We start from the raw sequence: 142,984 nt of genomic DNA, 5'->3' as shown, positions 1-142,984 counted from the left end.
TGATAGTGGGGGAGCTCTGGCCTGAGGCAAAGGCCAACGCTATGCAAGGCCATGTGTCATGGTACTGAGCTGGTGACCACTTCTGAAGGAGGTGGCAGGATTTCTCCTCAGGGCTTGAGGGTGAAAGTGCAGGTTGGGGAATAGAGAGAGGAGAGGAAATGTATCTGCCCGGCTCACTCTTGTCTATTTCCTGTTGGTAAGGGTCCGCCCCACAGAACGCTACCTCTCTTGAACTTCATTTAATGCTTCTTGGCTTCTTGGTGGCAACTGCAACTTATGCCCTTGGTCGTGGTGTTTTCTTCAAGTCCAAACATGGAAGGGTGCCCCAGGGAGCATGGGACACCAGCAAGAGAGAGGAAGCAGTTCAGGGAACCTCAGAAGGCACCCAAGGTTCATATGCCAATAGTTCAGCTTCTCCTTCTCGGGAGGGATGGACAGGATTGTGCAAAAATGACTCCAGGGGCTCTTACTGGGTTGCCAAGCAACAGGCCGGCTGGGACCCAACCTTGTCTTCATCCTAGCCAGAGGGGGTGCACCAACAGGGCTTCAGGGGACCTGGGGGCTCCTGCCTCCAGCAGCAGGGGCTGCAGCTTCCCACAGTCCTCAGGCATCCAGATGCTGGGCCGCTGGCCTTCCTGTGTCCCCCCAACAGTGGGCACCTAAGCGGAGATCTTGGCCCCTTTTGCCTTCCTGAGCAGGGGTAGGGAGTTATCCTGCCTTCCCCACAGGGTCAGGTGAGGGACAGAGGGCCCCGAACCCATGTCATAAGCTGTACCTACCATTGTTATTTGTGAGAAGAGGCTGTGCTCCAAACCCTGTTCTACCCTGTGTCTAAACCCAAGGATGAAAACCTGAGACCCCAGGCCAAATCCAGCTCATGGTGTTTTCAAGTCCAAATGTGGAAGGTGCCCCAGAGAGTGTAGGACACCAGCAAGAGAGAGAAGGAGGCAGTTCAGGGATATGTTTGTTGGTTGGTTGGTTGGTTTGGGTGTATGGGGGTGAGGGTAGGGGAGCACGCAGTTTCAGATAATATTTTCAACAATATATTTGCCATCATTTAAAAATTAGGAGAGGTCACATAAAGATCCAGACTTCTGGCTTCTCTTGAGCCCTGGGGAGACATGTTAAATTAAAAATTTAACATTTTAAAAAGAGAAAGCAAAAGATTAAAAATATATGGAAAAAAAATGCCTAGGGACAAATCAAAGAATGAGTGGAGGGGGTGGGTGATCATGGCAGAGAATTCTAAAGCAGAGGTTCTGAAAATTTGGTTTTAGGATCCCTTTATGCTCTTACAAATTATTGTAATTTGAAGCATGGTCACAAAAAACTTTTGTTTATGTGAGTTATATATATCAATATTGACTAAATTAGAAGCCAAAAGTGAGAGGTTTTTAATGTTTATTTATTAATGCATTTAAAAAAATAAACTCATTACATGTGAAAAAAGTAATTTTATTAAAAATAAGTATAGTTTTCAAAACAAACATTAGTGAGAAGAGTGGCACTGTACTACTTATTGCAAATCTCTTTAATGTTTGGTTAATAGAAAAAAGATAGCTGGATCTCACACCTGCTCCTTCATTCAATCTGTTGCGTTATCACACATGTAGCTTCTGGAAAACTCCACTTGACACTCATGAGAAACTGAAATTGAAAAGGGCAAATAAGCTCTTAGTATTGTTATGAAAGTAGTTTTGGCTTTGTGGGCCCCCTGAAAGGGTTTCCAGGACCTGAGGGGTCCCTAAACCTCATGTTGTGAAGCTCTGTCCTCAAGAGTTCTTGCCTGCCTGCAGGATCTACTTCACTTTGTTTTAATATGAAGCCACTATCACCTTAACAGCTATAAACAGATTTGTTTGCTATAGTAAGGATTAAAGGATATGGTGAGGTTGTAAATAAGAATAATAATATTAAATGATGATGATGATGATGATGATGATGATGATGATGAAGAACAAGAACAAGAAGAACAAGAAGATCACAGATCTTGGTAGCTCAGCATGACACGTTTTAGAGAGTGGTTTCCAGTGGACTAATTCATTCAATCCTCCTAAGATCCTTGCCAGGTAAGTCATTTGCTTCTGTCGCAGGATAATATCTCTACTGGAGAATCTGATAATGAGGATGCTGACTCTTTTCTATGCTGCTTTCATAGACCATCTAATGTTTTCTGTTCTGATAGTGAAGAACCAGTTATTCCTTCTGATAAAGAAGCATATTTAACAGACCTTTTACCTAAAAACACTCAAGTGCAATTTCCAAATAATAGAAAGTGGAAAGTCCTTACTATAATAACTGGGATAGATGATTCATATCCTTCAAGTCCTATATTAGAAAATTATACTGAAGGAAAAACTAAACAGTTAAAAAAGCTGTGAGTATTTTCAAGAAATCAGAAAGGTCCTCTCAACCTTCTTAGATAAAGAAAACATGTAATCATCTAACCCTCTGTGAAAACAGGATGAGGCTGCAGCTGTTACTTTAATCAAAATAAGTTGTAAATAATGTAGCAAGGTTGAATACAGTCCTAATCAAATGTATGTTTATCAATATAATGTAATGGCTAAACTAATCATAGAATAAAATGAGAAAACTATTTTAACAAGTTAGAGACAAGTAGTAGTAAACGCTTTCCTAATTTTTAGACTTTATATAAGTAAAAAGTATATTATATTGCTCTTACAAAAGTCATAGCTTAATTAGTAATAATATTATCAGTAGGGTTTTACAGGCATTCAAAGCTAAGTCTCTGATAACGTGGATCCCCTCCTTTGATTTTGAACCACTAGTGGAAACTTCGCTTTGTGAGTCATTCGTGTTCATAAAGCATCATTTAATGTAAAACTAGAATGTGGTTTGATTGAATGTAAATCAAAGGTGCTATAAATTCTCTGTAACTGAGACCAGGGGGAGCTCTCTGACCTCATGTCCAGCTGTGTCTGGAGGATTAGGGGCTCCCAGGCTTGGTAATGTATCAATTAGTTTTTACATTATAAACTTGTTCCTTTTACCTTAAGTGCTCCTTTGGTAAAAATGTATTAACGCTGAATTCTTGTCTTGAATCCTCTTTACTTTTAAACCACTGTCTGTCCCTAAACTCTAAATTGAATGGGAGGTTGCTTGATGAAGCCCAAACCCATTAAATCATGACCTGATAAGGCTCAGGCCTTTTCTAATGGAGATCATAGGTTTGAGGTGTAAAGAGACAAACCCGTGACACTTCCCTCTTTACATATCAAGAAACTGAGGCTTTGGCAGGCTCAACCTCTGCAAGGTGATACAGCTGGCAAATGGAGATCCTGTTAGGTCGGAGTCTTTCAAGAATCCACACAACGCAGTGAGTCAAAGTTTTAAGTAGAAAGTTTAAGATTTATTAGAGGAAGAAAGCAGGTGGCAGCCAGCGAAAAGAAAGAAAATGGCTCCGGCTCTCTCTGAGAGCAGCATTTTTAAAAGAAAAAAACCACGTTGGGAGGGGAGGGGGTTGGGAGGGAAGGGTGTCTGCTGAGTGGTGTCCTGTGCCCTGATTGGGTGTGGGCTTGTCAACTCTTGAGCTAATTGATTGCTAGGGTTCTAACTCACTACTCTTCTTTGAAGTGCAGGTGTACTATCTATGTGGAGGGAACAGGCCTTTTCTGCATGCCTATGGTCATTTATCTTATGGACATATCTGATCTTACTTTATCCGCCTTTTTGGGAGTTGAGGCGCCACCATGACTGGAATTTCTAAAACAGCCTTCAACCCGTATTTTATGGCACATCTGGTTTCTATGAGATAAGCTGCGGGGCCCCTGGGTCAGAAATTCCTTCTATATGTTAGATTCTTTTCTGGGTTCTGACAGCTCCGATGAGCTGGTGCCAGGAGCCTGCTTTGTGGGAAACATATGGCACTCTGCCCAGTCCCTCACAGACCCGTTCTTCTTCTAGTCTGAGATGCAGCTGCAAGACCAGAGACTCCTGCTCACGCTGAGGCATCTTCACAGCATCCTGGAGGAGCTGCGCGCTGAGAGTGCCCACTGGGAGGATGCCAGGAGCAACGGAGGGACATCTCCCATCAGAGCTCGAGTGGGCTCTGAGGGTCGGGGCTGCCAGCCCACCTGCTCAAGACGGCTGGCTCAGCTCCTTGGGGGGGATGACAGCAGACGAAGTTCCCTCCCTTAGACAGGCCAGAGCTGACATAGGGCTCAAACTCTCCTGCCACTGGTCTAAACATTATAGTGTTGGGGGAAGAGCACTGGAATGGGAGTCAGGAGGCCCCAGCTCTGGGTTCACCTCTGCCCTCATCTGTTATGTGTCCCTGGATTTGTCACTTAACCCCTCTCTGTGACTGGTGCCTTTTCTGTAATTTCCAAAGGTTTTGTGTGAGGCATAAATAAGATATTGGGTGTGAACATGCTTCAAAAGTACAAACATGTCATATGCCTTCTGGCAAGCACCATGGCAGTAATCCTACACTTGGGAATTCCTCACAGGGCAATTGTTAAGACAAAGAAGGAGTCAATATGCAAGGGTGTTTATTGAGCGTTGCCATGGTAAAAAATCAGAATATTGTGTAGTGACTTGGAGGTTCTTTTCTGGCTTCCCTGCAGGCCTTCCCACCTCCTTTCATCTAGCAACAATAGGCCCAGCCACTACCTTGACCGGAGGGGTGGACTTGTGACCAGGCTTGGCCAATTATAATTCATGGTTATCCCAACAACCTGTTTGGCCCAATGGGTAAGCAGGTGCCCGCCAAGCCAATCACAATCCTTCCCTGGGATTGTACCTGGATGCTCTTTCTTCCTGCAGTTGCAAAGCTGGCTATGTGGCTATGTTCCCTGCCTGGTGAAGAAAGTCTGTCTGCAGTAGGAAGGAAAGAGGCTAACTAACATTTAAGTAGAAATAAAAAGGCAAAAAAGAGATGAACAGAGAGGAAGAATCCTGGCTCATATTCGTCCCTGGTTTCAAACCCTAGTTCTATGAGTTACCCTTGCATTCTTTCCAGCTCCTAAAGCCAATAAATTCCACGGCCACTCACACCAATTTGTTTTGCAAATTGGGTTTCCCTCATCTGCAACCAAAACAGTCCCGAGGAATACAATCCAGATGTTCAAAGACAAAAAGGAGAGAAATGATTAAGAAAATGGCATTTCATTCATTCAAGATTGGCGGCAACAAGCCTGTAATGTCCCAAGGCTAAGGATATAGCAAGACACTGACTTCATTGTATGAGATGCTGGAGTTGTAAATTTGAAAAGTTGTAGTTGCCTGTAAGAAAAACTAAAATGAAACAGGTGAAAGTAAAGAAGAGTCTTGATGTAAAAGGGTCCAATTACTGGTAGGTCTTTATATGTTGTAAGAATATTGTTTTTACAGCCTTGAAAAAGCACACCCATTGAATACAGAGGCGGGAGTGGGGGGGGGGGGCGGATTACAAGTACAGTGTTTGTTGTTGGATTGACCTGGGATTTTTATATAATATTTGATACCTATAAAAAAAATCTGCTCTGTGGTGCTGAGGCCAGCTGGGACCCTGCAAAAGAAACTTCTGCATTGCCAGCTGCACCCTGTTAGACTCTGCCATTAAGCAGAGTGGGACTACAGAGAGACTGCAAGAGGGAGAAGGGACTGGTGGCTTCATCTCTGTCCCCTGTAGCTTCTCACAGCCTTCCTGTTCCTATCAGCATTACCCAGCAGAGCTTCCTCACCTCACAGCCTCAATTCCTTCTGGGATCTAGGTCCCAGCCCCTCAGGGGCCCTCCCCTGAGCTCAGAGACATCAGCCCTAGAAAGCCAATACCTCCTTTCTGAAGTCTGGGTCCTGGCCTTACCTGGTCCTTCTCTGAGCTTAGGGGTACGAGCCTCAGCTAAGCAGAGCTCTCAAAGTTTACGGAAACTAGGCTGTAAGTGGGCGCCACCTGGTGTCCACACAGAGCAGCGCTCCCCGGAACCTGCGCGCGCTTTCCCCACGTGCTTTCCTGCTGTGGGGCGTCATACCCGGAGGGCCGTGGAGGATGAGTCACTCTGGCTCCAGGGATCTGGATTTGAATTGCAGCTCTGCCACTAACTGAGTGACCTTGGACAAGTCATGTCTCCTCTGACCCTCCATTTAACCTTAACTCTAAAGTGAAAACTAAACCTCAGAGCTCTGAGGAGGATCTTCAGAAAGTCCTTCGTAAATTGGGAGTAATGGGGGGAGAGGCAGTGGAAAGAAGCATTTTCTGCAGTAGAACATGGTGGATTCATAAAAACAAAATATTTATTGCACACCTACTGTGTGCCAGGCACTGCTCTGGGTGCTGAGAATGTAATAACAAATAAAACAGACAAAATTCAGGCTTTTGTGTGCTTAACATTTTAGTATTCTGGTTTCTAAGTCACCCATTCATTCATTTAAAAATATTTTTCTGCTCCAACTAGGTGCCAGGTACTTTCCTAAGCAAGGGAATAGAGGTTTATCCAGTACGGCTGGAGCACAGGGGACAAGAGGGAGAAGGTTGGGCAGGAGCAAATCCAGGTTTTGTGGGGCCTGAAGGTTGTCAAATTTACTGTACTCAAGAAAAAGAATACAAAGTCACAATATATAGAATTAGATTAGAAAGGGAATTTCTTTTTCTATAATGAGAGAAGAAATAACAAACTACGAATTTTGAAAAGCTGGCAAATATCACAAACATCATAAAATCTAGAAAAATAGCATACCATTTTCATTAACATGGCTCCATCATATTTTTTCTGCATTTTTGGGTGTATATTGTTTGATCCATCTAGTCATAAAACAATAATTTCATGTTATTTCCTAAAAAGAGACCAGAAAGATAATTCAGACTTTCCCTTATGTGGTTAATTGGCTTTTTTGTGGATACTTTAAACAATTTTAAGTTGTAAAGCTTAACACAATGTATATTTTTAGGATTATTGTCAAATTTGGGAAAACCTCTTAATTTTCTTTCATACATAGCTGTAAGATTTCAGGGCATTTCAAGTTTTTTTGTACAGTGACTAATTTTAAATACTATGATATGACAGTATGTTAACCTGTTTACTGTTGAAGTCTCCACTGTAGTGGCTTCTTACAATTTCTATGTTATCTTCATCCACATTGGCATTTCATGTCAAATAAGCAAGAAGTGTAAATCCTTTTCCACTGTACTTATAGGATTCAGTTCTTTTCATTAATTGGATTATCAAACGAACCAAAAGTCTGTTCATTACTCTGATTTGAAATTCATCTATTCCTCTTAATGAATAACTACTTTGGGTATGATTTTCAGACATTTCATCTGTGAGCATCAGACACCATTAGGGCAAATATGCCATGTAAGACATGACCCAATTCAGTGGGGCCATAAAACCTGCAACTTGCCACATGGACATCAGACTCACTGTAGTACTGCTACATGTTTGTATCCTACAAAAACAGTGCTCTGATATCTTCTAGTTTGTGTAATTCCCATTAGAAAAGAAGAAAAATGTGCAGTGGCTGCACTGCCAATCGTATTTTCAGCAGGAGAGAACTTCAGCTTTAACTAGGCTTTGATGAGAATCAAATCCTCTGCTTGCAATTTAACATGTCTGATACATGCAAGTATTTTCCATAAACGAGCTTCTGGCTCTGTGTGTTTCAAACCTTGCTTCCCGTCCACCACGCACATACTCTGAAGCTGGTCATTAAATACAACTGATGGCCCTGCCGCTTCACGTCAGAGTGCAGGGTGAGGCAACACAGCGCAGTTATATTCCTGGAATCCATTTTCACATGGAGATAATGGCTATCAATGACTTAATTATAGAGGGAAGTGACTGCAAACCACATAAGTAGATCCTTCTGAACCTAAATTAAATGTACTCCCAACTTAACTCTGCCTCAGTTGCATACCCAAATGCCCTCAGGCACTCCACTGCTGTCAACATGGGGTGATGGAGGGAGAGTCAGAATAGAAAGAGACATCAATGTTAAAGAATTACAGCTAGATACCTTATTTCTGCCAAGTTTACAAAAACATGCCTATGTGAACACGTTGCTACGTTTCTCCCCAAATCCTGGAGGGGCTCTTGCAAGCATGGGCCCTCAAACTGAAGACTCATTTTCGTCACGGTTAAGTCCACCCATCTGAAAGGAAGCTAGAAAGATAAGTAGTGAGGAGACCATGCAGGGGCTTGTAGTTGGTAGAAGGGGGTTCAGGTGTTATTCTAAGAACAACAGGAAGACTTAAGGAGCTTTTCTGGGGGGTTGGGTGGGGAGGTAGTCAGGAGTAACATGGTTTGATATATGTTTTTCAAAGACCCCTTTGGCTTTAGTATGGAAAATGGGCTTTACAGAGGGAAGGCTACTGGAGTCTTTCCAGGAGAGAGGTGGCTTAGACTAGGGTGGGGTGGTTGGAGATAGAAGTAGGTGGATTAAAGTCGTATTTGAAGGTGGGGTGACGGCTTTTTGATGGATTGGCATTGAGGGAGGTGCGTGCGGCTTCAAGGGTGTCTCCCAGATATCTGATTCAGCGGTGGCTGTGACACCATTTCCCGAGGTGGGAAAATGAGAGCTAGACCTGAGTCAGAATCCTGTCTCCACCACGGACAGACTGACACTTCTTTCTTGCAGGGCCATTTCCACATCAGCAAAATGATAAAATCTGTAACTTTGTGAGGTTGTTTAAAGAGTAAAGGAGATAACCTATGAAAATGTCCAGCAAGGAGCCTGGCACCTTATCAATAACCTATATATTGGATGCCATTGCTGCGTCAAAATTGATTAGTATTTATTATGAAACTCGAGGGAGGAAACCAGCCTTGGGTCTTCAGACTTGGTGTGATTTTTCTCAGCTGCTAGCAATTGGCCTTGGCTATTGAAAGCTTTGATATTTCAGCAGGAAAATGTTTGCTGATCCCAAAGCGTGGGTCAATGTGCTCTTTTTAATAATCACAGCAATAACTAATATTTACTGAGCAAAATTTATTATTGCTAGACACTATGCTAAGCCCTTTACGTGCTTTACCTCATTTATCCCTTACAGTACCCTCTGACGCAGTTCCTTTTATGATCATTTCCATTCCACAGGTAAGAAAAAACGAGGTTCAAGGGATTAAACAGCTTCTCCAAGGACCCTTGGCTAGTAAGTAAGTGGAGGAAACAGGACTTCATTCTACGGATGTTCAGAGAACTGGCAAAGAGGTCAGACATTGTCAGAATTCCATTAGGAATTCTGAAGCCCCGGCCCCTCCCGCGCCAGTACGAGAGCGCGAGAACACGGGTCCCTGCCCCGCCCATCGCCCCGCCCCCCGCCCAGTCCTGTCCCTCCCTCTGCCCGCCCCGTCCCTCGTCCCGCCCCTCGTCCCGCCCCCAGGCCTGTTCCTCACTCCTCCGCCCCGCCCTTCGCTCCGCCTTCCCGTCCCGTTCCGTCAGTCCTCTGCCCGCCCCGCCCCTCACCCCGCCCCTCTCACTCCTGTCCGATCCTTGGCCCGCCCCGCCCCTATCCAGCCGCTCACTCGCTGAAGCCCGGCTGCACCCGGAGCGGAGCGCCTGACGCGCGCGCTGGCGAGCCTTCCTCGCAGCTGCTGCTCGGGCGCACCTCTCCTCAGACCCGTCGCTTGAAAGTAGGGCACAGCCCGAGCGGGTGGGTGATGAGGGCTCCGGCCACCCTCACGTCCGCACGCGCGCCGCCGGAGCTCCTCGCGGCTGCCTCAGCTTGCCATGCGGAGCCCTGAGGGTCCCGCCGGAGGAAGAGTCGCCGCTGCCAGGAGCCCACCCTGGACCAGGGGCGACCCGGGGCCCCCTCGCTCCCACGCGTGGAGGAAACGGGCGCTTACGTTCACCCGTCTGGCCTCAGTTTCCCTCTCTGAACAGCGATCTGTGGAGGGAGTCCTGGGCGGTCCTGCCCTTGACGCTCCGTTTGGCTTTCTCCTCACTCGCTGTTCCCTCTCCCAGAGCATCCCTCTCCTGTTTACTTTCTACCCCTTCCTCCCGCCCTTTGCAACTACTTCGCCCACCACCATCCCGGTTCCTTTTCTGAGCCCGTGGTCCACTAATTGGCCCATTCCCTGTTCCTAGTTCCATGTATTATCGTTAGCTTTACTTTGCGTGAAGTAAGTTCAATCTAGAAGTAACTCCCAGAACTTTTAGGGGTTTTCCTGAGTGGAAAATCAATGCCTCAAGAATATTAAATCAACGGGTTTTTTGTTTAGTTATTGTTGATGTTTTAAATATATTACTAACCACACACCCGGGAGCAATTAAAAAAGATAAATTGGAATTTATTTCAGAGATCATAAGGAAGAAAGTGGAACCAGGGCAGTGCACAGGCCATCAACATTAAATCTCTAGATGTCAAGCTGGGAAATGGGGTTTTAGTAGATGCAAACCTTTAGTTGGGACCTAACGTTTTAATTCTTGAGGTGGAAGTGGGCATTGATCAAAGTTTTTAGCGCTGTGACTAATTTTGTTTTTGTAAATTTATGGCTCAATTTTTTCCTTTATCAAAGCTAAGTAGGAAAGAAGCAATAAGTTTCTATTACTTATATGTAAGGAATAATTCATTTCTTCTCTGGAAATCAACTAAAATGCTACAACTTCTCTTCTCATTTTTGCCTTAATAATAGAACTGTAGAATTTTATCCAGAATAGTAAAATCTGTGGAAATGTGCATTGCTTGTCTTTTTTTTTAAGTGAAGTTTCTCTTTTGCCATTCTTATGTCAAAATATTTTAATTTGATTCTTGTTTCCTTCCTTACCTTCTTCTAATTCTCTCCCTATAGTATCTTGTTTTCTTCATTTTTTTTCACTTCATGATCATTCGGAGTTCCATTATTTTAAAAAGTTAATATATTTTTGAATGAGCCAGGGCCTCTAGAAGAAAACAAAGAAATTCAACACCTGGATGTAAATCATCAACGATCCAATACTTCTTACATTCTTAAATATTAGAAAAGAGGTGACTTATGTTCAGTTTTCTTAATTTGTGTACCTTTTCCTGTTCTATTGTTTCTCCCCTGTTTCCATTTCCTTTTTATCCCAGCCTTTCTCTTTTATTTATTTGGCCATGCTTTTAAGAAAGTATGTGAGAAAAAATAAGTTAAATGTAAGAAGAGATCATTGATCAGGATATATTTGGACTGGTGTGGTTCACAAACTAATAGACTAGAGCTCTGAAATGACTTTATAATTTATATTCTAAATAAGGTTTTTTTTTTTACAAGAAAATAACAAGAACCAGATAATACTTTGAATTAGAAGATAATCAGAGTGTTATTTTTATAGAATTAATTAGAAGTATTTTTGTTTGCTGCAAAATAGCACTGAAAGGTTTTTGTATTCAAATTTTAAATATCTTCTTTTAATATTCTCTTTAGTTCCTTAAATACAACTAAGGAATACAGGCAACATGTTCTATACACATGTGCTTATGTGTAAACGAGGACCACTGGCCAAAATTTGGCTTGCAGCTCACTGGGAGAAGAAACTTACAAAAGCCCATGTATTTGAATGTAACCTAGAGATAACCATTGAAAAAATTATTTCACCGAAGGTAGGTTACTGATTAAAATAATAGTTTCCATTTGGCATGTATTTAACACTCACAAGGAATTAAAATGCGTCTATATTGAAGTCTATTTCCAAGGAAGTTTTGCTTCTTAAATGGCTTCCTCTGTTTTAATTCCTGTAGCATTTATTGTCTAACCATAAATATATTTTGGTTTCTGTTGGTAGTTAACTATTTCATATGTCTATCATAAATTGAACCCCAAGGAAAAAGTCATGTCATATCTATAACTATATCTATATCTATATCTATATCTATATCTATATCTATATCTATATCTATATTTATATAGTAATCCTTTCTTATTCCCTAGCAAAATACTGTATATATAGTAGGTATACAATGAGTATTTCTTGGAAAAATAATGAATTAATGAAGGATGTAGAAACAAAGATAATGGAGTGTGAATCAAAATATATGTGAAATCACTTTATAAACAGTACTCTGTTAATTTTTAAATATTATACAGCTATTATTAGAATTTACATCATGATTCCAAAAATGTAGCCATATTTTTATAAGTTAAATATTTTTGTTTGAGAGAAGGATGAAATAGAATTGGAACATACTGTGTGGCAGCACTGGACTAGATTTTGTGTTCATTAGTTTATTTAATCCTCACAGCAACCCTATGAGATGGGCTTCTTTTAGCATCAGTAAAGCGTGTTAAGAGCATGATCTTTTGTGGTCAAATTTTAATTTTAATTTCAGCCCTGTCACTTGTTAATTGTGTTACTTGGGGCCTGCTATTTAACACATCCAAGTCTCATTTTTTTTTCCTTCTGTAAGTAGAAGTAGTTGTCAAAATTAAATAAATTAAGGTATGAATGGCCTTTAGAATTATGCCTGGCTCAAATAGATAATCAAGTGTAGCCATTAATAATAAACTGAAATTCAAAGGCATGAACCCAAGTCTGCCTGATGCCAGAGTTTATATTCTTCTCATAATACCAATGATAGTATACATAACTTAAATCCCACATTAGATTATCTTCCCTGAATAAGGAAAAAGTGTATATAAATCACTTTAAAGGAAAAGGTACAAGTAAAGTGATTTGTTTTAAATAAGAGTACAAAATGTCTGCTTTTTTAAAGAGAAGAAATTGTTATGATCAGTAATTTTCAAAGAACAGGATTTATGAACCTAGTTTTTAATATTCTAATAATTTAAAAATTGTTGGAAGGTGAAAATTGCGCTTCGAACTTCAGGACACCTTCTTTTGGGAGTTGTTCGAATCTATAATAGGAAGGCAAAATATCTTTTGGCAGATTGCAGTGAAGCATTTCTTAAAATGAAGATGACATTTCGCCCAGGTATACATGCATGTTGATTTGTCTGGCTCTTCTTTGTTTCCTTTGCATTTTTATTTTGGGTGGGCTGTCTTAATTGGTGGCATTCTATAATTACAGAGTGAGTATTGTGCATTTGAATTTCTATTTGACTGAATCTAAGTTTCCATAATTAAGGACAAATTACATCCTTTCCCTTGTTCTTTTCCTGTATTTGCTGGAAAAGGTTATGCTTTCTAAACCTTGTAAAGTCCCTGCATATTTATATAAAAAATATACTTAAAACTGCTACACTTGTGTAAGAAGCTCTGCTATTTGGTTTTTGATGGGTCACTTAGTTTGCCCTATCTATTTTTGTCTTTATAAGAGAAATGAGAAATAGAATGATTGACAAAACCTATATATTATGTCATTGTTTTCAGAATTCTGAAGGCTCTAAGTAGCATGCGACTTATGAAATATTATAAAAAATTCAGAGAGGCATTCCAAAGTGCTAGAAATTTACATTTGTCATGAATCTAATGCTTGCAAAATTTAATTTATGTATCATCTGTTCCACTTTTAAGACATTCGTCATTTTCCAGTTTGTATTATGGTTATTTAGGTACAGGCCTTTCTCTCTCACTAATCTGCAAGCTCCTTGAAGTCAGGGTCTTTGTCATATTCATTTTCTGAATCTCTTATAGTACCTGTCTCAGTGCCTTGCACATATTACTCCCTCAATTTTTGTTGAATCAGTATTGACTGGTGTATTTTACTATTATTTAAAATATTTGTAGACTCTCTGAGGTAGATTTATCTCTTACCAAGTATGATTCATTTGTTCATTTATTTTTATTCATTATTTCATTTACTTATTCCACAAGTATTTACTGACCCCATACTTTGTGCCAAACACAATGTTAGGCTCTGGGATATGAGGACAAAGAAGACAGTAAGTTATCTTTTAGTCTTCTGAGGGAGTCAGATAATTTTTAAAAAATGAATTATTAAAATAATTATAGATTGGGATTGTGCTATGAAGAGAAATAAACAGAGCACTATAGTAGAAAATAACAGAGATAATCACTTCAGTTCAGATAGTTGGGAAAGCCTTTCTGAGGGGATAGAGTTTAAGCCGGTACTTGAAGTATGAGAAGTACCCAGCCATGTAAAAAGTCCCTGAGGGAACAGCATTCTGGGCAGAGGAACTGTAAGAGCCAAGGTTTTGAGGTGGAAAACTGCTTGCCTTGTTCAGGAAACAAAAAGGCCATTGTGGTTAGAGTATTATGAGTGAGGGGGAGAGTGTCATTAGATGATGCCAGATAAGTTTGTAGGGGTGCAGAGACCCGATTAGAAATTTGGATTTTTATTTAAATGCACTGGGGAAGTCACTGAACCATTTTAAGCATAGTAATGATCTGATTTACTTTTTAAAAATATCATTTTGATAATTTTGATTTGTTGAGAATAGTTGGACTGCAGAGGGGCAGGAATAAATACAGGGAGGCCAGATAGGAGGCTAAACAGTTGTCCAATGAGAGAAAATAGAGATTTAGCTGGGAGTTGCTTATTCTATATAGTATCATTGCTTATTAAATGTGGTTTTTTATTTCTTTCAGGACTGGTGGACCTTCCAAAAGAGAACTTTGAAGCTGCTTACAATGCTATCACATTGCCAGAAGAATTTCATGATTTTGACACCCAGAATGTGAAGTAAATTGTTTTATTTTCCTTCAATCTCGATTTTCTTGATGTTTTATTATTTTCATATTTGGATTTCATGACGGCAATTGAAAATAGTTAACAACCAGAGAAGTATCCATGCAGTTGATAAAGATTTAAATTTACTGTGAAATTCCAAAGTTCAGCACCAAAAATGTATTATTATACCTACTGAAAGTTGTTTGCAATATCAACAGTATTTTCATCCATTTGTTCAATTAATATTTGTTTGATGCCTCCCATATGCCAGGTGCAATGATAAAGCACAGCTCCTGGTCTCGTGGATCTTACATTCTAGTTGGGGTGGATAGATAATAAACAAATGAATATAACTACGTAATCAGCATTATGAAGAAAAATAGAAATGGGGTAAGAAGGAACAAGGTGATAGCAAATGCTACTTTTAGATAGCATAGTCAACACAGGCTTTTCTGTTAAGGTGAGAACAGAAACCTGAAGGAAGTGAAGATGCAACTCATTCGGATATGTGGGGGGAAGAACATTCCAAGCAGACTAAGTGGAAAGTCCTTAAGGAAGAGCACTTTGGACATTTTCAAGAAGTAGCAAGAAGGCAGGTGAAACAAGTGGGAGTGAGTGAGGGGCTGAGTAGTAGGAGATGAAGTCAGAGAGGTAGTGGGGCTTGCAGATGATACAGGATGTTGCAGGCTACAATAAGGACTTTTATTTTATTCAGATGGGAAGCATGGTGGGGGGTGGGCTTTGAAGAGAGGAGCGATAGGATCTGACTTGATTTCAGCCTGCTCCTCTAGCTGCTGTAAGGGGACAGGGGAGGAAGCAGAGAGCCTGTGAGGAGACTATTGTAGTAAGGAAGCCCAGGTGAGAGATGACTGTGATCAGTTCTGTCTTCATCTTATCAAGGTGGTAGCAGTCAAATTAAGGGTGTGTTTGAAGGCAGAGCCAACAGGATTTGCTGATGGATTGGATATGGCTCTAAGAGAAAGGGAGAAGTGAAGGATGGCTCTGATTTTTGTCATGAGAATGGAGTTATTACTTGATGAAATTCAGATAACCAGGGAATGGCAGATTTAAGTGCAGGGTTGGGGGAGGGGCACAGGGGCAGGTTTTAGGAAGTAAGCTAGGTTTGGACATAAATTTTGAGATAACTGTTACATATTCATGGGAAGATGCAGATAAGCAGTTGGACATTTGAGTCTGGATTTCAGGAGAGAGGGCTGGACTGGATATATAAATTTGGGAGTTGCAGGTGTATAGATGGAATTTCAACGATGGGCCACAGATGAGTGTAGATTTTTTAAAAAAATGACATCCGAGGACTGAGTGTTGGGTCATTCCCAAAAGTTAGTAGTCTGAGAGTTGAAACAAAGAAGACGGAAAAGTAGCAGCAAGTGAGGCAGGAGGAAAATCAGGAGTGGTATCCTAGAGTTCATGAGGAAGGGAGTGAACCTCCATTTCAAATGCATTTAGTTAAGACAAGTGAGGTAAGAATTGAATTGACTATTGGGTTGGATTTGGCAACCTGGAGATCATTGATAACATATTCATGTAAAATAAATTAGTTTTATAAATAATACTATTGAGAAAATTAAAATATCCTTATTTTTATAATGAAATCTATTTCAGTTTTTTTCAGTATGCTGCAAAATCATTGTGTTCCATTCACATATTTTCTTCAATCTTATATTTCTCCCTAGTGCTATTGATGTTTCAGAACATTTTACTCAGAACCAAAGCAAACCAGAAGAAATCACACTTAGGGAAGATTATGGCAATGATTTACTTTTCCAAGCCGGGAGCTTTGGTGAGAATATCTGAAAAGTTAAAACTGCAAATCATAATCAATTATAATTGCATTTTTACATTGAAACAATGCCACTAGAAATAACTATTTTTATGCCAATAGAAATATCTTTAGAATGAATCTTTTGATATCTAAGAAGAATCCCCAATAAGTTTGTCCTTGCCTTTTCTAGTATAGATGAAAAACATCAAAACTCAATCTCAGGCTATACTTCCTTTCTCAGCATACAACCATTTACTGAGAACCTACTATATGTGAGGCACTATCATACTCACAGATGGTACAAGGTTTAAAGAAGCAGTTCCAGCACTCAGGCCAGGAGAGAAATAGACATGGAAATAAACAGTTGCTGTAGTTAACATATATACGAGGTTTTACATGTATGCTGCATACAGTTCCTTCAAACTATATTTCCTCCAGTGTATGATGATGTCAATTGTAAAATATCAGATTTTAAAACAGCTTAGGTGTGAGGAAGAGAAACAGTATCATACTAAATGTACACATTGATTGTGAAACAGATACTGATTTTTAAAATGTTAAAATCTGTGTCAGCAAGGTGAGTGTATTTTAGAATTGAAGTTATATGGTGTAATTCAACTATATAGTATTTTGTTCTTTTTTTATGGTATTTACCACTCTCTGTCTTGTATCATGATATTTGTAAACCTTCTGTATTAGTCTGCAAACTCCATGAGGGTAGGATCTGTATTCATCTTTAAATTTCTTTTAATGCCCAACATAGTGAACACGGGAGAAGGATGAGCCACACAAGGATGCTTGAGCTACATCTCTAAATTCAACCTCTCATCCTCACTCTCTATCCATATACATATCCTATTATCTGTAAGAGTGTTTCTCAAATGATCAGTGGTGAAGGAACAGTTTTATTATTTTTTAAAATTTCCAACCTTTCATGGACTGATACTTTTGCAAAATACAATAAAAATGAATCACTAGAAAAATTTAAAATTTAAAAAGCAAAATGCAATCCTCAATATTTTAATAGATTCAACATATATAAAATTACTCTGTCAAATTGCTATAAAAGTTTCTAAACAATTACTTATAATTTCTATACTTTATTGTGGATCTGCCTCAGTCCACAGACCATACTTTGGGTTGCACAGATCTCTTACTGGCTGTAACCCCGATGTAACTTGAAATATAACATAATGGCAAAGAAATAATGATATTCTCTACTGCTCAAGACATCCTATACAAATTTCCCTGCAAATGCTCTTCTCTAGGCTTGAGATTTTAAGATCACTTTCATCTACATTTTCTGTCAGCTCTATACCTGTGCTTTTTTTTTTTTTTTTAACATAATCCAAAATGTCTCTTAGTCTTCTTTTTATTTCCCAAGCCATCAATGTAGTTCACCAATAGTTCAGGCTCAAATACTGTAATACCTGCTTATACATATTCCTCCAGTCTCTTTTTACATTTTATACATTTCTGCAAGAGCAATTTTCCTTAAATTCCATTTTTTCTTATCACATTCCTCTGCTTAAATACCTAGGGTACCTATGATTTACTGTATCATACATACCACCCTGCCTTTCCTTAAGGTCTTCTACCAACTTATCACCTTATTTATTCTAGCAACTTCATTTATTTCACTCTTAATACAGACTTTTGCTCCAGTCAGGCAAATGCTCTCACCAACCAACCAATACATTTTAGTTATTCTCAGTACTGTGTCTTCTTCTATAATTCAAAAAGATAGGAAGAACATGAAGTCTGACAGACTTACATTTGAATCTTGGCTTCTCCATTGATTTGCTGTGTGATATTGGGCAAATTATCTAACCTCTCTGAGCCTTATTGCCCTATCTATAAAATTGAGATACTACTAGCCATATCACAGGGATATTGTTGAGATATCACTAGCCATATCTCCAACAATATGTAAATTTTCTCTCCTTCAAATACTAGCTCAAACCTAATGTCCACTAAGAAATTTTAAATATTAATCAATCCTGTTCTGGATTACAATATAAATTTAAGGCAGTGATTATTTCTTTTCTTTCTGTTTAATAATCTTAGATCCTCATGATTATCAGTGCTCAAAATATAGTGTCTGTTCATAAATGTTATTAACTGATTGACTGAGTCTGATTTTTCCTTTGGTAACTACTGAGTAGTAGCTGGATGATATGAATGTATTCTTAGTACTTTTTGAAAAAGTCATTTAATCTTTTCAATTGAGCAAGTCTTTGATCCAATGTGGTGAAGTTTACCTTTTTCAACTCTTCCCCTCTAGAAGATACAGGTCTATAGAAGACCTTTTAATATGAGTGATTTCTCATGTTTTTCTTTACTGATTAATGCTAACATGGGTTGTTAGAATAAGGGGAGAGAAGAATAGTTTGTGAGCTCGGGGTTTGCAGATTTCTAGACCTAGAGACTCAAGCCCAAGTGAGGGAAAGAGCATGTAAGAGCTCACAGCCAAGCTGGAAGCAGATCAGTTAATTCATTTTATCTGCTGCTGTGTTTTTTTTTTTTGTTCTTTTTTTTTTTTTAATCATCATTTTATTGAGATATATTCACATACCACGCAGTCATACAAAACAAATTGTACTTTCGATTGTTTACAGTACCATTACATAGTTGTACATTCATCACCTAAATCAATCCCTGACACCTTCATTAGCACACACACAAAAATAACAAGAATAATAATTAGAGTGAAAAAGAGCAATTGAAGTAAAAAAGAACACTGGGTACCTTTGTCTGTTTGTTTGCTTCCCCTACTTTTCTACACATCCATCCATAAACTAGAAAAAGTGGAGTTTGGTCCTTATGGCATTCCCAATCCCACTGTCACCCCTCATAAGCTACATTTTTATACAACTGTCTTCGAGATTCATGGGTTCTGGGTTGTAGTTTAATAGTTTCAGGTATCCACCACCAGCTACCCCAATTCTTTAGAACCTAAAAAAGGTTGTCTAAAGTGTGCGTAAGAGTGCCCACCAGAGTGATCTCTCGGCTCGTTTTGGAATCTCTCTGCCACTGAAGCTTATTTCATTTCCTTTCACATCCCCCTTTTGGTCAAGAAGATGTTCTCCATCCCACGATGCCGGGTCTACATTCCTCCCCGGGAGTCATATTCCACGTTGCCAGGGAGATTCACTTCCCTGGGTGTCTGATCCCACGTAGGGGGGAGGGCAGTAATTTCACCTTTCAAGTTGGCTTAGCCAGAGAGAGAGGGCCACATCTGAGCAACAAAGAGGCATTCAGGAGGAGACTCTTAGGCACAAATACAGGGAGGCCTAGCCTCTCCTTTGCAGCAACCGTCTTCCCAAGGGTAAAACTTATGGTAGAGGGCTCAACCCATCAAACCACCAGTCCCCTATGTCTGTGGTCATGTTAGCAACCATGGAGGTGGGGTAGGCGAATACCCCTGCATTCTCCACAGGCTCCTCAAGGGGGCACTACATCTTTTTTTTTTTTTTTCCTTGTTTGTCTTTTTTCTTTCTTTTTTTTTTTTTTTAACTTTCCCTTCTTTTTTAAATCAACTGTATGAAAAAAAAAGTTAAAAAGAAAACAAACATACAATAAAAGAACATTTCAAAGAGACCATAACAAGGGAGTAAGAAAAAGACAACTAACCTAAGATAACTGCTTAACTTCCAACATGTTCCTACTTTACCCCAAGAAAGTTACATAATATAGCAACATTTCAGTGAACTTGTTCCTACTACATCCATCAGAAATTAACAGACCATAGTCATTTCTGGGCATCCCCAGAACGTTAAATAGCTTATCTGTTCTTCTTGGATTATTGTTCCCCCTTCCTTAATTGCTCTCTACTGCTAGTTCCCCTACATTCTACATTATAAACCATTTGTTTTACATTTTTCAAAGTTCACATTAGTGGTAGCATATGATATTTCTCTTTTTGTGCCTGGCTTATTTCGCTCAGCATTATGTCTTCAAGGTTCATCCATGTTGTCATATGTTTCACCAGATCGTTCCTTCTTACTGCCGCGTAGTATTCCATCGTGTGTATATACCACATTTTATTTATCCACTCATCTGTTGAAGGACATTTGGGTTGTTTCCATCTCTTGGCAATTGTGAATAATGCTGCTATGAACATTGGCGTGCAGATATCTGTTCGTGTCACTGCTTTCCGATCTTCCGGGTATATACCGAGAAGTGCAATCGCTGGATCGAATGGTAGCTCTATATCTAGTTTTCTAAGGAACTGCCAGACTGACTTCCAGAGTGGCTGAACCATTATACAGTCCCACCAACAATGAATAAGAGTTCCAATTTCTCCACATCCCCTCCAGCATTTGTAGTTTCCTGTTTGTTTAATGGCAGCCATTCTAACCGGTGTTAGATGGTATCTCATTGTGGTCTTAATTTGCATCTCTCTAATAGCTAGTGAAGCTGAACATTTTTTCATGTGTTTCTTGGCCATTTGTATTTCCTCTTCAGAGAACTGTCTTTTCATATCTTTTGCCCATTTTATAATTGGGCTGTCTGTACTATTGTCATTGAGTTGTAGGATTTCTTTGTATATGCAAGATATCAGTCTTTTGTCAGATACATGGTTTCCAAAAATTTTTTCCCATTGAGTTGGCTGCCTCTTTACCTTTTGAGAAATTCCTTTGAGGTGCAGAAACTTCTAAGCTTGAGGAGTTCCCATTTATCTATTTTCTCTTTTGTTGCTTGTGCTTTGGGTGTAAAGTCTAGGAAGTGGCCTCCTAATACAAGGTCTTGAAGATGTTTTCCTACATTATCTTCTAGGAGTTTTATGGTACTTTCTTTTATATTGAGATCTTTGGTCCATTTTGAGTTAATTTTTGTGTAGGGGGTGAGGTAGGGGTCCTCTTTCATTCTTTTGGATATGGATATCCAACTCTCCCAGCCCCATTTGTTGAAAAGACCATTATGGCTCAGTTCGGTGACTTTGGGGGCCTTATCAAAGATCAGTCGGCCATAGATCTGAGGGTCTATCTCTGAGTTCTCAATTCGATTCCATTGATCTATATGTCTATCTTTGTGCCAGTACCATGCTGTTTTGGCAACTGTGGCTTTATAATAAGCTTCAAAGTCAGGGAGTGTAAGTCCTCCCACTTGGTTTTTCTTTTTTAGAGTGTCTTTAGCAATTGGAGGCATCTTCCCTTTCCAAATAAATTTGATAACTAGCTTTTCCAAGTCTGCAAAGTAGGTTGTTGGAATTTTGATTGGGATTGCATTGAATCTGTAGATGAGTTTGGGTAGAATTGACATCTTAATGACATTTAGCCTTCCTATCCATGAACATGGAATATTTTTCCATCTTTTAAGGTCCCCTTCTATTTCTTTTAGTAGAGTTATGTAGTTTTCTTTGTATAGGTCTTTTACATCTTTGGTTAAGTTGATTCCTAGGTACTTGATTTTTTTAGTTGCTATTGAAAATGGTATCTTTTTCTTGAGTGTCTCTTCAGTTTGTTCATTTCTAGCATATAGAAACATTACTGACTTATGTGCATTAATCTTGTATCCCGCTACTTTGCTAAATTTGTTTATTAGCTCTAGTAGGTGTATCATTGATTTCTCAGGGTTTTCTAGATATAAGATCATATCATCTGCAAACAATGACAGTTTAACTTCTTCTTTTCCAATTTGGATGCCTTTTATTTCTTTGTCTTGCCGGATTGCCCTGGCTAGCACTTCCAGCACAATGTTGAATAACAGTGGTGACAGCGGGCATCCTTGTCTTGTTCCTGATCTTAGAGGGAAGGCTTTCAGTCTCTCACCATTGAGTACTATGCTGGCTGTGGGTTTTTCATATATGCTCTTTATCATGTTGAGGAAGTTTCCTTCAATTCCTACCTTTTGAAGTGTTTTTATCAAAAAGGGATGTTGGATTTTGTCAAATGCTTTTTCAGCATCTATTGAGATTATCAATTGATTTTTCCCTTTCGAGTTTTTAATGTGTTGTAATACATTGATTGTTTTTCTTATGTTGAACCATCCTTGCATGCCTGGAATGAACCCCACTTGGTCATGGTGTATGATTTTTTTAATGTGTCTTTGGATTCGATTTGCAAGTATTTTGTTGAGGATTTTTGCATCTATATTCATTAGGGAGATTGGCCGGTAGTTTTCCTTTTTTGTAGCATCTTTGCCTGGTTTTGGTATTAGATTGATGTTAGCTTCATAAAATGAGTTAGGTAGTGTTCCATTTTTTTCAATGTTTTGAAAGAGTTTGAGGAAGATTGGTGTCAGTTCTTTCTGGAAAGTTTGGTAGAATTCCCCTGTGAAGCCATCTGGCCCTGAGCATTTATTTGTGGGAAGATTTTTGATGACTGATTGGATCTCTTTGCTTGTGATGGGTTGGTTGAGGTCTTCTATTTCTTCTCTGGTCAGTCTAGGTTGTTCATATGTTTCCAGGAAATTGTCCATTTCTTCTACATTATCCAGTTTGTTGCCATACAGTTGTTCATAATATCCTCTTATAATTTTTTTAATTTCTTCAGGATCTGCAGTTATGTCACCTTTTTCATTCATTATTTTGTTTATATGGGTCTTCTCTCTTTTTGATTTTGTCAGTCTAGCTAGGGGCTTGTCAATCTTGTTGATCTTCTCAAAGAACCAACTTTTGGTGATATTTATCCTCTCTATTGTTTTTTTGTTCTCTATGTCATTTATTTCTGCTTTAATCCTTGTTATTTCTTTTCTTGTACTTGGTTTAGGATTGGTTTGCTGTTCATTTTCTAGCTTCTTCAGTTGATCCATTAGTTCTTTGATTTTGGCTCTTTCTTCCTTTTTAATATATGCGTTTAGTGCTATAAATTTCCCCCTTAGCACTGCTTTTGCTGCATCCCATAGGTTTTGGTATGTTGTGTTCTCATTTTCATTCGTCTCTATATATTTAGCAATTTCTCTTGCTATTTCTTCTTTAACCCACTGATTGTTTAGGAGTGTGTTGTTTAACCTCCAGGTATTTGTGAATTTTCTAAGTCTCTGATGGTTATTGACTTCTAATTGTATTCCATTGTGGTCAGAGAATGTGCTTTGAATAATTTCAATCTTTTTAAATTTATTGAGGCTTGTTTTATGTCCCAGCATATGATCTATTCTGGAGAAAGTTCCGTGAGCACTAGAAAAGTATGTGTATCCTGGTGATTTGGGATGTAATGTCCTGTAGATGTCTGTTAAATCTAATTCATTTATCAGATTGTTTAGGTTTTCAATTTCCTTATTGGTCTTCTGTCTGGTTGATCTATCTATAGGAGAGAGTGATGTGTTGAAGTCTCCCACAATTATTGTGGAAACATCAATTGCTTCCTTTAGTTTTGCCAGTGTTTCTCTCATGTATTTTGTGGCACCTTGATTGGGTGCATAGACATTTACGATTGTTATTTCTTCTTGCTGAATTGCCCCTTTTATTAGTATGTAGTGGCCTTCTTTGTCTCTCAAAACATCCCTGCATTTGAAGTCTATTTTATCTGAGATTAATATTGCTACACCTGCTTTCTTTTGGCTGTAGCTTGCATGAAATATTTTTTTCCATCCTTTCACTTTCAGTTTCTTTGTGTCCCTGTGTCTAAGATGAGTCTCTTGTATGCAACATATTGATGGTTCATTTTTTTTGATCCATTCTGCGAATCTATATCTTTTAATTGGGGAGTTTAATCCATTTACATTCAACGTTAAAACCGTGAAGGCATTTCTTGAATCGGCCATCTTATCCTTTGGATTATGTTTGCCATATTTTTCCCTCTCTCTATTAATATCCTTTATTGTACCCATACCGAATCTCTTTAGTACTGAACCTTTCTCCAGGTCTCTCTGTCCTGTCTTTGTTTCTCTGTCTGTAGGGCTCCCTTTAGTATCTCCAGTAGGGCAGGTCTCTTGTTAGCAAATTCTCTCAGCATTTCTTTGTCTGTGAAAAATTTAAGCTCTCCCTCAAATTTGAAGGAGAGCTTTGCTGGATAAAGTATTCTTTGCTGGAAATTCCTCTCACTCAGAATTTTAAATATATCGTGCCACTGCCTTCTTGCCTCCATGGTGGCTGCTGAGTAGTCACTACTTAGTCTTATGCTGTTTCCTTTGTATGTGGTGAATTGCTTTTCTCTTGCTGCTTTCAGAACTTGCTCCTTCTCTTCTATGTTTGACAGTGTGATCAGTATATGTCTCGGAGTGGGTTTTTTTGGATTTATTCTATTTGGAGTTCGCTGAGCATTTATGATTTGTGTATTTATGTTGTTTAGAAGATTTGGGAAGTTTTCCCCAACAATTTCTTTGAATACTCTTCCTAGACCTTTACCCTTTTCTTCCCCTTCTGGGACACCAATGAGTCTTATATTTGGACGTTTCATATTATCTATCATATCCCTGAGGTCCATTTCGAGTTTTTCAATTTTTTTCCCCATTCTTTCTTTTATGCTTTCATTTTCCATTCTGTCATCTTCCAGGTCACTGATTCGTTGTTCAACTTCCTCTAGTCTTGTACTATGAGTGTCCAGAATCTTTTTAATTTGGTCAACAGTTTCTTTAATTTCCATAAGATCATCCATTTTTTTATTTAGTCTTGCAATGTCTTCTTTATGCTCTTCTAGGGTCTTCTTGATTTCCTTCATATCCCGTACTATGGTCTCATTGTTCATCTTTAGTTCTTTGAGTAGCTGCTCTAGGTGCTGTGTCTCTTCTGGTCTTTTGATTTGGGTGCTTGGGCTTGGGTTATCCATATCGTCTGGTTTTTTCATATGCTTTATAATTTTCTGTTGTTTTTGGCCTCGTGGCATTTGCTGAACTTGATAGGGTTCTTTTAGGGTTTGTAGACCAGTTGAAGTCCTTATCTCTAATTTATCAGATCTACAGCTTCGTGGAGTACACTTTCTCTAACTAACCAGCAAGTGGCGTCCACGAGCCACCTGTTCTCCACAAGCCAGATCTCCCCTGCTTAGCCTTTTTGGTGAGTGGGGGAGTGAGTCTTGTGGGGCCCAATTGGTGTACCAAGCTTCCGTGTGTAGTTGGTGTTGCCTGCCCTGTATGTGGGGCGTGTTTCTGGGTAGTCGGGGAGGGGGGGTGGCCCTAACAATCAAATCTCCCTGATGATCCTAGAGTTTTAAAGCTGCTGCAATAGTCTAATCCTTCAGTTCAGTCCTGCCACAGTTTGTCTCTGCCACTGACCCACAAGTCTTTGGTATTGGCGTATGGCTCCTGAGACTTGCAAGTGGGCCCCTCTTCCAGGCTGTGCACCCCGGGTCCTCTGTTGAGGGATGACTGTGCTATGTCACAGGTGAGTGCCGTCCCCCCAGGGCAGTTCTGGGCTGCTGGGCTGTGTTGGGAGGCTCCCAGTCTGCTCAAATGATGGCTGAATGGGGCTCTGTTAATTCACACTGCTCCCCCTTCCCAGCTCTGGGACATTCAGCTGAGGTTGCAGGGAAGGCTAATGTCCACGCCCAGTTTTGTGGTGTGTGCCTGTTATTTGAAGCACTTCCGTCACACTGGGTTGTCTGGGGCAGCTCTGGGCTATGGGGCTGGCGATGGGCAGGAGTGTTTCCTGTCCACCAGGATGGTGGCTGTGAGTGGACACCCCCCTTTTCTTGGGAAGTTGTGTTGTTTAGTGAATTTTCTCAGCCACTGGATTATTGGCTTTTGTCTCAGAGCTCTCTTAGTTCTGCTCTTGACTTGACGTGCCCAAATTTCAATTCTTTGAAGCTTTCTGTATTGAGCTTCTTAGAGTAATTGTTTTAGAAAAAGCAAAAAGGATTTAAAAAAACAAACAAACAAACAAACAAACAAAAAAAAAAACGGCCCTCCTCAGAGATCTAATGGGTTATTGAAATGCTAATAGACAAAGCAACCAGGGCCATTAAGGAAAGGTGCACAGGGCAGAGAGATCAGCTTTTCTTCGGGATTTGCATATGCGCCTCAAGGCCTGATCTCCGCCCTTCCCCTTTCTGTGTTCACCAGAACTCCAAAAATCCTCTGCTTTTATTTTGGAGTTTTTCGTGTTGTTTTTTTTTCTATGCCTGTCTCCTCTCTGCTGGGCTGGCTGCTCTCAGAGTCTCTGGTGTCTGGTCTCAGTCTATCTATGGTTGGAGTTTGAATCAGTAGAATGAGTTTCCGATAAGAGCAGCCACTGCAATTCTCCCTTCTCCTTCCCGGAGCTGACAGCCCCTCCTCCCCCGGGACTGAGCCTGGCAGGGAGGGGCGCGGGTCCCCTGGCCGCAAAAACTTACAGATTTCGCTGATCTCAGCAGTTCCACGTTTTCATGAGTGTTGTATGAAGTATGCCCAAAGACAGATTGCTCTGTGGTGTCCAGTCCACGCAGTTCCTGGCTTTTTACCTACTTTCCTGGAGGAGTAACTAAAACATACAGCTCACCAGTCTGCCATCTTGCCCCGCCTCCACCCTGCTGCTGTGTTTTTAAGAGTTCTTTCTTCTAAGTCTCCATTTTGTAAAATGTGTCACCAGTCAGAAAACACTGTTACTGTCACTGTCTCTACTTCCTTAGTCTCCTGGGAATGTCAGTATAGTGTAGTAACGGTCATAATGTAGGCTTTTGGAGTCAGATAGAGCTGGGTTCAGATCCTGGCTCTGTCATTTATTAGGGATGTGTCTGTGTGCAAGTTACATAACCTTTCTGTAGATGTGTTTCCTCATCTGTACAATGATGATTATAATAGTATCTTCTGTATAATATAATGTACAGTATAAGCACTGAATTAATGTTAACTGACTGGGTTTGTCTTTTTCACTGCTGTATCTTCAGGCCCAAGCATATTATCTAATACCTAGTCACTCATTATTTATTGAATGAATATTGTAAGCCAACTATTTAATCTTTTATCCGCCTGTCCGTTTCCTAAGAAGGCAGATATGTTCCTCATTTTCCTAACCTCTGTTATGTATAAATAACACAAGAGACATGAAATATTATTTGGTCAAGCAAAATTTAACTTACCTAAAGTAGAGGAAATCATCCATCTACCATAATATTTTTATCTTCTAGAAAATTAGAAAACTTTGTCACAACTACAAAACCCCATCCAATATTTCAGCAATCTTCTCCTTTTGTATTGGAAAAATCCCGTCTCCACTGATGAACTGAGTAAATTTGGTTGAATAATTGAAATAGGGTTTCCAGCTCTCATTTTCCTCATTTGTAAAATGGGGGGGGGGGAGGATCTAAGATGGCGGCATAGAGAGGAGTGGAAGCTAAGTAGTCCCCCTGGAACAACTAAAAAAAACCAGAAACAACTAGTAAATAATCCAGAATAACTGCGGTGGGACAAACATGACCATTCACTCATCATACATCAACCTGAATTGGGAGAAATGCCCAAGATCACAGAGTAAAATCTGTAAGTAAAAACTGCAGATCCAAATTGGGAGACCCCTCCCCCACAGCCCGAGCTACAAAGCCTCGTGGTGCCAGAGAGAAGCTTTCTCCCAACAAGCGAATATAGCTCAGCTGAGCCCCAACTGGGGTTATAATTAGCGAGTGTGAACTGCTCACTATGAGGTACGAATCCCCAACAAGCAGACAGAGGCTTTGGGTGACGACTGACCTTGGAGAGCTGGAGGGTCACCTTGGACTAGCTCTGAAGGGGACTCTCTGTTCCTTTTTTTGACTCAGTGGAGAAAGCCTTAGCCATTTTCAGTTCCCAGTTCTGTGACCCAGACAGGGGTGTGGCACAGGCAGAGAGAGACCATTGAAATGCTGATGACCTCCCCCTAGGGCATCTATCTTCTCTAAGAGGAAAGGGGTGGGGCCCAGCTCTACTACCTGCCTTTTATTCAGAACTTGCACCAGTCAAGAATTGTAGGCTGACAGGTGCCACCTGCTGGGCAGAAAAGCACAGTGACCGGAGGCATCAGAGGGTGTACCAATTTTCTAAGACACACCCCCAGGGAAACCGGATACTGAATATTTCTTCCTTCTGGGACCTTAGCCCATTCTGGTCTGGGGAGGCCTGATTGGGGTAACCAAGGAAACCATGCCTAGACAACAGAAAACTACAACCTATACCAAGAGAAATGAGGTTATGGCCTGCTCAGGGGAACAAACTTGCACTTCAATTGTGATGCAGGAATTGAAACAACTAATAATAAGTGAATTCAAAAAGTTTAGGGAAGATATGGTGAAAGAGCTGAACCATATAATGAAAACACAGGACGTACATAAGGTAGAAATTGAAAGTTCAAAAAACCAACTGGTGGAATCTATGGAAATGAAAGGCACAACACAAGAGATGGAAGACACAAGGAAACATACAACAGCAGATCTCAAGAAGCAGAAGAAAACACTCAGGAATTGGAGAACAAGGCACCTGAAAGCCTACACACAGAAGAACAGATAGAGAAAAGAATGGAAAAATACGAGCAACATCTCTGGGAACTTAAAGACAAAACGAAAAGCAAGAATTTACGTGTCATTGGTGCCCCAGAAGGAGAAGAGAAGGGAAAACGGGCAGAAGCAATAATAGAGGAAATAATCAATGAAAATTTCCCAGCTCTTATGAAAGACATAAAATTACGGATCCAAGAAGCGCAGCATACCCCAAACAGAATAGATCTGAATAGGCCTACGCCAAGACACTTAATAATCAGATTATGAAACATCAAAGATAAAGAGAGAATCCTGAAAGCAGCAAGAGAGAAGTGATCTATCACATACAAAGGAAGCTTGATAAGACTATGTGTGGATTTCTCAATAGAAACCATGGAGGCAAGTAGGAAGTGGGGTGATATATTTAAGATACTGAAAGAGAAAAACCACCAACCAAGAATCCTATATTCGGCAAAACTATCCTTCAGATATGAGGGAAAGCTTAAAATATTCTCTGACAAACAGACAATGACAGTTTGTGAACAAGATACCTGCTGTACAGGAAACACTAAAGGAAGCACTGTAAACAGAAAGGAAAAGACAGGAGTGAGAGGTTTGGAAAACAATTTTGGGAGATAGTAGTACAGCAATGTAAGTACACTGAACAAAGATGACTGTGAATATGGTTGAAAGAGGAAGGCTGGGATCATGTGGGACACCAGAACAAAAGCTGAACGCTAAAGACTGGGACTGTGTAACCCAGGGAAACCTAGGGTGCTCAATGATTGTAATAAAAGGTACAAATATGTTTTTACATGAGGTAGAAGAAATGAATGTCAACGTTGCAAGGTGTTAAAAATAGGGTGGGATTGGGGGGGAAATACAATCAATGCAAACTAGAGGCTAGAATTAAAAGAAACATTGTATTATGCTTCTTTTAATGTAACAAAAGCAATATACCAAAGCTAAATGCATATGGGGTTGGGAAATAGGGGAAGGGTATGGGACTCCTGGCATTGGTGATGTTGTCTGACTCTTTATTCTACTTTAGGTTAATGCTGTCTTTCCTTTTGTCACCTTCTAGCTATCACGTTTTTTTTGTTGGTTTGTTCGTTTGTTTTTCTCTCTTGCCTTTTTCTTTTGCCTCTCTGCCTTCTTTGACTCTTCCTCCATCTTTGTGGAAGAAATGTTCTTATATAGAGAGTGGCAGTGGTGCTCAATACATAAATACGTGACTATATGGGGAACCAACAATTGTTTACTTAGGATGGAATGTATAGTGTTTGAACAAAACCATCTTAGAAGAAATGGGTTGATGAAGAAACCTTGAGGACACTATATTGAGTGAAATAAGATAGACACATAAAGGCGAATATTTCAGGGTCTCACTGATATGAACTAATTATAATATGTAAACTCATAGACATGAAATATGTTACCAGGATATAGAATGAGGTTAAAGAATGAGGAGCGGTTGCTTATTATGAGCAGAATGTTCAACTGTGGTGAACTTAAATATTTGGAAATGGACAGGGGTGATGGTAGCATGTAATGAGAATAACTAAGAGTGCTAAGAGGTGTGTGAAGGTGGTGGAAAGGGTAAGCTCAGAGTCACGCATGTCACCAGAAGCAAAGTTGGAGGTTAAAAGATGGGAATGTATAAAACAGTGAATCTTGTGGTGGACAATGTCCGTGATTAACTATACACATACTAGAAATCTCTCTCACCAACTAGAACAAATGTATGTCACTATAATTAGAGGTTAATAGTAGAGAGGCATATAGGGAAAAAATATATACCTATTGCAAACTATACTACAGTTAGTAGTATTTTAACATTCTTTCATCAACAGTAACAAATGTACTATACCAAAACTATGAATCAATAATGGAGGGGGGGGGCATGGTTAGAGGTATGGGAGAATCTGAGTTTCCTTTTTTTGTCTTTGTTTCTTTTCTGGAGTAGTGAAAATTTTCTAAACATTGAAAAAAAAATAATTGTGTTGATGGATGCACAGCTGTATGGTGGTGCTGTGGGCAATTGATTGTACACTTTGGATCTTTGGATAGTTGTATGGTATCTGAACAATCTCAATTTAAAAAAAAAATGGGGGGGGTGTTATACTAGAGGATATCTGAATTTCCTTCTGACCCTACAATTCTGTTTCTATGATTAACTCAGTACTAATGATACTGATATGTCCTTTAGGGGAGGAACCTGAAATTCTCAGAAGACATAGCTTCTTTGATGACAACATATTACTGAATTCCAGTGGTCCTTTAGTTGAACATAGTTCTGGAAGCCTCATTGGAGAAAAATCTCTATTCTATGACAGTGGAGATGGATTTGGAGATGAAGGGGCTGCAGGAGAAATGATTGGTATGCCTATAGCCAATATAAACTGTATATTTATTTCAGTCAAATTACTACAATGTATTTGTATATTTATTAGAGAAAACTAAAATTGCACATATATTCCTGTGTCATGTGGGTCAATACAATTTTACCCAAGTTTTCAAAACCTATGGTAGTATTTAAACATTTAGGTTATACCTAAATATATAGCTGTTTAAATACATTTTCTATATAGATTGTGAGCTGCTGCTGTTTGCTTTTATTTTATTTTTACAAATTCTTAATTTTTAAAGGGGATGTAGTAGGGTTAGTATATCCCTCAGAAAATATACTAGGCCATAAACTGGAAAAAATTGTTTTCTCTAACATAAATTGTGGGACAGCTATTCTAAAAGATCTGTTCAGTATTTGAAATATAAAATAATCACAGAAATAGGGTGGATGAAAACCAGGAAATACACATATTTTGAATATTTTAGACTATTCATACCAAATTTTTTTTTAATTCTCTAGTTCACATTAAAAGGCTGGTTACAACAAAATTTTTGAAACTTGAGTATTAGTTAAAAAACAATGACTCTATCTTAGGTCTCTACCAAGGGAGTTTGAAATTGTAGGCACTAAAACATCTTATTAGAACACTTTCACCTCTTGATTTGAAATCTAACCATGGCTTTATTGAAGGCTACTCTCTGTTTATTGATTTAGTAAAATATTTCCTGAAATTAAACATTTTGAAATGGATTTTTCATAAGGGAAAGGAGATTGAAGATCCAAAATTCTTTGTTATCCTACATGAAATGTGGTATTCTATGTAACCAATCAAATCTAATCAAGTAAGCTTCATTTATTTTATATCCTTCACACAAGAATGTCAATAAATGATTAGCTGAACAAATGAGATTCAGCTGCACGTGGCAAAGTTATTTTGTTTTTTCAAGACAATCTGTTACAAGATGACCAGAATATCCTGTTAGAAGACATGCATTTGGACAGAGAAATTTCCATGCCTCCTGAACCTCCCAATACTGCAGTAGTAGGTATGTTGAAAATTTCCTTTGTGTAGAAAGTGAACAGAAACTAAAATTGAAATTAAGCCTCAGATCTTCTGAATTTAAGTAGCAGTATAGTATAGTAAAAGATAATAAAGAATGTTATCCCTCAAATTTTCTTAGTCTGACTAGATGATATAGAGTAGGAAGTTGGGTCCTGAGAAAGGCGCAATGAAGAGTATTTAATTTAGGATTGAGTTTATTTGGTATGAGAACACATTTAAATCCTCTGCCCAAATACTGTGCTTTTGAATCATTAAAATAATATATTTTACATGGTAAAAACAAGAAAGAAAACATTATTAAATAGTATGGTTTGACAATTTATATATTATTTGAGGGAAATTACCAATGAGGGGATATTTTCCTTAATTGAAATTCATGTAAAAGTACCTCAGATTATTTGAAATCTTTTAATAGTCTGATTTTTCTTAAGAATTAAAAGTATAATTAGCCCATTTGGGTTCTTTATTCTTTTGGTATTACATTTGCTTTCTAACACAGTGGTAGAAATTGAAAATGTGAAGAGTTAGGCAATCAAAATTTAGCTATGATTCTTTATGGGTCAACTAATAATGGAATGATTTAACAGAATACATTTTTTATTTTAGCAGACTTACAGTCAAATTTATGTCAGGTATTTATTTAGGATGCTAAGATTGTTTTCAGTTCCTCTATGACCATAGCCCAACCTTAAGTTGTTTCATGTACAAAACAGGGTGATGATACTTGACTCTTCTGAAAACTGTGGGTCTTAGACCATACAGTCTCTGAGCCTCTTCAGCTCTATTAAATACATGATTCTAAGAATTCAGATATGGCTTCAGTTGCAATATAAATCATCAATTAGCTTTATTGCTCACCTTAATTTTCATTAAATAACCTTTATTTTTTTGTAATTACTTTTATGGTGATGTTGATTAGTAGAACCATATAATCCAGAATGTATATCTCTACCTGAAAATGAAAAAATGGAGGAAACCACGTTATTATCAAATGAAGAGGAAGGATTTACCCTTGACCCAATTGTTTCTTCAGGTCAGCGTCATTCATGTTTTTATTTTTATTTTTTATTTTATCTATTGTGAGATTTGACTAATACATACAATATTATAGAAGGTAGTCAACTAGTATTTGAAACACTGAAGGAAAAGACTGTGAAAAAAATTTGAGATGATCCTTACATTATATTCAGTAGTCTGGTCAAATCACATATCCGATTTGGTTTGGGAAATTGGAAAATTTAAGATTGAATCCAATTCAGGTAGGTATTGTGTCATTATTCTGTGTTGGGCACAGAAATGAATGGGACATGGTTCCTGCTTTCAAGAAGCTTACAATCTGACAAGGAAGAGCAATACATATGCAAATAAAGATTATATAAAGCCAAATAAAAGTATCAGAAGAGAGGCACTGTGCCCTCTGGAGGTTTGGTTAATGAAGAGATGGCATTTATTTGGTTGATGAGAGAGGGCTTTGGAAGAAAGTAGCACTTGGTTTGAGTTTTATAAGTGTTAAAAGTATTTCAAAGGCTGAACTTGATGGGAAGGCATTCTAGGAGAAAGAAATACTCTGAGCAAAGACGGAAGATAAGTTGGTTTTGATTAGAATATAGGTAAATGAATATAGGTAAATGAAAGGTAGTAGTTGGCAAGACTATATATTAGGTTGGGGTCAGGGCTGAAGGAACCTGAATTCTGAGCTTAAGGATTTCTTAATTTCATTTAAAGTTAGTAGAAAGCCATTACATTTTTAAAGTAAAGAAATGCTTTAGGAAAACAAATTTGTGCACAGTATCATATGACGAATAGTAAGAACATTCCTCAGGAATTAGTATAAATGTAGTGGTTAAGAATATCAGGCCTGCCTCCCGCTCGTCGAGAGCCGTTGGCGACAGCTGTGGAGGAGACTGAAGCCAAAACCAGGAACGTCTGGGAGGCAGACGCAGTCCGGAGGGGCCGCCCGGCACTCCGGGCCTAAGGCCCCATCTCTGACCAAGTTAACGTGGAGGTCCCAGTGGAAATCAGGCTCTGATCTCCTGAGCACCCTCCCTGAAATCTGGCCAAAGGCATCCCCTGCAGCGCCAGTCCAAAAGCACATCGTCTTGAAGAAGATAATGGCCCATGCGCTAGAGATCCCAGCTGTCCACTCGCCTCTCAGGAGCCCTAGGATTGCCTTTTTCTTGGAGAAAGAAAACAACCCTCCTATCAAGGAACCTACCAAAGAGGACCTCTTCAAGACATGCAGTGTGCCCATCACTCCAGCCACCACTCCAGTGCTCAACTCTTTGAATATTGAGTCCAACTCCAAGGAAGGACGCCAGAGACTTGGAAATATCTAAGAAGGTCGGGTGATCCTACAGCTGGCTGCAGGCCCTTGGTTCAGTCTCCACTTCTACCTCTACCCCAGGCCGCCGGTCCTGCTTTGATTTCAGAGGCTGCTGGGGGTAGAAGACTTGGCCGGAGTCTCCTCTGTGGGGTGTTCAAAGTCAGCTGAGGCCCTCAGTGTCCCTGTGAAACCCTGTACCCCAGACACAGCCCTTCCCAGAATCTCCCCGCTAATCATGAAAGAGAAACGGAAGAAGAAGGCACTGGAGATCCTGAAATCAGAGCTGGATGAGTGGGCCACAACCATGAATGCAGAGTTTGAAGCTGCTGAGCAGTTTGATCTCCTGCTTGAATGAGATGAAGTGGGGGTGCCTCTGGCCAGACTCTCACTCCTCCCCCTATACATAGCCCTTCCCCCATCCCTGTGGTAGTCTGGAGAAGATTCTTGGGGTCCGCCTCCCCTGGGCTGCCTTGCTCCCAGTGCCTATGCCGTTGCCGTACTGAAGGCCTGTCCACCTCTGAGGGCTCATGTGGCGGCCGCGGTCTCAGTTTCAGGAAACCGAGCCAGCCCTTCATTCATATCCTGTCTCTGGTCAGTGACCTGCTGGCCTCTTGAGTGTCCCAGCCAACTTCCGGTTGGCCACAGGCTGGGGAATAGGAATCACTGACCCAGCAAAGGACGTTAAAGGGCTGGGCTTGAAGGTGAGGGCACCTCTGCTCTTGTTGAGATTTGCCTGGCTGCTCTGAACCAGCCCCAACAGAAACTGGAGCTGAGGCCACCGACAGCCTCTGGCTTTCTCTTCTGTGTTCCCAGCCCCACGCCATCTATGTAAAGAGGTTTTGGGTTCTGCAGGGGATGGTCCCCGAGAGAGTTGATGGGTTGGGGGCCAGTCCTATCTTGGAGGGAGAAGCTGGACTTTCAGCCTGTGGAGCCTAAGATTTGAAGGAGTAAGGGAGGCCTTGGAGGTCTCAGGCCAGTTTTTCCTGCATAGAAGCTGTATTTCACAGTTCTGTGTTCTTCTGTCGAGATGTTCAATAAATGCCAGACTGGTGTAGTGCTGGCTGTCTGGGGCTCAGAGGGTATATCAGGGCACGGCCGCCAGGGAACCCGAGGCCCACGGATTGTGAGACATCACCTGCCCAGAGCCTGGGGTCTCACCTTTGCTGCAGGGGAGGGGAGAGGCCCCCTCTTGTCCCTCACACCCATTTCTGGCATAAAGAACAGTGCTTACTTAGCTCTAGAAGAATCTTGCGTTGAAGGGTCCCAGTCCCACCAATATTGTACAGCTACATTTGTAAAGTTTGGGGAGGCTTTTCTTACATACCAGGAAGGTAGAAATTTTAACTTCTAGCTTCCTTTCTTAGATAAGAACATTGCTTGAGGTAGATGCTAGGAATTGAACTGGGGGTCCCACTGTCTCAGGAATTTCCTACCCTTTTTCTCAATTCTAGTAGGGGGGTGGTTTCGAAGGCTGCCTTCAGCCTCCAGTACTCCCACCATACTCCAGGCCAATACCTCTTTTGACATATACAAGTTTGCGTCATTAGAAGCTAAGTGGAATGTGGAGGGGCTCACAGATAATATCAGGGAAGATGAGCACTTGATAGGGCCCTTGGATGTAACCGTGTGTACCGCTGGGTGCTCATGACATCCCTTGCAAGGCCTGGAGGTCCCAGGATATCTGACACATTGTGTACCCTGCACACAAGCCCCCTTGCTAGTGTCGGCCCAGAAGCCCTTCGAGTCGGACCACATTTGAAGAATCGTCTGCACTGGCTGGTGGGGCAGAGCTCTTGGGAGATGTCAGTCCTGCAGAATCCAGGGTAGACAGATGATGTTGAGTTCATATCATCACTGCAATTGCTTCTCTGTCCCTAGGAACTAAGAATGTTGAGTTAATTCTGATGGGTATAATAGGAACAAGTTCACAGAAATGTTGCTATATTAGGTAACTTTCTTGGGGTAGAGTAGGAACATGTTGGAAGTAAAGTAAGTTAGGTTAGTTGTCTTTTTCTTACTCCCTTGTTATGGTCTCTTTGAAATGTTCTTTTATTGTATGTTTTTTAAATTATTTAAAAATTTTTTTTATTTTTCATACATTTGATTAAAAAAAAAAAAGTTAAAAAAACAAGGAAAAAAATATGTAGAGCCCCTTTGAGGAGCCTGTGGAGAATGCAGGGGTATTGGCCTACCCCACCTCGATGGTTGCTAACGTGACCACAGACACAGGGGACTGGTGGTTTGATGGGTTGAGCCCTCTACCACAGGGTTTACCCTTGGGAAGACTGTTGCTGCAAAGGAGAGGCTAGGCCTCCCTATAATTGTGCCTAAGAGCCTCCTCCCAAATGCCTCTTTGTTGCTCAGATGTGGCCCTCTCTCTCTACCTAAGCCAACTTGAAAGGTGTAATCACTGCCCTCCCCTCTATGTGGGATCAGACACCCAGGGGAGTGAATCTCCCTGGCAATGTGGAATATGACTTCCAGGGAGGAATCTAGACCCGGCATCATGGGATGGAGAACATCTTCTTGACCAAAAGGGGGATGTGAAAGGAAATGAAATAAGCTTCAGTGGCAGAGAGATTCCAAAAGGAGCCGAGAGGTCACTCTGGTGGGCACTCTTATGCACAATTTAGACAACCCTTTTTAGGTTCTAAATGATTGGGGTAGCTGGTGGTGGATACCTGAAACTATCAAACTACAACCCAGAACCCATGAATCTCGAAGACAATTGCATAAAAATGTAGCTTATGAGGGGTGACAATGGGATTGTGAAAGCCATAAGGACCACACTCCCCTTTGTCTAGTTTATGGATGGATGAGTAGAAAAATAGGGGAAGGAAGGAAACAAACAAACAAACAGACAAAGGTACTCAGTGTTCTTTTTTACTTTAATTGCTCTTTTTCACTTTAATTGTTATTCTAGTTATTTTTGTGTGTGTGCTAATGAAGGTGTCAGGGATTGATTTAGGTGATGAATGTACAACTATGTAATGGTACTGTGAACAATCGAATGTACGATTTGTTTTGTATGACTGCGTGGTATGTGAATATATCTCAATAAAATGAAGATTTTAAAAAAATAAATTATCCCATCTAAACTTAAAAAAAAAAAAAGAATGTTGAGTTAAGGAAAAAATGGGATTTTTTTTTGTTTTTAGTTAAAAAACCTGATTAAAGAAAAAAAAAAAAAGAATATCAGGCCTTAAAATCATACTGCCTGGGTTCCAATCCTTGCTTTGCCTCTTACTAACTTTGGGTGGTTACTTAACCTCTGCCCACCTCAGTTTCCTTATCTGTAAAAATTGAGGACTGCAATGGTACCTAACTCATAGGGTTATTGCGATGATGGGATAATATAATCTGTGTAAAGCACTTAGACCAGCACCTGACATAACATAAATGTTAGCTATTATTGTCATTTTTATTGAATTATGAAAATAGTTCAGATTGCATGAGAAGAGCATTTAAGAGTAGAGAGACAAACTGAGGAAATACCTACATACCTACATATGGAGGGCAGGAATAGGAAGAAGTACCAATAAAGGGGTGCCTGGAGAGATAGGGAAAAAACTGAAACCATGGGAAGAAAAAAGTTTTGAAGACAGAAAAATGGTTAGTATTGTTAGTGCTACAAAAGATCCAAAAGATTGAGAGTCAAGAGCAGATCACTGGCTTTAGTAATAGAAGGTCACTGTTTTGGTTTGCTAAAGGTGCCGAAATGCAATATACCAGAAATGGGTTCGCTTTTACAGAGGGGATTTATTAGCTTATAAGTTTACCGTTCTAAAGCCATGAAAATGTCCCAATTAAGGTATCAACCAGGACTGATACTTTCCCTGAAGAAAGGCAGCTGGCATCTGGGATCCGTCTCCCCTCCTCTCTCTCTCCCCCTTTCTCTCTTTTTGTGTTTCTGACTTTTATTCTTTCATGAAGGGCCCCAGTAAAGGATAAAGACCCACCTGGAATTGGGTGGTCACATCTCAACTGAAACAGCCTAAACAAAAGGTCCCTCCCACAATAGGTCTCCACCCACAAGAATGATTTAAAAGAACATGTCCTTTTTTGTGGTACATAACAGCTCCAAACTATCACATTCACTGATGTCTAACCAAGTGGTTTCAGTAAAGTGATGGAGTTAGAATTCACTTTGTAAGGTCCAAGGAATGAATCAGTGGAGGGCAAGTGGAGACAGCATGTATAGATTGGTCTATATTGAAAAAGATTTGGAAAGGGAAATTTGTAAGAAATTAGTGTATTAGCATTGTCATCTTGCAGCAGAGAACTGAGGAGAAGGGAAGGAGGGGAAGAAGACAGTACAATCACCAAGCACAGGAGGAGTTATCCTATTTTAATTCTAAAATGCATGTTTTTTTCCACATTTTTCTGATCAATAAATTCAATATAATATTCTCCCTCTTCCAATAAAACCTGTTTAGTTGGTGGGTGTCTTGTATTCATTCAAAAATACTTATTTCAGTTTATAAACTTAGACATGCAAGGAATAATTTAAACTCTGAGCCCCTATCCGCTGGGCTGGCAGAAAATTCAATCTGCATAGCTATCTGCCCTGAGCCATGTGGTACTAAAATTTGGGGGAGGGGTGTTGAAAGTGTAAGTTGTCATCACCATGCCGTTTTGTAGTACCCTCTGTCCCAGGTTACATAGCCTCTGGGATTATCGCACAGCCAGCCCTTATGGGGTCTGTCCTGCTCCCAGGATTTTCCTGAGGTACGTAAGCAAATGGGTCTGTTCCTTCTGGCTCATTTGATCTCAGATCTCTACTCATTCTGGGAAATCTGACTCTCCCTCCCCTTTTGCAGCTTTACTAAAGAAAAGCTTGGCTTCAGGCAGCTTCTGCTTATTGCCTGGTAAAATTCCCTGACATGGCGAAATCCTATGGACCCAGCTACCTAGTTGGAATTTGTGTAAGAATTTCAGTGGGAGTGGGAAAAATACACTGGATAAGGAAAAATTAATGTTTCAGAAAGTTATCCTGTTACACAGGCAGCGTACATTTTAGGGAACTTCCAAATTGGGTGACCTCTCTCTCTCTGTCTATAGTCTCTGCTCCACATTTCTTCAGTTGTGCACTTAGCAGGTCAACAAATTTCTCCTAAGCACATTAAAGCAACAAATGCATCAGCTAGTGGCTGCTCAGCACTCTAGCTGTACAAAACCCTTGTAAAGCATAATTTTCAGAAGAGAGGAGAAGGACCATTTTCCTTCCAGTGCAAATCTATACAGTATATTGTGGTAGACGTTTCTTGACTATGTAGCACCTAGAATATCATTTTTAAAAGCTGTACAACCAATCACATTTGTACCTATTTCTTATACTTAGATATTTCTGAGAAAAGGAAAGGTAAAAGGAGGAAATTGCTCATAGATGCTATCAAGGAGATCAGTAGCAAAACTATGCATAAACAGCTTACTTCCTTTACCGACACACTCATGGTTTTGGAACTTGCACCACCCACCCAAAGATTGATGATGTGGAAGAAAAAAGGAGGCGTGGATAAACTTCTGTCAACTGCTGCCCAGGATTTGATTCATGCTGAACTAAAAATGGTAATAGTTTCCTTCCTTTTACATGGGTATGATGTTTGGTTATAAATAAATAAATTAATGTTTATATACATATATACAACAGAATTTAAACTTGTGCCTGTATACCTTCTCACTTCTTTTGAATTAATTTGCTGGGTACATGTACATGAATTATAGTTTTTACTTTTTAGCATATGTGTTTTCTTGAATTGCTTTACATGTACAAAAACAAGAAACAAATATGTATATTTTTACAGTTGCTTACAAAATGCTTTATGTCCTCTGGCTTTAAACCTGGAAGAAAATTGATACAGAAGGAGTCAGTAAGGGAAGAAATGGGAAGCCAAAACATAGTAGGTGAGACTTCCTAATACTTTTGATGTTGAAGGGAATGTTGCAGAGACAAAAATTGCATTTTATATTTCAAAATGAAGATGGGATCCAATTTCATATTCTCAAATATAAGCACTATCTCTAGAAGAGCATTTTAAACTTAAAAGCAATGGCTTCATCAGCATTGTATATTTCTCCTTTTAGGCTTAATTTTTGTCCCAGAGAATTCATTTAAAAGATGAAGTATATATACTATGTGGACTATTTTTTTTTTTTTAATTCGAGAAGTTGTAGGTTTATGGTAAAATCATGCAGAACATACAGAGTTCCCATACACCCCCCTCACACACAGTTTTTGCCATAATTAACACTATACATCAGTGTGGTACCTTCATTAAATTGATGAAAGAATATAATTATAATGTATGATTAACTATAGTCCTCAGTTTACACTAGGTTTCACTATTTGTACTGTACAGACCTATGGTTTTTAAAAAATGTTTATTCTAGTAACAGATACATAACCTAAAGATACATACTATATTCAAATATATAATTCATGGTGGTAATTACAGTCACAATGTTGTGCTACCATCACCACTATCCATTACCAAAATTATTCTATCACCCCAACCAGAAACCTTGTACCAATTAAGCATTAACTCCCCATTCCCTACCCCTACCCCAATCCCTGGTGACTGTATCCTATTTTCTGACTCCGTGAATTTTCTTTGTCTAATTACTTTGTATCGTTGAACTCATACGGTATTTGTTCTTTTGTGTCTGGTTTATTTCAGTCAATTCAATGTTTTCAAGGTTTATCAGTATTGTCCCGTGTATCAGAACTTCATTCCTTTTTTATAACTGATAAACATTCCATTGTATGTATATTACCACATTTTAGTTATCTTTTCATCTGTTGATGGACATTTGGGTTGCTTCTATCTTTTGGCAATTGTGAATAATGCTGCCACGAACATCGGTGGGCAAACATCGGTTCAAGTCCCGACTTTCAATCCTTTTGGGTATACACCTAGAAGGGAATTGCCAGGGCATATGGTAATTCTATACATAACTTTTTGAAGATCCACCAAACTGTTTTCCATGGTGGCTGTGCCATTTAACATTCCTACCAACAGTGAATGAGTGTTTTTATTTCTCTGCATCCTCTCTAACACTTATTTTCCATTTTTTAAATAGTAGCCATTCTAGTGGGTATGAAATGGTATCTCATTGTGGTTTTGATTTGCATTTCCTTAATGGCTAATGAAGTTCAGCATCCTTTTATGTACTTTTGACCATTTATAAATCTTCTTTAGAGAAACGTCTGTTCAACTCTTTTACCCATTTTTTAATTGGGTTGTTTGTTTTTTGTTGAGTTTAGTATTTCTTTATATATTCTGGATAGTAAACCCTTATTGAATATGTGGTTTCCAAATATTTTCTCCCATTCTGTTGTCTTTTTACTTTCATGATTAAGTCCTTTGAAGCACAGAAGTTTTTAATTTTGATGAAGTCCCATTTATCTGTTTCTCTTTGTTGCTTGTGCTTTTGATGTAAGTCTAAGAAACCATTGCCTAACATAAGGTCCTGAAGATGCTTCACTATGTTTTCTTATAGGAGTGATATAGTTTTGGTTTTTATCTTTATGTCTTTGAACCATTTTGAGTTAATTTGTATATATGTTATGTTGTAAGGGTCAACCTTCATTCTTTTGCATATGGATATCCAATTTTCCAAGCACCATGTGTTGAAAAAACTATTATTTTCCCATTGAGTGGACTTGGCACCCTTGCCAAAAATCAATTGGCCAGACAAACTTTATATAAATGCCATTCTTTAACAAGACCCATGCTGATTTCTTAGCTCTCATATGGGCAGTTCAGTCTAATGTGTAATGTTTCATACTGCAAATTTTTGAGTGCTACTGATAGTTATTACTAGCACTCCTCCATGGGCTGCCTGAAAAGACTAACTTAATTCATGAGCAGCCATCCTTCCTACACATGGAAATCCCTCTTTGATTTGTAGCTTTAATCACTGCTTCCAACATCTGTCATTATTTATGACTCTGACTTTTACAATGATGGTCAACAGGAAACATTTACTCAGGTTACCTGATAGAACAGAAATCTACGGCTTGAAGCCGTTCATTTGCTCCATTTTGATATTACCCATCTCAATTTTCCTGCCAACTCACTTGATTGAGAGGTGGGGTTGGAGAAGGTAGGAGTGATGTGGTAGACAGCCATATAGTCATATTGAATGGAACAACATTACTTAAAAATGTGATGACATGGGAACTCTGTAGTTTCTGCATAATTTTTCTGTAAACCTACAGCTTCTCTAATTTAAAAAATGGATTGAAAAAAAAATATCAATTGGCCAGAGATGTAAGGGTTCATTTCTGAACTCTCAATTCAGTTCCATTGGTCTATATGTCTGTCCTTGTGCCAGTAGTATGCTGTTTTGATTACTGTAGCTTTGTAATATGTTTAAAAATCAGGAAGTGTGAGTCCTTCTTTTTTCTTTTTCAAGATGGTTTTGGCTGTTCAGGGCCCTCTACCCTTCCATATGATTTAATGATTGACTTCCATTTCTGCCACGAAAGCTGTTGGAATTTTGATTGGGATCATGTTGAATTTGTAAATTGCTTTGGGTAGAATTGACATCTTAATTCTATTTAGTCTTCCAAATATGGACATGGAATATCCTTCCAATTATTTAGGTTTTCTTTGATTTTTTTTTTTAGCAGTGTTTTTTAGTTTTGTGTGTCTAAGTCCCTAACATCATTGATTAAATTTATTCAAAGATATTTGATTCATTTAATTGATATTGTAAATGGAATTTTTTCTTGATTTTCTCTTAAGATTGTTCCTTGCTAGTGTATAGAAACACTACTGAGTTTTGCATATTGATCTTGTACCCCACCTCTTTGCTGATTTCATTTATTAGTTCTAGTAGCTTTGTTGTGGATTTTTCAGGATTTTCTATATATAGGATCATGTCATCTGCAAGTTGAGAAAGATTTACTTCTTCCTTTCCAATTCAGATGCCTTTTTTATTTCTTTTTCTTGCCTAATTGCTGTGGCTAGAACTTCCAGTTCAATGTTGAATAACAGTGGTGACAGTGGGCATCCTTGTCCTGTTCCTGATGTTAGAGGGCAAGCTTTCAGTCTTTTACCATTGAGTATGATGTTAGCTATGGGTTTTTCATATATGCCCTTTATCATGATGAGGATGTTTCCTTCTATTCCTCATTTTCTAAGTGCTTTTATCAAGAAGGGATGCTGGATTTTGTCAAATGCCTTTTCTGCGTCAGTTGAGATGATCATGTGGTTTTTTTCCTTCATTCTATTAATATGGTATATTACATGATTAATTTTCTAATGTTGAACCACTCTTGCATACCTGGGAGAAATCCCACTTGATCACAGTGTTGGATTTGGTGTGCTAGTATTTTTTTGAGAATTTTTGCATCTATATTCATAAGGGTTATTAGTCTGTAATTTTCCTTTCTTGTGGTATCTTTATCTGGCTTTGGTATTAGGGTGATGTTGGCCTCCTAGAATGAGTTAGGGAGTGTTCCCTCCTCTTCGATATTTTGGAAGAGTTTGAGCAGGATTGGTGTTAATTCTTCTTGGAATGTTTGGTAAAATTCACCTGTGAAGTCATCTGGTCCTAGGCTTTTCTTTTGTTTGAAGGTTTTTGATTATTGGCCTATTGAGATCTTCTGTTTCTTTTTGTGTCAGTGTAAGTAGTTTGTGTGTTTCTAGGAATCTGTCCATTTCACTTAGGTTATCTAATTTGTTGGCATGCAGTTGTTCATAATATCCTCTTACAGTAGTTTTTATTTGAGGTTGGTAGTAATATCCCCCCTTTCATTTCTGATTTTAGTCATTGTGAGGTTACGTCTCTGATTTGTACTTTTTCTTCCTTTTTATAAATTTCTCTAAGCACTGCCTTTCCTGCATCCCATAAGTTTGGGTATAGTTGTGTTTTCATTTTTGTTTTCCTCAAGTTATTTCTGAATTTCCCTCCTGATTTTGTCTTTGACCCTTTAGTTATTTAAGAGCATGTTTAATTTCCACCTATTTGTGAATTTTCTTGTTCTCACTCTGTTATTGATTTCTAGCTTCATTCTGTTTTGATCAGAGAAGATATATTGTATGGTGTCAATATTTTTTTAAATTTATTGAGACTTGTTTTGTGACATAGCATATGGTCTGCCCTGGAGAATTATCCTTGTGCACTAGAGAAGAAAATGCTGCTGTTGGGTGAAGTGTTCTACAGCTGTCTCTTAGGTCCAGTTGTTTATAGTACCATTCAAGTCTTCTATTTCCTTACTAATCTTTTGTCTAGATGTTCTATCCATTATTGAAAGTGGTGCATTGAAGTCTCCTAGTATTAATGTAGAATGGTCTATTTGCTTTTCAACTCTATTTGTTTCATATATTTTGGGGGTCTGCTCTTAGGTGCATATATATTTATAATTTTTAGGTTTTCTTGTTGAATTGATCCATTTTTCAGCATCCAGTACCTTCTTTGTCTCTCATAACAGTTTCTGATTTAAAGTCTATTTTATCTGATATTACTATAGCTACCCCAACTCTCTTTTCTTTACTATTTGAAGGTATGGATTTTTCCATCCTTTCACTTTTAACCTCCTTGTGTCTTTGAATTTAAGGTGAGTCTCTTACAAATAGCATATAGTTGGGTCATGCTTTTTTTTAATCATATTCTGCCAACCTCTGCCTTTTGACTGGAGAGTTTAATGCATTTACATTTAAAGTAGCTACTGATAATGCAGGACTTTCTTCTGCCATTTTGCTATTTGTTCTTTGTCAGTCTTATACCTTTTTTGTCCCTCAATTCTTCCATTAATGCCTACTTTCATATTTATTTATTTATTTATTGTTTCGTACCATTTTGAGCCCCTTCTCATTTCTTTCTGTATCTATTTTTCATTTATTTTCTTTGGGGTTACCATGGATTTAAAATTTAACATCTATAACAATTATTTTTTATTTGATACCAACTTAATTTCAGTAGTACACACATATACTATCCCTATATTCCTCCATCCCCACCCTTTTTGTACTTGTTATAAATTATGTCTTTATATGTTTTATTTTATATTCAAAACTACATATTTATCATTACTTTTATGCATTTGCATTTTAGAACTTGTAAGAAGTAAAACTGTAAGTTACTTACCAAAAAATACAATACAATAGTACTGGCATTTATAATTATCAGTATGGTTTCTTTTACCAGAGGTCTTTATTTCTTCATGCTGCTTTGAACCACTGTCTACTTTCCTTTCCTTTCAGTCTGAAGGATTCCTTTAGCATTGCTTGTAAGGCAGGTCTTGTGGTGATGAGCTCTCTCGGTTTTTATTTATCTGGGTGTTTTAGTTTCCTTGACTGCTTAAAGCAGATACTATAAAATAGGTTGGCTTAAACAATGGGAATTTATTAGCTTACATTTAGAACCTGGGAAAATGTCCAAATAAAGGCACCATCAAAGTGATGCTTTTTTGCCAAAGACCAGCTGACGGAGATCCTTTGCCCTTTTGTCACATGGCAAAGTCATATGGTGACGTCTGCTGGTCTCTCCCTTCTATTCCAGGTTTTGTTGCTTGTATAGCTTCTTGCGTCTGTGGCTTTCTCTCTTTCTCTTACTGTATTCATTCCTTTAATAAAGGACTCCATTAATAATATAATTAAGACCCATCCTGAATGAGGTGGCTCACATCTTAACTGGAGTAGCCCTATGAAAAGATCCTACTTATAATGGGTTTTACACCCACAGAAATGGATTAGATTTTTTAAAAAATGATTTTGGGGGTACGTACATTTCCAAACTATTATACCCCACCCTCTGGACCCCAAAAAGACATGTTCTTTCCATATGCAAAATACATTCATTCCATCACAATATCCAAAAAGCCTTAAGTCATTTCGGTAACAATACTAAATACACAGTCTCATCAAATCAGTTATAGGTGTTATAGAAGCTCACAGTTCTTCCACCTTCTACCCTTTACCCAATTCTAGGGCCATTTCTACATTTTTGGTATTTGCAATAGCAGCACCACCCTTTTGGTACCCAAATCTGTTTGAGTTTCCTAGGTGGCTTAAAGCGGATGCCATAAAATGAGTTGGCTTAAACAATGGGAATTTATTAATTTACAGTTAGAGCCCAGGAAAATGTCCTGGGGCACAATTCCCCTCTGTCTGTGGACTTGTGAAGCCTAGAGAACAAGTTATCTGCTTCCAATATAAAAGGAGGATAGGTATAGGATAAACATTCCCATTTCTGGAGGGAGAAATTAGAAGGAAAACAGGGGTCATGTGTCCCAAACAATTCTGAAACCCTGCAGGGCATACTTCATTAGATTTCAAGGTCTGAGAGTTATCTATAGAACAATGTTTTGTCCTCTGGGCATGAGGAAGTGGCAGCCCAACCCCTTCCAAGTGCTTGCATGGTTGCCTTGCTCTCCCCAAACACTGGGGTGAAGTTTCCACTCTCAGAACACTGAGGTTGTGGCCAGAATCTCTGCAATCCCTAGGGAATATGCTCCTCTCTGAAGATTGGGATGACAGCACTCTTCCTGAACAATAAGGCAGAAGGCCACCCTCTCCAAACACTGAGGCAGGCTTAACCTTTTTGCACACATGGTGGGTTCGATCTCTTGGCCTGAGAAGATATCTTCAATCCAGACCTCAGCTTCTATTGTTCTGTCTTTGAAGTGATTTTTCCTTCAATTTGTCCCCTTTCTGTCTTTTTTAGTCCAGGCTGGCAGTGGTTGCATTCATATAACTCTTGCAAAAAAAAATTGTCGGTTTTGCATGTAGTACACAGGGGTCCAAACCATCAGACAGTAGGACTTTCCACAGATCCTTCCTGGATAACTGTACCTTCAATCCTGACTTGCACTAAAATGGCTGACTGATCCATGTTAAGTTAAACCCTCACATGGAGCACTATTCTCTGGGGATTCATTTTCCTAAAGCTCAGAATTTTCCAAACCATCAATTTCTGATTTCTTTGTGCCCTGGAATTCAGTTCTCAGCTTATCCCTTTCCTCTTGTATTTTACTATAAGCTGCAAGGAGAAACCAGGCTGCACTTTCCACACTTAGCTTGGAAATCTCCTCGGCTAAATATCCAAGCTCATTGCTTTCAAATTCTACCTTCCATCTAACATCAGAACTCAATTTTGCCAAGTTCTCTGCCACTTTAAAACAAGGATCATCTTTCTTCCAGTTTCCAATGACACATTCTATCTAAGGCCTAATCAGAAGTACCTTTACCAACCATATTTCTACCAACAGTTTCTTCAAAGAAATCTAAACCTTTTTTATCAAACAGCTCACAGTTCTTCCACCTTCTACCCTTTACCCAATTCTAGGGCCATTTCTACATTTTTGGTATTTGCAATAGCAGCACCACCCTTTTGGTACCCAAATCTGTTTGAGTTTCCTAGGTGGCTTAAAGCAGATGCCATAAATGAGTTGGCTTAAACAATGGGAATTTATTAATTTACAGTTAGAGCCCAGGAAAATGTCCAAATCAAGGCATCATCAAGTCAATGCTTTCTTCCTGAAGACTGGCTGACAGCGATCCTTGACTCCTTTGCAACATGGCAAGGCACAGGGCGGTATCTGCTGGTCTCTCCCTTCTCTTCTGGGTTTCGTTGCTTTCAACTTCTTGCTTCTGTGGCTCTCTCACTCTCACACTCTCTGTATTCATTCCATTTATAAAGGATTCTGTTAAAAATAGAATTAAGACCCATCCTGAATGAGATGGGTCACACCTTAACTGAATTAACCTCATCAAAAGATCCTACTTACAATGGGCTTACACCCACAGGAATAGATTAAAGAACATGTTTTTCTGGGGTACATACAGTTCCAAACCACCACACTGGAATTGTCTTAGTCTCTCCCTTATTTTTGAAAGACAGTCTTGCCAGATATAAAATTCTTGGTTGGCAATTGTTTTCTTTCAGCACTTTAAATGTTTCATCCCACTCACTGCCTTCTTGTCTCCAGAGTTTCTGCTGAGAAACTGGAACTTAATCTTATTGCAACTCCCTTGTATATAATATGTTGTTTTTCTCCTACAGCTTTCAGAACTCTTTCTTCCTCCTTGGCATTTGACAAATTGACTGCTATGTGTCTGTTCATGGGTCTCGTTGAGTTTTGTCCTATTTAAGATTTGTTGGGCTTCTTGATTGTGCATAGTCAATGTCTTTCATTAAATCTGGGAAGTTTTCTGCCATTATTTCTTTAAATATCCCTTCTGCCCCTTTCTCTCTTTCTTTTCCTTCTGGGACTTTCATAATGTGTATATTGGTGTGCTTATGGTATCCCACAAATTTTTTAAGGCTTTATTTACCTTTTTTTTTTTTTCTTTTTGCTCCTCAGCTTGAATCATTTCAATTGCATTATCTTTGAGGTCACTGATTCTTCCTTCTGCCAGCTCTAGTCTGCTGTTGAAACCCTCTGGGGAATTTTTCATTTCAGTTATTGTTTTTTCAACTTCAGGATTTCTGTTTAGTTCCTTTTAAAATTTTCTATATCTTTATTGAGAGTCTCACATTGTTCATTCATTGTTTTCATGATATCCTTTACTTCTTTCTCTGTGTTTTCATTTATCTTCTTGAGCATATTGAGGACAATTTTTTAAAAAGTGTTTGTATAGTATGTCTACCACTCTTCCCCACCTCTCCCATCCCCAAAGGTAATACTCACAAACCCTCAACAAAGAAAAATTTTTATGTCTAGTAGGATAGTGTTTCACTTTCAAACAACTAACATGAAAAATCACCCCGTGATAAGATAGCATTTAAACAATACAATCAACCAGAAACATGTTTCTCTCCACCCAGGGGAAACATGGAATATTAATCATTGCTGGTTATTACTGTCAAAATTATAAAGTAATATTAAAACCAACTTATGTTGGTGAGTGAACCTCCACTTCCTGATCACCCTTCCTGAAGGCATTAAAATCTGCTGAACAGTATACCAAGATGAGCTTCAGAGCTGTCCATGTTGTCCATGTGAATGTGTGGGAGTGAGTGTGGAGGAGATGGTGGAGGACGGGAAGAAGAGGTGATAAAGAGGCAGAGGAGAGAAAAGGGAAGATATGTGACATTTGGGAAACCATAAAAACATTTGTGCACCCTTTGCTTAAATTCTTGGATTCCAAATTCTCTCTCAGAAGTCTTCCAATTCAAGTTTGAAAGGTATTTTGGTGAAACTTTCTTTCCGTCCTTGATCATTCAGAGGCCTCAGTGATGGAAGAACCAAGTTTCCAGCAAGAGTTAAGTCAACCCCAAACTTGGAAGGATATGATTGATGCATCTAAGAGTAGGTCTTATGAGGATACCAATACAAATATTAACTCTGAGGTGAGTTAACCAGAGAGAATCATAAAAATATAATTTTCTGATAGAGCGATTATTTTAAGAGTGTTGTAGAATTTTTGGACTCTGATATATCTTATATTTATAGTTCATCTTTCATCTTTCATTGTTTCACAGTTTTGTTTAGTCAGTATCAGTGCAGTAGGGTAAAACGTAACATACTGTTTTTATCTGCAGAACAATCGCTAGAAGTTTAGGACAGGAAATCACTAGATAAGGTAGTTTCATACTGAAAAAGTATTTAGCATTGTATGTTCAATGAATGATTGATTGATTGAACTTGAATCTGGTTGTATATGCTGAGAATCCTCCTAGTCTCCACATTTAATGTCAGTATCTCATGGAATCTTTTAGCATTCTAGCCAATAAACTTGTATTTAATTCTCATCATAAATCCACTCTCTTCATCTCTAAGGATAACATATTTTAGACCTACAAATTACCCTGGCCTTGAATTGAAAAGACTGTCTAAAGATCCATGACCAAATTTTTAAAAATTGTTTATTCAAAAACATCTTTTAAGATAGTTGGGAAACAATGTGCTTTAGCTTATTTTTCCAAATGTTACTTAATTGGTTGTACAAACCTAAGTATTTCAGCCACACTAGATAAAAATAAACCAGTACTTTTCTGATTTGTTCTATCATCATTATATTTTGATGACCGCTCAGGAATTAAAAGTCAATCTACAATGACTTTCTTGGGGTAGAGTAGGAACATGTTGGAAGTAAAGTAGTTATCTTAGGTTAGTTGTCTTTTTCTTACTCCCTTGTTATGATCTCTTTGAAATGTTCTTTTACTGTATGTTTTTTTTTTATTATTCTTTTTTTTATATTCTTATTTTTCATACAGTTGATTTAAAAAAAAAAGTTAAAAAAAAACAAGGAAAAAAATATGTAGAATCCCCTTGAGGAGCCTGTGGAGAATGCAGGGGTATTGGCCTACCCCACCTCAATGGTTGCTAACATGACCACAGACATAGGGGACTGGTGGTTTGATGGGTTGAGCCCTCTACCACAGGATTTACCGTTGGGAAGACTGTTGCTGCAAAGGAGAGGCTAGGCCTCCCTATAATTGTGCCTAAGAGCCTCCTCCCGAATGCCTCTTTGTTGCTCAGATGTGGCCCTCTCTCTCTGGCTAAGCCAACTTGAAAGGTGAAATCACTGCCCTCCCCTCTACGTGGGATCAGACTTCCAGGGAAGTGAATCTCCCTGGCAGCGTGGAATATGACTCCCGGGGAGGAATCTAGACCCGGCATCGTGGGATGGAGAACATCTTCTTGACCAAAAGGGGGATGTGAAAGGAAATGAAATAAGCTTCAGTGGCAGAGAGATTCCAAAAGGAGCTGAGAGATCACTCTGGTGGGCACTCTTACGCACAATTTAAACAACCCTTTTTAGGTTCTAATGAATTGGGGTAGCTGGTGGTAGATATCTGAAACTATCAAACTACAACCCAGAACCCATGAATCTCGAAGACAATTGTATAAAAATGTAGCTTATGAGGGTTGACAATGGGATTGGGAAAGCCATAAGGACCACACTCCCCTTTGTCTAGTTTATGGATGGATGAGTAGAAAAATAGGGGAAGGAAACAAACAAACAAACAAACAGACAAAGGTACTCAGTGTTCTTTTTTACTTTAATTGCTCTTTTTCACTTTAATTATTATTCTAGTTATTTTTGTGTGTGTGCTAATGAAGGTGTCAGGGATTGATTTAGGTGATGAATGTACAACTGTGTAATGGTACTGTGAACAATCGAATGTACGATTTGTTTTGTATGACTGTGTGGTATGTGAGTATATCTCAATAAAATGAAGATTTAAAAAAAAATTGATTGTGGTGATGAACGCACAACTATATAATGGTACTGTGAACAACTGATTGTACACTGTGGATGACTATATGGTTTGTGAATATATCTCAATACAATTGAATTAAAAAAAAAAAAAGTTAATCTACAATGAAATTGAATGCCCTTGAAAGGAAAGACAATTTCACAATGCATTAAAATGGAATGTATTTTACTAAAGATTTGATAATATACTGGATATTAGATACTGGGTTGTCAGTATTACTCTTCCTCATTTGGACTTGGGCATTTTCTTAGCATGCATCTACTAAAAATTATGACCAGGAAAACTTGTTTAGTTTATATTTTTTTGGAAGGAAAACGTAACTGCAGTTATCACAGTCATATTCACAAATAGACTTTCCCAATTGCTTGGAGTGGAGAGAAGGAAAATAGATTGATGCACTAGTTCTTTGAACCCTTTACTCATTTACCCTAATTTGAAGGATTGGGAAACATTCCTATGTCTTATGCTTTGACGTTGAAATCCATTCTTATTCTGCTTCTAGAAATGGTGAGCAGATGTAAAATATAGTCTGTTTGAAGGTATAGGAAAATGTAGATTGTGATTAATCATTCTCAAATCCTCATAAAACAGAATTTTTATATAAAATAATTGTAAAATGAAGTGTATCTAAAATGTACAATATTCACAGAAATCAGAACGAGAAAAACATGATAAGCCTCTATAAATATGTATATTAAGGAATAAAATACAACTCCTTATATTTACTAAGATTTAAGAAAATTGAAGGGAAAAATAAGTAAATGTTAGTATGAGAAGCTCCCAACTTAATCAAGATCAGGGATGACAACTGGGGAATGAAGGTGGGAGACAGGTGGAAGATGAAAAAAATGAGACTGGCAGCTTCTATGGCAATGAAATTTATAATTTCAATTAGTGGTCTTAATAGATGTGTTAGTAGTTTGATAAAACATACTGAGAATTTCCTTTGACTTTTTTTTCTTTTATCCTTTATATCTTCCCTCCTCTTGTAGAGGTTTGACACAATTTCTTCTTCCCTTTTGCCAGTGACAGCTCCAGCAGTGGTGGCAGGAGTCCTGTCAAGACCCTGGCTAGAGATCTTACTATCCCTTCCCTCATCCCCTCTGTTTGCCCATTACAGATCTCATTCCTCTGCCACCTGGCACTGGAGTGAGACTAGGTGTAGGGGACTGAGGCAGGTAAAGTGCTGCAAAGGAAAGTAGTTTGAGCAGCAAGAGACTTTTGATGTGAGGTCTGCAGCCATGAGGGAAATCAGAGGGAAAAGGTTAGGAAGCAAGAAGGAAAGGACTGGGCAAGCTCTTCATTTGTGGAAAGCATTTGGAAAACAGGGACATTTAAGTCAGAGACTGCCCATACTGGGATCATTCAGAAATAATATTTTGAAAATTTGGGCAATATTTTAAATTAATTTTAGAAATATGCATTCATGTGATTTAGACATTTAAGAAAATGAGATTGTTCCTACAATAACTACTAGCAGAATTACCTATCTTTCCCTAATTTGCTTTAGCAGGATATTGTTGAAATGGTTTCTTCTGCTGCCAGGGAATCCTCTTTAACAAACGCTTTCATGGAACAAGAAATTGAAAATTGTCCACTTGACTTGGTAAATGTATTTATAGTCTTGGGAAAGTTCTTTAAAACTTTGCTTCTGATTAACACCTTAACTTTCTAAAGATGGTTTTTTAGAGTTGTTATGTTACTTTCTAAATTTATAATTTCTATTAGTGGTCTTAATAGATGTGTGAGTTCTTTGATAAAACATACTGAGAATTTCCTTTGACTATTTTTTTCTGAAACTTACTTTGAATCTTTAAATAATTTTAAAGGAAAGTGTGAAATTTTTATGCATATCAATAGTGGTCCTAGATTTTAAAATGTTGAGAGTCACTGTTTTAAGTCATGATATCTTTAGAGAAACAGAACTATATTAGGGATATGGCCAATGGCATTTGAAATTTTATTCTATTTACCAAAAAAAAAGTATTGCATTTTTCCCCAAAACATTAAATAAGACACGTAGAGGTGAGAAAGGGGGAAAAAAGAGGTCTGCTTAAAGGGCCATATATCAATAGCAAAGCCAGAAGCAAAATCCAACTCATCTGACATATATTACTCCCTTATTTTTCCAGGTCCTTGTCCCAGAGTGCTTGAAGGCATTTTTAAGGTTTTAAGGAATTCTAATAAATTTTCTTTAGTAAATAGTGTCAAAACTCTTCTTAATACCTGATGTTAATTTGTTTTTTAATACATTATCTTTGTAATGAGTTCTGAGACTACTAGACTGTTTTTTTCCTACATGGAAAACTGACTGAATTCTCTGAATAATCTAGGACAGAATTTAAAAATACATATATAACCTAAACTTTTACCTGAAACATCCATACAGCTGAGCCAGAAGTAGGTTGATTCACCATCACCTTTCTCTTTGCTATATGTATAGATGCATGTTATTTCCATAAATGGTCAAGCAAACCACAATATAGCACAAGTATAGCTGTTTTAATAATCTACTGGGTTTTCCACACAATGAAGTCAGCTGTAGAGTATCCAGATAGATCAAGCAGATAGGCTTCGGCAAAATGTACAGAATATTTCTTCTGAGCCTTTTCCTGGTTAGTTTAGTTGTACAATATGGGAAAAGCTACAGTCTCATGGATCTTTAACAAAAAGTTGGACTGTTGCTTTTACATTTCAAAAATAGCATTCCTGTATTTAACAATAAAATAAACGTTAAGTTTATTTTAATAAACATTAAGTGGGTAAACTCATTTTTCCTAGGACATACCAGAAGAGAATAAACACATTGTAGCTGGAGGGATTTAGAAACCTCTTCGGAATAAAGTGACCTTATTTTCAAATCAGCTCTTTGGGATGTTAGAGGGGATATAGCATAGGCAAGGCCAGGTAGCAAGTATTAGCTGGTGGGAATGGGGACTTGGAAGTTCCCAGGCCGAGTCTAAGAGTCCCTGTAGCCTGAAATGGTTAAAAATATCATACAGTATATTCTGGAGATTTCTGAAACCATCTTGGAGTCCATGAAATTTAAAGCACTTTTAAGGAAGGGTCTGGAACTCCAGAGCTACACATGAAGACTTGACAACAGTGGATGTGTGATAAGGGTGACAGAGGTGCTGATATTTTATAAAGTAGGTCAAATTTGTGCCACTTGCCTTCTTCCATCCCTCTATAGGCCTGTTCTTTTGTCAAACTCATCAGCGCCTTTCCTGTGCCCAGTTTCTGTTCTCAGCTCACGAGGTGTTGTTGGTAAGGGCTTACAATGAGTTCCTGCTAAGGGATTTCAACTTTACCATTTTTAAATATTGAGGTGTTCCTGAAGGTGGTTAAATTTTAAAAGATCGAAAAGAACGAATCTATTCAGGCAATACAATAATTGGACAAGACCCTCAAAATTTTAAAGGTTTCTAACCCAATTATACAGAAACTACTAAACACCAGATACTATTAGAGCTTCTATTTCACCAAATAAGTTCAGATAAAGGCCTTTACAAGGCACAGTCTTTCTATAGCTTTTTGTTTACTCTTGCCAACTGAGTTCAGATTGTCTTAGCCAAAAGTGGTCATCTTTTGACAGTAAAGGCACAACACCCTGGGATGTATTACCAATAAAGATTGCAGTATCTCATAATCTGGAGCCCCTTATTAGAAGGTAGTCTGGAGAGTATAGGTGTAATCGTTCAAAAGTTGATAAATTTTGTATGTTTTTTTTCTTACTCTTAACAGACTGTAAGCTCCTTATTTGGCAGGACCTTGTGTTCCAGTTGTGTTTCTTGTAGTAACTAAAACTATGCCTGGCAAATAGTATATATTCAGTAAACTTTGCTTAAATGAAATTTTATTTACTCATTCAAACAGGAGTCATTGGGGAATGAACAAACTATTGAGGCAGAAAGATGGAATAGAAGACTACTTCATATGTTAAATAGATTACGGGTAAGAAGATAGGGTTTGTCAACTCTATTCTTATTTTTAAAAATAAATAAAATGTTGACTTTGAGCTTCTAGGTATTGATAAAAATTAAACAGTTTTTATTGTATTTTTGTTGAGTCAAATCCCACTAGAGTGAGATGATTTTGAGTGTGTACCCAGGGCTCGATATTGGAGTTGCTCTAATCAACTGCTTACCTATACTCATGCCCCTAGGTATGTATTCCATGTCCCATTCAGATAAACACCTTGTTTTTAACAGGTGATCAACTAATTCTTATTAGGGAACTAAGTTTATAACAGTTTAAGGGTGATCACTCAGGGAATTTTTAAATTTAATTTATATTTTTATCAAAATAATACATGTATGCAATTTTTAAAGTTCAATAGTACTATGCTATAAGGCTGGACAGGATACCCCTTCTTATTCCTAAATCCTGCCCACCATAGGCAACTAAGTTAAACTCTTTAAGCCTTTTCTTTTAGTATTTATATCCATATTTCTAATTAACATTTTTACAGTTCTTTCTTGATATTTCAGCTTTAAATTTGATCTATTGATTGACTTCTTTAAACAGAAAATGAAAATTTAGCTTAGTTACATCCTCCTGCAGTATATTTTGGCACAATTTTTTGTTAAATCAATATTCAGTGTTTGCAGTATAACTGTAATATTTATGATATAGGTTGATTGTGACATAGATCCAAAATATCAGTGGCTTAAAAAATATAGAAGTTTATTTCTCTCTCAGGGAAAAGTTTAATCTGGTACGGCATGTGTGCTCAGAAAGTTGTCAGGGACCCAGTTTCCCTTTATCTTGTTGTCTTCATTCTTATGGTCCAAAATGGCTAATTACCCACCATGTCTGCATTCCAGTAGGCAGCAAAGTTTCTTTAATGGTATAACCCAGAATTGTATGTGTCACTTTTCACATGTTATTAACCAGAACCTAGTCACATTGCTACATGTAGCTGAGAAATGTAGTCTTCATTCAGCAACCTTGGGCCCAGCTAATAATTCTCTCACTATGGAAGAAGAGGGGACTGAATGTTGAGGGACAGCTAGCAGCCTCTGCCACAGAAACTGAGTAAAAATTAGTTGACATTGAAACATCATAGTGTAATTATATTTTCTTGTCAACTTTTTGTGTTTTTATCCCATTTGCTTAGTATCTGCATACCTATTCCTAATTTTTTTTCCCTGAACTCTTTTAGTATGGTCAAATATATCATTTGATCCAACAGTTCCTCTGTTTTTTTTTTGTTTTTGTTTTTGTTTTTGCGATATCCTTCCTGGAGCCTATCATCCTCTTGTCCTAATCTGGACTAGTTGCTCTCTAGGTTTGTACCACAGTGTTTGTCTTGAGATAAACATTGGAATTCCAGAATTCCATTGTCTCATCCCTATATTAGTTCCTCTGTTTCTTTTTGCTTCAGTCTTCCTTTATCTTGAGTTTTGGAGTGGTTAACACCGTCTCATAATTTGCTGAGGTAAAGAGTACATGGGAGATATGGAGTAGTAAAAATGTTCAAAAATTAAAAAAAAAAGCAACTGAAAAAAAAAGAGTATATGGGAGATAAAGACTCTACATACAAGCCTGATACTATCTTTTTTTTTACCTTTAACTTGATTGGTTGTCTCTGGAGATAGCATTTTAGGTTGGAAATAATTTCCCTCAGATGTTGAAGGCATTGCAACATTTCTAGGCTACTTGTGTTGCTGTTGAAAAGACAGATCTTTTGTGAGTTGGTGCTCCTTGGTTGGCGACCTTTATTTTCTCTCTGGAAACTTTTAGATCTTTTCTTTATTTCTGGTGGTGGTCTGATATTTCATGGTGTTGAGCTTTAGTATGGGTGGTTTTTTTTTATTTGTCTGAAAATGCATGTCCTTGAGTTCAGGGAAAGTTTAAGTATTATTTTTTGGACTTCCTCTCTGTTGTTTATATGTTTCTCTTCCTAGACTACCTATAGGTCAGATGTTGGCTCTCCATATTCTTCTTTAATGATTAAAAAATCTTTTTTATTATTTTATTATTTTCCTTTGTCTTTTTATTTTTCTACTCTCTAGAAGATTTCCTCAACTTTATCTTCCAATCTTTATTGGATTTTTATTTCTGCTTTCACCATTTGTGTTTTCCAAGAGTTTTTTTCTTAGTTATTAACTATTATTTTATGGCATCTTAATCTTTTTATTTAGTTTTTTAACAGCTTATTGAAGTATAGTTAACATACAATAAACTGTTAAATATTTAAGTGTATTAAAATACTTAAAGTATACAAGTTTGGTAAGTTTAGACATATGTATATACCCATGAAATCATCATCACAGTCAAGATAGTAAACATATCTCTCTCCCCAAAAAGTTTCCTTGTGCCCCTTGGTAGTTCCTCCCTCCACCCCCCTCTTCTCCCATTCCCCCCACCATCCCCAGGCACTGATTTACTTCTCTCATACTCATCCTAATCATTCTTCATGGATGGCGTCTTCTCTTAACTTTCAGAGGTTATAGATTTCTTCTGCTGCCTGCATTGTCTGTTTCCTTAGCAATTTTCTTACATGCATTCTTTTTTACTCTTTCATATTAGAGATTTTACTTACATGTCTGGTGGATCTTTGATTGCATTTGATTGTTTCAACTTAAGAGTGAGATACCCAAAAGCTGACTGGAAATTGTATATGCATGAGTGGGGCTTGTAGACTTGGATCTTTATAGGAAGGTAATTGAATGGGGCTGCTCCCAATGTTATTATCTATAGATCTTTTTCCTTGCAACAGTCAGTTTTCCCAGGGTAATCTTCAGGTCTACTGCCTGAGGATTTAAGCATGCTACCAGTGATTTGGGAGCCAAAAAGAGGTAAGGGAGAGGCTGGGGGGAGGGTGTGTCTCACTCTTTAGAATGTAGAATTTCACTTAATCCCTCTGTAGTATGACACTTTTCTTCCACCATCCGCAGTACCTGCTGTGTCAAGTCCAGAGCCTCAGTGGTTGATGTCTCCAAAAGGGTACTTCCTGCCACCTGCTAGGATATGGGGGAAGTAGTCTCCTACTGTGAGGTGGTGAAGTAGACCTGAAGGTCTAGCTGCTCCCAAATAGACTTTCAAAGAATTCTATTTTTAGCTTCACTCCTCATTCCCAGCTTATGACATACTGATGCCTCCAATACCTGAGCTCTTCCAAGGTTCTTTAGCTCAAATTGGCTAGCTTTTTTCTAGCTTTCCCCCCTACCAGCGCTTAGGTTTCAGCTGGTTCTACTCTGCTAGGCCATTTACATATTCCACTTTCTTTGTCTTTATCTCTTTCCTTTGCTACTTTTTCTTCCTTTATCTTTATTTTAGAGGGATTTCTGGAGGGAACAGAAATAAGCATATGTGTTCAATCTTGCATATTTGTTCCCTCAGGGGTTTTTTTAAAAAGGGATTCTTGAAATTGAAAAAGCTGTCCCTGCTCTTCCTCACGAAAGTCTCCTTGTCCACATCTTGTCTCCTTAAGAGAGGGAATAAATGAAGGGATATTGAAATAAAGGAAAGCTTGGCCAGTCCTTTGGTTGAGATAAAGTACAATAAAGTATTTAACATATTAATTTGTTAAATGTATGGACTGAGGGGAAAATGTGTATGTGATATTTCTAAAAGTGCCTCACAACTATCCAAGGAGTACTATACTCATAAAGATACTAGCCAGTATTCACTACAGTATTTCTAACTAAAAAACTTCTATAATTTGGAATCTGATTTACCCATAGTTAAACACTTTATTGTACCTCAATTATTTCTATTAAGTACACAAGTGCCCTATGGTGAATCTAACATCTTTTTAATCTGTGCAGAGAAACTGGGAGATGTTTCCATATTCCTATTCCCCTGCCATTGAAATGTACAAATGTTCTATACATTTCTACTAGAGTTGTTTATAGTTATTCTCACCCTCACCCCAGTACCTTTAAGGAGAAGAAGGCTGTTAGGCTGATTATCATTGAATTTTGAAGCCTGTCAAATTCCTGTGGAAGTTTTTCTTCTTGCACTTTCCACATGTGCCATTTATGTTAACATCAATTTTTTAAAAAATCTAACATTTGTATTAACACATTAGAAATTTGTATAACACCTTTAGAGTTATTTGCATGCATTTTCTCAATGAACCAAGCTTGTGCTCAGTGACCTATGATGTTTTTATAAGATTACTAAAGAATTATTTGCATTTCTCCATTTAAGGATTTCACAGTCACTATCAAAATTCAATATTTTGTTGTTTATCATGCATCCACAGTATATTAAGCTTGCTCTACTTCTAATTACCTTGTTACCCTTTCCCTTTCTTTTTTCCAATTATTTTCCCAGGAATTCAACAAGAAGGGCATGCAGTCCTTTAGTCTGATGAAGCTCTGCAGAAATAGTGACCGAAAACAAGCAGCTGCCAAATTTTATAGTTTTCTTGTCCTAAAAAAACAGCTGGTTATTGACCTGAGCCAGAGTGTTCCCTATGCAGATATTGTAGCTACTGTGGGACCAATGTTCCATAAAATGTGAAGGAAATCCAGAACATGCAGATTTATGTCATCACTGGAATTTCTCTGTTCATTGTTAAAACTTTAATCCAGAAGCCATCTGGAAGCAGCTGAAGGCCTGATCCATTTCATAGATGAGCAGACCTCCTGTTTCCTCTCCATAAATTCAGAATAATCATAGCCAGAATTGAAAACCTATATGCTTACAAAAACTCTTTATTTATTGCTAAGTAACTATTTTTAACTTACCTGATTTGAATGTGTAGCATTTATCATTTCTCTGACTTGAATTTTACATTTAGCTTAGTTAGGATACATTTTAGAAACACTATATGCCTTCAAGAAACATTCAAGGATATATCTTAAAAGACTGTTTTGCATTGGATTACTTACTTAAATTTGGGGGGGGGGTAGTTAATAATTAACACTTTCTTATTTCCCCACAGACAATAATTTATTTTATTTTGATGCATATTATCTTTAAATTAACCTAATGCCATGGTTTTTAAACTAATATCTTAATTAAAGAGATGTGATATTCATCTTGAATGTTTTAAATTACCTGAGTGACTTTTAGTCTGTTTATAGGTCATTTAACCTTTTTATTTACTATTTAATGATTATTATAATCACCACTAGTATGTCAACAAAACTAAATCTGCTTCTTATGTTTAAAAAATTAGCAGACACTTGTTCAGCAGTGTGTCTGCAGCTACAATTTGAGCAAAGGTCACTAAAATAAATGTTCTTTTACTTGGTGTTTACTGAGCATTTTTTACATTAACAACCCTTGTTTTTCTTCTTTCTTAGTTGAAATTTGAATTAGGAAATATTCATATTATGCTCTGTGAGTTCCTTAGTACTATATAGTTAAATCTGTGGTATTCTCTAAAATACTGATGTATCTGAAATTATGCTATAGACAACTAAATTCAAAAAGGCCTCTTTGAATGTACTAACTGTAAGATTTGAATGTCAAAATAACTATTTTAAAAATTTCTTTGAACACAGTCCTGTAACCACTTCCACGATCAGGATACAGAACAGTAACATCACCCTGAAAAACTCCCTTGTGCTATCCCTTTGTAGTCATAGTCTTTCCCCATTCCTTATGCTTGGCAACCACTCTTCTCCATGACTATAGTTTTGACTTTCTGAGAATGTCATATAAATCATAAAGCATGTAACCTTTTGATACTGGCTTCTTTTACTTGGCATAGTGTCTTTGAGATTCATCCAAGTTGTTGCATGTATCAGTGGTTCATTCCTTTTTATTGTTGAGTAATATTCTGATCCATTTACCCATGAAGAACATTTTGTTTCCAGTTTTTGCTTTTATAAAAGAGCCAGTATAAACATTTTTATACAATTTTTGTGTAAACATAAATTTTCATTTCTCTGAGATAAGTATCTAGGAGTGCGATTGCTGGGTTATATGGTAAATTTATTTTAATTTTATAAGAAATTACCAAATTATTTTCCAGAATGGGTGTACCATTTTGCATTCCCACTAGCAGTGTATGATAGTTCCAGTTGATTTTCTGTTTACTTTTAATTTTGAGATAATTGTAGATTCACATGCAGTTGCAAGAAATAATACTGTATCTCCTTCACCCAGTTTCCCCCAATGACAACATCTTACATAACTATAGTACAATGTCACAGTCAGGAAACTGGCATTAATCCAGTCCAGCAACCTTAGATTTCACCAGTTTCACTTACATTCATTTGTGTGTGTGTGTGTGTTTAGTTTTATCAAATGTGTAGATCCAGGTGCCCATGACCAGTCAAGAATCAGAACAGCTCCATCAAAAGAATCACTCATGCTACCCTTTTGTAGCCACAGCCACCTCCTTCCCTTCTCATCTCTAATCCCTGACAACCACTAATCTGTTCTCCATTTCTATAATTGTTACCATTAATACGATTGACTTTTGTGGGTAAACCTTGCATCCTATGACCTTGCTAAACTCACAAAATAGTTCTAGGAATTTTATGTTTTATTTTTTTGGTAGATTCCTTGGGATTTTCTACATCAACAATCATGTCTGCAAATAGAGTTTTTCCTTCTTTTAGCAATCTGTATGTCTTTTATTTTTTAATTTTTTTTTTAATTTTTTTTCCCTATTACACTGGCTAGGACTTCCAGTATGCTGTTGAGTAGGAGTGGTGACACTAGACATCCTTGTAGTGTTCCCAGTCTTAGGGAAGCGTTTGCTCTTTGAACATTAAGTATATTACTTATAGGGTTTTTTCATAGGTGATCTTTATCAGATTGAGGAAATGCCATTCTATTTCTAGTTTGCTGAGAGTTTTTATCATGAATGTATATTGAATTTTGCCAAATGCTTTTTCTGTATCAATCGATTTAATCATGAGGTTTTTCTTCTTTAGACTGTTAATATAGTGGATTACACTGATTTCTAATTTTTCAACCAGCCTTGCATTCCAAGGATAAATCCCTCTTGGTCATGGTGTATTATTCCTTTTCTATACTGCTGTATTTGATTTGCAAATATATTTTTAGAAGCTTTATTGAGATAACATTCACATACTGTAAAATTCACCCTTTTAAAGTATTCAATTCAGTGAGTTTTAGTATATTCACAGTGTTGCACATCCATCACTACTATCTAATTTTAGAACATTTTCATCACCCTAAAAAGAAACATCATACTCATTAGCAATCACTCTCTATTCCTTCCCTCCCCCCAACCCCTGGCAACCACTAGTCTATTTTCTGTCTCTATAGATTTGCCTATTCTGTACATTTTATATAAATGCAGTCATACATTATGTGGCTTTGTGCCTGGCTTCTTTCACTTAGCATAATGTTTTCAAGGTTCCTCAATGTTATAGAATGTATCTGTACTTCATTCCTTTTTATGGCCAAATAATATTCCATGGTATAGTTATAACCACATTTTGTTGATCCATTTATCAGTTGATGGAAATATGGGTTGTTTCCATTTGGGGGCTATTATGAATAATGCTGCTATGAACATTTGTGTATACATTTTTTTTTTTGGCATTTTTTTTTTAATCATTTTATTGAGATATATTCACATACCACGCAGTCATACAAAACAAATCGTACTTTCGATTGTTTACAGTACCATTACATAGTTGTACATTCATCACCTAAATCAATCCCTGACACCTTCATTAGCACACACACAAAAATAACAATAATAATAATTAGAGTGAAAAAGAGCAATTGAAGTAAAAAAGAACACTGGGTACCTTTGTCTGTTTGTTTCCTTCCCCTATTTTTCTACTCATCCATCCATAAACTAGACAAAGTGGAGTGTGGTCCTTATGGCTTTCCCAATCCCATTGTCACCCCTCATAAGCTACATTTTTATACAACTGTCTTCGAGATTCATGGGTTCTGGGTTGTAGTTTGATAGTTTCAGGTATCCACCACCAGCTACCCCAATTCTTTAGAACCTAAAAAGGGTTGTCTAAAGTGTGCGTAAGAGTGCCCACCAGAGTGACCTCTCGGCTCGTTTTGGAATCTCTCTGCCACTGAAGCTTATTTCATTTCCTTTCACATCCCCCTTTTGGTCAAGAAGATGTTCTCCGTCCCACGATGCCGGGTCTACATTCCTCCCCGGGAGTCATATTCCACGTTGCCAGGGAGATTCACTCCCCTGGGTGTCTGATCCCACGTAGAGGGCAGGGCAGTGATTTCACCTTTCAAGTTGGCTTAGCCAGAGAGAGAGGGCCACATCTGAGCAACAAAGAGGCATTCAAGAGGAGACTCTTAGGCACAAATATAGGGAGGCCTAGCCTCTCCTTTGCAGCAACTGTCTTCCCAAGGGTAAAACTTATGGTAGAGGGCTCAACCCATCAAACCACCAGTCCCCTATGTCTGTGGTCATGTTAGCAACCATGGAGGTGGGGTAAGCGAATACCCCTGCTTTCTCCACAGGCTCCTCAAGGGGGCACTACATTATTTTTTTTTCCTTGTTTTTCTTTCTTTTTTTTTTTTTAACTTTCCCTTCTTTTTTAAATCAACTGTATGAAAAAAAAAAGTTAAAAAGAAAACAAACATACAATAAAAGAACATTTCAAAGAGACCATAACAAGGGAGTAAGAAAAAGACAACTAACCTAAGATAACTGCTTAACTTCCAACATGTTCCTACTTTACCCCAAGAAAGTTACATAATATAGCAACCTTTCTGTGAACTTGTTCCTACTATATCCATCAGAAATTAACAGACCATAGTCATTTCTGGGCATCCCCAGAACGTTAAAAAGCTTATCTGTTCTTCTTGGATTATTGTTCCCCCTTCCTTAATTACTCTCTACTGCTAGTTCCCCTACATTCTACATTATAAACCATTTGTTTTACATTTTTGAAAGTTCACATTAGTGGTAGCATATAATATTTCTCTTTTTGTGCCTGGCTTATTTCACTCAGCATTATGTCTTCAAGGTTCATCCATGTTGTCATATGTTTCACGAGATCGTTCCTTCTTACTGCCGCGTAGTATTCCATCGTGTGTATATACCACATTTTATTTATCCACTCATCTGTTGAAGGACATTTGGGTTGTTTCCATCTCTTGGCAATTGTGAATAATGCTGCTATGAACATTGGCGTGCAGATATCTGTTCGTGTCACTGCTTTCCGATCTTCCGGGTATATACCGAGAAGTGCAATCGCCGGATCGAATGGTAGCTCTATATCTAGTTTTCTAAGGAACTGCCAGACTGACTTCCAGAGTGGCTGAACCATTATACAGTCCCACCAACAGTGAATAAGAGTTCCAATTTCTCCACATCCCCTCCAGCATTTGTAGTTTCCTGTTTGTTTAATGGCAGCCATTCTAACCGGTGTTAGATGGTATCTCATTGTGGTTTTAATTTGCATCTCTCTAATAGCTAGTGAAGCTGAACATTTTTTCATGTGTTTCTTGGCCATTTTTATTTCCTCTTCAGAGAACTGTCTTTTCATATCTTTTGCCCATTTTATAATTGGGCTGTCTGTACTATTGTCATTGAGTTGTAGGATTTCTTTGTATATGCAAGATATCAGTCTTTTGTCAGATACATGGTTTCCAAAAATTTTTTCCCATTGAGTTGGCTGCCTCTTTACCTTTTTGAGAAATTCCTTTGAGGTGCAGAAACTTCTAAGCTTGAGGAGTTCCCATTTATCTATTTTCTCTTTTGTTGCTTGTGCTTTTGGTGTAAAGTCTAGGAAGTGGCCGCCTAATACAAGGTCTTGAAGATGTTTTCCTACATTATCTTCTAGGAGTTTTATGGTACTTTCTTTTATATTGAGATCTTTGGTCCATTTTGAGTTAATTTTTGTGTAGGGGGTGAGGTAGGGGTCCTCTTTCATTCTTTTGGATATGGATATCCAACTCTCCCAGCCCCATTTGTTGAAAAGACCATTATGGCTCAGTTCAGTGACTTTGGGGGCCTTATCAAAGATCAGTCAGCCATAGATCTGAGGGTCTATCTCTGAATTCTCAATTCGATTCCATTGATCTATATGTCTATCTTTGTGCCAGTACCATGCTGTTTTGGCAACTGTGGCTTTATAATAAGCTTCAAAGTCAGGGAGTGTAAGTCCTCCCACTTCGTTTTTCTTTTTTAGAGTGTCTTTAGCAATTCGAGGCATCTTCCCTTTGATAACTAGCTTTTCCAAGTCTGCAAAGTAGGTTGTTGGAATTTTGATTGGGATTGCATTGAATCTGTAGATGAGTTTGGGTAGAATTGACATCTTAATGACATTTAGCCTTCCTATCCATGAACATGGAATATTTTTCCATCTTTTAAGGTCCCCTTCTATTTCTTTTAGTAGAGTTATGTAGTTTTCTTTGTATAGGTCTTTTACATCTTTGGTTAAGTTTATTCCTAGGTACTTGATTTTTTTAGTTGCTATTGAAAATGGTATCTTTTTCTTGAGTGTCTCTTCAGTTTGTTCATTTCTAGCATATAGAAACATTACTGACTTATGTGCATTAATCTTGTATCCCGCTACTTTGCTAAATTTGTTTATTAGCTCTAGTAGCTGTATCGTCGATTTCTCAGGGTTTTCTAGATATAAGATCATATCGTCTGCAAACAATGACAGTTTTACTTCTTCTTTTCCAATTTGGATGCCTTTTATTTCTTTGTCTTGCCGGATTGCCCTGGCTAGCACTTCCAGCACAGTGTTGAATAACAGTGGTGACAGCGGGCATCCTTGTCTTGTTCCTGATCTTAGAGGGAAGGCTTTCAGTCTCTCACCATTGAGTACTATGCTGGCTGTGGGTTTTTCATATATGCTCTTTATCATGTTGAGGAAGTTTCCTTCAATTCCTAACTTTTGAAGTGTTTTTATCAAAAAGGGATGTTGGATTTTGTCAAATGCTTTTTCAGCATCTATTGAGATGATCAATTGATTTTTCCCTTTCGAGTTTTTAATGTGTTGTAATACATTGATTGTTTTTCTTATGTTGAACCATCCTTGCATGCCTGGAATGAACCCCACTTGGTCATGGTGTATGATTTTTTTAATGTGTCTTTGGATTCGAATTGCAAGTATTTTGTTGAGGATTTTTGCATCTATATTCATTAGGGAGATTGGCCGGTAGTTTTCCTTTTTTGTAGCTTCTTTGCCTGGTTTTGGTATTAGATTGATGTTAGCTTCATAAAATGAGTTAGGTAGTGTTCCATTTTCTTCAATGTTTTGAAAGAGTTTGAGTAAGATTGGTGTCAGTTCTTTCTGGAAAGTTTGGTAGAATTCCCCTGTGAAGCCATCTGGCCCTGGGCATTTATTTGTGGGAAGATTTTTGATGACTGATTGGATCTCTTTGCTTGTGATGGGTTGGTTGAGGTCTTCTATTTCTTCTCTGGTCAGTCTAGGTTGTTCATATGTTTCCAGGAAATTGTCCATTTGTTCTACATTGTCCAGTTTATTGCCATACAGTTGTTCATAATATCCTCTTATAATTTTTTTAATTTCTTCAGGATCTGCAGTTATGTCACCTTTTTCATTCATTATTTTGTTTATATGGGTCTTCTCTCTTTTTGATTTTGTCAGTCTAGCTAGGGGCTTGTCAATCTTGTTGATCTTCTCAAAGAACCAACTTTTGGTGATATTTATCCTCTCTATTGTTTTTTTGTTCTCTATGTCATTTATTTCTGCTTTAATCCTTGTTATTTCTTTTCTTCTACTTGGTTTAGGATTGGTTTGCTGTTCATTTTCTAGCTTCTTCAGTTGATCCATTAGTTCTTTGATTTTGGCTTTTTCTTCCTTTTTAATATATGCATTCAGTGCTATAAATTTCCCCCTTAGCACTGCTTTTGCTGCATCCCATAGGTTTTGGTATGTTGTGTTCTCATTTTCATTCGTCTCTATATATTTAGCAATTTCTCTTGCTATTTCTTCTTTAACCCACTGATTGTTTAGGAGTGTGTTGTTTAACCTCCAGGTATTTGTGAATTTTCTAAGTCTCTGATGGTTATTGACTTCTAATTGTATTCCATTGTGGTCAGAGAATGTGCTTTGAATAATTTCAATCTTTTTAAATTTATTGAGGCTTGTTTTATGTCCCAGCATATGATCTATTCTGGAGAAAGTTCCGTGAGCACTAGAAAAGTATGTGTATCCTGGTGATTTGGGATGTAATGTCCTGTATATGTCTGTTAAATCTAATTCATTTATCAGATTGTTTAGGTTTTCAATTTCCTTATTGGTCTTCTGTCTGGTTGATCTATCTATAGGAGAGAGTGCTGTGTTGAAGTCTCCCACAATTATTGTGGAAACATCAATTGCTTCCTTTAGTTTTGCCAGTGTTTCTCTCATGTATTTTGTGGCACCTTGATTGGGTGCATAGACATTTACGATTGTTATTTCTTCTTGCTGAATTGCCCCTTTTATTAGTATGTAGTGGCCTTCTTTGTCTCTCAAAACATCCCTGCATTTGAAGTCTATTTTATCTGAGATTAATATTGCTACACCTGCTTTCTTTTGGCTGTAGCTTGCATGAAATATTTTTTTCCATCCTTTCACTTTCAGTTTCTTTGTGTCCCTATGTCTAAGATGAGTCTCTTGTATGCAACATATTGATGGTTCATTTTTTTTGATCCATTCTGCGAATCTATATCTTTTAATTGGGGAGTTTAATCCATTTACATTCAACGTTATAACCGTGAAGGCATTTCTTGAATCAGCCATATTATCCTTTGGTTTATGTTTGCCATATTTTTCCCCTCTCTCTATTAATATCCTTTATTGTACCCATACCGAATCTCTTTAGTACTGAACCTTTCTCCAAGTCTCTCTGTCCTGTCTTTGTTTCTCTGTCTGTAGGGCTCCCTTTAGTATCTCCAGTAGGGCAGGTCTCTTGTTAGCAAATTCTCTCAGCATTTGTTTGTCTGTGAAAAATTTAAGCTCTCCCTCAAATTTGAAGGAGAGCTTTGCTGGATAAAGTATTCTTGGCTGGAAATTTTTCTCACTCAGAATTTTAAATATATTGTGCCACTGCCTTCTCACCTCCATGGTGGCTGCTGAGTCTTATGCTGTTTCCTTTGTATGTGGTGAATTGCTTTTCTCTTGCTGCTTTCAGAACTTGCTCCTTCTCTTCTGTGTTTGACAGTGTGATCAGTATATGTCTTGGAGTGGGTTTATTTGGATTTATTCTATTTGGAGTTCGCTGAGCATTTATGATTTGTGTATTTATGTTGTTTAGAAGATTTGGGAAGTTTTCCCCAACAATTTCTTTGAATACTCTTCCTAGACCTTTACCCTTTTCTTCCCCTTCTGGAACCCCAATGAGTCTTATATTTGGACGTTTCATATTATCTATCATATCCCTGAGGTCCATTTCGATTTTTTCAGTTTTTTTCCCCATTCTTTCTTTTATGCTTTCATTTTCCATTCTGTCATCTTCCAGGTCACTGATTCGTTGTTCAACTTCCTCTAGTCTTGTACTATGAGTGTCCAGAATCTTTTTAATTTGGTCAACAGTTTCTTTAATTTCCATAAGATCATCCATTTTTTTATTTAGTCTTGCAATGTCTTCTTTATGCTCTTCTAGAGTCTTCTTGATTTCCTTCATATCCCGTACTATGGTCTCATTGTTCATCTTTAGTTCTTTGAGTAGCTGCTCTAGGTGCTGTGTCTCTTCTGGTCTTTTGATTTGGGTGCTTGGGCTTGGGTTATCCATATCGTCTGGTTTTTTCATATGCTTTATAATTTTCTGTTGTTTTTGGCCTCGTGGCATTTGCTGAACTTGATAGGGTTCTTTTAGGGTTTGTAGACCTATTGAAGTCCTTATCTCTAATTTATCAGATCTACAGCTTCGTGGAGTACACTTTCTCTAACTAACCAGCAGGTGGCATCCACGAGCCACCTGTTCTCCACAAGCCAGTTCTCCCCTGCTTAGCCTTTTTGGTGAGTGGGGGAGTGAGTCTTGTGGGGCCCAATTGGTGTACCAAGCTTGCGTGTGTAGTTGGTGTTGCCTGCCCTGTATGTGGGGTGTGTTTCTGGGCAGTCGGGGAGGGGGGGTGGCCCTAACAATCAAATCTCCCTGGTGATCCTAGAGTTTTAAAGCTGGTGCAATAGTCTAATCCTTCAGTTCAGTCCTGCCACAGTTTGTCTCTGCCACTGACCCACAAGTCCTTGGTATTGGCGTATGTCTTCTGAGACTTGCAAGTGGGCCCCTCTTCCAGGCTGTGCACCCCGGGTCCTCTGTTGAGGGATGACTGTGCTATGTCACAGGTGAGTGCCGTCCCCTCAGGGCAGTTCTGGGCTGCTGGGCTGTGTAGGGAGGCTCCCAGTCTGCTCAAATGATGGCTGAATGGGGCTTTGTTAATTCACACTGCTCCACCTTCCCAACTCTGGGACAATCAGCTGAGGTTGCAGAGAAGGCTAGTGTCCACGCCCAGTTTTGTGGTGTGTGCCTGTTATTTGAAGCCCTTCCGTCACACTGGGTTGTCTGGGGCAGCTCTGGGCTATGGGGCTGGCGATGGGCAGGAGTGTTTCATGTCCACCAGGATGGTGGCTGTGAGCGGACACCCCCATTTTCTTGGGAAGTTGTGGTGTTTAGTGAATTTTCTCAGCCACTGAATTATTGCCTTTTGTCTCAGAGCTCTCTTAGTTCTGCTCTTGACTTGACGTGCCCAAATTTCAATTCTTTGAAGCTTTCTGTATTGGGCTTCTTAGAGTAATTGTTTTATAAAAATAAAAAATTATTAAAAAAAAAAAAAAAAAAAAAAAGGGTCCTCCTCAGAGATCTAATGGGTTATTGAAATGCTAAGAGACAAAGCAACCAGGGCCATTATGGAAAGGTCCACAGGGCAGAGAGATCGGCTTTTCTTCGGGATTTGCATATGCGCCTTAGGGCCTGAGCTCCGCCCTTCCCCTTTCTGTGTTCACCAGAACTCTAAAAATCCTCTGCTTTTATTTTGGAGTTTTTCGTGTTGTTTTTTTTTTTTCTAGGCCTGTCTCCTCTCTGCTTTGCTGGCTGCTCACAGATTCTCTGGTGTCTGGTCTCTGTCTATCTATGGTTGGAGTCTGGATCAGTAGAATGAGTTTCCGATAAGAGCAGCCACTGCAGTTCTCCCTTCTCCTTCCCGGAGCTGACAGCCCCTCCTCCCACGGGACTGAGCCTGGCAGGGAGGGGCGCGGGTCCCCTGGCCGCAAAAACTTACAGATTTCGCTGATCTCAGCAGTTCGACATTTTCATGAGTGTTGTATGAAGTATGCCCAAAGACAGATTGCTCTGTGGTGTCCAGTCCACGCAGTTCCTGGCTTTCTACCTACTTTCCTGGAGGAGTAACTAAAACATACAGCTCACCATTCTTCCATCTTGCCCCGCCTCCTACATTTTTGAATGTACATACATTTTCATTTCTCTTGGGTATATACCTAGGAATGGAATAGCTGAGTCACATAACTCATTGTTTAACTCTGAGGAATCCTTAAGCTGTTTTCAAAGCAGCTGTGTCATTCTACATTTCCACCAATAATGTGTGAGAGTCCCAATTTTTCTACATCCTCACTAACACTTGATATTGTCCCTCTTTTCTATTATAACCATCCTAGTGGGTGTAAAACAATCTCATGATTTTGATTTACATTTCACTAATGACTAACAATGTTGACCACCTTTTCATGTGTATTTGCTAATATTTTGTTGAGAATTTTTGCTTCTATGTTCATGAGGGATATTGGTCTGTATTTTTCTTTTTCTGTACTGTCTTTGGGTGGTTTTGGTATAAGGTTAATACTGGCCTCATAAATTAATTTGGAAAGTGTTTACTCTTATTTTTCTGGAAGAGATTGTATAGAATTGGTGTTACTTCTTTTTAAATATATTTGGTAGAGTTCAACCATGAAACTGTCTAGACCTATTCTTGGGATTTTTATATATAGACAATCATGTTGTCTGTGAATAGGGACAGTTTTCTGAAATATTTTTGGAAAGTTTTAAAGTATAAATTCAAATTTTAAAATAATTGCAGAACTGTTCAGGTTATCTGTTTCATTTTGGTTGAGTTTTGGTAGTTTGGTAGTTTTTGTTAGTTCAAGGAATTGGTTCATTTAATCTAACTTGGTGAGTTTATGTGTGTTAAGTTCTTCAATGTTCCCTTATTATCCTTTTACTGTCTGTGAGGTCATAGTGATAACCATTTTTTCATTCTGGATTATTATTAATTTATGTTTTCTCTCTTTTTTCTTTGTCAGTCTTGCTAGAGGTTTATTAATTTTATTGGTCTTTTCAAAGAAGCAGTTTTTTTTGTTTCATTGCTAGTTTTCTTTTGTTTTTCTATTTTCAATTCCTTTGATTTCTGCTCTTTTCTTTACTATTTCTTTCTTTATGCTTCCTTTGGGTTAATTTTACTCTTATTTCTCTAGTTTTTATTTTTAAGATGGAAGTTTAGATTATTGATTTGATACCTTCCTTTTTTGTTACAGAAAACTTAATGCTGCATATTTTCCTCCAAGCACTGTTTAGCACTGTTGCACAATTATGAGATAACTGTATTTTCATTTTTGTTCAATTCAAAAAATATTTTCTAATTTCCTTTGAGACTTTCTCTTTGATCTGTGTATTATTTAGAAGCATATTGTTTAATTTCCAAGTTTTTGAAGATTTTCCTGGTATCTTTCTACAGTTATTTCTGGTCTAATTCCATTATGATCCTAGAACATACTTTAAATAATTTCAATTCTTGTAAATTTAAGATTTTTTTTTATGACCTAGAAGAGGTCTGTCTTTGTGTATGTCCCATGTATATTGAAAAGACTATATTCTGAAACTGTTAGGTGGGGTTCTATAAATGTTATTGGATCTAGTTGGTTGATGGTGTTGTTCAGTTCTTCTATATCCTTGCTTATTTTCTGTCAACTAATTCTGTCAAGTACTGAGAGAGATTTTTTTTGTTATCTCCAGCTATAATTGTGGATCTTACAGTTCTGTCTGTTTTTAGAGCTCTCTTGTTAGGTGCATACACGTTTACAATTTTTCTGTCTTCTAGGTGAAGTGACCCTTTTATTATTATGTAATGATCACTTTTGTCCCTGGTAATTTTCTTTGCTCTAAAGTCTACTTTTTCTAATATTAAAATAGCTAGTCCAGTTTCCTTTGATTAGTGTTTGCCCCGTATATCTTTTCCCATCCTTTAATTTTAGCTTACTTATATTTAAAGTGAATTTATTATAGATAGCATCTAATGAAATCATTTTTATCCATCCTGATAATATCTGTCTTTAATTGATGTGTATAGAACATTTACATTTAATATCATTATTGATATGTTTGGATGTAAGTCTATCCTTTTTGTTATTATTTCCTATTCCCTCTATTTTTCATTCTTCTGTTTCCTCTTTTCTGCCTGCTTTTGGAATATTTGAACATTTTTTTATATCCCACTTTAATGTATATGTTGTGTTTTTACTGTTTCTTGTTACAGATTTTTAAATTGGTTGCTGTAGGGATTACAAAATACATATTTAACTTTTCACACTCTACTTAGAATCATTATTTTACTACTGCAAGTGGAGTATAGAAACCTTACACCATATAGGTTCCTTTACGCTTGCTTCCTCCTTTGTATTGTAGTTGTCTTATGTATTACCTCTACAGACATGGAAAAAATCATCGGGCAATGTTATGGGTTTGCTCTCAACTGTCAACATATTTTTCTTATCAAAATTCCAATTTTAGAATTAAATATCCTAACGCCTGAAGTGAGGTTTAGGAAACTCCGGCACAGGAATGGCCAGGCCTTGTCCTGCTCCTACCATTATTTAATGACCTGCACCTATAGCTCAGATTCCTAAGGCAACTGGTCTGAAGTGCCTTCTAGAAATTATGAGAAATGAGAAATGACTCACTTATTCACAGGGCAAAAAGAAACCTGAAGAGTAAAGCCTAGAGAGAGAAGATGGTGGCATAGAGAGGAGTAGAAGTTAGTTAGTCCCCCCAGAACAACTAATAAACAACCAGGAACAACTACTAAATGATCTAGAATAACTGCTGAGGGATGACGTGACTGTCCACACATCGTGCATCAACATGAACTGGGAGGAATGCCTGAGATCGCAGTGTGGAATCTGTGCGTAGAAACTGCAGATCTGGAGCCCTCTTCCCCCACGGCAGTGTGAACGGCAAAGCCTCACTATGATAGAGAGCAGCAATCTCTGAACAAGCAAATATACCTCAGTCCAGCTCCAACTGGGGTTTTAATTGGCAAACGTGGACTCCTCAATGCAAGCTGCAAATCCCCAAAAAGCAGACAGAGGCTTTTAGTGACAACTCACCTTAAAGAGCCAGGGGGCTTCTCTGTCTTGGGAGGGGGAGCCCAGAAGACCGGGTGCTATCTCTGGCTGATGGGTGAAACTGGGGGCCGTGGACTAACCCTGAAAGGGGGCTTTCTGTCCCCTTTTCTCTCTCTCAACCTGAGCAGCTCAGTTGAGAAAGCCTCAGCCATTTTCAGCTTGCGGTGCTCTGACCCAGGCAAGTGTGGAGATAGCAGAGTCAGAGAAACAAAGAACCTATTTAAGTGCAAATGAAATGTCCCGGGGTGGGGGGTATCTTCCCTAAGAGGAAAGAGGTGGTGCCCAGCTGTACTATCTGCCTTCCATTCAAAACCAGACCCTGGAGTCTGGGGGAAAACAGCCATGGGACACACCTCCTTACACCTATCTGGAGCTACAGGCTGAGAAGCACCACCTGCTGGGCAGGTTAGGAAAAATACAGCGGCTTGAGGCCTCACAGGGTGTGTCAATCTTCTAAGACACATCCTCAGGGAAACTTGATACTGAATATTCCTTCTTCTGGGACCTGAGCCTGTTCTGGTCTTGGAAAACCTGATTGGGGTAACCAAGGAAACCAGATGCCTAGACAACAGAGAACTACAGCCTACACTAAGAAAAACAAAGTTATGGCCCAGTCAAAGGAACAGACTTACACTTCAACTGAGACACAGGAATTTAAACAACTAATGCTAAATCAATTCAAAAAGTTTAGGGAAGATATGGCAAAAGAGATGAAAGCTATAAAGAAAACACTGGGCGTATATAAAGTAGAAATTGAAAGTTTGAAAAAACAGCTGGCAGAATCTATGGAAATGAAAGGCACAACACGAGATGAAAGACACAATGGAGACATACAATAGCAGATCTCAAGAGGCAGAAGAAAACACTCAGGAACTACAGAACAAGACACTTGAAATCCTACAAACAAAAGAACAGATAGGGAAAAGAATGGAAAAATATGACCAATGTCTCAGAATTGAATGACAACATGAAAAATATGAATGTACATGTCATGGGTGTCCCAGAAGGAGAAGAGAAGGGAAAAGGGGCAGAAGCAATAACAGAGGAAATAATCAATGAAAATTTCCCATCTCTTATGAAAGACATAAAATTACAAATCCAAGAAGCGCAGTGTATCTCAAACAGAATAGATCTGAATAGGCCTACGCCAAGAGACTTAATAATCAGATTATCAAACGTCAAAGACAAAGAGAGAATCCCGAAAGCAGCAAGAGAAAAGCAATCTATCACATACAAAGGAAGCTTGATAAGACCATGTGCGGATTTCTAGCAGAAACCATGGAGGCAAGAAGGAAGAGGTGTGATATATTTAAGATACTGAAAGAGAAATGCCGCTAACCAAGAAGCCTATATCCGGCAAAACTGTCCTTCAAATATGAGGGAGAGTTTAAAATATTCTCTGACAAACAGACAATGTCAGAGATTGTGAACAAGAAATCTGTTCTACAGGAAATACTAAAGGGAGCACTACAGACAGATAGGAAAAGACAGGAGTGAGAGGTTTGGAACACAGCTTTGGGTGATGGTAGCACAGCAATGTAAGTACACTGAACAAAGATGACTATGAATATGGGTGAAAGAGGAAGGTTAGAAGCATGTGGGACACCAGAAGGAAAGAGGAAAGATAAAGACTGGGACTGTATAACCCAGTGAAAACTAGAGTGCTCAACAATTGTGACAAAAGCAACAAATATTTTTTTTCATGAGGGAGAACAAATGAATGTCAACCTTACAAGGTGTTAAAAATAGGGAGGTATTGGGGGAAAAATACTATCAATGAAAACTAGGGACTATAATTAACAGAAAAAGTGTATTATGCTTCCTTTAATGTAACAAAGGCAATATATCAAAGCTAAATGCATATAAGATGGGGGCATAAGGGAGGAGTATGGGACTCTTGGCATTGGTAATGGTGTCTCTTTGTTCTACTTTAGTTTAGTGCTGTCTTTCCTTTTGGTGCTTCCTAGTGGTCATGTTTGTGGGTTTTTGGGGTATGTTTTTGTTTTTGTTTTTTGTTTCATTTTTCTGTTTGTTTTCTTTTTCTTTTGTCTCTACCTTCTTTGACTCTTCCTCCTGCTTTGTGGAAGAGATGCAGATGTCCTTATATAGATAGTGGTGAGAGTGGTGAATACATAAATATTTGATTATACAGGGAACTATCAAGTGTTTACTTAGGATGGAATATATGGTGTGTGAACAAAACCATCTTAAAAAAATGGTTTGATGAAGAAACCTTGAGGGCACTATATTGAGTGAAATAAGTCAGACACATAAGGACAAATATTGTAGGGTCTCACTGATATGAACTAATTATAATATGTAAACTCATAGACATGAAATACAAGTTACCAGGATATAGAATGAGGCTAAAGACTGGGGAGCGGTTGCTTATTATGAGCAGAATGTTCAACTAGGTTGAACTGAAATGTTTGGAAATGAACAGAGGTGATGGTAGCACATTTTGAGAATAACTAACAGTGCTGAATGGTGCATGAATGTGGTGGAAAGGGGAAGCTCAGAGTCATGTATGTCACCAGAAGGAAAGTTAGAGGTTAAAAGATGGGAATGTATGAAACAGTGAACCTTGTGGTGGGCAATGTCCGTGATTAACTGTACAAATATTAGAAATCTCTTTCATGAACCAGAACAAATGTATGACTCTATAAATAGAAGTTAATAATAGAGGGGCATATAGGGAAAAAATATACCTATTGCAAACTATATACTACAGTAAGTAGTATTTTAACGTTCTATCATCAACAGTAACAAATGTTCTATACCGATACTTTGAGTCAACAATGGAGTGGGGTTGGTTAGGAGTATGGGAGGAATTGATTTTTATTTTTTGGTCCTTGTTTCTTTTCTGGAGTAGTGAAAATGTTCTAAAAACTGAAAAAAAATTAATTGTGGTGATGGATGCACAGCTGTATGATAGTACCAGAGACAATTGATTGTACACTTTAGATCTTTGGATAATTGTATGGTATGTGAACAATCTCAATTAAAAAAAATTCCAATTTAAATGTTCATTATGGCAGTTTTATTGTTCTTTCCAATAGGCAAGTTGATTTTATAAATAAGTAATATAAAAGTAAACCATCATGATAAATTTGTGCTAAAAAATACTCTTTATCTGTTTTGACTATTATGGTTGGAGAACAGTTAAACATATTTTAAAGAATTCAAGAGAAGAATAGTCTTAAATTTACCCAGATATTTACTATTTGTGTTGCCCTTCCTTCAATCTTGATTTCCCATGATTCCTTCTGGTATAATTTCTCTTCTCTCTCGAGAACTTGCTTTAGCAGTTCTTGTAGAACAGGTCTGTTGTGAATGAATTCTTAGTTTTCCTTTAACTGAGAATGTCTTTTATTCACCTTTATTTTTGAAGGATATATTTTAAGACATTTCTTTTCTTTTAACAGTTAAAACATTTTGCTCCATTCCCTTCTGCCTTCATAGTTTCTGATGAGAAATCCAGTTATTTAAAATCATTATTCCTATATAATTAATGCATTATTTTTCTCTGGGTGATTTCAAGACTTTTTTCTTTGTTTTTAGTTTTCAGCAGTTGAATATGATATGTCTGGGCATGGTTTTTTGCTGTGTTTTTGGTTGGTTTATCCTGTTTGGGGTTCGCTGAGATTCTTATATCAGTATCTTTATTTATTTTGCCAAATTTGGGTAATTTTCATTCATTATTTTTTTCCACGTATTTTTTCTGCACCACACTCCTTTCTTCTCTCCTTCTGGGATTCCAATGACATGAATATTAGATTTGAGGATATTGTTTCATAGGTTCCTGAGACTCTGTCCACTTTTCAATGTTTTTTCTCTCTGTTATTCAGATTAGATAATTTTCATTGATTTATCTTCAAGTTCATGGACTCTTTTCTCTATCATCTCCATTCTGCTACTGTTCTTTCCCACTGAGGTTTTTAATTTTGGTTATCATGATTTTTAGTGCTAAAATTTCCATTTGGTTCTACGTTATATCTTCTATTTCTTTGCTGAGGCTTTTTATCTTTCCATTTGTTTGGGACTATTTGCCCCTCACTTCTAGGAGCATTTTAATAATAACTGCTTTAAAGTCTTCATCAGATAATTCCAACATTTGTATCATCTTGGCATTGGCATCTGTGCTGGTTTGTATATATTGTTTCCCTCAGAAAAAGCCATGTTCTTTGGTGCAGTCTTGTGGGAGCAGAAGTATTGGTGTTGATTAGGTTGGAACATTTGGATTGGGTTGTTTCCATGGAGATGTGCCCCACCCAACTGTGGGTGATAACTCTGGTTGGATGGTTTCCATGGAGTTGTGGGCCTTGATTGGTTTACTAGAGCACTATATAAGCTCAGATGGAAGGAGCAAGCTTGCTACAGCCAAGAGGGACACTTTGAAGAATGCACAGAAGCTGAGAGAGTAGCTGCAGCTGAGACAGACATTTTGAAGACGGCCGTTGGAAGCTGATGCAGACATTTTGGAGAAAGCCGTTTTGAAATGCAACCTGGGAGCAAGCAGACACTAGCCATGTGCCTTCACAGCTAACAGAGGTTTTCTGGGTGCCAATGGCTTTTCTCCAGTGAAGGCACCCTTTGTTGATGGACACTTTACGGCCTTAAGACTGTAACTGTGTAACAAAATAAACCCCTTTTATAAAAGCCAATCCATTTCTGGTGTTTTGCATTCCGGCAGCATTAGCAAACCGGAACAGCATCTGTTGATTATCTGTTCCCGTATGATATGAGATTTTCCTAGTTCTTTGTATGTGCAGTGATTTTGTATTATAATGTCCAAAATTTCCTGGACATTTTGGACATTATATTATGAGATTCTGGGTCTTTTTTTAATACCATGGAAGATACTGATATTTTTGTTTTACCAAAGTGTTGACCTTGTTGGGCAGGCTGCAAGTTCTGACTAGCCTTCCATTTGCAAAACCTTTGCCCGCTATTCAAGTCTGTCCTGTGTATGCAACACCCAGTGGTCATTCTGGAACCTGCACAGTAGTCTATCCCTTAGTTCATTTCTCAAAGTCTTTGATATGATGTTTAGGATCAGATTTATGCATGTGTAACATGAGGGTAAGACCAGGGGTCCACAAACAACTTTATGGAGTCATTTCCCAAAGTTTCAGTCTTCATGCAATCCCTCCACTACTTTTCATTACTCTGGTCAGGAAGCTGGAGGTTTCTTTGCTCTGCTGCTCACTTTCCACAACTGCACCTGCATCTGGGGCCAAGTGGTGGAAAGACAGAAAGAGACAAAGCAGCAGGGGTTTGCCCTCTCTCAGGACTATGGTTCCTCTGATTGGAGAAGTTTCCCCTTCCTCAGCTTTAGGCACCTGTAGGTCCCTGTTGTCACAGCCACAAACTACAGTATTGCCTGGGAGCTGGATAACAGGACAACAGAAAAAAGATTTAAAAAGAAAAAAAAAACGATTTCCCCCATTCTCTCTTATTAGAAGTCTCCTTTCATGATCTTCAAGTTGGAACTAGGAGGATTATTTGGTAGCTCTCTCTGTCTGCACTGATCTCCCATCCAGGTTTTGGGCTGTTTTGAGACCAGACCAGGGGATACAAGAGGAAATAAAAATGGTAAACTCATCACTAGTTCAGGCACCTCAAATTCTGGCCTTTTTCCCCAATTTGCCTGCTAGTATTTTCTTTTCAGGGTTCTCAATTAGCTGGAACATGCATTTTGTCTGGTTTTATTGCTGTATTCAGTGGGAGAGAGAGGGTGGGTTGTGCTTACCCAGAAGTGGAATGAAAACTGCTTTTTAAAACTTAAAAAAAAAATGTAAGGAAAATACTTCCCAATTAGTCTCTTAAAGTATTGGGGAAGGTGGGGGTCTATAAGATGGCTATGGCTGGTACCCAAATGTAGCTGTGTAAGAAAGAACCTCTTCTTAGTGGAATGTCACTTATTTTGTAGTCACATTGAGTACTTAGTCTTTTTTATTGTAGTTTTTTCTTTGGGACATAGAATTATAACTTTTTTCACTTCACAGTGTATTCTGCATTTTACTTCTTACAAATCTAAATTGGTGCTTTATCCATTGGGAAATTAACTAATTTGAAAATATAGTTACTTTAAGGCTTTTACATTTAAATTCTATTTAACAGTGTTCTTGATTCATGGACATTTTTTTAGAGGAAAGTTTGCTCAATAGTTTGCTAAATCCCAAGTAAACATATAAACCTTTAATCTGTGCATATTAACACGTCTTCACCCCATTCCAAAACAAAACTACTGGTGCCTTTGGATTAATTTTATTTTGATTTATGCGTATAATCCTAATTTGTTGCAATTTACATTATAACTATACACCAACTCTTTTCTCAATTACCTGCTCTATGATGCTCAGGAGAAAAATCTTTACTGGCTAGCACCATTCCAGATGGGAGCAATGTGGGTGGAGGTGCTCTCTTGCTTTGGGAAAGCTCCTTGTAGAGGTGTCTGGGAAATGTAGTCTTCTAAGTACCAAGCACAACAACATGGGGGACAGACAAAAATATTTTGAATGACAATCTCAAAAAGAGTCTCCTAAAAAAACCACAGTATGTGATAGTTCCTTTGATTTTGCTTGAGTTAAAGAAGTCACATATAATTTAGGTGGACTTTAGTGCAGATAAAATGTTTTGTCTATTAACGTGCTAATATAGATTAAGTTTTTAGACAGCAGACCTCATTTCATATGGTTTTTTCAATTACAATTTTTTATTCCTGCAATAATTGCTCTGTCATATTTTTCCACAAAACATAATATAATTATGGCCATCTGATAGGAGAATTCAATTTAATGGAATGAGAGGGAAAATATAACCAATGTCAAAAAATAATTTTAGGTATTTGTTGCAAAAGGAGTGATGAACTTACAGCAAACCTAAAGAAAGATGAAAATCAGAACTACAGAAATGATTTAACCTTGAATACTAACAGATAATTTAAAATAATTATTTCTTCATGTCATTTATAAATATTATCTAGTCCTCACCAGGTCAGTTCTGTGGAGTGATGAGATAAGTCAGTGAAGTCACTTTACAAATTCTTCTTTTGGAAAAGTCAGCTTGGCATGCAAAGTAGAGGGTGCCAAGTTCAGCCTCGCCAAGGACATAAAAGTCTTAATATACTTAAGATATAAGGACTTCCAGCATGGCATCCGGCCTAGTGTTCTTACAGAAGACTGTGGTTGGGCACAATGTGTGCTTGCTCTCTCAGTCTATTCAGTCGTCATTTATCGGGCATTTACTGGGGGCTAAGTGCTATTCTAGGCACTGGGGATATAGCAGGGATAAAAACAAAGTTCATAAATGACAGATATAGTAAATATACAACATGTCAGCTGGTGACAGAATATTGCTATAGGACAAGGATAAAGGGAGTGGATGGAAGAGAAAGTTACTATTTTATGTAAGGTGACCAAGGGAGGCTTCCCTGAGGCAAGCATTTGAACAGAGACCTGAGGGAAGTGAGGGAGTGAGCTATGTGTATATCTGGAGTGTTCCAGGCAAAGGGGACAGAAAATGTAATGGCCCAGAAGCAGAGGCCTCAGCAAGGAGACCCATTTGGTAGGAGAGAAGTGAGTGAGGGGAAGAATGTGCAAGATGAAGTCAAAGAGGTGGAATGAGATGAGGGCAGATGGAAAAGAGATGGAAAACCACTGGAGGGTTTTGAGCAGAAGAATGATTGATCTATAGTTAAGACTGGTTCAGAAGGAGGGAGCGCATTCCCACTCACTCTCACTTCCCACACATGGAACAGATAAGCAACCAGGCCCAGAGTTAACTTATCTAAAGTTGCATGGCTAGAAATGGAAGGGTTTTCCAAGAATCCAGTTTTCTGGACACTTAAGCTTTCTCGTTTCCTCTATGATATCTGATGGAAGGTGGTGAGATGCCAAGTTACGGAAAAGAGACATAATGAACATTTACATTAGGTTGTGATTGCTTATCTTTCCATCTCTCCAACCATTCGCGATCTTAATACTTAACAGAAAAAAAAAAATTTGTTCTCAGATATTTAAGAATCCTGCTATCATTTTACTTAGGAGTCCAAGTACGGTTTGCATTAAGTAACCTTGGAACTCATAGGTACTTGGTTTGGGGAGTGAAAACTGTTCCTAAGGAATTTCAGATAAAATTACTCTTGAACGGAGCCACTGCGTGCCAGGCACTGTGAGGTTGGTATCACCATCCCCGTGTTATGAATGGGAAAGCTGAGGCCCAGAGAAGTGAGGGGACTTACCCAGGGTCACACAGCCTGTCGGTGAGCCAACGAGCTTTCTGCCATGTTCCACTGCCTGGATTAAATACAGGCTGGTGTGTGGGTGGGAAAAGACCCCACTGGGTGCTCGCGTCCCCGCTGCTGGGACCTCTGGAGCAAGATGCCAACTATCTCTTTAAGAAGGAAAGTGAAGACTGGCCGCTTACGCAGCTGCCGGCGAGCAGCCGACTGGCTCGTCCCCTCCATCCACCTCACCCTCCCCGCCCCTCCCTCCCGGCAGCCCCAGCCCGGGCGAGCACCCAGCGAGCCGCCTCCAGCAGGGGCTCCGGCGAGCAGTTCCGCGGCCCCGGCAGCCGAAGCCATGGCAGCCTCTGCAGGTGATGCCAGAGACCCCGGGGACGTCCGGGCCCACCGCCCAGCTGCGCCCGCCGAAGCCAAGAGCGCCAGGGGCGGAGGGCGCGGGCCGGGCCCAGGAGCTGACCCAGCGCCCGGCAGGCAGCCCCCCGCTTCGGGCTCTTGGGCTGCGGCGGCCCAGCTGTCAGCGGCTGGGGGCTCGGCTGCCGCGGTGCCCCCGCCCGTGTTCACTCGCCCGCATCTGTCTCTTTTTCCCACCGCGGCAGGTTGCTGATCAGGGCCAGGCGGCTGCAGCAGCGACTGCAGAGGCGCTGCGCCAAGCGGGCCCGGCGTGGTGCGAGCCGGCGGGGCTGCGGAGGGCGAGTGGACTCAGGTAAGGAGGCCGCGGCAGAGCCGGGAGTGGGGGCCCGGCGCTGCACCGCGGCGGGTGGGGGCAGCTTGCGACCGCTCCCTGCAGTAGAATCCTTTAGAGGGCACCGGCTGAGGATGGGTTAACCATGACTCATTTTTACCTTCCCTTCATTCTCCTACATCCCTCTACTCCCCCCAACAGCCCCCACCCCCACCTCCCGGTGAAACTCACTAATTAGAGGATGCTGATTGCAGCTGGGAAGATGCCCAAGGTGGGTGATTTGGAAGATTCTAAGGATTTCTCCCTTTTCCCCCCATTCCTATTTGTCTTCCTCTTCTGGCATTTGGTAAACAGTTAAGCTTCCCTTCTTTCCTTCTTGGGGGGAGGAGCAAGGGTACCTGGGGGTAGGAGAAGAATGGAACCTCACATCCACCCCAAGGTCAAGTGTCAGTGTCTGCTTCTTCCCATCTCCACCTCCGAGAAGCATCAGGGCTCTGCTGTACTTCTGGAAAAAAATGTCCATGACCCCTAGAATGGGAGATCTGAGTCTCAGCTCCCTGGAGCTTCCATGGGATACGTGGCTTTCTCCCTCCACTCCCCAGCAGGGAGCTGGGCTGCTGGGAACATCTTCCAGCCTGAGGAGCCCCATATTGCCTTCCTCAGTGCTCTGGACTGAAGGTGAGGCCTGGCCACATGCTGCCTATTTCCTCTACCTTCTGTGCCCATCTGGTGGTGTGGGATGGGCTGGAGAAGCTTCCCAGGAAAAGAGGCCCTGCAGGCAGGGTGGTATAGGGAAAGTGCCCAGAAATTGGGGTTCTAGTCCCTTCACTTGCAAGGTGGCCACAAGTAGCCATATTAACATTCTTTAGGCGTGGTGCCTGCCTACTCATCTGTTAAGTGCAGGAGTTGGATTAATGTAGCATACTCCTAAAGCAGCTCTCACATATCAGAGGGACCCCTCTACTAAAGCAAACCAGAATTTAAACTTGGGCCCATGATGTAATTGGGGTTGCCTCAGTTGACCTCTTTCAACTCTGGAATTCTCAAGAAAAACACTGACCTTGTGGGCCACATGGATGGAAGCTTCACAGTCCTATGCTGGCAACCCTGCGCCGTCACTGGGCTGACCTTTGCAAATTACTTCCCTCGTCCAAGCTTCAAATTTCTTGCCTGTAAAACTGAGAAGAAGGGTCCATGCCTCAGAGGGTTGATGTGAGGATTAAATGAGATGTATGTGGAAGCACCTGTGCCTGGTACCCACTCAGGGGGCTTCCTTCTCCATCTGGCCCTTTAGGCCTCCAGATCCACATCCACCGCATTGCCCAGAGGGCCTCCGCCCATGAGGGAGACTGGGGAAGATGGGAGGGGGCAGCTACTTTTAGTCCTCTTCTTTTCCCTGCACTCCCTGCCCTGTGGTCTCATCCACATCCCTGCAGATGTGTTGGGGGTAATGAACACTGGAGGGTGTCGAGCTGCCAGGCTGAGGGCCTAGACAGCAACCAGGAGGTGCAAACCTTTCCACTGCAAGGCTGTGATGTCATTCTGGCAAAGATGGTCCCATGGAAGCATATATACTCCAGCACTGGGTTTGGAAAATGCTGGCAGCCAAGGGCGGTGTGTCTCTAAGGGAACAGAAGCATCGGCATCTTATGTGCTGGCACGGGGACGGGGGAAAGAACCAAGGCTTCCAGATTTGATTTGAATTCCATTGCTGCTCCCTTGCCCTTCCTGGGGGTCTCTCAGTACCATCTCCCTGAAGAGAAGGCAGGGAAGTTTTTGGTGCCTATCTTCTTTATTTTTCATCTTCCCTTCTACTGTCATTTTCATTCTAGCTCTCGGCCTTTCTTGCTCCAACTTACTCTACAGATTCATTTAGCCTCTTCACAGTAATGATAAAGGAATTTCCCCATAGGCTGGGGCAGGACATTTTGCTGTTGCACCATTTGGGCTGAAAAAAAGTTGCCATGTCCCACCACCCCGTGCTCCGCACTCCCCCTTAGACTTTGAGCCCTTGCCTGGTAGAGGCCCTGTGATTCTCCTCTCTGTATCTCTAGTGTAGCCTCTGGTATGTTACTAGGCACTGAAGGTTGCTCAGAGCCTTGAATCAAGCATCCCTGAGCCAACTAGTTAGGGAGAAACTCTTCCGGAATGTGCTGATGGTGGTTAAAATGTACTTCTTAAGTGTAGGGCACTGTACAGGTTGTTGGTTGTCTTTATTGTCACTATTACTAATACTGTTATTTTTGCTACTGCCAACAGATGTTGTGTCTTCTCCTCTAGTTGGGCCTGAAGGGGCTGGATGTGCCTGGGAGGGTGGTGACGTTGGCAGACAGGAGTCTAGCTGGCACTGCTGGCATATGATCGCTGTGAAGGGAAGAGGATTGCAAAGAGTGATTACATTCGCTCTGTTTGGGGGATGGGGGCAGATAAGGGGAATCAAGTGGGCCAAAATAGACACAGTAGAGAGTCAGCAGACCCAGGCTTCAGGTCCTGCTCTGCCACTGCCTCAGTGCATGACCTTGGGCCAATCAGGCCTCCCCTCAAGGCCTCCATGACCCCATCTGTATAATGAGGGAACTGGGCTGGATGATCCCTAAGGCTCCTTCTGGTCCTGGAACAGCTATTATTCTTAATATCATTTATGGAGTACTATACCATTACCAATCTCAGGTAATCCTCATGACAAATTATACCCATTTTAATGATGAAGAGACTGAGGCTTAGAGAGATTAAGTGACTAGCCCAAGAGCACACATCTAGAAGTGGCAGAACTGTTATTTGACACCAGGTCTGTCCAAACGTTTTGCTGTCTCCCATCTTCCCCCTTGCTGTCATAGCTGTGAGTTGTGGGTGCATTTGCACACATGCACAGGGGTTTGGGGGAAGAAAAGTGGTGAAGGATCCATGGCATTTCCTCAAAGTGATAGCTGCAGGGGCCTCTGCTGGGTTAAAGAGTGTGAAGTCAGGACTGGATGAACCTACTGGCTCTAAAAGATCTAAATGCAACCTTGTCTCAGTATAGGGGGTTGGAGGAGATTCTTTGTTTTCTAACCATTGATCAGCATTTGTTATTACTTATTAGCAAAGCCTTGGGCTAAGTGCGAGGGAAACAGGAAAGAGTTAGAGTCAATCTGTAGTTTCAAGAAGCTCATAACTAGTAGAGGGAGACAGATACCTAAACATGTGGGTGTGATAAAACATCTAGGAGCTGTGTTGCATACTGATTTGGGGTATAATGGGGGAACAGAGAAAGGAGATGTTCTTTTCTACTCTGGATCAGGAAGAGAAGATAATGTTACTGTCATCTCCTTGTTTTCTGCATTGAGTTTGTGTAATAATAATAATAGGGTTCTACCCAGCTTGGGACATTTCCAAACAGTTCTGGAGACTCTTTGGCTCCAGGCTCCAGCAACCTGGAAGGTGGCCCACAGAATCCATGGGACCTTCCAAGCCGTTCTGTGGCAGTGTCCTTATGGAACTATCTGTCCCAGGAGGACCAGAGCTTTTCCTGTCCTTACAAGCTTCTAGAGGCAGGAGTCTGAAATTCCTCTTGGAAAGCCTGTCTATTGCCTATGACCATCTGATGGGCTTGGGGACTTCTTCCTCATGTCTGTTCTCAGCATTCCACCTGTCTAGAGAAGCACCTTACACCTGCAGAGGTGAAGGTGTTTACTCAGGATTGTTCAGCAGGCCAGGACCATAACTCTGGCCTAAAGGGGACTGCAATTCTGAGCCACACGGCTACATCCAGGCCACTGGGGGCCTGTGAGGCCATTTCTACATTTAATGGACACCTGGGACTGAGTGACAGTTTGATGCAGGTGATAGGAAGCTCGGGCTGAGATCCTCCTTTGACCTTTCGCAGAAAGGGAGGCTTGTATTCTCCAGGCTGCTTTGCACCTCTTAATGGACAGATATTTATGAAGTGTTTGTCACATGCTCAGCACTGTCCCCTGAATTGAGGTGCTGAGCAAACCAAAAGGGAGTGACTGGGAAGTAGCCTGCGCAGTGGAAAGAACCAGAACCAGGGAGTCAGGAAGCTCGAGTCCTCACCCTGGCTCTGCCAACCCCTCACTGGGTGGCCTTAGGCAAGGCCTCTTGCCTTTCCACACTTGTAAAATGAGGGTGTCAGAGGTGATGGTCTCTAAGGCCCTTTAAGCTCTGGCTGGTTAACAATTCAGCAACTCTTTCTTCTGCTCTATAACCACTTTAAGGGGTACAAAGATGGATAGGATACAGATAACTGTAACTTGAGGAAGAATGAGATAGCCCTAACAAGAAGCATGAACAAATGCTCTGTGGGTTTGTTGGAGGGAGAGGGCTTGGGAAAGGCTTAGTTCAAAAGTTACCTCTTCAAAGATAGGATGGTGCAGATAGATGGAGTGATTTTTTAAAAAACTGCTTTTTTTAACCAGAAGGAGTAGCAGAAGCCTGCTGTCATTCTGGGACAGGAAGGCTGTATAGCAGAACACTGGTTGCCAGACTTAGATTTCAAAGACCAATACATTTGGGAATCTATCACAGGCTGGCCAACTTTTTATTTTGTCAAATGACATTCAGATGACACTTAAATAAGAGCTCTGTTTGCTATCCCTATCATTGTAAGGGAAAGAGAATTTTAACACCTCTATCCCCAAAGTAAGAAGGGCATAATACCAGCAAGAGAGAGAGAGAGAGAAAGAGAGAGAGAGAGAGAGAGAGAGGTGTACGCCTTCAAATTAATTTCACTTTATTAAAAACTCACTGCATTCTCCATATTTTGCTCATTTTGGTGCAGACCAGTGTCATTGTGTTTGGTGTTTGGCCCTAAAGTCAGGCTGGCTGTGTTTGAATCCTGGCCAAGTTTCTTTTTCTCTCAGTGCCTCTATTTCCTCATCTGTAAAATGGAAAAATGAAGGTCATTAGGAGATTTATATGCCAGTTTAAAATGAGTAAAGCAGGGGACTTCCAACTAAGCTGTCAACAGAGACAGTACAATTAGCAAACTGGTGAGTGCTTGCTTTCAAGAGGCAGCTGCTATCCTGCACCTATCATCATTGCCTTGCAAGAATGTGGCCGAATATTGTCAGATCTTTTGACTTACAAGCCAGAAATCCAGATTTGTATGTGTGTGTGTGTGTGAAATCTCCTGACTCTCAAAAATGTGGCCAACTAGGCAGCATTTTTAAATGCACATATTAAAATGTGACTTTGGTGGGCCATCAGTTTGAGACCTGTGATATAAAGTTTTAGATGCCTGCCATGTACTGCTCAATAATTGTTGAGTGGTCCACAGATGAGAGAAGAGAAAGGGAACAGGCTGAAGGGCAGGCCTGGGCCAGGCATACTTTGTCTGCAAGGGAGTATGGCCTTAATTTGGAAGCTTGTGATCTCTTGCATCTGGGCCTCCAGCTTCAGAGCCCCTAATTGTGCCCCTTCCTAGCACCATCAGCATTGAGTCTCAAGGGATAGAGGCCTCCAGACACCTCAGTGCCCCTTGAAGCTGGCCCTGCTAGGCCACCCTAGCGCAGAGTCTCCGAAGCTTGGTCGGCAGCCTCAGAAGTGAGAACTTGACTGGTGGTACAGAAGCCACCCTTGAGAGACAGGTGTGAGAACAGGCTCTGGCAGCTCCTCAGTGGGAGGGGCAGTACCTGCACTTTGGAAGCTGTGTTGGCCTTGCATCTAAGGTTCAGCCACCTCTGCCTGCGGTCTAGACAGCCGGCAGTCTCTCTGTATTCAGCTGTGCTCTATAGCCTCTGCACTCCCCCCGGCCCCATTGCAGAGGAAGCCTAGAGAGCATCAAGGGCCCTGATCTCTCACCCAAGGACTGATGAGGAGAACCTCAGAGGAGCTCCCAATTAGCAGGAGGCACCCCACTGACATTGCTGGAAGGCATTCTGGGAGCCAGACTAAAGCCGCTGATGACATTTCACATTTTTGTGGCTGTATTTAATGAAATATTGATCAAACCTGTGGTCTCACTTTATTCTGGCCACTGTGGGAAAATACAAAGTATTTACATCCATCCATTCAACCAACATGCACTCTCTAAGTGGACACCAAGATATGGTCCCTACCCTTAGGGGGCTTTTAAGCCTGGTTGGAGGGAAGACATGGGTATTAATTCCAGCTGCCATTGATTGTGTATCTTCTGAGTATTAGGTGCTGGCCTGAACGGTACCTATTTTAGAGGGTGGATGTGGGGGTTGAATGGCTCTTCCTCTAAAGCTGTCAGCACTGCACCTGGTGAATTGTGATGCTCAGAAAGGTAGCTGCATTCTTGTTAACCTGGAAAACTGGGCAGACTCTGAAGAAAAGCCAAGACACAGATGGGTCTTACAAAACAAGAAGCAGCAGAACAATTCAGGCCCATTCAGCATATATTGTCCTCATTTTATAGGAGAGGACGCTGAGGCTCAGCAGCAAAGTACTTTGTTCTAGGTTACACAGCTGCAGAGCCTACATCTAAACCCAGGTCTGTTTGGCATCGAAGCTCTCTCCTCTAAGCCACACTGCCTCTAAATAAGTGTTTAATGAACAAAATAATCAGAGTACCATTTGTTGAGCACATACGACAGGTGAGACCCAATGCTAAGGGCTATACATGCACTACATCCTTTAATTCTCACAGCTACTAGGTAAGGTAGGGAATTTTTACAGATGAGGAACCTGGGGCTAGTAAGAAGAAGAAACTGGCCCAAAGTTTCCTACCTATGAGGTATGGGGTCAGTACTCCAACCCACAGTAAATCTGTGGTCTCCAGATGAATGGTCTGCAGGGATAAAGACAGTTATCAGCAGGTGTCCGGAGAACAGTCACAGAAGAGAGCTCGGATTTCCATATGCCTTGAGGGGCAGATCCCAGACCAGTACTTGCAGGTGCCAGCCAGGAAGGCCAATTTTGGCTCAGTTTAAGGGAGAACGTTCCAATATGAAAACCCATCTAGCAGAGAAACTATGTTTTGAGAGCTAGCTCCTCATTTCTGGGCTGCTCACACAGGTCTGGATGTTCTAGAAGGAATTCTTGCAGTGGGACAGTTTGGAATGGCTGTGCTGAACAGTCTCTTGCAGTCCTGAGGATCTGGAATTCTGGTGTAGGGCTGGCCACAGGTGATACAGCAGTGGGTGTCACTGGTGTTCCCAGGAGCAAGAGTAGCTGTAGGCTGGGACCATCTGAGAAGGCTTCCTGGAGGAGGAGGAACTAAAGCAAGATCTGCAAGGCTGGCAGAGAAATAGGATTGTGTAAAATGAGCCCTAGGGCTGGGGCAGAGAGCTGGTGCCCCTTAGCAAAGGGCAGCTCGTGTTCTCTTTGGCTTTTTAAATGGTAGAAACAGAGGTGCAGCAAATCCTGGGTCTTTCCCAAAGCCTCATTAGGAGGCTGGTTTGTACCACTCCCCTTCTTACTTCCCACCCTTTCCCTCTATTGTACCACCCAACTCTCTTGCATCTTCCTTTCCAGAAGTGACAGACATTGAACCGGACAGAGGGAAAGTTGTGCTCAATATCGCCTCTACCATGAGGCAAAGGCAGGGGTGCAGCCTAAGGCATCTGATGAAGCAACCCTCCTCATGTTTGGGGCGCAGAGCCAGAGGGTGAGGAATCGCGGCTCCTTTGAAGCAGCCTCTGGGGCCTCCCGGGAGCAACTGGGATGAGCACTGGCTTTAGGGTCAGTTCCTGTTCATTTCCATTTCTGCCACTTCCTAACCTGTGACTTTGGGTAAATCATCGTAGCCTCCTGAGCCATTTTCTCATCTACCAAACTCATCATTTCTGCCCTGAAAGGGGATGGGGTGATCTGATGAGATCCTCTGTGGGAAAGAGCCTGGTTTACCGTGGCAGCCCCACAAGTGCTGCTTCCTCCTGACTTCCTCTCTGCGGGCCTGCATGGCTTCTCTGCCCCTCTAAGTCCTGACTGTCATCCAGGCACTAATAACACTGCTTTATTAGGTGCACACCACATGCCAGTCACAGTGATACGTGACCTGAGAGCATCCTCACGGCAGCCCTACTGAGGAAGGTGCTGCTCTAGATGAGGAAACTGAGTCGTAGGAATTTAAACAACTTGTCCAGGGTCCCAGCAATTAAAGTAGGGCTGAGTTAGGATTCGGAACCTGATACCCAAATTCACACCCCCCCCCCAACTTTTTCTCCTTTTGTTTTCTCATTCTCTTTCTCTCTCTTTTCCTGTCTTTAGGCCTATGAATGCCTGTTCCTCCCTTGCCAGCCCTTAACTGAGCATTTCAGAGCATGACTGTGAGTGAGCCGGCCTAGGAGCCAGAGAAGGTCCTTTTGGAGCGCTGTTACCTCAGTAAGGTCCCTAAGTGCCCTCTGGGCTTGTTCCACCCCAGCTCAGCGGTGTGGCCTCACAGTCACTCTTTTCCACCTCGGCAGCTTTACTCAGCCTTCTCCCTCTGCCTGAAGTCTTCTTCACACCCCGACTGCTGTCTCCCCACATTCACAAACTGTCCACCTCAACTCCCATCTCAGATGCCATCTTTCGGGAATCCCTCTTCTGATTCCCGCAGCTCTTTTGCAGAGCTCAAGCTCTTAGGCAGCTTCCTAAGCTCTGCCCCCTCCATACCCTCCCGTTCAATGCCCTGCAGAGACCAGCCCGTCTGAGCTGGTACCCAGGGCCCGAATTGGAGCTGTAGGACAACTTGGGCCAACTCCCTGTTTTGTAGCTTCCTTCTGGAGAACCCTCCCTCTCCACATCAGGAGAATTAAACTAGATTAGAAGTTCCATATGTATAAAGCCCCTAGCACAAGGCTTAGCACACAGTAGGTACTTAATAAATGCCAATATCCTTCTATGCACTGTTAGAAAGAAAGAACTTTACAACTTCCCTGGTTTTCCAAAAATCCATTACATCTTTAATTGGAAGTGAGCTCCCTGGCACTGGAGGTATTCAAACTATGTCTGGGTGATGCCAGAACAGGGATGCCTTTCAAAGAAATAGAACTTCTATCAGATGCATGTTGGGCTTTGAAACCTTCAGATTCTTTCCTGTCTTGATTCTATGAAGATTAGACTCAGATCTCATTAGTCAATTATTAGAAATCAGTTGGGGTTCTGCTTGAGTATCTTTTTAGTCTGATAAAAGATGGAATTCTGCTAGAGATGTGAGCTAATTGAAGACTTTCTCCCAAGAGGTGGCAAGACTAGAAACAATCAGATCCAAGAAGGAGAGCTTTAATAGATCCTGTGCAGGGAAACTGACTGGGGTGTTTGAGGCATGTGGCTAAGTAATTGGGTTGAACTTTAGGAAAGACACACCATAGCTGTTGGAATGAACTTCCTGAGAACATAAACTGTGTTTGATTTACCTCTGAATCTCAGTGCCAACACAAGCCACGCACAGGAGATACTCTGAAAAAATGTTGAGCAAATGTCGAATAACCTTGGAATTCTAGGTTGAAAGACTCTTGGGGCAGCCCTGGAAGGCCATGTGGCAATTTCATACTCATTGTGGATGTGCATGTGTGTCTGCATGTGTGTATGTCTATGTGAATGTCTGTATGTATGTGCCATGTTTGCTAAGAGAAACTTCTCCTCCTGCTGCTGCTACTTCTCCTTCCCCTGACTCTTCCCCTCCTCTTCCTCCTCCTTCCAGGTTTATTGAAGTATAATTGACATTCAACAAATATATTTAAAATATACAGTTTAGTAAGTTTTGACATATGTTTATATCTATGAAACCATCACTACAATTAAGGTAATGAACATATCTCATCATCCCCAAAAGCTTCCTCTTACCCCTTTGTAATCCTTCCCTCTCATGTCCACCCTTCTCCCACTCCCATATCCCCAGGCAACCATTTATCTGCTTTCTGTCACTGTAGATTGCATTGCATTTTCTCAAATTTTATATAAATGGAATCATGCAGTAGGTACTTTTTTGGGGTCTGACTTCTTCTACTTAGCTTAATTATTTTGATTTATATTTTTCATCTATCAATAGTTTATTCCTTTTTATTGCTGAGTATTATTCTGTTGTATGGAAAAAGGATGAGCCACAATTTGTTTATCCATTCATTGGTTGATGGACATTTGGGTTGTTTCCAGTTTATGTTTATTACAAGTAAAGTTGCTATGAACATTTTTGTATAGTTCTTTTTATGGACATATACTTCCTATTCTCTTCCACACCTAGGAGTGAAATGGCTGGATCATTTGGTAGTTATGTGTTTAACTTTTTAAGAAACAAACCAAGTATTTCCAAAATGATTGTACCATTTTTATGTTCCTTCCAGGGGTCCTTGAGAGTTGCAGTTCCTCCACTTTCTTGCTAACACTTAGTATGGCCAGTCTTTTCAATATTAGCCTTTCTAATAGGTGGGCAGTGGTATCTCCTTATAGCTTTAACTTGCATTTTCCTAATGACTAGTGATGTTGAGCATCCTTTTGTGTACTTATTTGCTATCCATATATCTTCTTTAGTAGAATGTCTGTTCAAATATTTTGCCCATTTTTAAAAGTTGGGTTATGGTCTTTTTGGTATTGAGTTGTAGGAGTTCTTTTTACATTCCAGATACAAGTTATTTATCAGATCTATATATTTTGCAAATATTTTCTCCCAGTCTGTGGTTTGCCCTGGAAGGCCTTGTGAGTTTCATACTTAGTGCACATGTGCTGCGTGTGTGTGTGTGTGTGTGTGTGTGAGAGAGAGAAAGAGAGAGAGAGAGAGAGAGAGAGAGACAGACAGACAGACGGAAAGAAAGACAGACAGACTGATAGAGAAACTGGTTTCCCAACAGAGGCTCCTGCTTCTAAATTCAGTTCTGCTTTACTGCCATCTAGAAGCATAGAAGAACAGCACCTGGAGGTACTTCGAGTTCACATGTCTCAATAGCCTCATTTTACCAACAGGAAGACCGAGTCCCTGAGATCACACGGGGGCTAGTGTCTGCGCCCTCACTGGGGCTCTATCTCTAGGGAAGAAGCCTTGGCTGGGAACCTTGATGCCTTTTATTCCTGTGACCCTGGCTGAGCCAGGTAACTTCTCTGAGCCTCCTTCACCCTACCTGTCAGATGGGCACAGCAATGCTTTCCTCTCAGTAAGAGCTAGGACGATCCCTCTGGCTGATCATCCCACCTCCAGAAACAAGGAGTGTATGTGGACACCATCTGTTGTGATCAAAGGCCTTTTGGAGGGGGGAGGGGGATGTATTCGTTTAAGGATGCTTTACTGAGCTGCATGCTGGGCCAGGCTTGGGGGATGCACACGTGGAAGCAGAGCAGTGCTCATCAACCTTTCCTCCTGCTCCGGGCATGTGGAGCCTGCACGAGGGGATCTTTACCTCCTGCCGAGCCCTTTCACAGCTTGCTGGCAGCTGCTTAAGCCAAATGCATAGGTGTATTGTGTGGGGTGTGTGTGCTGTGTGTGTGTAGTCTGTGTGGTATGTGTGTGGTGTGTGTGGCTTGTGTGTTGTGGGTGCATGTGTGTGTGTGCTGCATGTGTGTTGTGTGTGCATGCTGTGTGTGCTGTGTGTGTTGTGTGTTTTATGTGTGTAGGCTTAGAGACCAAAAAGTGGAAAATCATGGTCCAAAGGTAGCGCTGTGTGAACAGCCTGAGCCCTGCTGGTGTGTTAAGTATTCTGGAAGGAGTGTGAGTGATGGGGCCAGACCACCAAGGAAGGAGCTGTAAACTCTGTCTGGAGAACATTGGAGTCCAGACTTGAATTGACCTGGAGGCCTTAGTTTCCCCGCTTGCCATACAGGGGTGAAGATACAAGGTCCAAGAGACCCAAAAAGATCATCTTGAACAATTCATGTGTCTGAACTTGAACTCCTTGCCTTGCAGGACTGTGCCTGAGTGCCAGTGGTTTTATCAGGTTGGAGACACATCTGATGTGCTTGCCTTATGGGTGAAAGACTCAACCGGCAACTCCTTAGGAAAGCAGTTTAATGGCATATTTATACCTTTTGACCCTATAAATCTACTACTGGTGATCCAGCCAGAAAAAGTAATTCTAAATCCTATATATATATATATACATATATATTACATACACACACACACACACACACATACACACACACACATGCACTAAGATATCTATGTGGCATTATTTTTGATAGAGAGAAACTATCTAAGTGTTCAACAGAGGGGGAAGTTAAGTTAACCATGATGGATTATGGATTCATAAAATGGAATATTCCAAAGCCCATAAAATGCTGTGTATAAAGAATATGTCATATCATGGGCTATTCCTAAACCATGTTAAATTTTTAAAAGGTACAAAGTTGCATATATGTCATGGTTATAACTATGTAAAAATAACAACTCCTCCGTCAAAAGAAATTTTTATTCAGAAAAAAAAACTAGAAGGAACAGCAATCATATTAATCAGTGGTCTTCTTTGAGTAAGTAGCAAAATTGGAGTTTTTTTAATGGGTGTGATCTACTTTTATAACTACATAACCACTTTCATAACTATATCTAAAATTTTAAATCTACCTGGTCAGAGCTAAAGAAGCCCACATTAGTTCTGGAATCTTCTTGGGATGAGTTATTCAGCTGTCCCTGGGCCTTGGTTTATAAAATAAAGAAACTACTATTTATTTATTATTGTGTGTCAGGTCCTTTACATGCTTTATCTAATTAAATCTTCACAGCAATTGAAATTCTGTCTTCAGATGATGAAGTGAAGGCTCACAGTCAATCCTCTGCTAAGACCTGGGTTTTCTGCTCGACTCTGCCTTAGGACCAAGTGCCTGCTCTTTCCCCCACATCTGGGGCCTCTATAGTTAGGATTCTCTCTGTCTGCTCAGGGGAAAGGGCTGTAAGAGAGACACTTGAGCCACTGTGTCAACAGAGCCTGGTGTAGGCTGGGTTGTTTCCTGGGAGTTTCTTTTACAGGGCAGGGGAGACCGGGGGGTTGCTAAGCAGGTAAGAAGAGAGCTTTTTGCTGGTGTCCTTTGCTATGCCTCTCTGGCCCTACCAGTCACCAACCCCCCACAAAAGAAAAAAAGGTTTATCCCTCAGTCCAAGTCCCCTGCTCTTCTCACCTGACAGTTGGGAACCCAAAAAACACTGTATAGCTGTGCTTGCAACCCCCTGTGGCATCACAGCCCACTGAACTGAGATTGCTGCAAGCCAAGGGTTCAAGTCCCAGCTCCATCACCGATATATTGTGGGGCCTGGGGCGGGTGCCTCCCCCCATCCCAACCCCTCAAGATTGTCTATCTGTAAAATGTGATGGGAATAGACTAGAAGTTCCAAACTGCAAAGCCAGACAGCAAACAAAGAAATGAAACAATTGAGGTATAAAATCAATAATAGCATTAGTAAGAAGTCTGGAGAAAAGGAGGAGCCATTGCTCAGCCTCAGCCAATTGTTGCCATGAAGGTATGTGGCCGCAGAGCTGCAAGGTCTTTTGATTTGTTAAAGGCAAGCCGGAAATAGGGATTTTTATACAAAAGCTCTCCATTTGTAAATGTTGGCTCAAATCAAAACACATACACGTGCAGGCCAGAGAAAAGTGGTCTTTGGGTGTGCTACAGCCTGTGGGCTGCCAGTTTGTGCCCTCTGGAGACACCTGCCTCTGAGGGCCTCTGGCTCTGACCCTCTGCTTCCTGGATTCCTGGTCTACAAACACTGCTGGAGCAGAATGACCCAGACCTGCCAAAGCAGGAAGGTCAGCCCTCTGAGGAGGGCAAGGACGAGGAGGAGGCCTGAGTTGGCTCACCTGGGCCCCCTGCCCACCCTTGCCAAATACACAGGCCCTTGAAGGCTCTGTCCCACTGCTGGCCAGGAACTGTACCCCGGCTGTGACATGCTCCGTGTACCAAGGGTTTTACCTGCATATCCTCACTTCATCCCCGAGACAGTGATCAGCATATGAGGAAATGGACTCTGAGAGTGGCTGAGACTCCAGCTGGGACTCCTAACCCTAACTCTAACCCTAACCCTAACCCTAACTCCTGGGACTCCAGCCCAGGAGTATGTGACTCTAACACCTGTGCCCTTGCATAGAGTCCTTGTGCCCCTCAGGGGGCACCTGCTAGCGTTGGTGCTCAGGGTAGTATTTTGAGTACATGGAGTGGAGCATACACAGATGAGTGTTCTTATGGGCACACACTTGCACATAAACACAGCCAAGCTACTGTATATAAATCTATGTACTGGGTAGCTGTTCTTAGTAATTGTGTCTTTCATCTTTCTCTGAGGGCTGCTGTCAGGATATGGGGTTGTCAGCTTTCCTGGGGGTGGAGGTATCATTTGGAGGAGCAGCTGGAATCAGTTCTGAGTTCCACCCCACCACCTACTTATGAGTTCCCTCTGGAGCCTGAGCTGTACCTTAACCTGAGCGTGGGAATGAGGGTGAATTGAGAGAATGAGGGTAGAGTACCCACTACAGCCTGGCCCCCAGAAGATGCTGATCAAATGGCACCTTTAAGCTTTGCTACTTTCATTCTTCCATTCTTTCCCAGTGATTGAGAGCTTTCCCACACCTGCTAGAAACTGGGATCACAGAGGTAAATAAAACACTTCCCACACATAATCTAGTAAAAGAGACAAACCCACCTAAATAGGACACTTGTATAAAATGAACTATAATAATATAAACAAAATGCTGAAAAGGTTTCTTGCCTCTTTTTGGACTTCCTAAGAAGCCTACACTTACTTGTATAGTGACATCATCCAGGTGCAGATCCATTTAAACATTCAGTGAATATTTACTAGGGCCTGTGATATAGTAGGCACTGGTCTAAGCTCTGGAGTTTATAGAAAGAACAAAACAGCAAATATCTTTACCTTCCTGGAGCTTATATTCTAGAGAGCATAAGTAAAATAAATAAATATATTAGATGTTGGAGAAATCTGTTAGACTATGGAGAAAAATAATGGGAAGAAAGGAAAGGAGTGCCAGGGGAGAGGGATCATATTTTAAATAAGGTGGTCAGGGAATTCACTGAGAAGGTGACATATGAGCAAAGAAAAAGACGTGAATGCAGAGAGGGAATACCCGGGGCAGAGAGCTGGGGAAAGAGCATTCCGGGCAGGGGCCCAGCGTGTGCAAAGGCCCTGAGGTGGAAGCACGTCTGGAGCAATCAAGGAGACAGCGTGGCTAGAGCAGAGTGAATGAGGGGGAGTGGCAGGTGAGGTCAGAGAGATAAGGGGGGCAGGATGTTCAGGGCTTTACATACAAGTAAGGGCTTTGCCTTCTACTCTGAGATGGGAGCCGTTGGAGGGTTTTGAGCAGAAGGATGACATGGTTTGAGTCATGTTCTAAAAGGATTCCTCTGGCCGCCGGGTGGAGATGGGAGGGAAGGGGACGACTGAGAGGAGTGAGATGGCGGTGGCTTGGGCCAGGGAGGGGCGGTGGAGGTGATGAGAGATTCAGGGAAAGAGAGCTGACAGGCTCTTCTGGTGGATGTGAGAGTACTGGTCTAACCATGAGGGTGATGGGGCTGCCATTAATGGAAATGAGGAAAGCTGCAGAAAAACAGGGTTTTTAGGAGGAAGATCAGGAGTTCATATTCTGGTCATGTTAATTTTGAGGTTCTCTTTTAGACTGAAATTCTGTCATTTGGTTGACAATGATAGGTTTGTGGGGTTTTTTTTCTTGTTTTTTTCCACTAGACCTAAGTATAAAGTGATTCTGTAGCCAGGGACCCCTGAGAAACAAATTATTATGATATTTCAGATTAAGGTTTTGGACTAAGATAAGCATGTAACTGGTATTCACACAGACAATATACATACATGTACGCATGCGTACATCCATATATGTATATCTACATATACGCGCGTGTGTGTAGATATATATACGATATAACATTAAGAATGTATTTAGGTGAATAAACAATTACTGCTGTTTATGGAGCACCTTCCCTATGCCAGGACCTTGCTAGGCATTTAGTACGTGTTATTACTGATTGCGACCGTAGTCAGGCACAACAGTTGTAGTTAGCTTCGTTTATGGATTAGGAGACTGAGGCTTGGAGAAGTTAGACTTGGGGATTCAAACCCAGGTATATGTGAACCCAAAGTCGTGGCTTCTTTCTGTTAGGTCGGTTGGCCTCTCAGTGAAAGGGAGCAACTCATCTCATTCTGAGACAAGGGTTTTAAAAATAAGGATAAAAATATTTGCAGAGCCTTTTTAAACTCTCATTTCAACTAAATTAAGGGGTGAGGCAGCTTTTTCAGAGAGGGATGTCTTCTTGGAAGAAGGATTTAGTAATCACCCACCCTTTTCCAGCAGCAGAGAGCAATGGTGAAAGTCCTGGATCTTAGCAAAAGGTGAAGGAATTCAGCATGACACAGGGAGTGCTCCTGCGGATCAGCTGGCGGGGACCAGCTGCTGAGGTTGGCAGGGAAGCTGGGCGCTGGAGACAGGAGGGGCGCCGGGAGGAGAGATGGAGGAGGTGCCACAGGATCGGCAGGGCTCCCGGGCTAAGGCAGGGACGGTTGGCTGCGCTGAGCTCAGGCTCTCGACACTGAGCCCCCAGGAGCCGCAAGGAGATGGATGAGACTTGGCTTTTAACAGGAGCTGCTTGGCCAGAGCAGTTTGGTGGGATTCGGACCAGCTGGCTCACTCCAGCCTGGAGTTTCAACCTCATAGTCTCTGTTTCTAGCTCATTTTGTGGCCTTCAGCAAGTCCTTGATTTTCTGCTCAGAAAATATGGCAGTTGGACTAGATTGTCATGAAATGCCAGGAGAGAGAGAGAATGCAAGAGACAGTGTGTTTATATAGTTTTCTGCTTATATTCCCAGGAATATGGAAGCTGTTTGATCTCAGATTTGGTGGAAGTCTGTCTCTGTGGAAAGGGGCTGCAGCCCCAGGCAGATCAGATGGTGTCTCAGATGACATCTCCACCCTCTTAGCCTTTAGGTCCTTGTTTTCCACTGGTCCTTCAACTCCCATCCATAAAACACAGCACATGCAGGGTGACGATGGGTGAGCTCTGGGGGCCCCCGCTGCCTTAGGGCCCTCCTTGCAGGCTCCCAGTAGGCAGTCCTCTTCCCTTACAGCAAACCCCATGTGAAAATGTTTCTTTTGGCACTAATTTTAGGGAGATCTTTATTTCTCCTGCTGAACTTGTCTGCTTCCCACCCTCCCCTAGCCGTGAGAACAACATCACTGAGCATAATTTCTCTCTTTGCCTCCATGGCCAGGAAGCTCAGAGTCGAACGTCAACCTCATGAATGGCATCAGGTTTGTGTTTGTGCTCAAGATGTGGCATTCCCTTCTCCCCTGGGCCTTGTGTATTTTACTATGTAAATTTTACTCTGCATCATTTGTGAGCTGCCGTAAAGTTGGTGGAACTTCTCCTGTCTAACCCCTTCCATGATTTTTTTCCTCAAACAGCTATGCTTTGTTTTTATTTTACTGAGCTTTGCCTGGATATAAATGGGGTGAGGGGTGGGAGCTGCAATGCAGAGCCCCATCAATGGCGTCTGAAGTCCACTCCTTGACCAGGTGTCCACAGGCCAATCTCGTGCCTTCTCTGGGCTTGTTTCTCGCTGTGTGAAATGATGGGCTGTGATGAAGTCTGCGGAAGGTCATTTCCACTCTAGGATTCTGAGAGTGTGGTTTGCCCCTGTTGCTCCTTGGAGTAAATGGGGGTGGGGTGGGGTGTGGGGCTGATTGAAGGATCCTAAGCACCAAGGCAGAGAACCGGAAAAAAAAAGGGAGTCCAAAGGGATGGAAGCCCCCCATCTTCCTGTGACGCTTTAGAGCTGGGGCCTCGGGAGGAGGGCTCAGGCTGCTGCTTGACGGCTCTATCAGCTGGGGAGCCAGGGAAGCATATGCTGCCCCTGAGGTCGCTGAAGGGCCTCCATCTGCCAGGAGCCACTTGCCAAGCCCCTGCGAGCTGGGCCTGGCACCACAGCCCCTCTATTCCCTGCATCTCCCCATGGATATCTGCAGAGGGGTCTGGAGCAGCTGAGGTGGAGCAGGGATGAGAAACAGTGTGCCCCCCACTGCCCTTTCCCCAGAGAGTGGTCTGCCAGGCATTGCCTTGGAGAGTCACCCCAGGCAATTGGCCTGGCAGAGGATGCCGGTAGTTTCAGAGTCACCCCTGGGCCCGCTCGGACTTCTCCTGAGGTGGTTTAGCAGGGACCATCTCTGAAGAAGGGCCAAGATAGATCAACTTCAAGAGGTAGTGGTGGGAGGAATAGCAAGGAATGTTGAGTTCTCCGCAGCTTTCCAAGAACTTCCCCATCCCTCCACTCATTACCTTGCTTGGATTCCTGAGAGGCATTCAGGGCCAGGATGCTGATTCCCACTCAATGCATGAGATACTTTGGGACCTGGGGTTGGCCCAAGGTCCCAAGCAGGGACCAGGTAATGCGGCTGGGAGGAGCTGATGGTCTCGGTGGTGGGCAGGCACAGCAGCTGTGGGAAGAGACGAGAGCAGCAGTCCTCGGGCCAGGGGCTTCTCCTCGGCCCACAAGCTGGTTCTTTGAGTGCAGGAAAGACTTAAGCTGGTTAGGGAAAAGGTGCATGAAGAATTTCTGTTTTCACAACCTTCTGTACTCTGCTCACCTCCTCCTTCTGTGGTGCCCTGCTTTATTCGGAAGCATGTGGAGCCCAGGATGCAGGGATATTTATTTCCCCCTCATCTCTGCCCCATGGTATTTAGAGTCTCCAAGTGAAGTGGGGTTTTTCCTCTTTATGCAGCATCATGTTACATGCCCCAGTTCTACTGCATGAGTTGATGTTCACGATGCCATAGAAACCCAGGCGTCCATGACCTGGAAGTCAGGATGTGACCTTGGGTGACTCTTGTAACCTCTTGTGGCTTCAGGTTCCCCATGTGTCATATGGAATTGTCTTTGGATGGCCTCCCTCCCCGGGAGCATGTGGGCATCAGATGGGGTCGTGCATATGCAAGAACACAGACTCTGTCACCTGTCCCCTCTAGGCTGACCCAGAGTCAGGGGCACCAGGGTCATGCACCAGTCCCAGTGGCCTGAGGTCAGGCAGAAGGAGAAGGGCTGGTTCGGTTCCTGTCCAGCTGCAACTTGCCGAGCCCTCTGTGTAGTCCTTCCCCTTTCTGAACCGTGCCTGTCTTCCTGCACCTGGAGAAGCACGTTTGTTAAAAATATATATTATATAGACTGTAGAAAATGTTTTTTTATTGAGACTTAATTTGCATACCATAAAATTCACTCTTTTTAAAGAATACAATTCAGTGGTTTTTAGTATATTCACAAAATCATGCAACCATCTGGTGATGCCACCACCAAATTTCAGACCATTTCCATCACCCCAAGAAAGAAACCCTGAACCCATCAGCGGTCACTCCCCATCTCCCCCACCCTTAGTCCTCGGCCGCTATTAATCTACTTTCTGTCTCTATGGATTTGCCTATTCTGGGCATTCCATATAAATCATACAATTGGGTTGTTTCCACTTTTTGGCTATGAGCATTCATGTACAAGTTTTTGTGTGGTCATATGTTTTCATTTCTTGGGTGTATACCTAAGTGTGGAACTGCTGGGTCACATGATAACACTGTACTTAACTTTTTGTGGAACTGCCCAACTGTTTCCCAACGTGGCTGCACCATTTTACAGCCCCATAAGCAAGGTACAAGGGTTTTAATTTTTTCACATCCTGGCCCATGCTTGTAATTGTCTCTCTTTTTTATTGCAACCATCCTAGTTGGTATGAAGTGGTTTCTCATTGTGGAAAATATATATTATATAGGTTTTTAACCTGCAAAAACCCTTTTAAAAATAGTCTTACTCCAGACTTTCTAGAAGCCTCTTCAACTGAACTGGGGATGGAGGCCTGAGCCCTCGCCCCTCCGCCATTCCAGAGGCAAGGCCTCAGAGCCCCTGGTTTGAAGACCAAGCTCTGGAATCAGAGTCTAATCACTGGCGGTTTCCTGGGGAGCTGCCGCCTCAGCCCCTGAATCCCGTCCTGGTTGCCTTGGGAACCTTCTGCAGCATTTGGCCAAGCTGAGGGTCTGCCCTGCCACTAAGCCGGGGGTGCCACGGGGAATGACCAGCTCTGAGGGCAGCTTGTGCAGGGAAACAGGAAGGAGCTAGAAAAGAGCCACCTCTGCCCTTCCCAACTCCAGGAAGAAAGAGCATGGAGGAGTATAGTGGCTGATGCATTGTGATGCCAGTGGGGTTTGCTGAGCTCCTCCAGCTGTAAATGGCCCTGGTATCTCGGATCCTCTGAAATCTAGCGTGCTCTGCGGAAACACTCTAGGCCAGCCCTCTGTCTCCCACTTCTCTCTCTATTAGCATTCTAGACGGCTCTCGAGCATCAGGCGCTCTGTGGTCTGACGGGCGGAATGTTCTGGGTTCTGTGTTGCCTTGGTAGGGAGGGGACGCATCCTGGAGTTCTGTTCCATCTGCTGCAATGCTGCTTTCTGCAGCTGTCGGTGACTTGAGTCATTAGACACAGACTGTTCTGTTCACTTGGATTTTAGTAGAGTTTTATTCTTTTATTAATGACTAATTCTTTGAAAAAGATAATTTATAGTACATACAGGGGTTTTTGCTTAGCCAGACTGTTAGATTAACTCAAGCACCTGATTTCTCCCCCAAGTCTTGCTGATTAAGTAAAATAATGTAGTGTCTCTCTAAAGCATCTAGCTTGTTGATTTTACAGATGTGGAAACTGAGACCCAGGAATCCTCATATTCAAAAGGGCAGAAAGCATCAGCTGGAATTCCATCAGGTCATTGACAGTCCAGGACTCAGAGGATGTTAGACCTAGTAGTACCTCAGGGACCATCAATCCAAGCGCCTGGTTGATGAATGGTGCCTGTTTAAACCATTGTGTGACTCACAGTTAGGCGCTGATTGTGTTTATTTTTATGAAATTCCCCAGGGGGTGGTGTTCGCTGAGAGTCAGCCCAGGGCCGGGCATGCTCAGTGGCCACTGCGGTAAGTGATGGGGAGGTCTCAGGAGGAAGGGCCTGCAGGGAAGCGGTTCTTACAGAAAGAGTGTGATTTGTGCCTGATGCAGAGCAGGGAGGTGCCACAGTGGGCAAACAGCACGTGCAGAGATGAGGAGGTAGGAATGACCCAGAGGGCTCCCTGGGGGGTGGCGGGCAGCAGAAAGCAAGTGAAAAGGGCCTTGAACACCAGGATCAAGGGTTTTGACCTAATTTTTACTTAATAGGGGGCTTCTGGTGAATTTTGAGCAGGGTCCAGGCCGTCTGCCCCATTGTTCTTGCCACTGCCCTGACCCAGGCCCTCCTAATTTCTCCCTTAGAAATTTGTAAAAATCTCTTGACTGGTTTCCCTGCCTCTGTGCTTGTCCCTTCCCAGCCATACTCCACATAGGCCCCCTACTGAGGGGCCTTCTAAAGTGCAAATCTGATCATGCCCCTCCCCTTTTTAAAGCCCTTCCACGGCTACCTGTGGCCAAGGACAGAGTCCTGGCTTATGTGGCTCTGGGTGGCCCAGCCCCACATCTGCAGCCCACACCCACTGTGCCTCTGGCCTCACCAGCCTCCGCTCCCCGATCCACCACCCCCTCCAATCCCCAGTTTCCTCTGAAGCCATGTTGACTTACTCACTGCCTTGGCCTATGCCTGTTCTCTCTCACTTGCCTTCTCTGTCTGATGAACTCCTATTCATCCTTCAGAACCTAGTGCAAATTTCTTGGTAGAGAAACCTTCCCTGACCCTCCTGAGGCCACCCATTAGGCCCATTTTGAAGCGCACATTGCATTTCTCTGCTCCATTTTTGAGTGTTTATTGTGTGGTGGGGATTGACCTAAGCCCTGCACATGAGTTATCTTGCTTTCCTCTCTCAGTCATTATATGAAGTGTGTTCTATTACAGCCCCACTTTCCTATGAGGAAACAGAGGCTCAGAGAAGTGATGAGATTTGCCCAAGGAATGCATTTGGAGGGTGACAGAGCTGGAATTTGATCTGTTTCACTCGACTTCGGAATCCCTCAGTCTCCTCTTCCCTGGACCCTGCCATGTGCCCTGGACCCCAAGGAACCTCTGTAGGCCCTCAGGAAACTCTGGGTGTGTGAGGGGCTGATCAGAGGTTGGATGAAGCAGGATTTCTGTGTTGTAGGCAGAACAGGTCAATGGAGGGCGCCTGGAGGGTGGAAGGGCTGGGTTTAATCTGGCCTTGTGGTGATGAGAGATTGGCGGCCCACCTCTCATGGCTAAGGCTTTCCTCTCCACCTTCCATGCCAGAGGGCAGCCTCTGGCCACCTGGGGACAGGCCTGCAGGCAGAGCAGGCGGCATGGCAACCAACGCCATGGCAACCTGCCTCCGCTCGGGCACGCAGGGGCTGGAGGACCTGAGGGAGCACAGGGGCACACCGGGCTTCTGAGCAGGAATCCTGGAGAGGTGGCTCCCTTTGCACCTGGGTGGCTCCTGCCCTCCCTAGAGGGACCCTGCCTGAGAGGTCCCGTCCCAGCAGGGGAAATGCCACTTCCACCTCCGTCCCGGATGAATGGCTGGCTCTGGCCTCCCCAGAGACTGCCGGCTCCATCCAGATACAAATGCTGCCCCCTTCCCATCCTCAAGCCAGGGCAGAAGAAAGAGGTGTCAGGAGAACAGCAGGGAACTCAAGAGGAGGGAGGTGTAAGGTTGCCAGGCAAGGGAGGAGCAGGGACAGCGGGGACAAAGCCCTCATTCTGCTGAGGCCACACGCAGCTCCAAGGCAAACCTGGCATCTCGCCTGCCTCCCAGGACCCAGGCCTAGAACTCCACCCGGACCCTCCTGGCTCCTTAGCAACATTCACCCAGGCGGGAGTGGAAGAGAAAGGCTCATCCTCTGATTTGAGCCCTGCCTCTGCCGAGAGGCCCTCCCGAAGGCACCTCTTTGATCCTCCTAAAAGCCAGAAAAGAGAGGGGGGATGATGGGTGGGTGGCGGGTAAAGGCAGACTGACCCGGGCTAGAAGCTGGGGGCTGCCCTGCAGCTGCATGATCCGGGGTCCCAGTGGGATAGCCACGCTTTTCAAAGGCTCGCCGCTCAAAGTAACGGGATGAAGTACGTCAAAGCACGCAGCATGGCCACCTGGCCACAGAAGGTTCTAGCCAAAGATAGGTGATGCTTGAAGCCTTCTCCCACCCACAAGGAGGGCCTGTTGCTCCCTCCCCCAGCCGCTCACAGTCAAGGTCCTCCTGTGCACACGAGGCAGTGAGCCATTTGTGGCCCCCAACAATTGAGACGGAACACTGTGACCCTCCTCACCCAACTCCCGCCAGTCCCCTGCCTGTTTCCTCCCCCAAGGGCTGGCCCTGTGGTTCCAGGAGGCCCTGCCTGGGCGATTGGAGCCTGGTGGGCAGGAGGCCCCTCCAAGGTGGGGCCAGCCACTCAGGTGCTGGGCGTGACGTCGGCAGCTCCTGCAGCCTGGCACCCAACACCTCCGGGCAGACAATGCAGGCTGTGTCCTGGCTCTCCAGGGGGCTGGGCCCCGTTCTGTGTCACAGCCAGGAAACAGGCCACCTGAACAGCCGCCTTTGTCCACTCGGGAGGCAGCCCCGCCGCTGGCCTGCGTAACCAGGCTCCCGAGAGGCCCTGACATGGGAAGGGGGTGGCACTCTGGCCTGGGGACACTGGGGTTTGAGATCCAGCCCCTCAGTAGTTGGGCGGCCCTGGTTCAGGTGTTGGCACTGCCACACACTGGAGGTGTGCCTCGGGCAAGCGCCTGCCCTCTCGGGGGCTTGGATTCCTCACTGCAGAACTTCCTCATAGGGTTGTTGGGAGGAATCAGTGGTTTAACGTACGGAACACGCTTGGCACTGGGTCTCGTGCACAGTGGTGCTCTTGAGCACTTCTCTCCCAGCATGAGGGAGGGCCAGTGCATGACGGCCTTGGCTGCAGTCTCTGGTCCTTGTTCTGAGCATGGAAGGAGGGGACTGGGGTCTCTGGAGCTGGCACGGGACCAGTGTATTGGCTGCAAAGAGCCCAGGCCCTTCCACCATGGCCTCCGGGAGTTCTGGGCTGGTGCTGAACCATGCAGCCGGTGCAGGCCTCCACCCCATGATGGCCCAACTCAGCACAGACCAACCTGGGGGCCTCCCCATCTTAAACTCCTGTAGGGATGTCCCCATGAGCTAGGAAAAGTGCCCAAGGACTCTAGGCAGGACCCAGAGGGCCTGAGCCTCCCCACTAGTCAAGAGAGCCAAGGATGGGTCTCTCCAGACCTGGACAATTTCTACTGCTTCTGGCCCCAGGACACCCCACAGAGATGGGCTCCCATGCCTGTCTGCCCCAGTCCTCATCTGCCTTGAGCCAGTGACCCTGAGCACCTGCTATATGCCAAAGCCAGCATGCGTGTTTTCACAGTGGGCATGACAGTGTTTGCACGGTAGACATGGGGGTATGTGCACAATGGGCATGGATGTGTTTGCACGGTGGACGTGGCTGTGTTTGCACACTGGGTGTGGCATGTTGCACAATGGGCATGGGTGTGCCTGAGCGCAGCATGCGAGGAGGAGGGTCCGCTGCACGTCCTGCTTCATGGGCAGGTGCCCGAGCATGTTCACCAAGACGTGTGTGGCAGCAACCTGGCATGGCAGGGACACTACCTTTTCAAATTTGTGTGTATCCATTGTCTTTCTACATGTGTGCTGGTGTGTTTGCTCTGTCTTGTCTCCTTTGTAGACGGGAAGCCCCAAGCCACACGCCAACGGGCATTCCGGGAAGGTGACGGTCGTCGAGACTAGCCCAGTCTAACTTGGGGTCCTGGTCCTGCTCCAGGAGTGCTCCAGCCTGCATCCCTCACCGAGAAGGGGGGACTGATGTGTGTGGGGGTGGGGCCCAAGCACCGGGGACCCGGGAAGAGAGGCAGGCCTGGCTCGTAGGTAGCGGACTCGGTGCTGCACTGGTGGTCGGAGGCCCTGCCCAATGCCAGTGGGACCCGCCGAGGCCTTCGCTCTCTCTGGGGCACGTAACCCGCTGCAGATTTCCAGCCACCCCTCGGGCTCTGGTAGTCAGTGACTCTAAGTCCAGTGGCAGGAGCCTGTGCCCCAGCCCTGCAGCTGTGGCCAGAGCCCGTGGCCAGGCGCTCACGGGGTCCTGGGCGTCCCTGCCGAAGGGTTAGAGGAGAAGCCATGCCAGGCAGCAGCCCCAGCGAAAGGATGACGTGGCCTGGGCCGGCCCTACCCACGGCCCCCCCAATCCGCCTTCTCTCCTCAGCCCCGGAGACATCACCCATCCTGCCCTTGACCCGGACGCGCAGCCTCATGGCCATGTCCCTGCCCGGGAGCCGACGGGCCTCCGCTGGATCCCGCAGGTGAGTCTCCCCTGTGCCCACCAGCTCGGCCTCGCAGAGCAGGGGAGGGCGGGCCTCTGCCCCACTCGGCCTCCAACTTCCCTGCATCTTTGAGCAAGCTGTTGCCCCCGTTTCCCCCAACTTTAAACTTCCTGATAACACATGCCTCCCCCTGGAACTATCTATGGGCTCAGCTGACACAGTGGACAGGAGTGGTCTGAGGGCATAATCCCAGGACTCCTCCTTGCGCTCCCCTCATCGGGCTTGTTGTTTGGGTTTTTTAGCACTTCTTCTGAGGCTCACTTAGCCCTCTTTGAATTTTACCCCCATGTGCCCCTCTTACTGTCCCCACTCATGTCTGCCCCCTTCTTCTCCACCTCTGCCTCAGTCTGTGCAGGGATCTTCCCCTTGGGCCTGGGGGAGCCCTGGGAGTTGAGGGCCTGGGTGAGGACAGACAGGGGCCCCACCCTCGGCCCCAGCCCTGCCCCCGCCTCCGGTCGTGTCCCTGGGGAGCCAGGGGGACCGGCCGCCTTCTGGTTTTCCATCTTGATTTGCAGTGTCTGTTCTGTCACCCCTGTCTGTGCATCCCCCTCTCCTCGCTGCTTCTCCCCCCGGCGGTGACCCTGAAGTGGGGGCCCTTTGGGCCGCAGCGGCCTGGCGGTGTTCGCCCAGTGTCCGCAGCTGCCCCGCAGCCAGAACGAGCCCCCGCCTCTTCTCCCCGCCTCCAGGCGCACGTCCCCACCCGTGAGCGCGCGGGATGCGTGCGGCACCTCTTCCCTCAGCAGCAGCAGCAACTCCGGCTCCTGCAAGGGCAGCGACAGCAGCCCCACCCCCAGGTAACCAGCCCGGGGCCGGGGCGGGGCGCAGCCTGGGGTCCGCCCGCTCCAGAGACCCCGGCCAGCCGGCAGGGTGGCCTGGAGCAGGGCTCTCCTCTCGGAGCCTGGGGGTCTGCTGCAAGACAGACATGCTGCTACCTAGCTGCTCACAGCTCCAGCCCAGACGCCTGGCTTACACGGGCCAGAGGGGGTTTTCAGAACAAGAAGCCAGAGGTAGGCAGTGCCCCCAAGCCTCAGCCACCCAGGCTGCTTCTTTCCTCCTGTTGCACCAGCTGCGGTGTGCGGCTCTCATCCTCTCATTACAAGATGGCATCAGATCAGCAGCCCAGGAAGGAAAAAGAAAGGGCAAACGCTGCCCTTGGAGGCTTGTTTTAACTGAGAAGGGACGCCCTTCCCGGGAAATTCTGCCTACCATTTGCTGGCCAGAACCGGGTCATGGACCAACATTAGCTGCTGAGGAGGCTCAGAGAGTTGGTGCTTTCCCCGATACAGTGCCACCCCAAACAAAACTGGGGATCTGCTATGAGAAGGCGAGAATAGATATGGAAAGACAACTAGCGCAGGCATCTTGCTTCCCCCAGGGGACACTTTGAGAGTGGCAGAGGTAGAATTTATTTGGAAAGTGAAATGTGTTACAAACGTCGTAAATGCTAAGTTTTAGTCTCAAAATATGGTGGATCAAAACTCAAAAAAGCAGGAGCAGGAAAAGGGGAGCTCTGAGTCCTCAAAGACCAGGAAGTAAGAGCAGTAATGGCCGAGCCTCAGTTCTCTGTTCCCCCAGAATTGAATCCAAGGGGCGAGTAGGGGAGTGAGGGGGACAAACATGGACTTTGAATTCTGTCAGTTCCAGTCTCTGAGTTCCCATTTTCCTTATCTGTAAAGTGGGACTAATAGCCCAGAGTTTTCGATGAGTTGCTGTCATGCAGTGCACGTAGCAGATGGCCAGTCCCTGGCAACGGTCCCTATTGTGACTTTGGTCTGACTTGTGGGCCACAGGTAGGAGAAGGCCCCCAGACATCTGGCCTGCAGTGCGCATGGCTGGAGCACTTCCTGGGAAGGTTTTGTCTTCCCCCTTCCAGCGGATACGCCATCATCTGTGTGAAATAACATCACAGCCACGGATGCAGCAGTTCTCAGAGTTTGCCACTGAGATGCACGTGAGCAGGACCCAGGCCTCAGCACCCCAGCCGCAACCCCACCGAGAGCGTAGGGGCTGTGAGCCAGATCGATGAGTTAACTTACATTTTAAAGTGTATATAATTGACAACTTCAATGCTCTTTCATTGGTAATGAACTTTTGTAACACACCCCTTTATCATAGCCCAGGGGTGCAGCCCCATCCCTGAGGCTGGGAAGTGCGTCATGGAAGGGTTTCCCACCTGCCCGCCAAGCTTCCCAAGGCAGGAAGGCTAAGTCACAGTGTACTTGTCTCCTCGGTTATCTACCTGTCCACACCCAATAAATTGTAAATTTTTAGTTACAAAAAATGTATGAACAGGAAATGTTATACTGGGAAAAAATACTCAGAAAAGCAGATCGAAAAAGCTAAACTAGTTCCTTCTTTTCTAACCCTTGATGTACTAATCCTGCCTCTCCACCACCACCACCTTCCTTTTACTCATCACAAATCTGTGTCCCTCTGGTGGAAGTGCTCACAGGGTACAAGGACATCTACAGAACTGGTGTGTGGGCTTCAGGGCAGGCTGCGGTCCAGGGCCCTTGCTGGTTTGCTTCTCTTTTGGATGGAGATTTCTTCAGGCCCATTTGGAGATCACTGTGGGTGGGTGGTGGGGGGGTCCCCAATCTCCCACCCATGCCACGCCTCTCTGCCTCCGGCCAAGCAGAAGACAGGCCAGCATGCATGCAGTTTGGCTTGAGTTAAACTTAGGGACCACATGGTCAGTAAAGAGAAGAGAATCATTTCTCCTTCGTTCCATCAGACTGGTAGTTGGAGCTTCTATCCCCATGTTCTCTCAAGAGATTACAATTTACGAATACTTTTTCCTTAGTAAACATTAGCTGGCTTCCACAAAACTTTTAAAGCTGCCTCCAACTAAATGGGCCTTGCCAGGGCCCATCTTTTCCAGGCCTATAAAATATCACTGTCCCTCCTTAGACCTTGGACCCTGCCATTCCCTAAAGAGCAGGGTTGGATGGCACCAGGGCCTCTGAGTCTCTGGTTGTGTGAACACACCCATGATCCAGGAGGTTTATTTATGAATGGAAGGAGTTGAGGAGGTGGCTGGGCCATGGCCTGTGGGTGGAACTGAGGTCTTCTCCTTCCCTGTGAACCTCAAAGTCCAAAGCCTTGGTGCTTTGGCACCTGTCTGCTGGCACCTGACGCATACCCCTAAACCCACGGGGTGGAATTCCTCCTCCTTGGCACTGGTGCCACCAGGGTGTGCTGCACCATGCGTGCCCATGCTAGGAAGCCTGTGGCTGCAGGGAGCAGTGCATGTGCACCTGCTGCTACCTCATCTTCAGCTGTTAATAAGCAATGCCCAGAGCCAGCAGGTGCCATGTGCGTGCTTTGCAGGGGGTGGTAATGTGTGCCCCTGAGTATGCATGCATACACATATGGACCATGCATTTGTGCAAATGTTGCATGGCTGGTGTCCTGGTGTCTGCTCAGTGAGACAGTGGAGATGTGCAGGCATGGCTGTTTAGGTGAATGTGGGTTTGGAGGTGCACATGGATGGAGAATCAGTGTGCTCAGATGTGTACTCCAAGTAAGGGTGTGTGCATGTGGTGCATGCCAGGCCTACATGAGGCTGGGTGTGGGTGTGTTGGAGTGTGCCTGCAGATGGCCGTGCCTGCACACACACATCTGCTCTCTCCCTGGTGCGCACTCGAGCCCTGGGATAGCTCTAAGCTCCAGGGGCTCTCTGCTGTGGGGAAGAGAGCTTCTCCCTGCTACCCCGGGAGATGTTTCCTCCTTTATGGAGGGGAGGGGACAGGAAGTCCTTGTCCACCATGCACCCAGATCTGCCCTGGGACTTAGGCAGCAGGGAGCCCCCTCCCGCCCCAACCTCAGCCCCCAAACCTGTTTGTTGGGTTGGGACACTGGAAGCCTGGGTTCTGGGTTGCATCACCATGACCCTCAGTGAGAATTTAAGCAAGAGATAACTGCTCCGAACCCAGCGGCCACTCCTGAACAATGACAACTGTCTGCACTCTCAGGGACTCCATGAGGATTGAAGACAATGGCACCAGCAGAGCGTGCGGCATGGGGCTGGCTCGCACGTGTGCCCCAGAACGCGTCTCCCACCCTCAGCTCCTGACACCTCGGGACTTCTCTCAAGAGGGTTTTAACAAAACCCGCCTTCCAGGAGGGCGGGTGTCCTCAAGCAGGGGACCTGGCGGGGCACTGTCTGGTGGCTGTGGGATGCGGGTGATTAGACGGGGGGGCCCTTTGCTCCTGGAGGCACCAGCGCCTGCGCCTTGCTGGCCTCTTCCTCCCTCTCACAGATGGCATCCTCCTGCAGGCGCTCCATGAAGTACACGCTGTGCAGCGACAACCACGGCATCAAGCCCCCCACCCCGGAGCAGTACCTGACCCCGCTGCAGCAGAAGGAGGTGTGCATCCGGCACCTGAAGGCGCGGCTGAAGGACACGCAGGACCGGCTCCAGGACCGGTGAGCGGGCGGCCCGGCACAGCCCTAGCGCGTCTCTGGGAGGAAGGAGTGGCTGGGGGCTCCCCAGGACCCAGCCCACCCTCTCCTTCCCAGCAAGACCCCATTGGAGCCACTGCTTGAGCCCCCCAGCCAGCCCTCAGTGGCTCTCCTCGACTGCCCCAGGCAGTGGCTTGGCACAGTTGGCATGTTTACTGCTCTGAGGGCCTGTCTGGCCTCTGTCTGTGGCTGTGCCCTTCCCGTTGCCCTGGGCAGCCTCTTTGGGCCTCTTCTTATTCCCCGGCTCTTTTGCACATGGGGAGGTGGGGCACAGGGAATTTTTGTTTTTTTCCTGGCTTACCTGTTAGATTAGTTTTCTAGGCCTGCTGTAATAAATTAAAAGCAGCAGAAGCTTATTCTCTCTCAGTTCAGGAGGCCAGGAGTCTGAAATCAGGGTGTTGCTGGGCAGGGTTGATTCCTCCTGGAGGCTTGAGGAAGGATATCCTGTCCCTCTCTCTTAGCTGCTGCTGGTGGCTGGTGAGCTGTGGTGTTCCTTGGCTTGTGGCTGCCTCCCTCCAGTCTCTGCCCCTCTGGTCGCATGGCCTTCTTTCCTCCCTGCTGTGGTTCTCCAGCAGGACATGAGTCATTGGGTTTAGGGCAACCCTAATCCCTTGAGACCTTGTCATAACTTGATTGCATCGGGAAAGACCCTATTTCTAAATCAGGCCACAGTCACGGCCACCTTGTTTTTGAAGGACAAAGTTCAACCCGCTCCACCTGTCTCAGTGGAGAGAAATGGCCACTGCTGCCTGCCTTCATTTCCTGGTGGGTGGGTCACCAGGGGGCTGTTGGGCCACCAGGTCAGGCCCCGGAGGCCTTGCTCCTCCTCCCAGCCCTGTTTCTCGGTGGCCTAAGGTATGAGAAGATTTCTCGGGCTCCTGCCTGCCTGAGCTCTCCCTGTCAGTGCCTTTAGGGGCTCAATCCCAAACCCCCCGGCTCCACCTTTCCAGGCTGGGGGCTTCATTTTTTGGATGGAAGCTTCGGGCCCACCTTCTGACCTTTTCCATTATCTAGCTGTCTTCTCCCGGCTGTGTCGGTTCAAGTGTGCAGCCCACCGTGGCCCGTCAGGGTGCCGAGTGAGGCGCTGCTGGGCTGGCAGCCGCCAGGGCCGCGTCTTGCCTGAGCAGACTTCTCCCAAGTAGCCCAATTTGGTTTTGTTGTGGTTTTGACCTGAGGGAGTTAACGGTGGCATTCTGGGCACCTCACTTTCTGTTGAGCTAGGATTTCTACTTGGGTTTCCGGTTTCCTTCCTAATGATGCCCAGTGTCTGTCGGGCCTTCTGCTTGAACGGCTCCATCTCCCAGGCCAGGGTGGATGGCCCACTGCAGGTAGGGTGGGCAGGACACCCTGTCAGGGATGCACGCACCTGCCCTCAAACGCCCTGGCTGCTCTTCCCCCTGCCCCACTTGCAGGAACTGCTGGCAGCGCTTTACTTGCTAGAGCTGAACGTCAGTGTCGCCACACTCCTCACACTCTCTGTACACGTAGTTTGACACCTGTCATTCCCACAGTTGGCTGCCTCCTCGTAGACGCCACGTGCTTTCCACCTCTGTGCGTTTGTGTGCTGCGTCCCCTACCAGGGATGCTCTTTCCCCCATCTGTCCTCCTTGGAAAACTCATCCTTCAAGACCCCATTCAAATGTAACCCCTTTCCTACAGCTTCCCCATTGTTCCCTCCTCTTCAAACAGACCTTAAGTTGAGGTTTTAGGGGGGCAACACATCACACTCCCTTCCCCACCAGCCACCAAGTTCAGAGCCACGGGGAGAGGGAGACAGAGCAGTTAAACAGATCGGTTTTAATACTGCTAAAGCTCTACTGGGGGCTGTTGTTATAGGGGTGTGTGACCAAAGGACTTGTCGCCCTGCAGCCCACCCAGGCACAGGCAGGGCTGGGAAGCCAAAGCTTCCTGGGGACCAACCTGCTCCAAGGAGAGAGGGGCAGGGGGCCCGCCCAGCTGAGCACGCCCACTTCCTTCCTCTTCCCAGGAGGCTTGAGTGAGGGGTGGCAGAGAGGCCAGGAGGGTCACCCCAGAGTGCACCCCCCCACCATGAGGCAGGAAGAGGAAACAACAAGTGATCCCCATCACACGTCCCACGTGTCTGTCGGCACGTCTGCCCTTGCCTCTCCAAGAGGCTCTGCTCTGCCACGGCCACCCACACCCACTGCCGAGTGGCTCCTGGGGGGTGGTCAGTGCCATCCAGAGGAGGCCGCTGCAGCCCCGCAGGCCCAGGCCCGGGCCCTTCAGCAAGTGGTGTGACGCTGATCTCCTGAATTAAGTATCAGATCTGACTTTGGAAAGTACATGGTGCTTGGTTTGGGATGGACACTCTGCTGGGCTCATAACCCGGAGGCTGACAGTCAATGTCGTTTCTCGCTTTTATTTACGTGAGTATAGGGTGTGGGCCGAGTGGCTGCACGTGGGCTGTATCCAAGATGCGTGTTGGAGGTGGAATACCTAAAGCAGGATCTAAGTCTCCTCCTTTCTCACCACTTTTAGTCAGTCGCTGTTCACTCTTGCCCTGGTTTGACCTTTGACTTGATGGGATGTTTTTCTAACTCTCCTCCCTGTCCTCCACTATGCAGCTGCCCCCATCCCATGCACACACTCCACCCCACCGGGATGCGTCTGTGACTCGGGAATTCTAAAAAGCCTGAAAGTTTCTGGACAAGAGTCTTCTGCTTGTCTTGCTTGCCTGGCACTTGCCTCACCTCTGAGGATTAGCTCTGTGCCCTTCTTGTCCATCTTTTCAGTCTTTCCCCTTTGCAGTAGATACAAAGTGGAAACTGCCATCATGGATAAAAGAGAGCCGCCCTGTTCTCACTGTGCTGTGATTTATCTGCCAGTTGTTGTGCCACTGCTTAAGGGAAGATGTAAAATTATCAGCCCACTCCCCTCCCTCCAGTCCCCTGCACCTCCTACCCCTCATAGCCCCTGCCCTCTGCCCTCCTGGCATCGAAGGAGGCGATTTCCCTCTCCCATAAAGACAAAGCAGTCCCCTCCTCCCCGCTAAGGATCTCTGGCCAAACATCTCTCCATTTAAAATGCTCACAGCCTGCTTTAATCAGAGACCATATCCCTTTCTACAGAGCAGAGATTTTCTGTTTAGTTTTTGTTGTTTTATGTTAAGATTTTAAATCAGAGCGTATGGGGTTTCCATAGCAGTAGCATTTAAAAATCGGGAATCTTTGTTGTCTGTTCCCTTCTCTAGGTGATGGATTTAAATGTTAAAAGCGATCTGCATTTCGGCCTCTGGAGGGGGGAATGTGGGTGATGTCTCCTATTGAGGGTTCTCTTCCCAAGAGGAGGCCCCTCCTGTCATCACCCTGGGTGCCTGTCCCCACTCCCCGTGGTGGATAAAGGGGACTCGGCTGCGCACTGGGCGGAAGGAACCAGGCACCGGGCCCTCCCTTTCGTTGTCTGGCTCTGAGCTGCAGCAGCGCAGGGCCCTCTGTCCCCTTCTCCTCCTGTGCCCGGGCCTCTCCTGGGCCAGACGGAGAGAGTGTGTGTGTCTGTCTGCTCACAGGGACACCGAGATTGACGACCTGAAGACACAGCTGTCCCGCATGCAGGAGGACTGGATCGAGGAGGAGTGCCACCGCGTGGAGGCCCAGCTGGCCCTGAAGGAGGCCCGCAAGGAGATCAGGCAGCTCAAGCAGGTCATCGACACCGTCAAGAACAACCTCATCGACAAGGACAAGGGGCTGCAGAAGTACTTTGTGGACATCAATATCCAGAACAAGAAGCTGGAGACGCTGCTGCATAGCATGGAGGTGGCCCAGAACGGCCTCACCAAGGAGGATGGCACCGGGGAGTCGGGCGGTGGCTCACCCGCCCGCTCCCTCACCCGCAGCTCCACCTACACCAAGCTGAGTGACCCGGCCGTCTGCGGCGACCGCCCGCCCGGCGACCCCTCCAGCACCTCCGCCGAGGACGGGGCTGATAGTGGCTTCGCGGTGGCCGATGACACGATGAGCCGGACGGATGTGCTGGAGGCCAGCAGCCTACTGTCGTCGGGGATGGACTGTGGCCTCGATGAGGCCTCGCTGCACAGCTCCTTCAGCCTGGGCCCCCGCCTCCCTGCCAGCAATACCTCTGAGAAGCTACTGTATGGCATGGAGGCCGGCGTGCAAGCCAGCTGCATGCAGGAGCAGGCCATCCAGACGGACTTCGCACAGTACCAGCCCGACCTGGACACCATCCTGGAGAAAGTGACCAAGGCCCAGGTCTGTGGGACAGTCCCCGAGTCAGGGGACGGGCATACGGAGCTGGGTCCCCGACCCCTGGGGCCCAGGGACCCCAACGCAGCAGTGGTGGTGACAGTGGGTGACGAGTTTGAAGCCCTGGAGCCCATCACCCGCGGGCCGGCCCCACACAAACCTGGTGCCAACCCCAACCCCGGCCTGTCAGTGAGCGTGGCCTGCCCCATGGAAGAGGAGGAAGAGGCAGCTGTGGCCGAGAAGGAGCCCAAGAGTTACTGGAGCCGCCACTACATCGTGGATCTGCTGGCCGTGGTGGTGCCGGCCGTGCCCACGGTGGCCTGGCTCTGCCGCTCCCAGCGGCGCCAGGGCCAGCCCATCTACAACATCAGCTCCCTGCTGCGGGGCTGCTGCACCGTGGCCTTGCACTCCATCCGCAGGATCAGCTGCCGCTCGCTCAGCCAGCCAGGCCCGGGCAGCAGCTCCCAGCTCTGAGGGCCTGGCCCAGCCAGCGGCTCGAGCGGCCTGACCACTGATTGTATGGGTGCCGCTCTCCCTCTCACACGTCCCCGTGGGGCATCATCTTATTTATTTCATTTTGGGTTTGGTGGTGTTTTTTTCAGGTTTTTTTTTTCAGTGGGAGCTGAGGGTAGAATTGGGGGCAAGGCATCCTGCAGCTTTGACAGAAAACAAAGGGACACCACAGGCAGGGAGGTGCACTGGTTGAGCAGACTGCAGAGAGAGAAGGTGGTGGGCGCCCCCCACCCCAGCGCCTCTGCCCACCTGGCCCCTCAGGCGGGGAAGACCCTGCTCCGGAAGTGTCTGGTGCGTGTGTCCGGGGAGGCTGCCCTCGAGTTGCCTGTCAAGGCCCCTGCCCCATCCTGCCTGGCCCCTGCTCACTCCCTCCATGCTTTGTCTCCCAAGCCAGCCCTTGCCCTCAGCCCAGCCTCCCGGGTCAGTATTATCCACTCAGATGGCGGGAGCACAGCCCAAGGTGCAGGCCACTGAACCAAGGATCCAGAGCAGGGTTTGGGACCGCCGGGCCTGGGCTGGAGCTCCGGCCTCCCCCGGCTGCTCCAAGCGTCAGGGCTCAGAAGCAGAGTCGAGAGCACGGGCTGGAGGAAAGGCAGTGATGGGGCGAGAGGTGGCCGAGGGCTGTGTGGGTTCTGTGTTGTCTGTTCATCCTAGGCCTTCCCCATGATCCATTTTCCTCTTGGCGCTTCTGGTGTGTCAGCTGATTCTTCCTGTGAGAGAGCGAAGCCAGGCCAGCTCAGCGCTGGGATGGGGAGCGCTGGCGAGCCCAGGTCCTGGCAGGAGAATCTGCCAGTCCCAGGACAGGCATGGGGACTCCAGTCTTCTGAGATGAGGTCCCCACAGTCGGGAAAATGGGACTAGACTCAGGCATCCTCAGCTTGTTTGAAAAGCCAGAGGCCATAACTGCCCCTGGAGCTTGCCCTGAGCTTCTCTGGGGGCCTCGGGCCCAACTTCTGCTTTGCACTATGTTCCCTTTGGGGCTTGGTTCTCACCCACCCCAGGACTCCATGAGGTGGTCACCTGCTTTTGGCGGGGAGGGTTCCCAAATCTCAGGCCTTTATGCCTCTGTGGGGAATTTGGGCAGGATGAATCCAAATGAGATACTAAAGCCATGATGTTCATCCAGGCCAAAGCAGGGTGCCCTGGGATGTGGTTCCCAGGAGGTGGTGGGCGGGCGGGAGACCTGCAGCCTTGCCCTGCTCCCAGCCAAGCCCCAGGCTGCCCAAGAAGGTTCACTGTCACCACCTCCCATCCCAGGACCACACATGGGTCCTTCAGCAAAGCTGCTGACATTGTAAGTTTACCATTCTTACTTTATAAAGAGAACCGGCTCCCCTTCCCCATCAGGGGTTACGTCCATCTGGCCATTCCCCCACTTTTCAGGAGCCAAGGCTCCACATCCGGGGCAGGTGGTGGGGCCCTGCGCCTTACCCCTCCGGCCTGGGGTCCACCCTGCTTTCCTGCCAAGGTTGCTCGCCATCCCCACCCCTGCTGCTCGGCCAGGCCTTGCCTGACTCTTGGGGTCTGCCTCCCCCTCTGCACGCTCCTGCTCTGGGGGAGCGCCTGCATGCACTGGAAGCGGGCAGCCGGCCCAGCCACTGGGGCGGAGAGCTCCCCTCTGCCACGTGCTTGTGCCTCCAAAGCTCCCACCTCAGTCAGTGCCCCTTTGTGGAGCGGTTCCACCCAGCTGAACCAAACTCTAATGCCTGGGGGCCTGGCCAGGCTACCCCACAGGACGCTGGGGTCGTGACATGGAGGGGGCAGCGGACAAAACCCAATCCAAAGCCGGGCCAGGGCTAGCTGTGGACTCAGCCTCTTGGGCCATGTACTCATGGCACTGCATAGTGTCTCAGAGATCTTCACAGGAATTTTCACAGAGAAAATAAATGTATTGCTGTATCTGGTGACATAAAATCTATATATTTTCACCACTGGAATTCAATCGAGCCACGTAGCCCCTCTGCTCCTGTCTGCGTCTTGCTGTCCCGTGGCCTTCCTTTGTGTCTTGTGTTTTTGGGGGATGTGGTCAAGGCTGCGGCCGTGGTCTGCGCTGTCCCTGATATGGAGAAGCCACTAGTGAAGGGCTGTGGTTGGGCCCCAGGTCTGGAGAGGAGGTTAGTGGGGGACCAGCTGCAGCCCTCTCTCCTGCCCTGGCCCAAGACCTGCCTGTGGGGATCACTAGAGGCCTCAGCCCACAGCGTTTCTTTTGGGGGGGTCTGGTAGGGCTGCCGGATGGCTTCTCTTCATCTTATCAGTGTAGGGGTGCCTTGCAGACCCCAGCCCTGGGACAGACCTGGGACCCACTTTGCCAGGGTCCCAGCCCGGCCTGCCCAGCCCCAGCGTGGCTGTGTGTGTGCTCAGAATCCCGCATCTATGCAAAGGGAGCAGCGAGGCCTGGGGCTCCGGGCAGCAGGGGTGCGGCAGGCCTGTGGGCTCAGGCCCCAAGCCCTGACTATGCAAGGGCCCTGAATGGGAGGGTGGGCTGGGAGGCAAGGCCAGGGCCCTCGGGGCCTCCCTTTGGGAGTGCTCATCCTCCAAAGCTCCCCTTCTCCTTCCTGCTTAATACTTTCTCCTTTGGGCTGTGACCTTTCCTTCCTGCTCTTGGCTTCTGGAGCAGATCTCTGTGGGATTCCCGTCCTCAGCCTCCAGCCGGAGCTGATTCAGTCCTGTGGGACCTTCTGGTCCCTTGAATCAGGCGGCCTGAGGCAGCTTCTCCTTGGTTGAGGACGTGGGGCACAAGGGGCCTCGCTGCCTCTCTCTCTGGTCCAGGCTCGGGAGTCGGGCTGGGCCTCGAGTGGGGTTTCTGCCAGTTATCTCCCAAGGGGATAACAGCTTTTCCCTGGAACACCCTTCCCAACTGCCACTGACACGGGGGTCTCTGACAGCACCCTGGGGAGGGGTGGGGCACATTACAAGGTTCCGGCACCACCCGAGGTGCCTCTGCCCAGGGAACTCACGAACACCCACCCCCTCTGATCTCGGGGGATTATGCGAGCGAGCCGCAGAATGTTCTGATGTTGGGGCCATCCCCTTGACAGCGAATTCATGGCGGTCTGGGAAGGGGAGGGTGGGGAGTCTTCACTCTTGTCTCCTTTGTCCATTTGTTCAGACAGAGTTGTACCGGCAGCAGACAGCTCTGAATTAAAGCATGAAAACACAGCAAGACCCTTGGCCTGCTTTTTTTTGTATTGTGTCTTTTTTCTGAGGCAGAGTGTGTGGGTGGGGAGAGCTCATACTTTCCTCCACCAGCTCAGGAGGAAAAAGCCGAGTTTACAAAGGAAAAAGCCAATCACTTCCCGTGTCAAGGGGATCCAAGGGCTCTGCATGCACCTGGTGCGTGGATCTGGGGCTCCACTCCCTACCTCGGGGGTCATGCAAGGGACCTCGAACTGCCTCCCCCATCCTCAGAGTGTCGACCCTGTTGGCTCCATCAGTACATCGCATTTTGTCCTCTCCAACACCCTCTGGAGGTGTTGCAGATGCAGAAGAGGCCACGGTCACTCAGCAGGGGATTGAACCAAAGCCAGTGCTCCCTCTTCCAGCCCTGCTGCCTCCCCAGGACACACCCCACCCTGTCCCCACAATTCTAGTGCCTGCATAAGACTGCCAGAGGCAAATCGCTGCTCGCAGAAGCACCACATAGAAGGGCCTTGGTCTCACCATTGTTTACAAGAAAATCAACCCTGGTGTGTCATGGGACCAAGGATGCTGGTGTTTTCAATTACCTTGAAGAAGGGATTTTATTTAAAATATGTTTTCGAAAGACAGTCAAGAATTATATAGAGTATGTTAGTGACAAAGAGCCAGTAAAGGCAAAAGAAAATATTCTCACAAAGCAAGTAGTTCTGTTCTCTCAAAACATGTAAATGTTTTCCCGCTAGAGGCAAACATTTTGAAAAGGGACCCAGCTGCAACTTTAAGAAGGGTTTAGCTGGTCCTGTCTATGCGCCCAGCATTTAAATGAGCACAGAGAAGCCTCAGGCCCTTTTAGAGTTCTGAGGCTTTGGGGAGGCCCGTGTGTACAAAAGACAGATCCACATGATGTGAGATCTGAGAGCTGATGTCCACTACATCCGGAACCCGCCCCCAGGAGGCCCCGCCCCCAGGGGGCCCCACCCACCCTGGCAGCTCCGCCCCTTGCAGCCCCGCCCCCTGAAGCCCCACCCCACGTGACAGGCCATCTGCAACCTGACATGGAGGATGGGAGGGCGGCGGCCGGAGCTGTCCTGTGGCTTCAGACATCTGGGATGGAATGGTCCATGGTGTGTTGGAGCAGGGTCGGGGACAACCTAGACACAGCAACGACAACACCGGCCAAAACTGGCAACACCTTCTCCCCTGAGAGCCTGTGCCTCCCCACGTGAGCTTTCACTTCAACTTCTAAGACTTCCAGGTGGCCAGAAGCCATCAGACCTCGAAGGGCAGAGAGGGGAGGGGAGGGCAGGGGGGCAGCACCTGCGCCCTGGGTTAGGGTTGAGGCAAGTCCTGTAGGAGGGGAGGGGGAGGGGAGGTGGGAGGGAGGGGAGGGGGCGCAGACTTACTTTCTGATCATGTGCTCATAGATCACAGTGGGGATGATGGTCAAGGTGACGGTGCTCCCAGCCAAGGCCAGAATCTCAGTGATCTCTCTGTCCTGGAGAGGAGGCGAGTGCGCCGTCACCCAGGGGCTGGGAGCCTCCGGGGAGGGGTCAGCATGGCCACTGCCAAGGACGCCCACGACACCTGTCAGCCGGGGCGGGGCCGCCTCAACCCCTGAGCCTTGTCTGATGAAGGTCCCAGGCAGGCCCCCAGGGGCAGCGTTGCTTGAACAAGAGCATCAGCCTCTGGGCCTCCCATCTGAGGAGCCCCTCAGTAAAGTGAGGCAGCTGGGTGAGGTGGCTCCCCTTGGGTGAGCCTGACCGTAACGGGGATCATAAACTCTCTTCTTCCTCTTCCCCTAAGGGCTCCTGGGTCTCGCCAAGCCCACACTCTCTATCCCAGCTCCCTGGCCCCAGTCACACTCGGGTTCTGGCAAGGAGGGGACCTACCCAGGGGGAGTCACTGGTGCACCCACCCACCCTCTGGGCTCTTGTCGGCCAGCCAGCCTGAGCCAGGCCTCACGTGGGACCTCTTCCTCTTACATCTTGCTGACTGGTAAAGAGAATGCCCTGCAGAAGCCATCCAGATCGTGGGAAGAACCAGAAACTAAACTCTAAGCAAAATGTGTCAAATGGCACAACCATTACAAGTTTGACCGTAGAAGAGCCTCTGGCCCTTACTTAAAACCTAGTGACTTTTACTTTACACATATATCTGCCTGGATCATGCGTTTTCTTAGCTGCTTCAGAATCAACAAGAGACAATGTGCTAGACAGGACGCGTGACTGCCACAAGGACACAGAGACAAGGGAATGCAGGGAGCTGCCTGGAGCTGCCCGGTAAAGGGGTAAACCCAGTCCCTGAGGGCTTCACAGCCTCGGGGTCTGGTAGAGTAACCATCAGCAAGGGCAACAGAATCTGCCACACCTTTTAGAATGATTGCTCTCTAGAATGGTTAAGATCAGAGAGCTGTAATGCTGTTTAAGGAGTGAATTCACTAGTATCCAAAAATTCCAGCCATTCAGAATTGGTATTTCTTTACTCTGCTTTTTAAGTCTGATAGGTTCCCCTTGGACTGTCACGCCTGATCCCAGAGGAGGAAGCAGCAGGACGGATCGTAGACAGACATTAGGAAGAACTTCCTGACTACTGATCATAAGTCACCAGAACAGGCAAAGAAGCAGACAGCACGTTTCAGGAATGCCTGGGTGCTGGTGCTCGTGGTGAGCAGAGGCCTGACTTATCTGATGAGGAGCCAGGCCTCATGTGGGACTCCTTCCTCTTACTTTTGCTGACCCAGGCTCCTTCTGCCCAGGAAGCCCTGAAGCTCCAGATGCAAGGCAGTGCAGGGACTCTCACTCTAAGCCACAACTGGGGGGTTGACAGCCCCGGCTCTCAGTGGCGTTAAGTCAGGGTAAAACCTCGCTTTTTTGGGGAACCAAAAACCATCTGACTCATCATTCTCCATGGGCCAAGACACAATGGGTGCTCCATCTACATCCTAGACTGCTCACCCTTTCTTAGATTTTAAAGAAAAAATTCACCGTACCACCCACCTTTTGAAAAATAAACAAAGGTCAGAAAAAAAGTAGCTGAATAGCAATTTTCTAAAACATTCCTATTACCAAATGTGATCAGTATGCAAACAGAAGGCGCACACAGAGTAAGGAGGCAGCAGTGCAGCCAGTAGCCAGTTAGGTGCCCATGTCTTCACCTGGGTGCCAGATCCTCACCTGAGTGCTGTGTCCGCCTCACCTGGGTGACGTGTCCTCATCCGGGTGCCATGTCCTCATCTGAGTGCTGTGTCATCGCCCGAGTCCCCATATCCTCACCTGCGTTCCCGTGTCCTCACCTGCGTTCCCGTGTCCTCACCTGAGTCCCCATATCCTCACCTGAGTTCCCGTGTCCTCACCTGCGTGCCTGTGTCCTCACACGAGCTGTTGCACCCCCCCCTCCTTCCGTCACACCTCCAGCCACGTCTCAGTAACAACAGCTACTTACTGAGGACCCTGGCTCGATTCCCAGAGCGGTATGTGAATGCTTATTAAATCCTTGTGGGCAGCTGAGGCTTGGAGAGGGGCAGCAGCCTGCTCACGGACCTGGACCTTCCAGAACCCCCAGCCCTGAAACTCCCGGGGCGGAGAATGGCCGGGTGCCTACCTTCAGCCCAGTGACGTTCTGCCCGTTCACCTCACAGATGTAGTGGTGGGTGAGGAGCCCGTTGAGGGCCGCAGAGCTCCCTTTGACCACAGAGATGACCTTCCCCTTCTTGATGACGAAGCCGACGTGGCCCCTGCTGTCCTTGCGCATGGTAACCGTCCGCTGGAACGGCCTGGTGGGGAGGGACAGTGAGCTGGGCCTGGGGATGCGGCGGGGTCAGACAGAGGCTCCTGGGGGCCTGGCTACTCACCTGTCCCGAACGACCATGACGATCCTTTCAGCCGAGGCCTTCTTCATGGCCCGGTGGGCTTTGTCTGTGCTCCAGCCGGCACAGTCGCGCCCATTGATCTGCAGGATCTGGTCCCCAAAGCGCAGCCCCACGAGGGAAGCGGGGGTGTTGGCCTGGACTAACTGCACAAAGACCCCCTGGTGGAGGCAGGGACCCTGGTCAGCTTACCCTGGCCCAGCCTTGGGCCACGTGCATCCTCCAAGCTGTGCTTTTCCCTCCTGGTTCTTCCGGAGCCTACAGGCTGGTGCAATGGTTACCCCTTTTTCCTGAGGGGGAAACACTCCAGGCCACACAGCTGGAAGGCGACGGAGTGGAATTTCAACCCTGGCTGGAGGCTGCACCACTAACCACCATACTGTATGGCCTCTCACAGCGGCCTCGGGCTATCCCTGGCTTCCATGGTCTAGACAGCTGCCTGACGGCTCTGAGTTGGGGAGGGGCAGAAGGGAGGCTCTGAGTCACAGGAGCCCACGATGGGGCACGCGGAGGACCCTGCTGCAACAGCCCTGGGCCTTGGATAGGGAGGGGGTAGGCAGAGAGCCAGCCTGGGCTTGGGGGCCAGGGGGACGCAGGTTCCGAGGCCGGCTCTGCGCCTTCCTTCCTGTGGACGGGCCAGCCGGCCGCCCTCCTCGCCGCCCGGGCCCCAGCCGCACCTTGTCGATGGCCCGCAGCCGGAGCCCGGTCTTGCCCCGCTCGTCCTTGCACAGGTGGATCTCGCGCACGCCGGGCTTGATCTCGGCGCGCCGCACGCCCAGGCTGTTCCCGGTCACCGGCGCCACCACCTGGCCGGGCGAGGGGCCTGAAGCCGCCGGCTGCAGACACCAGCGGAGCAGGGGGTCAGCCCGGGCCTCCGGGGCTTGGCGCCCAAGGGCCTCCGCGCTGGGGGAAGGAGGGCTGGAGGGGCTGCTGGCCCCCGCCCCCTTCAGACCACACGCTTCTCCGCAGGGGCCGAGAGGGGATGTGGCTCCATGAAGCCGCTAGGGGGCGTCAAAGTCCACGCCCCTCGACTAAAATGGGGCAAGGGGAGCAGGCGGGTATACGGGGAAGGGATCTCATTATCCAACGGAAATTGATAGCAGGAAAAGACCCCTTAAAAACCCACTTAAAAATAGATGCAAAATTTCCCAGTAAATAGTGAACAAATGGGGGGGGCTCAATTTGTTTTTTGTCTTGAAAATTTTTAAACTAAAATTAAATGAATAAATGATTTCCCTCTAAGATGGGGAATAAGGCAAAACTGTTCACTCGTATCCCTACTATTTAACAAAGTACTGGAAATTCTAGCCAGTGCAATAAGGCAAAAAGGGGACTGTGGTGGTTAGGTTTGTGTGTCAACTTGGCAGGTGACGGTGACCAGTTGTCTGGTCAAGCAGGCACTGGCCTAACTACTATTGCAAGGATATTTTGTGGACTTAAATCATCAGTAGTTTTATTGCATCTATGGCTGATTACATCTACAGTCAACTAAGGGGAGTGTTGTCAGCAATGAGGGACATTTAATCCAATCAGATGAAGGCTTTAAAAGAAGTGATGACTTCAGCACTCAGAAGAAAGAATTTTCATCTCTACTTCAAGCAGCCAGCCTCTCCTGGGGAATTCATCGAAAACCTTAATCTGTTGCTAACTTGCAGCCTGCCCTATGGATATTTGGACTCGTGCATCCCCACAGTTGCATGAGACACTTTTATAATATCTCATATTTATAGATATCTCCTGTTCGTTCTGTTTCCCTAGAGAACCCTAATACATGTATATAAAAGGCATAATCAGAAAAGAAGAAATAAAACTATCCCTACTTGCAGATGACATGATGGTCTGTGTAGAAAATCCCAAGGAAGCTACACACACACACACACACACACACACACACACACACACACACCTAGAACTAATAAGTGAGTTTGGCAAGGTTACAGGATGTAAGATCAAACAAAATTCAACTGTAATTCTATATACTGGCAATGAACACGTGGAAACTGAACTTAAAAATACAATGCCACTTGCAATCGCTCAAAAAAAAGGCTGGAGTGGGGGTGATACTTAGGTATTAATCTAACAAAACATGTACAGTAATTGTATGGTGAGAATGATAAAGCAGTGATGAAAAATATCAAAAAATATCTAAGTATTCATGATTGGAAGAATATCATAAAGATGTCCCCCAAATTGATATACAGAATTAATGCAATTTCTATCAAAATCCCTATGAGATATTTAAAAAATATATACAAGGTTAACCAAAAGTTTGCATGAAAAGACAAAGGAAAAATAGCTAAAACTATTCTGAAAGAGAATAAAGTGGGAGGAATCACTCTACCCAGTATTAAGGCATACAATATAGCCACAGGGATCAAGACAGTATGGTAGGGTCAGAGGGAGAGACACATAGATCAACAGAACAGAACAGGGAATCCAGAAGGAGAGCCACACAAATATGGCCAACTGATTTTTGACAGAGGTGCAAAAGCAATTCAATAGACAAAGGATAAGCTTTTCAACAAAAGGTGCTGGAGCAATTGAGCATCCACAGACAAAAAATATGAACTTAAATCTCACACCTTATTTTAAAAAGTAACTCAAAATGAATCACAGACTTGAATGTAAAATGTAAAATTATGAAATTTTTAGAAAAATGTAGGAGAAAGTATTTGGGATCTGGGCTAGGTAGAGTCCTGAGACTTCACACCAAAAGCTTGATCCAACAAATGAAAAACAAAAAACATTTCATTCATTGATCCAGCAGAAGAAAAATGAAAAACATTCCAACAAATGAAAAATGGATAAATCATCAAAATTAAAAACTTTTGCTCTGCAAAAGACCCTGTTAAGAGGATGAAAAGACAAGCTACTGTCTCAGAGAAAATATTTGCAAATCACATATCTGACAAAGAACTATAGAATATAGCAAGACTTCTCAAAACTGAACAGTAAACAAAAAAGTAAAAACAACAAAACAAACCTCCCAAGCAATCCAATTAGAAAATGGGCAAAAGACATGAACAGATATTTCACCTAAGAGGATATAGAGATGGCAAATAAGCAGAAGGAAAAAAAAAAAAAAAAGTTCAACCTCATTAGCCTTCAGGGAAATGCAAATTAAAACCACAATGAGATACCACTACACATCTATCAGAATGACTAAAATAAAAAATAGTAATAACACCAAATGCTGGTGAGGATGTGGAGAAACTGGATCATTTGTCCACTGCTGGTGGAAATGTGAAATGGCACAGCCACTCTGAAAAAGAGTGGGACAATTTCTTAACAACTAAACATACGTATAACCCAGCAATTGCATTCTTGGGCATTTGTCCGAAAGAAGTGAAAACTTACAATCTGCACAAAAATCTGTACTCGATTGTTCATAACAGCTGTAATTGTAATAGACCCAAACTGGAAACAACCAAAATGCCCCTCAGTAGGTTAAACTGACTGTGGTGCATCCATGCCATGGAATACAACTCAGCGATAACAAGGAAGGAACTACTGGTGCACGGAACACCTTGGATGGATCTCAGGGGTCTTATGCTGAGAGAAAAAAAGCCAGTCTCTGAGGGTCATGTACTGTATAATTCCACTTATATAACATTCTTAAATGACAAAATTATGGATGTGTTAAACAGACAAGTTGGCGCTAAGGGATGATGGATGGGGACATGGGTGTCGGGGAGATTATAAAGGGGGTGGCAAGAGGGAAGTCTCGGTGGTGGTGTAACTATTGGGGAAATTAGGGGAAGGTGCGTGGGACTTCTCTATGTTATCTTTGCAACTTCCTGTGCATCTATGATTATTTCAAAATAAAAAATTAAATAAATAAATATAATGAAAACATTTTCATTATGAAAATGCATTAATCTGTATTATATTTTTAACGAAATTTAGGCTGAATGAATTTATGTCCCAATTAATGGAACAAAGGATAATTGAATTGACAGATGAAAATGGAACCCTGCACAACACAGCCTCCTTTGCTTCGTGTTTGTATTTCACAGCATAACCATCGAGGGGGTCATGTTGCAAAAACATCTCAGGGTGTCACCAGTTTTTCTCAGGGTCCTGCACATCCTCAACCTTGTCTATTTTCTCCTGGTTGGCTGCTAACTGGTCTGGCCCTGTCAGAACCCTCATTAGTCAGTGGCTTTGTATGTGGCTGTGGCAATTCTCCATTGTCACTTCCATCAACTTCTTGAAATCCTCCAGCCTTAGTTGCACTTTGCCATTGGTTTTCCTTGGCTCAGAGAAAGGCTGGCAGACAATGACAGCTGACGTGCAGGGACGCCAGAGCCACTTGGGAGGGCATTGGAGTGGACACTGGCTTTACCAGTGAATGAATACATTTTCAGTAGTGAATAGTTCTGTGTTAAGGTGTCTTTTGCTTCCCAAAGCCATGGAGAGCAGCAGTCAAGCATTATTGTTTAATGTGGGGACCTGAGCTGGATGACAGGCTCCTCCCCTCTCAGCTCTGCCTTGTCCCTTGCAGCTGCTGCCGAGGCTCAGGTAGCCTCCATCTGAAGCCCTCGGGCTCAGGCTGGGTTTAATGTCCTCCCTTCTCATTCCCCAGGCTCAGCCCGAGCTCCAAGGGCAGGCCCTGACCCCCTGGCCCTAGGCCTGCGGGAAGACAGGAAAGCCCACTGCACTTCTAATGATGACACTCAATGAAAAGTGTCATCAAGAAAGTCCCAGGAATGCTGGGGCAAGGGGAGATTCCTGCACAGGGTGGAAGGAAGTCTGTTTAAATGGCAGGGCCAAGAAGGAGGGAGACTTGGGACACTCTGCGCCCATTTAGGCAAGAAGAAAGCACCTACATTGTCATCCTCTGGAATCTGGGGCAGATTCTGCTGGACTTCTTGGCTGGAGAGGGAAAGACCCATGTAACTTTCCAATTCTGCCAGGTTGGGGTACAAACCTGATGGGGAAGAGAAGGGAGAAAGAAGAAAGGTGTCACTCAAGGGCACAAGCTTATCTCTGCCTGCCTGGCTCTCGTGTGGTCGCCAAGGTTGTCAGCCTTAGTTTTATGAAGAAACAGGGCCTGGGAATGTGGTTTGTTCCCAAGAATGTGGTGTGTTCCTGAGAGCACCGTGTACATGTGAGAACACTGCATCCCTTGGCATGCTATTTGTCCCCAGAAAAGCCATGTGTCCCTAGGTACCTTGTGTATCCCTGAGAATGCTCTGTGTCCCCAGCCTCCCTGCATCCCAGAGAACGCCACGTATCCTCAGGTGAAGGTGAAATGTGCAGGGGCAGGGAGTGGGCAAGAGGTGACTGTGTCCTCAGGGCCAGTACTGCCCTGAGCCCGGGCAAGCAGCCCTGCCCCGCCTTGTGCCTCCCATCTGTCCCAGGAAACTTCTAGTCCCTTTGGTGCCTGGGACTGGCCAGGACCAGCAGCACCATCTGGGCAGGGCCCTGGTCCCTCTCTCCGAACTTCTAGGTGCTGGCTCCCACTCCCACTACAGCTTCACTTCCAGGACGGGGCCTGGCAAACATGGCTGTCTCTGACCAACATGGTATTTCATCTCTGGGATCACGAGACTTTGGATCACCAGTGTGCCCACACACTGATTTGGGGTGGTTCAAATTGATTATATAGACAGGGGCACCACAAATATCACATCCTGGAGGTGGCCTTGCTGGGGGCAGTCGGCCACAGATAGCTTGACTCTCAGCACTGGGCTCAGAAGATCCAATAGGAGCTCACCAGGCAGACAAGTAGGGCAAGGCCTCCAGGAGGCCAAGGTGCCCAGGCAGTGAGAGGTGGGGAAGCCTGGGTCCTCCCCACCTGCCCACGTTGAGCCCAGGGCCTGGGAGCCTCCTGCAGCTTTGGAGCCTCTGTCCTGATGATTTCCTTGAGCGCCCCCACCCCAGAGGCTCACCTGAAGGTGGGGAGGCAGCTGCCTCCTGGGCTGGGAGGGCGGGCATCCGGGGTGCAGCTCGGGCCTGTGCCTGGGGAAGGATGAGGAGAGCTGGTCAGTGGTGGCTGGGATGCAGGGACCCCTTGGAGCCTGGGGCTCCCTGAAGCAGGTGGGGGTCCAGGCATTAGGTATGCTGGTGGGCCTAGGGGTCCCCGAACCCTCAAGGTAGTGTGTAAATTGTGCCCTCAGTGGATGTGTATATTTCTAGGGGAAGTTTCTCCCAAGGGCCCATGACCCCCAAATGTCACAATCTGCTTACTGCCCGAGGCAGCCCGAACATTGAGGCCCACCTCCCAACCAAGTTCTCCACTGTAAACCCCAAATTCTGGAAGCTCCCTTGGATGGGAGAGTGAAGGATGGAGCTTCTGGTGGCTGAGTTCAGGCCAAACCTCGCCCCACCTGGCTCTGCCCTGGAAGCCTGCCCCAGGCTGTGGGATCTGGCCTGAGCTCGACGGAGGAAGTGCCAGGATGTGGGACAGGGAGAGGCTTGGGAGGGGAGCGTCTGCAGCCACTCGGTCTTCTCAGTTCCTGCTGTGACTCCATGACCTTGGCCTCTGGACCCCTTCTCCGCCCAGCAGGCCCTGCAGTGGGGTCCCGCATGCCCCAGGCCCACTCGGAAATCCTACAACCAGCCACCTCCCAAGGCAAGCCTTCCTTAGTTATAATGGGGGGACCTGAGCACCCCCATCAGGGAGCCCAGGCTAACCCAGGCCTGGGGCTGGTACCTGCATGGCTTGGTCCACCTTCAGGTCCTCCAGAGAAGGGTACAGGGCAGACATGGCTGCTCCTCGGAACACTTGCGGAGCCTCGGAGGGTGCGGAGGGGATGAGGATGCAGTTGATGAGAAGAGGCCGAGGAGCTGCTGGGTGGTGGGGACTACAGGGGAGGCATGAACGGTCACCTCCTGCCCACTGTGTGCCCTGGAGGAGTCTCAGCCAGGGGAAAGACAGCAGGAAGGTATTATTACTCCCATTTTATTGGTGAAAAAAAAACTGGAATTCAGAGCTGAGGAACTGGGATTTGAACCAAAGTCAGCTTGGTTCCAAATCCACAGTCTCCTGCTTCACAAAAGTGCATCACATCACGTTTGACTGACCCTGGGCTTTAGAACCAGGCACTGGGACCATTCAGGAGGTGCTGGCCGGGAAAAGCAGGATTATTTAGCAGGGCCATGCACTTTCCTGCCATGTTTCAAGGGTCAGATGGGCTAACAAGGGTCTGATCACTGAAGACCTAAACTCAGTTCAGCAGGTGCATGTTGAGTGCCTGCTGTGATCAGGCCTTACGTTAGGGATTTGCATAAAAATATAGAATTCAGTCACAGTGTCAAGTGGGTTGGGACTTAATATTACAACAGAGAGGCAGCCAAGGCACTTAGAATCCCTCTCCCACCCCCACCGCCCCTTTTCCCCTCGGGGCACTGGAGCTCCTACTGTCAACCAGCAATTTCTTGGCCACAATGAAGTAAGACCAATGAAAATTCTTAAGAACCTGCCCACAAACTGTAGTTGAATTTAAATACCTGACAGAACACTGCTCCAAAGGGAGAAGAGAGAAGAGGGGAGGGAAGGAGAACTTTTACCGAACACCTTCTAATCGTCCCAGTAGGGCCTTGGAGGACGGTACCCACAGAAATTCAAAGGAATTATCCCTTTAGAAATGCTTATTTCCTCCCTAGATGATATGTGGGAAGGGAGCAGTTGATCTTTCTGGATTCTTTTCCATTTACTCACTCCCCCTGGCCCTGTCACGTCTCCAGGCCTCTGTGGTGCAATGCCCCTCCCCAGGCCCATCATCCTCAGTCCCACCGGACAGGCTGCACTGGCCCCTCAGGCACCGAGGGCCCTGCCTGCCCTGGGCTCAGCAATTGTCCTTCGTCTGTCTTCCCGGGCGAACTGCAGCTCCCTGGGGTCAGGGGGATCTAACTCATCCCCCCGGACCCACGGCCCGGGCCAGGTCCACCTGTGGCGGGTGCACGTGTTCAAGGAATGTCTGGCGTTGCACACGGAGCTGCGTGGCCCCCACGAGTGGGCTGTGCCAGAGGCGATGTGATTCTAGCCCCGCCCAGGCCCAGATCTGCTGGGCCTCTCCCCTGCGTGACCCCCCGAGGCCCAGGACAACCTCATCCATCACTGCTCCTCCTGGCCTCCCTCTACACTTGCTGCCTGGGCCTCAGTCATCCTTCACCCCATTCCTCCCACCACCCCTTCCGAAGTCTGTCACCAAACCCCATCTCTGGACCCACCCGGTGTCGTTGTACAGACTGCCATCATCTCCCATCCCCACCCCAGGTGCCACAACATTCTACAAACGGGTCTCTGCCTCCCCTCGTGCTGTTCTCCAACAGCCAACAGACCCTTTCTGCACCAGGCCGGGTTCCCCACCGCCCTCAGAATCTAGTCTACACTCGCTAAAGTGGCCCACAAGGCCTCCACGATTCCACCAGAGGCTGGAGCTGTTGGCCTTTGGACCAGACACAAACCAGATTTTATTTGGCCCTCACAGACTACTTTAAACATTCAAATTAACGGTCTAAGTACAAAATTCAAGGCACTGCATTGAACAATCTAGAGTCTCTGCTGCTCCTGAAAAATAGGAAGCTCTGGCAACTCTGGACTTCACCTGAGTAGCCACAGACTCCAGGTGCCCCGGTCCTCACCAGTCTCTATTGTGTCTTACACCCAGTCTGCTTTACTCACTGGCACTACCTGTTTGGTCCTAACAGACGTTTGTTTGCAACCCCTGCCTACCTCTCCAGCCTCACTTCTTGCCACATGACCTTCTCCCAAACCCTTCTTTCAGGTCCAGCCCCAATGTGCTACTTTCAGATCCTTGAGTGCGTCTAATTCTCTCATGTCTTCAGGCCTTTGTATATATTTTTTTCCTCTATCTGGAATACTACCCTTGACCCCCACCCCTTGTGTGGCAACTCCAATAATTCCCAAGCCCTAGCCCAGAGGACCCTTCTTACAGGAAGCCTGCCTTGATGCCCACTTCCCACTAAGGCTGCTCTGTGCTCCCCCGGCACATGTCCTTACTCTTTTCGATTCATCTTGGCTGCATTTGCCTCTTTACTTGTCTGTCTACCTTGGATTGGGAGGAACTGGGTTTTCTTATTAGCTGTGGAACCTCTGGCGCCTAGCATGAAAACTAACTTAATACTGCCGGAAGCAATGTATTCTGTCTGAACTTCCCCTTTTTTCTTTGTAAAGTAAAATTGTGATATACCAACATCTACCTCCCTGGGACAGACACACGGACTGGCGATCCCAAATGTGTTTCATTTGGCTCTCACCATTAAAAATTATATATATATATATATATATATATATATGAGTTAATACCAACATTTAAAAATCTGGAAATATAAAAATCTTCATTTCTAGCTTGTATTGAAAAAAACAATCAAAATGTTTGGCCACCCAAGAGCAGGAATTGTGCATGGCAATATTCAGCCAGGGTGAGCAGTAGCCTGCCTTTTAGAAGGAGCCGCCCCAAGTACCCACCCAGCCCTTTGCTGATTTGCGTTGCCTGCTTGGCTCCTGGAGGCAGCTGGTTCCAGATCCTTGCCCTTGCCTGGCCTTTGGGGCAGAAATGACCACCACCTCAAGAGGATAGGGATTATCCTAGGGAGAGAGTTCTGGGGGAAGGGACCCTCTGCCTGTGGCCTTCCCCTCCGTGTACCCACTCTGGGAGACTTTTATCTCACGACAGTCCTCAGAAGTTACCGTTTGCCTACCATATGCTCTGCCTCCAGATCATGGATGAAAGACAGATGTGAAAATAAGAGGCCACCCCTGCCCTGCTTTTCTAACGTTTAAACGACAGGCAGTTGTATTTTTAGCAGCTCCCCCTTGGGAAAGTAGAGAATCAGAGATCCACTTCCGGGAAATTACTCCCAGGCCAGGAACGCACAGCCTCGTCTCTTTGCCTAGGACCCATTCGTGCCACCGCATTTTCTGGGTCCCAACTTGGTGCTGGGCTCCAGGGGAGTCAGGGAGCGGGTATTCCCCTGCCTTTTAGCCGTTCACAATATAGTGGGAAGCAGCTCCCTGCCCACAATTATCCCCTGAGTTCTCATTCAATCATCGCTCATCTATTCATTCAAAACCTTTATTGAGTGCCTACCGGGTGCCAGGCATTCTGGACCTGTCGTAGTCATGATGGTTCCTCTGCTTGGCACACCAGCCTTCTCTGTGTGGTGCTCAGCTCAAATGCTACTTCCCTCTGTTTAGCTTTTCCAGGCCCCTCACCACCCTGCCAGTTGGCTGGGTTTTCCTCTGTGTTCAACCCTGTCCTGGCTATTGTCAAGCTACTTGCCATATTATATCATTAATATCTGTACTGGTTTCTCAAGGGCAGAGGCTGTGTCCTGTTCACCACACTATCCCTACCCACCAAGACATAGTCTACTGGCAGGAATTATCATTTGATAGAACAATCAGATTATCTAGGGAACAGTTTGGGAATTTGTGTGGGTGTTTTGAGGTCTCACAAGACTGGAGAGACACTCACTTATGACATTTATGGGGCAGGGATCTGGACCCTTTTTTGCAATGCTCAGGACAGTTCCTCACAACAAACTGTCGTCCATCCTGCACAACTTTCAAATGTCCTGCCAGACCTTCAGGTAGGCAAATAACCCTATAATTACCTGCCTAAAACCTGTTTTATATACAAAAACAATAAACTATTTCCCGGGTTTAATATATACTTTATTGCTCAGGAAAGCTCATACTAGGTTAATTGAGGGAAGTTATACTTGGCTTTGTTCACCATTTTGGAAAATGACTATCTACCCAGCTCACCACAGTTGTGTCCACACACCCATGTCTGTCTGAATTCGTAGTCGATGCAGTGATTCCCGCTTGTATACAAGCATATTTGGACTTTGATTCAAAATTCCAAATATGAAAGGTTTACAGTTGAATCCTGTCTTCTATTAAAACCAAACTTCCTCATTGTAAGTTAAGTATAAGCATCTTTTGAAATAACTCTGCCTGAGCCTTTACACAGAGAAACACATGGTCTTTTATTATAAATTACTTTCACTTTTCCTTTGTAATAAAGACAGGGCGTTGTATTGACTTGTTACCAGGGTGAACCCTTGTCTCCGCTGCAGTCCTTGGACCACCCCACCCTCGGCCACAATTGGCCGCTTTGCGAACTGGGAACAACCAGGCACACACTCCACGTGCTAGCGCTGCGCCGAGAGGCCCAGCATCCCCAGGGCCTGTCCTCCACCCCCGGCCTCGGCTTCTCCATCTCTCACAGTGCTCAATGACCCCCAAGAGACCCCCACCCTGACTCCCTCGCAGCTCTAACACTCCGGGAACCTGCAGAACCCGGCTGTCAGCAGTGTCTCCCTGTTACTGTGGGCTCCAACGCCTGTGCAAAATCTCCGCTAGGCCGCGAAGGTGCAGAGTGAATCTAGAACGCATGCGTCCCACCCACCTCGGCCCCCACGGCTGCGGGGGGCTCCCAGGGTGCCCCACGACTGCGGACAGGGGAATGGCAGTACGTTCGCTGCGTGTTTTGTTGGCCGGGTGTGTTACTAGGGTCCACCAACCTCACTCTTTCTCCAGGTGCCGATGATCAGCGCCGGCATCTACAAAAAGGGTTCACGTAAAGCAGTAGGGTAATGGACGGGAAGGCTCAGACTAAGTGTTTACCCATAGCTCTGCTAAGAATTAGAATTGCCCCTAGGAAAGACTAGGGATCTCCCCCTACGAAATGCTCGTTGGCTTGCCTTTTCCTGGGAAAACTAGAGATCTCCCTTCCTTAGATTCAAAGGACTTCTTCCTTAAGAATTATGTACTGACTTTTTCTTCTACTCTGTCATCCCTCAGGCACTGTGGTTTGCTGGCCCAGACCCCACCTCTTGAATATGCTGTTCATCAACACCAACCCAGTAGTTGGGGCCTAATCAAGTCTTGGAAGGAGTCCAAACTTCAACTGGCCTGGGAGGGACCTTATCAAGTTTTGTTAACAACTGCAATGGCAGTCCTGATGGTAGAAAAAGGCTGGACTCACAACACCCGAGTAAAGGGACCAGTACCCGAGCCGGATGATAAGTAGCCAATGACACCCTCTGAGCCCTGGAGAATAGTCCCATCTCCAGATCCTTGGAGGATTACCCTGAAGAGACAGTAGTTGGGGGGTGCAGGATAAGTTCAGGCTACATATCTTGGTACTAAAACTGATTCTAGCATTATTGGTAGTGGACCTGGTCAGTAAACTCATAAAAAGCAGGCTATCACTTACACCCACTTTATCTAGTGCCTTGAGGGACTGAAGGATGAAAGGTTTATAGCCCAGTCTAGGAGTGGGGATAATTATGCTAGCCATAATGTTCCAAGCTCAGAATGCAACGAGCCCTGTCAAACTGGTAGTAAATGTAACCGAGGGCCTGGAGTCTCAAACTGTGCAGTTTGATGCATGCCAGGTAAGACTGTGGGGATTTGGAGCACCGGTGGTGGCTGAGCGGGGAGGATAAATATCTGTGCCTGGGAACCCTGAGTGTGGGGGGGGTGGATTCGCTCCTGGAGTAATGTGTGGTGGACCACCCAATATAAGGGATGGACTGCGGAACCCCCAAAAAGGATGAAATCATTAAAAGTTAAAATAACCTTTTATAAGAACAGGGTCCCACCAGATTGTAAAAACCTTCAGTGCAACACAGTGGTAATAACTATTAAAAAGGCAGACAAACTAATAGAGGCAGGCTAACCTGTAGCAGACAGAGAATATGGAATAGGGATAGATGTTACTGGTAGAGATCCTTTGGGACATTTCCGTCTACGAGTCCACTCTCCTCCGTTGAACACATTCATCCCCCAAAATACAGCACCAGGTGGAACTATCACCAAAGCTTTACAAGGCTTAATGGCCTTATCTGAGGAATTAGCGAAGAATTCAGGCGTTGATAACCCCCTCATGGGGTGGTTGGAAGGCTGGTTTGGAAAATGGAAAGGGGTGGCACTGTCTGTTTTAACTTTGATCATCGTAGCTGGGGTACTCACAGCAATTGGATGTGGCACTATTCCACGTGCCCGAGGGTTAACCCAGAGATGTACAGAAACTGCCCTAACCAAGCAAATGCCCGTTCAGTACAGGCAAAACAGTTTGTACCCCCTTAATGAGGAAAATCTCTATGATGAAGAATGTGAGAAGGCTCTTAGAGTGTTTGAAAAACTGAGAAGTGAAAACTAAAAAGAGTTTAAAAGAAAGAGGGGGAATTTGTAAGAATAGAATTAAGTTTAGCTTTCACACAAAATGGTGCAGAATGGGAGAAATGAAACTTACTAAACAAAAGTCTGCAAAACTAGCTCAAACCAGCTCCACAGTTAGGGGGAGGGAAGGAGAGGGCCTCTGACGTAAACCTAGGATTGGTGCCAGTTCCTTATATGGGTACAAGTAGGTAAGGGCCAGGGTCATTGGAATGTGGGGAATGGGATTCACGTGGGTTAGTTAGACTCGGATAGGCTGTAACCTCTGGAGTCCCCAGCCAGTGGAGAAACGGGAGGCATCTGCGTGCTAGGCTTAGGGAATAAATTTTGCTGCTTCCTGTCGCTTGGTGCTCCAGCCATTACATTTCGGTTGCACGCCCATTCTTGCAAGATGGTGAATAAATTCTTTTCTTCTCCACAATCAGGTGAGCATTTATTCTCTTTCAGGTACAGCTTTCTTTCCAACACTCTCGCCCCCTACGTCACCGTTCCTCCCACCCTTTTTCTAACTCCATTCTTGCCTGGCTTTGACTCCTGACTTGCTTGCTGAGCTCAAAGTGCCTTGTCCTACTCCATGCAAATTCACTCTGGGATCCCACCCAAAAGTGACTGACTAATTGGGCCCCTGCTGCCGGACAGAACGCTGCACAGCAATATCGGACTCGGTGCCTATTACAAGGAACTCAAGCAGTTGATTCTGAGGGGTTCAGAGGAAAGGCCAGGGCAACCAGGGAGGTGCGGGGGAAAGCAGGAGACTCTGGCTGGGCAGTGACGGATAGGGGATTCAGGTAGGTGGGAGTGGAGGGTGCTAGTCCAGGGATAGGGAGATCCAGGTTTAAGAGTCCAGCTAAGTTCTGTATATGGGGTTTGTATTGTTTCTGCAACTGTTCCTATAACTTTGAATTTATTTCAAAATAAAATAAAATTAAAAAAAAAAAAAGTCCAGCTGCCTCCTCGAAACCACCTCCAGTGGATCATCTAGACTGAACTCACTTTTTCTCCCCCAGCTAGATTGCCTCTCCATGGTGGCCTCACCAAATCCACTCCCTACGCTGGGCTAGAAATCTGGGAGTTATCCTCAGCTCCTGCTTTTCTGTCTTGAAGCCATTCCCAACTCTTGCCTTCAGAATAAATCTCAAACTTTAACCTGACATTCAAAGCTCCTTGGCCTGACTTGTAGTAATGCCACCAATCTCAACTCCTCGCTCTTCTACACTCACCCTGCATTTCATTCCTTCCACACTACCTGCCCATCCTGCTCTTTCATGCCACGGTGCTTTTGCAGGTGCCCTTCTCTGTCTTGAATGCCATTTGTGCCTTCTCCCTTCCCCTGTACTTCTCTTCCTTTTTCAGCCGCTGCCTTTCCCAACATCCTCAGCACCCACCCACTGCGGTAGACACGCCTCCCTTCTCTAGACCACAGCATGTCCTCTATTCAGCCGTTCATCACTCATTCCACAAACGTTATTAATCAGCGACTGTGAGCAAGGCCTTCTGCATTTCCTTTGCTGGGGTTTCCTCTGGGCAGTATCTGCCTGACTCCTTCACTAGTCAGGAAACGTCGCACTTATTTCTGGATCCCCAGTGCCGGGCATCCAATTAAGGAGCAGGAAAGCAAAAACCCAAAGACACAGCCTTTCTTCCCATTCCCCCCTCTGTTTACAGTCAATAAGGAGAAAGTCTTTTGAAGAATAACCACAGGGCCAGGAGGAGGAGAGAACACTGCTCTAATAAGGTAGGGTGAAAGGTTGGCTCCTACAGTCTGACACTGGGAAAGCTTGCTCAATTCTGTGCCTGGGAACTTTGAAAGGAAAAGAACCCGAGCAACCCTTCTCCCCTAAAGGAATTTTCCTCTCCTACAGAATTTTCTAGAATTCTTATCCCTGAGCTTCTGTACTTTTTGACATAAGTGACAACATCCACAACAAAGCAGCAGTCAGGTCTTCAGAGATCAGCTGGGCCTTCAGCCCCCATCTTTGGATTTGAAATCTGAACGCTCTTTGGAACACTTTGTTCCATGAAGTATGGGGCTCCCACTCGTTCCTGTGGACAGCTCATCGATCCTTCATTAGAAGGTGTGCGGGAGGGAAGCGTGGGTTAGAGTGTCAGAAGAATAGCTCCCGGAAGGCCAAATTAGCCCGGGGATATGTTGAGTTGGAAAAGAAGAGGCTGTTGCTAGGCCACCAGCATGTTGCTAGGCCCTTCCCGTCAGGGCTGTGCCTCGTGCTGGGGAAAAGCTGTGGTGTGAGGAACGCAGATGCCCCCAAACCCAGGAACAGGGGAGACGGGGCAGGAGCAAGGACTTTGGAGACAGGCAGGACTGGGCTGAAACTGACTCTGCCTCCTCCTTGTGAGGGCAAGCCCCTTTTCAGTCTCATTTCTTCCTTTGCAATGTGGGGGTAACAATACTTGCATCATAGAATTATGGTGGGGATTTAAAAATTTTTATAAAAGAGATAAAGTATGTAGGGAAAGCATTTAGTACAGTACCTAGCCCCAAATAAGCACTTAATAAATGTCAGCTGTGGCTTATTCATTCAACAAATATTTGCTGAGCACCTACTAAGTCTCACTAACGTTCTAGCCGCCAACAGTACAGCAGTGAACAGAACAGTCGTTCTCCTTGAGGAGGGCACGTACTAGTAGCAGAGTGTACATGCTGTAAGATGATGGGACGTGCTGGGGAGAGAAATAAAGCAGCCTGGAGAGGAGTGAGGCGAGTGTCATGAGGTCCAGAAGAGCCTCACTGGGGTGGGGCTGGGGTGACATTTGCGTAATGGCCAGAAGGAGATGACGCACCACAGATATCTGGGGAAAGAGCAATCCAGGCTGAGGGCTCAGCCACGCAAAGCCCTGAGGAGGGAACTTGCCTGTTACGTTCAGAGAACAGCCAACCAGTGAGACTGAAGTGGTCGATCAAAAGGGGGAGCAGGTCTGAGAAGCAGTGGGAGGGGCTGGGTCCTGTAGAGCCTTGCAGGCCGTGGTGAGGATGTTGGCATTTACTCTAGTGAGGTGGGAGCCACTGGAGAATTTTGAGGAGAGGAGTGACATGGCCCAACTATCATTTTAACTGGCCCTGACTGACATGTTGAGAATAGGCTAGAAGGGCAAGGGTGGAAGCAGGGGTGGTGCTATTGTTGGGTGGGGCAAGTGTATGTAAAGCAGCCAGTACCTGGGTGTAGAGCACCCAGCAGGCTCCCTCTAAGCACCGTTTCCTGAGACTCTGCTGTGTGGAGGGCACACACTGGCCTTTTACTTCCATATCACATTCAGTTCTCTGGACTGGGTAGTTCCAGTCTCCAGATGAGGAAACCAGTTCTTAGAGAGGTAAAGCCACTGACCCAGTTCCCCAACAGGTTTTTCCTTGCTGTAACAGGAAGGCTATTGATAGATACAGCTTCAGGCAGAGAAGGAACCAGAAACTGGAGATCTGGGCCCTCGGTCCTTGTAGAAATAAGCTCTTTGCCTGGCCGCAGTCTCTGGTTTCACCTGGTTCTGGCCTTCCGAGGGCCTACTTCAGGGAGCAGAATGTGGTTCCACCTCCCTGAGCACTGACATGGGTCCTGTGGGTGTCTGGATGATATGGGTGAAGACAATCACTCAGCCCTCAAAGCTGGCCCGGGACTGGGGTCAGAAGCAGACACCCCAGTTCACCCTTCCCTCCCTGACAGGAGAACCTTGGAAGGACACTGCTTGGGAAATCCCGGAAGGGAAGGGGCAGTTAAGGAAGGAGACTGCGGGGAAAGCAGGTACTGCTCAACACAGTCCAAGCCAATATGGGGTCAGGGTCAGCTCTTACCTGCAGACCAGGTGCTGCCGCAGTCCTCTAGGCACTGCTGAGAGAGTCTGTGCCCCTCTCTGGGAGGTGGTGACCTTGTTGTCCCAGCTGGATTCCCGTTGGCCAGCTGCCTGCCCTGGGCAGGGTGGTGCCCGCCCCCGATCACTGACTCACTTTGGACTGGGAGGGTGGCCCAGGTGAGGCCCCGTGGCTGGGTCAGCAGGCAGGTTGCCAGGCCCAGAGGAGAGGTTCGGCCTTAGTCCAGACTTGGAGGTGGGGTTAGGGATGCACACAGCTGCTGCTCAGATGGGTATGTGCCAGGATTTCTTGGCCTTTCCTTGAAAAAATCCGAATTTTGATTGAACACCCAGTTCTGCTAAGCACAGGGAAGACAGTTAACTGGAGGGTGGTTTGATGTGTATTCAGGGTCTTAAGAATGGCTGTAACCCAGAAAGCAGAGACGCGAATAGACATTTGTACACTCGGGTTCATAGCATCATTATTCACGATAGCCAAAAGATGGAAACAACCCAAGTGCCCATCAACAGATGAATGGATAAACAAAATGTGGTATATACATACGATGGAATATTACTCAGCAGTAAGAAGGAATGATGTCCTGAAGCACGTGACAACATGGATGAACCTTGAGGACATTATGTTGAATGAAATAAGTCAGACACAAAAAGACAAATATTGAATGATTTTACTAATATGAACTAGTTGTAATATGTAAACTCATAGTCATAAAATTTATAGGTTACCAAGAGATACAATGAGGCTAGAGAATGGGGAGTGGTTGTCCAATATGTACAGAATTTTTAAGTAGGTTAAACTTAAACATTTGGAAATGGATAGAGGTGATGGTAAAACGTTACTGGGAGTATAAGTAATAGTGCTGAGCTGTCTGTGCATGTGGTTGAAAGGGGTTGTTTAGAGTCATGTATGTCACCAGAAGGAAAGCTAGAGGTGAAAATACGGGAATGTATAACACAGTGAACCTTATGGTGGACAGTGTCTGTAATTAACACTACAAATATAAATAAGTTCTTTCATGAACCAGAACAAATGTATGACACTTTTATAAAGAGTTAATAATAGAGTGGTATACGGGGAAAATGTACCTATTGCAAACCATGGACTATAGTTAACAGTAATATCTTAATATTCTTTCATCAACAATAAGAATGTACCAAGGCTAGGGGTCCGCCAAAGGGGGTGGAGTGTAAGGGGTATGGGGTATTTTAGGTTTTCTTTCTTATGTCTATTATTTTTCTTCTTGGAGCAAAGAAAACATTCTAAAATAGACTATGGTGATGAATGCACAACTATGTGATAATACTGTGAATCACTGATTATATACTTCAGATGGATTGTATGATGTGTGAATATATCTCAATAATATTGCATTTAAAAAAATGGCCATACCTGTGGATTGGTGTTTCCTCTTCTATGTATTTGTTATAAGAAAATAAACAAGTAGACAGTGAGGTACCAAGTCACATGTGTTGCTTGTAATAGGGAGACTGGAAACCGCAAATGGCCTTCATGAGAGTCTGGTTAAATAAGTCATCATCTATGGAAGATCACATAGCTGTTGTCAGCCATGAGGAAATGTACCCAAGACACTTGAGATAATGAAAATTCAATATTGAGATGCTAATCTTTTATTTATGTTTTTTTTTTTTTTGTAAAATGGATGTGCATTGAAAACAGTGTGGAAGGGTATATGCTATAATGTGAAGGATCTCTGGAAGGTGGGATTTGGATGGAATTTTCAGTTTGTACTTCTATGTATGTTCCAAGGGTTTTTTGTTTGTTTTAGTTTATTTTTTTTTTTTATTTTTTATTTTTTTAGTTTTTTGCTTTGAATGCTTATGATTTTTGTCATGGGGGCCCAAATTAAGCTTAATTGTCTTAAAAAAAAAGAATTTAGATTTGTTGTTGTCTTCAGGGAGGAGAACTAAGGGTGGGTACTAGGGAGATTTTTATATACCACACT

The 142,984-nt window shown here is 43.9% G+C and overlaps 4 protein-coding genes and 1 pseudogene across 12 annotated transcripts in view; 4 read left to right on the top strand and 1 right to left on the bottom strand.

The window, feature by feature from the left end:
- Positions 1 to 4,304, top strand: part of C19H20orf202 (chromosome 19 C20orf202 homolog) — a 4,974-nt gene extending 670 nt beyond the window's left edge. The window contains exon 2 of the mRNA XM_037810914.1: positions 3,928 to 4,304. Within this exon, the coding sequence (XP_037666842.1) occupies positions 3,928 to 4,161 (234 nt within the window). The 3' untranslated portion in view covers positions 4,162 to 4,304. The remainder of the gene's footprint in view (positions 1 to 3,927) is intronic.
- Positions 4,305 to 11,353: 7,049 nt separating this feature from the next.
- RAD21L1 (RAD21 cohesin complex component like 1) lies at positions 11,354 to 59,962 on the top strand. Of its 2 annotated transcripts, none has more exons than XM_037812008.1 (13): positions 11,354 to 11,497; positions 12,697 to 12,826; positions 14,404 to 14,497; positions 16,180 to 16,286; positions 30,783 to 30,953; positions 31,871 to 31,969; positions 32,909 to 33,019; positions 39,651 to 39,877; positions 40,114 to 40,213; positions 49,488 to 49,612; positions 53,001 to 53,093; positions 55,364 to 55,441; positions 59,774 to 59,962. In XM_037812008.1, exons 1-13 carry the CDS (start codon positions 11,354 to 11,356, stop codon positions 59,960 to 59,962), a joined length of 1,668 nt encoding a protein of 555 aa, XP_037667936.1. The 2 variants fall into 2 exon arrangements, with proteins under 2 accessions (XP_037667936.1, XP_037667935.1); XM_037812007.1 differs by having other exon boundaries at positions 52,998 to 53,093.
- Positions 33,782 to 34,664, top strand: LOC119515947 (annotated as a pseudogene).
- A 22,283-nt stretch (positions 59,963 to 82,245) lies between the features above and the next one.
- SNPH (syntaphilin) lies at positions 82,246 to 120,192 on the top strand. 8 transcript variants are annotated; one of them, XM_037811422.1, is made up of 7 exons: positions 82,324 to 82,329; positions 82,573 to 82,679; positions 99,760 to 99,799; positions 107,724 to 107,820; positions 108,528 to 108,635; positions 112,104 to 112,270; positions 115,833 to 120,192. In XM_037811422.1, exons 3-7 carry the CDS (start codon positions 99,786 to 99,788, stop codon positions 116,998 to 117,000), a joined length of 1,554 nt encoding a protein of 517 aa, XP_037667350.1. In that variant the 5' UTR covers positions 82,324 to 82,329; positions 82,573 to 82,679; positions 99,760 to 99,785; the 3' UTR covers positions 117,001 to 120,192. The 8 variants fall into 8 exon arrangements, with proteins under 8 accessions (XP_037667354.1, XP_037667350.1, XP_037667348.1 ...); XM_037811426.1 differs by lacking the exon at positions 99,760 to 99,799 and having other exon boundaries at positions 82,246 to 82,329; positions 112,121 to 112,270; positions 115,833 to 120,190; XM_037811424.1 differs by lacking the exon at positions 82,324 to 82,329 and having other exon boundaries at positions 82,577 to 82,679; positions 112,121 to 112,270; positions 115,833 to 120,190.
- SDCBP2 (syndecan binding protein 2) lies at positions 119,014 to 131,342 on the bottom strand. Its single transcript, XM_037811428.1, has 9 exons — positions 130,701 to 131,342; positions 129,937 to 130,006; positions 128,872 to 128,972; positions 124,720 to 124,878; positions 124,028 to 124,203; positions 123,778 to 123,949; positions 121,581 to 121,672; positions 121,228 to 121,328; positions 119,014 to 119,095 (listed from the first exon to the last, which is right to left on the bottom strand). The coding sequence occupies exons 1-8, from the start codon at positions 130,752 to 130,754 to the stop codon at positions 121,274 to 121,276; spliced, it is 879 nt and encodes a 292-aa protein (XP_037667356.1). The 5' UTR covers positions 130,755 to 131,342; the 3' UTR covers positions 119,014 to 119,095; positions 121,228 to 121,273.
- Between the last annotated feature and the right edge of the window lie 11,642 nt (positions 131,343 to 142,984).

The sequence above is a fragment of the Choloepus didactylus genome, chromosome 19 (genome assembly GCF_015220235.1).
Source record: "Choloepus didactylus isolate mChoDid1 chromosome 19, mChoDid1.pri, whole genome shotgun sequence".
Classification (NCBI taxonomy): Eukaryota; Metazoa; Chordata; class Mammalia; order Pilosa; family Megalonychidae; genus Choloepus; species Choloepus didactylus.
Note: the sequence above shows the minus strand (reverse complement) of the source record. Positions and strands in the feature narration are given on the sequence as shown.

Bases quoted from the DNA above. Each gene is read 5' to 3' on its own strand.
- RAD21L1 (XM_037812007.1), top strand. From the start codon at position 11,354: ATGTTCTATACACATGTGCTTATGTGTAAACGAGGACCACTGGCCAAA. The intron at 14,498-16,179 runs GTAAATTGTTTT...ATTTCTCCCTAG, and splicing joins TTTGACACCCAGAATGTGAA to TGCTATTGATGTTTCAGAAC. The intron at 31,970-32,908 runs GTATGTTGAAAA...GTTGATTAGTAG, and splicing joins TCCCAATACTGCAGTAGTAG to AACCATATAATCCAGAATGT.
- SNPH (XM_037811420.1), top strand. From the start codon at position 107,639: ATGCCAGGCAGCAGCCCCAGCGAAAGGATGACGTGGCCTGGGCCGGCC. The intron at 108,636-112,120 runs GTAACCAGCCCG...ATCCTCCTGCAG, and splicing joins GACAGCAGCCCCACCCCCAG to GCGCTCCATGAAGTACACGC. The intron at 112,271-115,832 runs GTGAGCGGGCGG...GTCTGCTCACAG, and splicing joins CAGGACCGGCTCCAGGACCG to GGACACCGAGATTGACGACC.
- SDCBP2 (XM_037811428.1), bottom strand. From the start codon at position 130,754: ATGTCTGCCCTGTACCCTTCTCTGGAGGACCTGAAGGTGGACCAAGCC. The intron at 130,007-130,700 runs GTACCAGCCCCA...ATCCTTCCCCAG, and splicing joins AGGTGGACCAAGCCATGCAG to GCACAGGCCCGAGCTGCACC. The intron at 124,204-124,719 runs GTGCGGCTGGGG...TGCCTCCACCAG, and splicing joins GGCTGCGGGCCATCGACAAG to GGGGTCTTTGTGCAGTTAGT.